Raw genomic sequence first — 144179 nt, 5'->3', positions numbered from 1 at the left:
ACCATGGCCTTTCGTTTACCTTTACCTCCCTTATCTCACCTCATTTGCTCACATTGTATATAGACTTATTTTTGTACTGTATGTATGTTTTACTCCATGTGTAATTCTGTGTTGTTGTACGTGTCGAACTGCTTTGCTTTATCTTGGCCAGGTCGCAATTGCAAATGGGAACTTGTTCTCAACTTGCCTACCTGGTTAAATAAAGGTGAAATAAAAATAAATAAAACTCCCACTCTGAGCCATTCAGTGTTGTTGTTTACAGTTGAAGTCGGAAGTTTACATACACCTTAGCCAAATACATTTAAACTCAGTTTGAAGTGAGCTCCACCGGGGCAGTCCTGTTAGTTCTCGTATATATACTGCTTACAAATTATATTTGCATGATTTATATTATTCATTAATCATAATAAATTCATCATTAACATTTGTTTCATGTAAGTTATTGATCAATACCGCACGAGGCTTCTTCTCTCCAAGCTGAGACCTTGAAACTGAGATATTGTCACGGATTCTCCCGGTACTGCTGCCCATGCACCAATGTTTGATGGGATTGAGGTCAGGGCTTTGTGATGGCCACTCCAATACCATGACTTTGTTGTCCTTAAGCCATATTTCCAAACTTTGGAAGTACGCTTGGGGTCATTGTCCATTTGAAAGAACCATTTGCGACCAAGATTTAACTTCCTGACTGATGTCTTGAGATGTTGCTTCAATATATCCACATCATTTTCCTCCCCATGATGCCATCTATTTTGTGAAGTGCACCAGTCCCTCCTGCAGCAAAGCACCACCACAACATGATGCTGCCACACCTGTGCTTCAAGGTTGGGATGGTGTTCTCCGGCATGCAAGCCTCCTCCTTTTTTCCTCCAAACATAATGATGGTCATTACGGCCAAAAAGTTATATTTTTGTTTCATCAGAGCAGAGGCCATTTCTCGAAAAAGTACGATCTTTGTCCCTATGTGCAGTTGCAAAACATAGTCTGGCTTTTTTACGGCAGTTTTGGAGCAGTGGCTTCTTCCTTGCTGAGCGGCCTTTCAGGTATGTCGATATAGGATTCGTTTTGCTGTGAATATAGATACTTTTGTATTTGTTTCGTTCAGAATCTTCACAAGGTCCTTTGCTGTTGTTCTGGGATTGATATGCACTTTTCGCACCAAAGTACATTCATCTCTAGGACAGAGGACAGAACACGTCTCCTTCCTGACTGGCATGACGGCAGCGTGGTCCTGCTGCGATGCCTGCATTTCGTCAACAATGCTACTGCCATACTAAATGGCCCATTATACAAAATAAGAAATGTTCCTACCAGCCTGACGTCAGCATTCGGTCATGCCATACAAGGACCTATGCATTGATGAGTCCCCAAAAGGCACAGGTTTGGGGTCATGTTCTTTATCACGTGCGACGTGAAGACAGGATTTGTCCAGGACATTATAGTTTACACAGGATCCACCACTGACATCCAACATTATGAGGGGCTTGGGGTGTCCAGTCCGTGGTGATGACCATGCTGGCTCCTCATCTCGGCAAGGGACACACTTTGCATGTGGACAATTGGTACAGCAGTCCCACACTCTTCCAGCATCTGCTCTCAAACATCACAGGGGCCTGTGGCAGAGTCAGGTCAAACAGGAAGGGGATACCGGCTTTCGGATGCAGGAAGATGCAGAGGGGAGGTGGAGTTCAAGGAGAACGGTCAACAGCTGGCAGTAAAGTGGCATGACAAATAATACGTACATGTCCTCTCCACTGTCCATACAGCAACCATGTTGCCCACAGCGAAGGTGGACCAGCTGACGGGAGAAAGAAACATCAAACCAGACTGGGTGCTTGACTATAACCTCAAAACGGGGGCAGTGGATAATTTGGACATGATAAACAGCTTTGTGGAATGCACTTGGAAAACGACCTCATGAGCGAGCTGCTGGAGGAGGACCACGCCCCTCAGGCGCCCATCCTGCTGCGGAGAGGGGGGGGGGGCAGTTATTGTTCAGTCACAGCATGCATATGGAATATGGGTTATGCATATGTAACAGTATAACTTTAGTCCGTCCCCTCGCCGGGCTCAAACCAGGGACCCTCTGCACACATCAACAACTGACACCCACAAAGCATCGTTACCCACCGCTCCACAAAAGCCGCAGTCCTTGCAGAGCAAGGGGAACCACTACTTCAAGGTCACCGATTGAAACGCTATTAGCGCGCACCACCGCTAACTAGCTAGCCATTTCACATCGGTTACACATATTCCGTTTTTTTCCTCTAGTCAAACAAGTTTTTGTTGTTGTTCAACCAACCACCGCCAATACTACAATAAAATAGACGACTATTACATATTGGCATACGGTATGTGTTTTCTTTCTGTGTTTTCATCCAGGTAAACTGTTCAGGAGTGTACACTAGCATACAAAAGCTGGCCTCAATCTTCAGTTTGAAAGATGTCCAGCTGCAGCTCCAGTTATGATATTGGCAAATACTGTCTGTGGTTTCTGAAAGTACAGAATAAAGAGGAATTATTCACTAGAATACAATATAAGGATATAGCAATAAAACAATATTACAAGAAAGTAGCATAATGAACACTGCTATAAAAATTGTATATTGCATTGACAAAATCCCTAATTTGAGGTACAACAGTAAGAAAGAGCAACTTTTGAGCTACACAAGGGGGCAAGGCAGGGCATGGAAGGGCAGCGCTGTGCTAACTAGGCCAAATGAAAACAAACCATGGTCATTTATTTAACTAGGCAAGTCACTTAAGATCAAGTTATTATTTACAATTACGCTAGGCCAATTGTGCACCGCCCTATGGGACTCCCAGTCGCAGCCAGTTGTGATAAAGCCTGGATTTGAACCAGGGTGTCTGTAGTGACGCCTCTAGCAATGCCATGCAGTGCCGTAGACCGCTGGGCCACTTGGGAGTCGCAAGGCCAGGGTAACTTCAAAATACAACACAAGCTAATACTTCTCTGACGCAATTAGCATTGTTTTACAGAGCTAATAGAAGAATGTAGCTAGCTAACGTTTCATAAGCACGATTGAATATAACACCATAAAGGTTATGAAATGAGTAACGTTGCCTTGCGTGTATAAGGAATATATATATACACAAATATATTATGCTCCATACATACAGTGAGCTACAGTAGAAACAACATACAGAAACTATTATAACGTAATAAGACACTTACTTTGATAGTAATGCACACATTTCCAAAGTTATTAGTAATGAAAACAACAATGACCGCGATGCGGGCAACAGACGGCAAATGTGAACACGTGTGTGCAGATCCTGCTCTAACGCGAGATACGCAAACGTCTACAGACTTAAAATGCACAAACAATTGGGAAGTGCTTGGGGAATTTTGCTGGTCAGAAATGTCAAAAAAATGAATCGTCCACAAACGTAGAAAGGAATATTGTTATGTGAATGAATGAAGAGGCAGAACACACCTCAATTCAAACTGTTCTTAGAAAATAAAAACGTATTAGAAAATAATTTGGAATTGACAAGTTGAAACAACCGATAAATAAAAACAGGCTGCGTGCATTGGTTTGTGGTGGCAGCGCAGGTTAAAGGGGTGGCAGGTAGCCTAGTGAGCGTTGGGCCAGCAACCGAAAGGTTGCCAGATCGAGCCCTGGGCAGACAAGGTAAACATCTGATGTTATGCCTCTCAACAGGGCAGTTAAGCCTTAGGCTGTCATTGTAAAGAAGAATTTGTTCTTAATAGCCTAGATAAATAAATACAAATGTACTGTTGTGTAACAATCACATTCTGGAATGGAGAGGACATTCTAACATCACGTGCATGAAAAACTCATGCTGGGGCAACCATTAGAGATATTTGGAAGGTTAAAAAGGCACACCTGTTAATTTAAATGCATTTCAGGTGACTACCTCATGAAGCTGGTTGAGAGAATGAGGCAAAGGGTGGCTGGGTGGCAAAGGGTGGCTGTTTGAAGAATCTCAAATATACTTAGATTTGTTGAACACGTTTTTGATTACTACATACATACACATATACATATGTGCTATTTCACAGTTTTGATGTCTTCACTATTATTCTACAATGTAGAAAATAGTTAAAAAATATATATAAAAAAAACCTGAATTAGAAGGTGTTTTAAAACTTTTGACGGGTAGTGTACATATAAAGTGGTCAGAACAGTATCTAACATTATTAAAGTGACCCGTGTTCAATGACTCTATGTGCATAGGTCTTCAATCTCTAAGATGCAGAGTAGTGGTAGCTGGCTAGTTCATTCTAAATTGTTTTCAAGGTACTTACAGCAAGAGTAATTACTTGTCGGCTGACTCTTCTTATCTTCCTTCCTCAAATTGATGAGCAATTTACATAAGCTAAGCAGGAAAGAAAATAGAAGGAATTCAGCAAATGAGCTGAAATTGATGAGCGAACGTATACTCGCAAGAAAAATAGACAAGCAGCAGGAATTGAGCAACCAATGCAGTAGACTGTTTCTGGGAATCTGAAGGAAACGGTGACAGGGTTTTTCTCAGAGGTGTCAAGCCAGTAATTAACAGGACAGTCATTCTGGGGGTAATTCTTCAGGAATTCACCAAAAGCGCAAAAGCAGTATATCATCCCTTAAAGACAAGGTAAGAGTGATTACTTATCGGCTGACTCTTCTTATCTTCCTCAGCTCAAATTGATATGCAATTTATATAAGCTAAACAGAAAGAAAATAGCAGGAATTGAGCAACCGAGCTGAAATTGGTGAGAGAACGTCGACACACAAGAAAAACAAGCAGCCGGAATTGAGCAGACTGTTTCTGGACATCTAAAGGAAATATTGGCAGGATTGGCAGGTGTCAAGACCTTGCTTAACAGGACAGTCATTCTGGAGCTAATTCTTCAGGAATTCACCAAAGGCGCAAAAGATGTTCCACTTCTTATGGAACTTCATGTATGGAACTCCACGTCTCTTATTGAACTCCAGAAGCACATCAAGTTCATTTCAATTCCCTGTAGGACACATAAATTATCCAACCATTAACACCTTGGATTCAACTGATAAAGATAATTATCCAAATAACGCCCTATTCATTCACTTACTGTATTAAATGACAGACTTGATATGATAAGTGGAAAGGTGTGAAATTATCTTGTTAAACTGTCATTTACAGTTATCTTGAAACTGATCTGTTCAAGCTCTTTAGTAATACTCTTTTGTAACGCTGCTATGATACATAACAACATGTTTTTTTTAAACAAGTTTTATAACACCAGCCTATGAATCAGTTCTTTCCATTCTAAATATCGTTGATGATATTAAAATCACCAAAAGTTGTTCATCATTGGCCAACTTTAAAACGTTTACAATTGTATAGTTCAGTAATAATTAGCCTTCTCCATGCTTTATGGCCGCACTCATCCTGACAATGTGTCACAACTTATATGTCCACACGAGTCCACATTTCTTACAGAAAGCCTTTGTTGAACTGAACTGAACTGAACTGAAAGGGGAACTTAATGCAGGTAAATAAAGTATATGTTATTTTCAAAGTCACGTAAAAATGTATCTGATTGATTGTGTCCCTACTCATAAATATCAAGGCATCTGGATTGATGACAGCTTGACTTCAAAAAGCATGTTGATGAGTTAGTTAAGGGGGTCATAGGGGTCCCAAGGGAACGTTTTTTTTAAATACCTTTAAATAAAATGTTCAGATGTTAAATGAATTACTCAACTTAATTTGTAAGCCTACGTTATATCAGAATTATTTATAAAAAGATCTTTCAGCTGTATTTTACGAAGGGGGCACACTGACTGGACCAGGCAAATAGTGCCCCTCCTTATTCTCCCTAGTAAGTGGTTCCTTCCTAGGTGCACCACATAGCAAAGATATGTTTGTCAGGATGCTAGAAACTTTAGTGTACATGCAGATCGTATCGTCAATGGAGGAGGAGAGAGAGTGTCAAGTGACGCACACAGCATTTGATTTGATTTTAACTGCCAGTGATGGGCAGGAGTCGCAGGAAGTATGTTTGTTCATGAATTTGATCAAGCTATGTGGCATATTGATTCCATCTTGACAGATAAATACAACTGACATGTTTTGTTGTTTCTCTGTAACCTAGCAATATTATGAAGTTGGCATTAGCTAGCCAGCTAGATATGTTCCCAATTTCCATTCAGGTGTTTAAAAATGCAAAATTCTCTATATTCCAGCCACCCCTACACATCCTTATGTACTTTGTGCCCCCTTTAAAATAATGGGTGCATGACGGCCCCTGACTCTCAAACACATTTCTTCCTTAATTGTTTTTTAACTATTTCGTGTTTTTATTCTTTTATTTTCAATTGAATGTACATTTGAAATGTATGTAGAATTAAAATGTATGTTTATTATGACATGAACAATTATGGTTCAAGTAGGATTAGGGTAAGAGTTAAGGTTAGGGAGAGGGAGAGGGTCAGTGGATAGTTAGTTGAAATGTTGTTGACAGTTAGTTGAACATCTACAAACCATCTATTTGGGACTATCCAAATAAAGTGCTAGCATTTAATCTATACAGTCTCTATGGTATAACCATATTGTAGTTCAAGGTCTAATTAGACAAGGCAAGCCACTCTCTTCAATCACACTGGTAACATGACATGATGCCTTCAGCTATTGAGGAAGACAGACATGATGCAAGAAAAACATTCTATGAATAAGGCCACCCAGGAACATTCAATGTCGTCTTGGTAAGCAATTCCAGTGTATATTTGGCCTTGTGTTTTAGGTTATTGTCTTGCTGAAAGGTGAATTTGTCTCCTAGTGTCTGTTGGAAAGCAGACTGAACCAGGATTTTTGTCTGTGCTTAGCTCTATTCCGTTTCTAATTATCAACAAAAAAAACTCCCTAGTCCTTGCCGATGACAAGCATAGCCACCACCATGCTTGAAAATATGAAGAGTGGCACTCAGTGATGTGCTGTGTTGGATTTGCCCTAAACATAACGCTTGGTATTCAGGACATGAAGTTAATTTCTTAGCAAATTTTTTTCTTTTTTTTCTTTTTTACCTTTAGTGCCTTATTGCAAATAGGATGCTTTTTCTGTTTCTTTTTTTTTTCCTGTACAGTCTTCCTTCTTTTCACTCTGTCATTTTGGTTAGTATTGTGGAGTAACTACAATATTGTTGATCCAACCTCAGTTTTCTCCTATCACAGCCAACTCTGTAACTGTTTTAAAGTCACCTTTGGCCTCGTGGTGAAATCCCTGAGTGGTTTCCTTTCTGTCCGGCAACTGAGTTAGGAAGGACGCCTGTATCTTTGTAGAAACTGGGTGTATTGACACATCATCCAAAGTGTAATTAATAACGTCACCATGCTCAAAGAGATATTAAATGTCTGCAATAGGTGCTCCGGGTCTTTGTGGTCGAATCTGTGTTGGAAACCCACTGCTCGACTGAGGAACCTTACAGATAATTGTATGTGTGTGGTACAGAGATGAGGTAGTCATTAAAAAATCATGTTAAACACTGTAATTACACACAGAGCGAGTCCATGGAACGTATTATGTGACTTAAGCTAATTTTTACTCCTGAACTTATTTAGGCTTGCCATAACAAAGGGATGGAATACTTATTGACAGTTCAGCTTTTCATTTTTGTATTAATATGCAATAATACAAAGTTTATTCCACTTTGACATTATGGGGTATTGTTCGTAGGCCAGTGACACAAAATCGCGAAAAATCTATTCTAAATTCAGGTTGTAACACAACAAGATGTGGAAAAAGTCAAAGGGTGTGAATACTTTCTGAAGGCACTGTACGTATCATCTCCATCTTTTCATTCAGATTTCATGTCTCATAATAATAATAATCATTATCGTCATCGTCACATTGAAGCTTACTCAAACCCTGAATCATTTGAAACAAATTCAAAACCTTCTGTAGTCTAGCCTGTCAAGTTCCTTTTGCCGTTGTTCACCTGTTTGAAAGAACTCATGTAGGCCTACACTAAAATGAAAAGGAGACGTCCTTCATAGCATGAAAGGACAAATACTTTTGACTGTGTGCTCATTCGCTCTCCTCAGCTGTCTTCAGGCTCATTATTTACGAATGGGACACTAGCTTAGGTGTGCCAAGTTTAAAGGTGATCGGTCAGTGATCGGGGCCCACACTTGACCCGTCAGTGCACTTACAGTACCATCACTAATACTGTACACAACCAAAGCACATGAGACAGACACGGAACACGAGACACACGATAAAAACCATTTTTCATCTATTGTAAAAGAGTATCACTCTATTTCCAAGAATACTGTACTGTATGTAATACAGGAAATCCAAAGGCTCCTGGTTAGCCTTAAGCCTCGTGCCCTAACCCCTATCCTCTCTGTCTGCACTTCTAGGAGTCACCATATGCTGCCTGTCACTCACAGAGCTACGAAGTCAGCAGCCCTATATACATAAATACCAACCATATTTCAGGTTGGCCTCCCCATTGCGCTGGTATCTGGGACCTCAAGATGTGGGTTTGATGAACTCAAACCCAGAAGTATAATGATGGACTTAAGGCCCAACCAAAGTCAAGGCTTCAGGAATGATGTGTTTTCAGTTTGATGTTCCATATTTTTCCATAGTAGGACTGACATACAGAGGCGGACTTAGTTCTATGTTTTTCCAGTTTCTAATGTAATGGGCCCCGACTGATTCTGAATGCAAATCTGATGATTAAACAGTTTTATAGGGCGTATACACTGTGTAATTGCCTAAAATGAAACACTTATATATAATATGTATTTTTTAATTGTGGGATAATAATAATCATAGCAGTTCATTTACAAGGGGAAAAGGCCCTTATGAGGGTCCTCATCTGTTGAAATGTGTTAAATGGATCTGTGAGATCCATGTAAAGGTTGGGCCCCCCAGATAGAATATGAAGACTTCAAGAAATTAGCTTTAAAACAGCAACATTTTCTCTCAGCCTCATGGCAAAATGTGTAGAATAGCATGAGATTAGCTTTAAAACTGCAAATTCTTCTCTTTGCCCAATGGCAAAAATAAATACCCCCCCACCCCCCACCACCACAAAAAAAAGTACTTGTCATTCTGTGTAGCTCTGCTGAAACATCAATCTCTTCCATTCCTGCTAAAAGAATCACAGTCCTGCAGGCATTATTTTGGACCGTGTCAAATGACAAGTTAGTCACACTAAAGGTGCAGCTCTCATTCAACTATCTAGTCCACATGTCTTTGGGTCCCCCCTCGGGCAGAAGCAGCTGGCATCTTGACAGTGCTGTTATCCATAAAAGCTCCAGCAGCAGCAGACAATTGCACCAACCATTGACTCCACCAGCAGAACTTGCCTCCCAAACCCTTTCTCTCTCACTCGCAGGATGGCTGCTTCTCTCTCTGCAGGCAAGCATGAGACTCTCCCAGGGCCGGTGCAGGACACCCAACAAAGTGTGAAGGAGCGCGGCCAGTGGGATAGCAAAATGGAGTTTATTCTAACTGTGGCTGGCGCTATTATTGGACTTGGAAATATATGGAGATTTCCCTATCTTTGTTACAAGAACGGTGGGGGTGAGTCAACAAAGTCTTATTGGTTAACATACAAATCATTCAAACCCAGACAGAAAACATTTACACAAGAAGCAATCTAATATCACACAGTCACACAGTCAACAGTGGCTTGTTGGTTAAACATGTGCATACATTTCTACGTACTTTTAGTGGGGTCGGTGGGGGGTAAGGAGGTCAGTCCCTTGAAAAATGTTCTTTAGAACTTCCAAAATCTTCTTTAGAACTTCCAAAAGACTTACCATATTTATGGGTCAGTTTAGTGAAAATAAGAAATAGGTGTGTGAGGTATGTTGCAGCTGATCTAGTCTTTCATAACAGCTATTCTTACATTGGACCAGTCTGCTAGCTCAAGAGTTGGTTATAGCTCATGAAAATACTGTAAATATAGTCATCAGTTCTGTCCTTGTTTTTTTATTTAACAGTTACAGTTGTATACTTTGTGACTCACAGGCAAGTCCTAAATGTATCGTCGTGTTGTACCTAAATATCTTTCAGTGTCACATCAGAGAACATGAAAATTAACCCAAAATATTTTTGATCTTATTTTATATTTCTCCCTGTGGGGGTGTGGTATATGGTCAATATACCACAGCTAAGGGCTGTTCTTAGGCACAACCCAAACCACAAACCACCAAAGTGCCTTATCGCTATTAGAAACTGGTTACCAATGTAATTAGAACAGTAAAAATAAATGTTTTTTTCAAACCCGTGGTATACGGTCTGATATACCACGGCTGTTAGCCAATCAGCATTCAGGGCTCAAAACACCCAGTTTATAATACAGTTTATAATACAGTGTATTCTACAGGCTTAACTTGTGTGTCATTATACAATAGATACTAGAAAATATAATGTTGTATAACACATATACCATTCCTAATAACATTACATCCAAGTTTTTTATAAAAAGTTTGGTTGTGAGAGCATAATTATAATAATATGATGATGCAATTATCATATCCTATTCCACATTCTCTCATTCTTGTTTACAAATGTGTTGTTGATTTGTTCCCTGGTCAGATTTTATATCAGGCAAAAAGAGGAAAGAGGAGGATTGTTTTTTGTTTAGCTGATATAAAGCTCATTGAAATGACACAAAAAAACATATCTGCATCCAAATACTTTAGTGAAACCCCCTGAGAACTGTGTGAACCCAGATGACCCCATGGTCATAGTGCTGGTTTCTCATTCCCATCACTATGTGATAACTAAGTACACATTCCTTCACCTTGCATGGTCACAATTTAAAATAATATTGATGATTGTTGAATGATACAGATGATTTATTTATCCATCATTTTCCACACTGCACTTTCAGTAGTTTTCTTGGTTTGCTTGGTGTCTCTCAGATGGAGGGAGTTAGTTGACACTAGACTTAGATATCAGTGGCGTGACCTGTATCGATATTGACGGAGGTTGAACCCGTCTGAGAGGACATCTGTCGCAGGCAACGGGAATGTGATTACTAAAACCGCGTATATTCCGAGAGCCACATTGAGGGTGTGATCCACGAGAGCCAGATCAAAATGGGATTGTTCAGATGTGTAATGGTGAAAGATACAGAGAACTATGTATGCTGTCAGTGTCAACTAATCTCAGCACGCATAACCAAGTCAGCTATATTAAGGCTGTCACACAAAAAAAAGATTTGTGTCAACTAAAGTTTAACATTTGAAAGTAGATTAACATTAGGCATTGTATGGAGGCCTAATATATATGACTCCTTCCTGTACTATAGGGGCGTTCTTCATCCCGTACATTCTGTACCTGGTGACCTGTGGCATCCCCCTGTTCATCCTGGAAACGGCTCTGGGCCAGTACACTAGCCAGGGTGGCATCACCTGCTGGAGAAAGATCTGCCCGGTGTTTGAAGGTGAGTTTCTCTGTCCAGTCCTGTACACTTAAGTTAAAAGTTACTTTTTCAATTGCCTTTGCCGCAGCACAGGTAAGTTACATTGTTATCATTGTGACAAACACTGGTAGGATGAGCCTTTATTATCTGCTTCACAGATAACGTCATAATGTAGATGTGCGTAGCATGGTCTTGTTACATCACAGTGAAGTTAAAAGATGATGCTACATCTATGTATAATTGAAATGTTATTTAAGTTAAATAAGGCACACAGCAATGAAGAGTAGAGTGAGACTTACAGTAGAGTGAGTAGGCTCTATGATAGGGTGTGCGTTCGTTATTTGCGGTGAGACACAAAGCAAAAAATTGGTTTGTGATCTTCATTCATTAAGATGTCTGTGCAGTTATATAGGGCCTCTCCCATTCTGAGAATATGTTTAAAACACTAACTCATATATCTAACTCATATTACAACAGTGTCCCTTTCTGAAGACCCAGTCTGCATTACATTTTCATAAAAAATGTTGAATTAAAAATAATATATGCCATTTAGCAGACACTTGGAATTGAACCCATGACCCTGGCGTTGCTAGAGTCACACTATTACCAACTGAGTCTGAGTCACAGCTGAAGCAAGCACACTAACTTTCAAGGAATAAAAAAAGTTATTTCCAAAAATGCAAATCAAACAGCATTCAGAAACGGTACTTGTAACACAAATTGATTTGGATTTTAGACATTTTTTCAGAATGAATGGGGCCCTGTGGTAAATCTGACTCATGGGGAATCAAATAGAAGCATTACGATTTTTATCAGCATGTTGATATGTTTCTCTTGTCTTCATCAGGAATGGGCTATGCCGCCCAAGTGATTACCATATATGGATGTATGACCTACATTGTGATTCTGGCGTGGGCTTTCCTCTACCTGTTCTCATCCTTCAGTGTTGACCTGCCATGGGCCAACTGCAACAATGCCTGGAACACAGGTATTTACAGTACTGGTGACTCTACTGAAACTTGATGCAGAGGCGGACTGCTATGTTTCATAGGTTTCGATTGAAACGGGCCCCAGCTGCCCACTGATAAAATCCTTTAAAAAACATTATATTGTCTACGTAATAAAAAATATATTGAAATTAAAAAATATTTTCAGTTGTGAGATAATAATAATTGTTGCAGGTAAGCAAGTGTCCCTTTTGGGGGAAATCAAACAGTGCATTCGATAATCATTGCAGAAGCAACTACCTTCGTAGCTTAGTTGTAAAACACAGAGTGCCGCAAACAAGTAACATCCATCACAAAAGTTCAACCAGTCCTAACCACCCACAATTCTAAATTGCTTGCAGGCACAATAGTTCAGTGGAGATCATGAACAGTCAGTGTGTTCAGGTGAACACCTTCTGACAGTTTAAGAGAAGACAGTGAAGACAGACAAAACAGTGAGAATAGTGGGGGAGGGGTGCTTTCTGCTGTAGGCTGTCTTCTACCTCTCACTACCACTCCCCCCTCCCACATCAACGTTTGTACCTTGTCATCAGACCTCTTTGCTCAGATTGAATTAAGTACATTCAAATGTACTCTGGGCATTCCACCAATTCGGTGCTTTTTGAGAAGTGTAACTTGGTCAAAAAAACGTTTGATTTCCCAAAATTTTGGCATTCTGTCATAAAGAGCACATGTTCAACTTCATAAACCTCGCATCTCAAGAGGTTACATACAAAAACAAATGTTTATAGTACGTTCATATTAAGTGCCAAATAAATTAACAGGGTAAATGATTTAATCTTAAATCAGTCATAAATCCCATTGTGACAGGGAGAATGGAAGCTTGTGTGCAACAGGGAGTGGCATTTTATTGATGTTTTGTTTTTTTACATTTCTAGCCTGTCTATCTATGGGTAACCTAACATAGCAGCTGTAAAAGAAATGCCTGAAACTAAATCCCATACATACTGGTCTTGACAAGAAGAAAAACAACTGTTGGGGGAGGTTCACTTCTGCACTGTTCAACTAAACCAGCAAATTTGATGGAGGAGTTAAGATGGAGTGTTGCCTTGTTATTCTCCAAAAGCTCTTGTTAATGTACACAGGCACTCTTTTCATTTCCCCTGAAAACCGGAACATCCAGTTGTTGTGGACTCAGCAGAGGCTAATCTATGGGCAACAGGGTTGACACGTTGTGCTCAGTTTTCCACCACTAAACACTAGAAAATTGTCAAAAAGAGTAGAACCAGCTCACCTGCTTTTACGCTATGATCTGACTATTAGATGTTGAATGTTACTTTTCAAAAAAATCTTTTGAAAGGAGTAGTTTCACGATATTAAATTGAGAAATCAGTTCACGTAATGGGGTTGACCTTAAAATGAGGGACAGATGCAAATTAATCACTAATCACATTAAATAAATAATAATCTTCATAAATTACTTTGTAAACACAACAAAGTAACTAGAGCATTGCAATGATGGTGAAAACTTGGAGAAATGTTGGGATTAAAACTTCTTATGGCTGCAGGGGCAATATTGAGTAGCGTGGATGAAAGGTGCCCAGATGTGCCCAGAGTAAACGGCCTGCTCCTCAGTCTCAGTTGCTAATAAATGCATATTATTAGTAGTATTGGATAGAAAACACTCTGACGTTTCTAAAACTGTTTGAATTATGTATGTGAGTATAACAGAACTCATATGGCAGGCAAAAACCTGAGAAGAAATCCAAACAGGAAGTGAGAAATCTGAGATTGGTATATTTTCAACCCATGCCCAATTGAAATCAGAATTGGGATATGAATAAAGTTGCACTTCCTAGGGCTTCCACTAGATGTCAACCGTCTTTATAAACTTGAATGATGCTTCTGCTGTGTTGTGGGACTGGATAAGAGCTGAATGAGTCAGCTTACTGGCAGAGAGCCATTTCCTGGTCACACGCATTCCACATGATATCGACGTGCTTCTGTAGACACAAACGAATTCTCCGGTTGGAACTTTATTGAAGATTTAAGATAAAAACATCCTAATGATTGATTTTATACTTAGTTTGAAATGTTTCTTCGACCTGTAATATAACTTTTTGAAGTTTTTGTCCGAAGTTTTTGTCCAAACGCACAAGCGTTTGGATATGTGTACCTAACGCTAACAAAAGAAGCTACTTGGACATAAATAACGGACATTATCGAACAAATCAAGCATTTATTGTGGAACTGCGATTCCTGGGAGTGCATTCTGATGAAGATCATCAAAGGTAATGGAATATTTATCATGTAATTTCTGGTTTCTGTTGATTCCAACATGGCGGCTAATTTGATTGATTTTCTGAGCGCCGTCTCAGATTATTGCATGGTTTGCTTTTTCCGTAAAGTTCTTTTGAAATCTGACACAGTGGTTGCATTAAGGAGAAGTATATCTATAATTACATGTGTATATTATTATCATATTATATTATCATAGTATTATCATCTACATTTATCATGAGTATTTCTGTTGAATCGATGTGGCTATGCAAAATCATTGGATGTTTTTGGAACTAGTGAATGTAACGCTCCAATGTAAAGTCAGATTTTTGGATATAAATATGAACTTTATCAAACAGAACATACATGTATTGTGTAACATGAAGTCCCATGAGTGTCATCTGATTAAGATCATCAAAGGTTAATGATTAATTTTATCTCTATTTGTGCTTTTTGTGACTCCTGTGGCTTGGTGGTGACCTAACATAATCGTTTGTGGTGCTTTCGCCGTAAAGCCTATTTGAAATCGGACACTGTGGTGGGATTAACTTCTTATGGCTGGGGGGCAGTATTGAGTAGCTTGGATGAATAACTTGCCCAAACTAAAAGGCTTGCTCCTCAGTCTCAGTTGCGAATATATGCATAGTATTATTAGTATTGGATAGAAAACACTCTAAAGTTTCCAAAACTGTCAAAATATTGTCTGTGAGTATAACAGTAACTGATATTGCATGCGAAACCCTGAGGAAAATCAAACCAGGAAGTGGCTTCTATTTTGAAAACTCCATATTCCATAGCCTGCCTTTGCTCCATTTAAAGGGATATCAACCAGATGCCATTTCCTATCGCTTCCTCAAGGTGTCAACAGTCTTTAGACATAGTTTCAGACTATTATTTTGAAAAATTAGCGAGAAAGATAGCAACGTGTCATTGTATGGCCGGGTGCTAGCAGCGTTTTGTATGCGTAACAGAGTTTGGGCAGCCATTGCCTTTCCCTCTCCGACTGAAAAAGACAGTTGCGGTTGATATATTATCGATTATATATTTTAAAAACAACCTGAGGATTGATTATAAAAAACGTTTGACATGTTTCTGTGGACATTATGGATACTATTTGGAATTTGTCTGCGTTGTCATGACCGCTCTTTCCTGTGGATTTCTGAACATTACGCACCAAACAAACAGAGGTATTTTGGATATAAATATAATCTTTATGGAACAAAAGGAACATTTATTGTGTAACTGGGAGTCTCGTGAGTGAAAACATCCGAAGATCATCAAAGGTAAACAATTAATTTTTTTGCTTTTCTGATTTTCGTGACCAAGCTACTTGATGCTAGGTGTACATAATGTGATAAACTTACACAAACGCTTGGAAAAGCATATTTTCAAAATCTGACACGACAGGTGGATTAACAAAAGGCTAAACTGTGTTTTGCTATATTGCACTTGTGATTTCATGAATATAAATATTTTTAGTAATATTATTTGAATGTGGTGCTATGCAATTCAGCGGTTGTTGATGACAATTATCCCAATAATGGGATGGCAGCCATAAGAAGTTAACAAAAAGATGACCTTTAAAACGGTATAATATACATGTATGTTTGAGGAATTTTAATTATGAGATTTCTGTTGTTTTGAATTTGGCGCCCTGCACTTTCACTGGCTGTTGTCATATCATCCCGTTAACGGGATTGCAGCCCTAAGAAGTGGGTTAAAATCTTCCTAGAAGTCACAGAGGGTGAAATGTGACACTTTTAATTCTCCATGTGGTCTATATTAAAATGCAATATTGGTGCACTCTTCTCGTGGAAATACCCACTCTCTTTTTAAAAAAGTAAACAGACTCTAAAACTGTCCTATTCAAACCAGGTTTGATACTTCTGCCCCATAGCGTTTAGCATACACAAGTCGCTTTTGAGTCAATCACGTTAAGAGGATCTGGATATTAGCTAGCATATCCACTTAAAGCTGTCAAGTTTATAACATGTTACAACTAGACTTCAATGTATTTCAGATGCTTGTGTGACATTTGGCACCAAGAATGCCAGCAGCAATTGGACTGGTTCTCTCCTGAATTCGTCATCTTCCGTTGTGGAGTTTTGGCAGTAAGTCTATAATTAATGCTGTGTTTTTTCACCACTGCATCTTTCATGATTAGATGCTTGACTACTTACATGAGAAATTAATAAGGTACCATAGTTTTAAAAAATATTAAAGAGAGTTGTATCATAATGTTTAAATTATTGTTATAAGAATACAATAAACTACAATAGGCTGCAACACATTTACATACAATACATTTTCTTTTGGGGATCAAATGTATTGCAGTGTCAACCATTTCTCCTTACAGGCGGCGAGTGCTGCGGATATCAGATGGGATTGAGTCCTTGGGAGGTATTAGATGGGAGCTGGCTCTGTGTCTTCTACTGTCATGGATTGTCTGTTACTTCTGTATCTGGAAAGGAGTGAAGTCTACTGGGAAGGTGAGGGTTATAAGATATTGTAGTCAGATAGTAGTTTCATAATTATGCATCATTCCAATCTCAATCAAATTTAAAATCAGAGGTAAAAAATAACAACAAAAAAACAGAAAAAAAACAGTTATTTTCTGTAGCTGTAAAGTTACTTGGTGAGACAATGGGTCCGTCGTTAGTGTGGTAATACCGGTATGTGTGGCTATGTTGTGTTTTCTGTATTGTACTAACCCTGTACTACTAATTCATAGGCAGCGTACGTCACGGCTACCTTCCCCTATGTCATGCTAGTGGTGTTATTTGTCAGAGGAGTGACCCTTCCAGGAGCTAAAGATGGCATCTTCTACTACTTGTATCCCAATACAACACGGCTAGCTGATCCACAGGTATTATCTGTAGGATATACTGTAGTATAAATCTATGGGCCAGTTTCCCAGACAGATTAAGCCTAGTCTTGGACTAAAAAGATCATAGGAACAGGAGCCTACTGTATCTCCTGTCACATGAGGCAGCTTGATGTACGAGTAGACCCCCTAAACAGGATGTTAGTCTATCACAGGGCCTTAGCCCCAATCTATCTCCTCAAAGCTGAGTAGCAAGCAGAAAAACATCAAGTCCCATTTTTACACAGGCAGGGATTGAACTCCCAACCTTCCAATCTTAGCGAGGACTGTCTAACCACAAGGCCATTGAGTCTTAGTCCAGGAGTATGCTTGATCAGTGTCCAAGAAACCAGCCCTCTAAGTCTGTCTCTATTCTCACCACATCTTACTGGTATACATTTCCGTTGTGACATGTTCAGTTCATAACTTTAGTTTAAGTCTTCTTTGTCTGTTTGTTCATCAATAAGGTTTGGATGGATGCAGGAACGCAGATATTCTATTCTTACGCCATAGGCCTGGGCTACCTGACTTCTCTTGGAAGCTACAACAAATACAACAACAACTGTTACAAGTGAGTTTTCAACTAGGCTGTGGGTTTAATAAAACATGTGACAAGATCTCGCATAGTTGGCTTATTTAGCAGTGCCATGAGGATCTATAGCCACAAGATTTCTCCAGCCAGTCTGGAGACGGTAAAAAGGCACATCTGGGTAGGTGAGGTTCTGGCTGGAGGAGTAGAACACTTAGATAAGAAAAGCTACACAATCTCATGGCTCTGATGCATTCATTCTAGTCACTGAATAATGTTTCGACAGCAAGCTGCGTACATTAGGGTTTCATCTGGTAAACACTGTAGGTCAAGATCTCTTCAGAGCATATAATAAAAGTTGTCTCCATCAAATACAGTACGCCAGGAGGATTCATGGCACAACATGTCATGTCACAACACTACCTCAATTTCCATTAATGTTAATCACCTGTATTTACATCTTATTAGACCCTTGCCAATGACAACACTGCATGTTAAAGAGGGTGACTATATCATGTGTTGAAAACGGTTTCGTGCCTTGCAGAGACTCCTTCTACCTGTGCTTGTTGAACAGTGGGACCAGCTTCGTGTCTGGTTTTGCCATCTTCTCCATACTGGGTCATATGGCTCGAGAACAGGGTGTGGACATCTCTGTGGTTGCTGAGTCAGGTGAGGCTCTAAAGGATATTAATCTACAAGGGTGTGACTCCTTATTGTTCTCCTGATCAACCTAATATTACTGTCTGACAACATAACTGCACACTTTCCTCATCTGAACTTAATTTTTGTCTACCTCTTCTGGTAAAAGCACTGGCTGTGTCCGAAGTACTGTACATCTTGCCTACTACTTACTAAAACAACATACTGTGTACTAATCGTACTGCATACTATTTAGAACATACTGTTTAGTAAAAACGAATGCAGTAAGCAACAAATATCAACATACTAGGCTCATCCTACTGAGAATGTTGCATTTAATGCTCAATTACGTTGATTCCTGACATTCCTTTCATTTTGGTACAGCGTGTCCACTCAGCTGATTGTCAGCTCTTGTCAAACACACGTAGGTCTCGAAAGACGATTCTCTTCCTCAATAGTGTGCAGCAAATTCTACAACATGAAAAGCCCAAATGTGTATGACATCCTGGCATTTAAAGCATACTTTTTTGAAAAACGTCACATATATGAAAAGTTCTATTTTCTATTTCATTCAATTAATTCAATCAAATTATGTTTGGGTACATATATTCTACAACGTTTTCCTTGTTGCCCTGCTGCAGGTCCTGGCCTGGTGTTCATAGTGTACCCCCAGGCAGTGTCCCTGCTCCCCTGCCCTCAGTTCTGGGCTGTCTGTTTCTTCTCCATGATCATCCTATTGGGAGTGGACAGCCAGGTTAGAGCTCACCACGCCCTCCACCAACACCTCCACCTGGATCTCTTGTCCCTGCTGTTCTTTCCTCTACTTTCCTTTCCCATGTACAGTACATTGCCCTCTCTCATGTTCCCCAGTTTGTCGGCCTTGAGAGCCTAATGACCTCGGTAACGGACGTCTACCCAAACCTCATCAGAAAAGGCTACCGGAGGGAGATGCTGCTGCTGCTCATCTGCTGCTGCTGCTACCTGGTCGGACTCATCATGGTCACAGAGGTGAGAGGTCACAGACGCAGGTCTCCAATGCACACCAGCTCGAAGACTGTTGTTGTTGTTGTTGTGTGACTACAGAGGTGGTTCTCTGATATCTGAACATATAATATCAGGAACATAAATTGAAGCACCTTAGTGAGGTAAGTTAAATAACTTCAAAATAATGGCAATAAAAGGGTGGATCTGGGTAGCACTTTTTGATCCAAGTCCTTTATGGTTGTGTATTACAATAACTATAGTGGACAAAAATATAAATGCAAAATGCAACCATTTCAAGGATTTTACTGAGTTGCAGTTTATATAAAGAAATCAATCAATTGAAATAAATTCATTAGTCCCTAAAGTATGGATTTCACAAGACTGGGCCGTGGTGCAGCCATGGGTTGGTCAGGGAGGGCATGGGCCCACCCAATGGGGAGCCAGGCCCAGCCAATCACAATGAGTTTCTCCCCACAAAAGGTCTTTATTACAAACATAAATACTCCTCAGTTTCATCAGCTGTCCAGGTGGCTGGTCTCAGACGATACCGCAGGTGAAGAAGTCATATGTGGACGTTACACGTGGTCTGCGGTTGTGACGCTGGTTGGACGTACTGCCAAATTCTCTAAAACGACATTGGATGCGGCTTATGGTAGAGAAATGAACATTCAATTCTCGGGCAACAGCTCTGGTGGACATTGCTGCTCTCAACTTTGCTCCGTTCATCATTGCCTTGATCCTGACTAGTTTCCCAGTCCCTGCCGCTGAAAAACATCCCCACAGCATGATGCTGCCACCACCATTCTTCACCTTAGGGATGGTGCCAGATTTCCTCCAGACGTGACACTTGGCATTCAGGCCAAAGAGTTCAGTCTTGGTTTCATCAGACCACAGAATCTTGTTTCTCATGGTCTGAGAGTCATTTAGGTGCCTTTTGGCAAACTCCAAGCGGGCTGTCATGTGCCTTTTACTGAGGAGTTCATTCCGTCTGGCCACTCTACCATAAAGGCCTGATTGGTGGAGTGCTGCAGAGATGGTTGTCCTTTTGGAAGGTTCTCCCATCTCCATAGAGGAACTAAGGGAGCTCTGTCAGAATGACTATCGGGTTCTTGGTCACCTCCTTGACCAAGGCCCTTCTCTCCCGATTGCTCAGCCAGCTCCAGGAAGAGTCTTGGTGGTTCCAAACCTCTTCCATTTAAGAATGATGGAGGTCACTGTGTTCTTGGGGACCTTCAATGCTGCAGAAATGTTTTGGTACCCTTCCCCAGATGTGTGCCTCAATGTGTGCCTCTACGGACAATTCCTTCAACCTTATGGCTGTCAACTGTGGGACCTTATATAGACAGGTGTGTGAATTTACCACAAGTGGACTCCAATCAAGTTGTAGAAACATCTCAAGGATGATCAAATTAAACAGGATGCACCTGAGCTCAATTTAGATTAATTTCATATATTTTAGAATAAGGCTGTAACATTAAAAAAATGTCAATGGGTCTGAATACTTTCTGAACGCACTGTGATCTGTAAACATTGATTGTACTCTATATTGAAGCTTCATTTTTTTCACAGGGTGGCCTCTACATCATCCAGCTGTTTGACCATTATGTGTGCAGTGGTGCCACTCTGCTGCTCCTCTCCATATGCCAGTCACTCAGCATTGGATGGATATATGGTAAGAATAGAGAAATGACACTATGTAATCATGGGCAAACACATACATATGCAAATCTAGCTTCCTCGCCAGATTTTCTCTCACTATAAAAAATCATAATAATTGAAAGTCCTGAAAGGGTCATGAGTACGCACTGGGCACACACTGATTGAATCAACGTTGTTTCAACGTCATTTGTTAACATATTGTGACATGGAATCAACTTGGAAAATACATTGGATTTTTTAAAAGTCATCAACCAGTACTGTTTTCATCTCATTTCAACCAGTGTTGTAAACATTTAAAGTATGGTAGAATGTCAACTTAAATACATAGAAATAACCTAACTAACAGGTTCTTACATCAATCTAATTTCAACATAATCAACAGAACTATCTATATGTTGAAATTGCATAGAAAATTCCACAAAGACACCAAAGTATTTTTCATCCTACATTCAATATACTGTATGTGCAATGTTCCCTCTAATTGAATATTGTGAGAATTCTGTGCAACTTCCGGCTTGTGTTTCCATGGAAAACTGAGGCTGTACCCACTTTAAGTTACAGTTTTAGACTGTAGCCAATTGGCTATTGTAGCTATTTGAGCATAATGTAGGTCTATCAGAGTGGCAAATCCTATAGCATTTTCACATGAAATAGCTTTTGATTTCTATGATATAGCCTACAGCAGCCTATGTGGTGCTCAAAACAGCCTACATTCCATCATGAGACCTTTAAAAACTGTTTTAGATTATGCAGGGCTTGACATCAATTAATGTTTTTTTTACTTGGTCTGTAACACCATGGGCCAAATAGGTGACTGTAAATAGGTGACTGTAAATAGGTGACTGTAATTATGTGACTGTAATTGTATTTGTTGCTTGATGCAAGAAACCACTTAAAATTAAGAATTAATTATTATTACCATACAGAGACCAAGACAATGTAGGCTACCCTCTGCCTATTGGCTTATTTGCATAATCAAGCCTATCTCAAAATACAACATTCTCCCTTTAATACAAATAAACAAGCTTTTTTCTCCTGACTCGCTTTTCAAAGACAGTTTGAAATGTACATGTGTTGTGATCTTGTAAGAAGAAGTCATTCCTGGGCTAATAACTCGCTAACTAGCAAAGAACATCAACAAATGTGCACACACGTGGCTCTGTGCCCTGATCTGAAAAGGGGCATCCACTTGGCATGTGATTGAAAGGTTGCTCGTGGGCTAGGGTCAATAGATGCACTCTGGCTCTGACTACAACAAAATCACAGGCTCAATCTGGCAAAGTTCAATTTGGTTTGGTTTGTTGCATTGAAAAGAAGCTGATATTATGTCGATTAGATCACATCAGAGAAAACTGTGAAGTTCAATCTCCTGCGTCTTTGCAAGGGCTGGCATTTCTTCTGCGCGGCAGTCCCGGAGGAGGTGTGTGGCCGCTTAGAGGGAACATTGACTGCGTGGCTGAAATACCACTGTTGTTGGTTACCCAAAGAATGTGGACACCTGCATGCTGAACATCTCATTCCAAAATCATGGGCATTCATATGGAGTTGATCCACCCTTTGCTGCTATAACAGCCCCCACTCTTCTGGGAAGGCTTTCCACTAGATGTTGGAAAATTGCTGCAGGGACTTGCTTCCATTCAGCCACAAGAGTATTAGTGAGGTTTGGCACTGATGTTGGGCGATTAGGCCTGGCTCGAGGTCGGTGTTCCAATTCATCGCAAAGGTGTTCGATGGGGTTGAGGTCAGGGCTCTGTGAAGGCCAGTCAAGTTCTTCCACACCAAACTCGCCAAACCATTTCTCTATGGATCTTGCTTTGTACATGGGGGCATTGTCATGCTGAAACAGGAAAGGGCCTTCCCCAAACTGTTGCCACAAAGTTGGAAGCAAATCATTGTCTAGAATGTCACTGTGTGCTGTAGTGTTAAGATTTCTCTTCACTGGAACTAAGGTTGCCTATGCCGAACCATGAAAAACAGCCCCAGATCATTATTTCTCCACCAAACTTTACAGTTGTCACTATGCATTTGGGCAGGTAGCGTTCTCCTGGCATTGCCAAAACCAGATTTGTCATTTTCGACTGCCAGATGGTGAAGTGTGATTCATCACTCCAGAGAAATGGAAACCCATTTCATGAAGCTCCCGGCCAACAGTTCTCGTACTGACGTTGCTTCCAGAGGCAGTTTGGAACTCAGTAGTGAATGTTGCAACCGAGGACAGACTGTTTTTTACGTGCTACACACTTCAGCACTCAGCGGTCCCATTCTGTGAGCTTGTGTGGCCTACCACTTCGCGGCTGAGCCACTGTTGCTCCAAAACGTTTCCACTTCACAATAACATCACTTACAGTTGACCGTGGCAGCTCTAGCAGGGCAGGCATTTTATGAACTGACTTGTTGACCACCATTTTCGGCATGCAGCACGACACGTCTCCTTTGCATAGAGTTGATCAGGCTGTTGATTGTGGCTTGTGGAATGTTGTCCCACTCCTCTTCAATGGCTGTGCGAATTTGCTGGATATTGGAGAGAATTGGAACCCACTGTCGTATAAGTCGATCCACAGCATCCCAAACATGCTCAATGGGTGACGTGTCTGGTGAGTCTGCAGGCCATGGAAGAACTGGGAAATGTTCAGCTTCCAGGAATTGTGTACCAATCCTTGCAAGATGGGGCCATGCATTGTCATGCTGAAAAATGAGATGAAGGCGACGGATAAATGGAACAATAATGGGCCTCAGGATCTCATCACGGTATCTCTGGGCATTCAAATAGCTTTTTATAAAATTAAATTGTCTTTGTTGTCTGTAGCATATGCCTGCCCATACCATAACCCCACTGCTACCATGGGGCACGTCAGTACGAGAACTCGTTGACATCAGCAAATTGCTCGCCCACACAATGCAATACACACTGTCTACCATCTGCCTGGTACAGTTGAAACCGGGATTCATACGTGAAGAGCACACTTCTCCAGTGTGCCAGGGGCCATCGAATGTGAGTATTTGCCCACTGTAGTCGGTCACAACGCCAAACTGCAGTCAGGTCAAGGCCCTGGTGAGGACGACGAGCATGCAGACGAGCTTCCCTGAGACGGTTTCCAACAGTTTGTGCAGAAATTCTTTGGTTGTGCAAACCCACAATTTCATCAGCTGTCTGTGTGGCTGGTAACAGCTCTGGTGGAAATCTGGCAACAGCTCTGGTGGAAATTCCTGCACTCAGCATGCCAAATGCACACTCCCACAAAACTTGAGACAGCTGTGGCATTGTGTTGTTTAACAAAACTGCACATTTTAGAGTGGCCTTTTATTGTCCCCAGCACCTGTGTAATGATCATGCTGTTTCTTGATATGCTACACATGTCAGGTGGATGGATTATCTTGGCAAAGGAGAAATTCTCACAAACAGGGATGTAAAAAAAAAAGAATTCAGCTCATGAAACATGGGACCAACACTTTACGTGTTGCGTATTTTTTTTTCCGTGTATGTTGAATTTGAGATTTAACTAGACGTATTTTATTTGACCTCATTTCAATGTTGATAGTAAAATGGTTTGTTTGAACCAACGTCATTGTTTCAACGCCATGCAACACCGGGCTACCCAGGAGTGTGTGCTTAGCCCCTCCTGTACTCCCCGTTCACCCACGACTGTGTGGCCATGCACAACTCCAACTCCATCATCAAGTTTTTCTTTTTCTTTTCTTTTTCTTTAATTAACTAGGCAAGTCAGTTAAAAACAAATTCAAGTTTGCTACGACGGTGGGAGACCTGATCACCAATGACGATGAGACAGCCTACAGGTAGGAGGTCAGAGACCTGGCAGTGTGGTGCCAGGACAACAACCTCTCCCTCAACGTCAGCAAGAACAAGGAGCTGTTGTGTATTACAGGAAACAGGGGCATGTGCACACCCCCATCCATATCAACGGGGCCGCAGTGGAGAGGGTTAAGAGCTTCAAGTTCCTCAGTGTACACATCAATGTCCTCTAACTCCAGCACAGTTGTGAAGAAGGCACGGAGGTCCCTCTTCTCCCTCAGGAGGCTGAAACGATTTGGCATGGCCCCTCAGATCCTTAGGAACTTTATAGCTGCACCAGTTGTGTCACCGTCTGGTATGGCAACTGCACATTAAAACTGAAAGTGGATCTACCTAAACCAGTACAAACTATTGGAACTTTGAGAGTTAACATCCCTGTGAACAGGTTTGGTGTCTCATATTATTTATTTTTTACAGAAACTGCAATGTGTACGCTAAGAATTGGGAAGCAACTACAGGGAGTGCACATTTAATAATAAATTGAACATAGTACAAAATAAGAAACATGAAAAGTGTACAGACATGAAACAGAAACAGAGTCAATAACACCTGGGGAAAGAACCAAAGGGAGTGACAGATATAGGGGAGGTAATCAGGAAGGTGATGGAGTCCAGGTGAATCTCATGAAGCGCAGGTGTGCGTAACGATGGTGGCAGGTGTGCGTAATGATGAGTAAACTGGCGACAACGAGCGCCAGAGAGGAGGAGCTGGAGTAGACGTGACAGTACCCCTTCCCTGACGCTTGGCTTCAGCCTCGGGACGCAGACCAGAGGGACGGCCTCAAGGACCAGGAGTGGGCCGATTGCTTCTGCTGAGGGGCAGGAACCTGTAGAGCTGGGCTGAGGCTATAAGAGATAAAATAAGAATAAGAGATAAAAGCAACAAGTAATTAAAGAGGAGCAGTAAAAATAACAATATATACATGGGGGTGCCGGTACAGGGTCAATGTGTGGGGGCACCGGTTAGTTGTAGGTTACATGTAGGTTAATGAATTAAAGTGACTATGCATTGATGACAACAGAGTGGCAGTGGTGTGGAGAGGGAGGGGCAATGTGAATAGTCTGGGTAGCCATTTGACTAGATGTTCAGGAGTCTTATGGCTTGGGGGTAGAAGCTGTTTAGAAGCCTCATGGACCTAGACTTGGCGCTCGGTACCGCTTGCCGTGTGGTAGCAGAGACAACAGTCTATGACTAGGGTGGCTGGAGTCTTTGACAATTTTCAGGACCTTCCTCTGACAATGCCTGGTATAGAGGTCCTGGATGGCAGGAAGCTTGGCCCCAGTGATGTACTGTGCCATTCGCACTACTCTCTGTAGTGCCTTGCGGTTGGAGGTTGAGCAGTTGCCATACCAGGCAGCGATGGTGCAGCTGTAGAACCTTTTGAGGATCTAAGGACCAAATCTTTTCAGTCTCCTGAGGCAGAATAGGCTTTGTCGTGCCCGCTTCACGGCTGTCGTGGTGTGCTCGGACCATGTTAGTTTGTTGGTGATGTGGACACCAAGGAACTTGAAGCTCTCAACCTGCTCCACTGCAGCTCCGTCGATGAGAATGGGGGCGTGCTCGGTCCTCTTTTTCATAGTCCACAATCATCTCCTTTGTCTTGATCACGTTGAGGGAGAGGTTGTTGTCCTGGCACCACCCGGCCAGGTCTCTGACCTCCTCCCTATAGGCTGTCTCGTTGTTGCCAGTGATCAGGCCTACCACTGTTGTGTCATCGGCAAATGTAATGATGGTGTTGGAGTCGTGCCTGGCCGTGCAGGAGGGGAGGGGGCTGAGCACGCACCCCTGAGGGGCCCCTGTGTTGAGGATCAGTGTGGCGGATGTGTTGTTATCAACCCTTACCACTTGGGGGGCAGCCCGTCAGGAAGTCCAGGATCTAGTTGCAGAGGGAGGTGTTTAGTCCCAGGGTCCTTAGCTTATTGATGAGCTTTGAGGGCACTATGGTATTGAACGCTGAGCTGTAGTCAATGAATAGCATTCTCACATAGGTGTTCCTTTTGTCCAGGTGGGAAAGGGCAGTGTGGAGTGCAATAGAGACTGCATCACCTGTGGATCTGTTGGGGCGGTATGCAAATTGGAGTGGGTCTAGGGTTTCTGGGATGATGGTGTTGATGTGAGCCCAGACCAGCCTTTCAAAGCACTTCATGGCTACAGACGCGAGTGCTACGGGTTGGTAGTCATTTAGGCAGGTTACCTTAGTGTTCTTGGGCACAGGCACTATGGTGGTCTGCTTAAAAGATGTTGTTATTACAGACTCGGACAAGGAGAGGTTGAAAATGTCAGTGAAGACACTTGCTAGTTGGTCAGCACATGCTCGCAGTACACGTCCTGGTAATCCATCTGGCCCAGCGGCCATGTGAATGTTGACCTGTCTAAAGATCTTACTCACATCGGCTGTGGAGAGAGTGATCTCAGCGCACAGTCTTCCGGTACAGCGGGTGCTCTACACATATTTCAGTGTTATTTGCCTCGAAGTGAGCATAGAAGTAGTTTAGCTCGTTCGATAGGCTTGTGTCACTGGGCAGCTCTCGGCTGTGCTTCCCTTTGTAGTCTGTGATGCTTTGCAGGCCCCGCCACATCAGACGAGCGTCATAGCCAGTTTAGTACGACTCGATCTTAGTCCTGTATTGATGCTTTGCCTGTTTGATGGTTCGTCGAAGGGCATAGCAGGATTTCTTTTAAGCTTCCGGGTTAGAGTCCAGGTCCTTGAAAGAGGCAGCGCTAACCTTTAACTCAGTTCGGATGCTGCCTGTAATCCATGTTTTCTGGTTGGGGTATGTACGTACGGTCACTGTGGGGACGACATCATCGATGCACTTATTGATGAAGGCAATGACAGATGTGGTGTACTCCTCAATGCCATTGGCGGAATCCCGGAACATATTCCAGTCTGTGCTAGCAAAACAGTCCTGTAGCTTAGCATCTGCTTCATCTGACCACTTTTGATCTAGTGACTGGTGCTTCCTGCTTAAATTTTTGCTTGTAAGCAGGAATCAGGAGAAAATAATTATGGTGCGGGAGCCTGTAGAGCCTGCTGAGGTGCGGAAACTTGTAGAGACGGGTGAGGCGCGGGAACCTGTCGAGCCGGCTGAGGCACGGGAGCCTGATGAACCGGCTCAGGCATAGGATCCCGTCGAACCGGCTGAGGCATGGAAGCCTGACGAGCCAAACGAGACTTGAGAAACTGTCGAGCCAGCTGAGGCATCCCCGGTAGCGTCGGCAATGACAGCCTGACGAGTCAACCGAGGCTTGAAAACCTGTTGAGCCAGCTGAGGCATGAAAGCCTGATGAGCTAGCTGAGGCATCCCTGGTTGCTTCGGCAATGGAAGCCTGACAAGCCAACCAAGGCTTGTGAACCTGTCAAGCCAGCTGAGGCATGGAAGCCTGACGAGCCAGCTGGGGCATCCCCGGTTGCTTTGGCAGCTGCCCTTGGACCTGACGTCACCAGTAAAAAAAGCAAAAGAAAATCACTGTTATTCTGTAAGGCGTTATATTGTAACGTGCACGCTAAGAATCGGGAAGCAAGTACAGGGAGTGTATTTAATAAATAACGGTATATGGAACAAACAAAGAACCACGACTAGCATACAGACATGAAACATATAAACAGAAACAATAACGCCTGAAAAACCAAAGGGAGTGACAGATATAGGGAAGGTAATCAGGAAGGTGATGGAGTCTAATGAGGCGCAGGTGCACGTAACGATGGTGACAGGTGGGCGTAATAATTAGTAAACTGGCGACAACGAATGCCAGAGAGGAGGAGCTGGAGTAGACGTGACACAGGATACCCACTGAGCAGACACTGGTTGAATCAACGTTGTTTCAAAGTAATTGGTCAATGTATTGTGATGTGGAATCAACATGGAAAATACATCAGATTTTAGTCATCAACCAGTACTGTTTTCATCTCATTTCAACAAGCATTGTAAACATTTAAATAAGGGTAAAACTTAAACTTTTTTATTTTTTTATTTCACCTTTATTTAACCAGGTAGGCTAGTTGAGAACAAGTTCTCATTTGCAACTGCGACCTGGCCAAGATAAAGCATAGTCTGTGTGAACAGACATGGAGTAAACAATTAACAAGTCAATAACACAGTAGAAAAAAAAGAGAGTCTATATACATTGTGTGCAAAAGGCATGAGGAGGTAGGCGAATAATTACAATTTTGCAGATTAACACTGGAGTGATAGATGATCAGATGGTCATGTACAGGTAGAGATATTGGTGTGCAAAAGAGCAGAAAAGTAAATAAATATAAACAGTATGGGGATGAGGTAGGTAAAATTGGGTGGGCTATTTACCGATAGACTATGTACAGCTGCAGCAATCGGTTAGCTGCTCAGATAGCAGATGTTTGAAGTTGGTGAGGGAGATAAAAGTCTCCAACTTCAGCGATTTTTGCAATTCATTCCAGTCACAGGCAGCAGAGAACTGGAACGAAAGGCGGCCTAATGAGGTGTTGGCTTTAGGGATGATCAGTGAGATACACCTGCTGGAGCGCGTGCTACGGGTGGGTGTTGCCATCGTGACCAGTGAACTGAGATAAGGCGGAGCTTTACCTAGCATGGACTTGTAGATGACCTGGAGCCAGTGGGTCTGGCGACGAATATGTAGCGAGGGCCAGCCGACTAGAGCATACAGGTCGCAGTGGTGGGTGGTATAAGGTGCTTTAGTAACAAAACGGATGGCACTGTGATAAACTGCATCCAGTTTGCTGAGTAGAGTGTTGGAAGCAATTTTGTAGATGACATCGCCGAAGTCGAGGATCGGTAGGATAGTCAGTTTTACTAGGGTAAGTTTGGCGGCGTGAGTGAAGGAGGCTTTGTTGCGGAATAGAAAGCAGACTAGATGTGATTTTAGATTGGAGATGTTTGATATGAGTTGAATACATTGACTTAACCTGACTAACAGGTTGTTACATCAATTTAATTACAACATAATCATCAGAACTATATATACGCTAAAAGTGTGTGGAAGATTCCACGTAGGAATGTAATCAAATCTTTTCCATCCCATATTCAATTGTACACGGAGCGTACTAACCCTTTCTCCTAACCCTAACCTTAACCCTTTAACTTCTTGCGTCGAGCCATCCCGGATCCGGGATCGTGAATACAGCCTCAAGCTCATTACCATAACGCAACGTTAACTATTCATGAAAATCGCAAATGAAATGAAATTAATATGCTAGCTCTCAAGCTTAGCCTTTTGTTAACAACACTGTCATCTCAGATTTTCAAAATATGCTTCTCAACCATAGCAAAACAAGCATTTGTGTAACAGCTAGCGCAGCTAGCATAGCATTTAGAGTAGCATTTAGCGTTTGCATCAGCAGGCAACATTTTCACAAAAACCAGAAAATCATTCAAATAAAATCATTTACCTTTGAAGAACTTCAGATGTTTTCAATGAGGAGACTCTCAGTTAGATAGCAAATGCTCAGTTTTTCCTGAAAGATGATTTGTTTTGGAGAAATCGCTCCGTTTGGTGCGTCACGTTTAGCTACGAAAAAAACCTGTATCCAGGAGTGTAATTATCCCCGCAGCTCATTACCATAACGCAACGTTAACTATTCATGAAAATCGCAAATGAAATGAAATTAATATGCTAGCTCTCAAGCTTAGCCTTTTGTTAACAACACTGTCATCTCAGATTTTCAAAATATGCTTCTCAACCATAGCAAAACAAGCATTTGTGTAACAGCTAGTGCAGCTAGCATAGCATTTAGAGCAGCATTTAGCGTTAGCATCAGCAGGCAACATTTTCACAAAAAACAGAAAATCATTCAAATAAAATCATTTACCTTTGAAGAACTTCAGATGTTTTCAATGAGGAGACTCTCAGTTAGATAGCAAATGCTCAGTTTTTCCTGAAAGATGATTTGTTTTGGAGAAATCGCTCCGTTTGGTGCGTCACGTTTAGCTACGAAAAAAACCTGTATCCAGGAGTGTAATTATCCCCGCAGCTCATTAGCATAACACAACGTTAACTATTCATGAAAATCGCAAATGAAATGAAATTAATATGCTAGCTCTCAAGCTTAGCCTTTTGTTAACAACACTGTCATCTTAGATTTTCAAAATATGCTTCTCAACCATAGCAAAACAAGCATTTGTGTAACAGCTAGCGCAGCTAGCGTAGCATTTAGCGTAGCATTTAGCGTTAGCATCAGCAGGCAACATTTTCACAAAAACCAGAATCATTCAAATAAAATCATTACCTTTGAAGAACTTCAGATGCTTTCAATGAGGAGACTCTCAGTTAGATAGCAAATGCTCAGTTTTTCCTGAAAGATTATTTGTTTAGGAGAAATTGCTCTGTTTGGTGCGTCACGTTTGGCTACCAAAAAAAAAACGAAAATTCAGTCTTCAAAACGCCAAACTTTTTTCCAAATTAACTCCATAATATCGACTGAAACATGGTAAACGTTGTTTAGAATCAATCCTCAAGGTGTTTTTCACATATCTCTTCATGATATATCGTTCGTTGAAAGCCTCCTCTCTCCTCTCAATCACTGGATGACTGCGTGCAGCTTGTAGATTACGCACCAATTTAGACAAAGGACACCGGGCGGACCCCTGGTAAATGTAGTCTCTTATGGCCAATCTTGCTGCAGACACCTTTGAGAAACGATAGAAAGGGCAGGCTCATTCCCGGCGCATTCACAGCCATATAAGGAGACAATGGGAAACAGAGCTTCAAAAATTCTGCCCATTTCCTGGTTGAAGTTTCATCTTGGTTTCGCCTGTAGCATGAGTTCTGTGGCACTCACAGATAATATCTTTGCAGTTTTGGAAACCTTAGTGTTTTCTTTCCAAAGCTGCCAATTATATGCATTAGTTGAGCATCTTTTCATGACAAAATATTGCACTTAAAACGGGCACGTTTTTTTATCCATAAATTAAAAGAGCGCCCCCTATATCCAAGAAGTTAACCTAACTCCTATACTAGCTAAAGTTAGCCACATAGCTAGAATTCATAACATACCATACGTTTTGCAAATACGTAACATGTTGTACGTTTAGAAAATTCGTAACATATAACACAAATTGTAATTCGTAGCATGTTTTTTTCATTGCACTGTTCCCGAACAGCAAAATAAAGTTCTGAAATGGTTCGAACCAAAAAAAGGTACTGCTTTTAATCGTTCTTTTCTGTTCCTTTTGAAACCTCTGACATTGATTTTTTTAAACATTTAGCTCAACATTAAATTACTTCACCAATCAGTGCGGATCGAGCAGCTTGCTATGGAGTGGGTAAGCGATTTAATCTTCATAGGGAAGTCGTTAAGAGCAAATAGTCTTTTGCCGTAACAGCATGGTTTAATTTAATCATAATGACAAACAAACACACACACTGCACTGTGCTGTCAGTCACTATGGACAGACAAGTGTAGGGTGCGAGATGCGACTGAAATTTTGCGGGTGGGGAGAGAGGGTGGAGGAGGAGGCTTGGCTTGAAGTGCTGGGCATCTTGTTATGACATGATTTACTGGAATTAGGCTTCTATGAAGGAATTTTGAATGTCTTTGAACTTGAGAGATTTGGCTTGACGTTGGATCAGAGCTAACAATCTTGTGTGTGCAGAGCAGCACTAGAATAAAAACACAACTTACCTTACCTTTCTTACCAACTTACAACTTACCTTTCTGTAAATCTGTAAATCCAATGTGGAACATGATAATTATAGAATCCTTAACTAGCATTGAAAATGTTAATCCATTCTTCTCTATTTAAACATCTCTCTTCCTAATTTTTGAATCACACTTGTAATGTCGTCAGTTGGCTATAGTAAGTGATGCTTCAGAGAGGGAGGGCCAGGTAGTTTACACACACACACACTGGCAAAGATTTCCAGCTGGCAGGCAGACACTAGAAGACGTTTGAGTGACAGAGTGAGGGCTTGCATAGGCGTTTGTTGCAATTTTTGTGGGACTGGAAAAAAAGGCTTGTAACGTAAAAGAACGTTGTTAACCAGTTCCCATGCTTTTAAAATAACGGTTCTGTTCCATAAATATATAGATCACTTTCGTTCCCGGTTCTAACTCTGTTCCTCAAATATTATTTTCTGTTTTTTAATTCTGTTCCCTGAACTGGTTCCAACACCTGATTACAAGGGATTGGAGCAAGTAGGTTGGCTTCTAGGCATTTGTATATTACAGCATAATAATACTAGGTGTTTTATATAACTTGCGCTTCTAGAGGCCTAAACAAAGGCTTCCAAACTGTCCGTGATTACAGGGTAAAACAGATCAAATGGACGTGATTGAATATTCAACCATTATTGGTTTAATAAATCCTCTTAAGGATCGGACCCTTTTTTAAAATTTTCACCTTAAATGACATACCCAAATCTAACTGCCTGTAGCTCAGGACCTGAAGCAAGGATATGCATATTTTTGATACCATTTGAAAGGAAACACTTAGCAGTTTGTGGAAATGTTAAATTAACGTAGAAGAATATAACACATTAGATCTGGTAAATAATAATACAAAAAAAATCATGTATTTTTTGTATTTTTTTTGTACCATCATCTTTGAAATGCAAGAGAAAGACCAAAATGTATTATTCCAGCCAAGGCACAATTTTGATTTTTGGCCACTAGATGGCAGCAGTGTATGTGCAAAGTTTTAGACTGATCACATTATCCTACGTTAGCTCAACCGTCCCGTGGGGGACCCACCGATCCTGTAGAGGTTTTAAGACCCACTGCCAGTCTGATCTGGCCCCTATATACATTCTTAATTGTTAGGGAACTACTAACACATATCACTTAAATTGATATAGGACTCTCACTAACCGGGTGGAACAAATATAGCCACTTTCAAGGCACGCCTTAAAATATGTTAATGAGCCAGCGATTCTTTCCCCTCCCACAATACTTTTCTACAATGCACCATCATTTATAGTATGCAGCATTAAATATACAGCAAAACAATAATACAGTACGTTCTTGTTGAATTAAATTGAAAAAATATTAAGGAGTTGCTAATAGTGAGTATGTAACTATATATTACAGCATACCAACTGATATTTGGTGTTTTATATCACTTGCAGGCCTTAACAAAGGCTTCTAAACTGACAGTGACTAGAGGGACAAACAGATCAAAAGGACAAGGCCAGCCACTCAACCATTACAGATTTGCGACTTGCTGCCACTCTGATCTGTCCCCTATATCAGGTATTCCCAAACTGGGGTACGCACAATGCCACCGGGGTACGCCAAATAAAAATATGAATCGCATTTTCAAACAGTACATTTATATTTTCCAGTGGGGCTATACATTTGGGTGAGGTTTTTTTCTTGCCTGAGTAGCCTCATTTCACTGACAGAAATAAAATTAAACCATCTAGTGTTCAGCGAAATAACAACACAATGTCAAATACAGGTAGCCTAGTCAAATAATTAACATCCAATCACATTAACCTTTACTCTCTCACGGGAAACCTTCACTCTTGCACAGACATTTAGAAACGAAACATGAGAATGTAAAAAACAAGCCACAGGAGTTTTTTGAGCGAGAATAAAGATGACATTCGAGTAGTAAGACATGTATAAAAGCAACAGATACCATTAATAAGAAGGGGCTAGAAGTGTCTTATATGGTGAGCTACCCCATACTATTGTGGAGGACTTAATTCTTCCTGCTGCTGTGGATATGGTTGGGACAATGCCGGGGGAAAAGGCCCAAAAAACTATACAGACAATTTCTTCATCAAACAACATTGTTTCAAGACGCATCAGTGATATGGCAGGAGATGTTTTGAAACAATTACTGCTTCGCATACAAGCCAGTGAATTATATGCATTACAGCTGAGTCAACAGACCATGGTGGGCCTGGCACAGCTTTTGGTATATGTCCTTTACGTTTATGGGGGATCAATTAAGGATGACATCCTCTTCTGCAAACCATTGGAAACCAGGAAAACGTGAGAGGATATTTTTAAAGTATTGGACAGCTTTGTGACATCAAATGGACTTTGGTGGTCAAGATGTGTTGGTATCTGTACTGATGGCCCAAAAGCCATGTCAGGGAGACACAGTGGAATGGTAATGCGCGTGCAAGCAGTTGCTCCCGACGCCACTTGGGTACACTGCAGCATCCACCGAGAGGCTCTTGCTGCCAAGGGAATGCCTGACAGCTTGAAAGACATTTTGGGCACTACAGTGAAAATGGTTAACTTTGTTAAAACAAGGCCCCTGAACTCCCTTGCATTTTCTGCATTATGCAATGATCAAATCAAAGTTGATTTGTCACGTGCGCCGAGTACAAGTGTAGACCTTACAGTGAAGTGCTTACTTACAGGCTCTAACCAATAGTGCAAAAAAGATATTAGATGAACAATAGGTAAGTAAAGAAATAAAAATAACAGTAAAAAGATGGTGAAAAATAACAGTAGCGAGGCTATATACAGTAGCAAGGCTATAAAAGTAGCGAGGCTACAAACAGATACCGGTTAGTCGGGTTTATTGAGGTAGTATGTACATGTAGATATTGTTAAAGGGACTATGCATATATGATGAACAAAGAGTAGCAGTAGCATAAAAGAGGGGTTGGGGGGGGGGTACACAATGCAAATAGTCCGTGTAGCCATCTGATTACCTGTTCAGGAGTCTTATGGCTTGGGGGTAGAAGCTGTTAAGAAGCCTTTTGGACCTAGACTTGGCGCTCCCCGTGCGGTAGCAGAGAGAACAGTCTATGACTAGGGTGGCTGGGGTCTTTGACAATTCTTCGGACACCAAGGAACTTGAAGTTCTCAACCTGCCTAGTCAAGCTATTAGAATCCCTGACCAGCTCACAGCTAACTTTTTAAACTTCTCACTTTATTCTGAATGTTAACCAGTCTGGTTTAGATTTGGACATAGCACTCTTTCAAGTCTATGCTTGTTCTACATGTTGTGTTAAATTGCCTAGATCATAAAATCATTGTGCTGCCTTATTTACAGACCTTTCCAAAGCCTTCAACACTGTTGGCCATTCCCTACTCATTAAAATACTGTCTGAAATGGGACTGGATCAGGAGTCTAGCAAATACTTTAAGACTTATAATACAGACAGGACACAATGTGTGCTTAACTGATGGTGTCAAGTCTAGTTTCCTCAATATTATCAAATGTGTACCACAAGGATTGGTTTTGGGACTATCTATTAAATCCTGTAATATTGTATGCAGACGATATGGTTATGTATGCCATTGCACCAACTGTTGATCAAGCTATGTTAGAGCTGCAATCTTATTTTGTTACATTACAGAAAGGCCTGTGTACTTAATGCAGGCAAAATGAAATATACACTACCAGTCAAAAGTTTTAAATCACCTACTCATTCAAGGGTTTTTCTTTATTTGTACTATTTTATGCATTGTAGAATAATAGTGAAGACATCAAAACTATGAAATAACACATGGAATCATGTAGTAAACTAAAAAGTGTTAAACAAATCAAAATATATTTTTTATTTGAGATTCTTCAAATAGCCACTCTTTGCCTCGATGACAGCTTTGCACACTCTTGACATTCTCTCAACCTGCTTCACCTGGAATGCTTTTCCAACAGTCTTGAAGGAGTTCCCACGTATGCTGAGCACTTGTTGGCTGCTTTTCCTTCACTCTGCTGTCCGAATCATCCCAAAACATTTCAATTTGGTTGAGGTCGGGGGATTGTGGAGGCCGGGTCAACTAATGCAGCACTCCATCACTCTCCTTCTTGGTAAAATAGCCCTTACACAGTCTGGAGGTTTGTTTGGTCATTGTCAAGTTGAAAAACAAATGATAGTCCCACTAAGCCCAAAACAGATGGGATGGCATATTGCTGCAGAATGTTGTGGTAGCCATGATTGTTAAGTGTGCCTTGAATTCTAAATAAATCACAGACAACATTACCAGCAAAGCACTTCCACACCTCCTCCATGCTTTACGGTGGCAAATACACAAATAAAATAAAAATCTATGTAATCCGTTCACCTACACCGCGTCTCACAAAGATACAGCGGTTGGAACCAAAAATCTCCAATTTGGACTCATTAGACCAAAGTACAAATTTCCACTGGTCTAATGTCCATCATTCAAATGTATTTATAAAGCCCTTCTTACATCAGCTGATGTCACAAAGTGCTGTACAGAAACTCAGCCTAAAACCCCAAACAGCAAGCAATGCAGGTGTAGAAGCATGTGTTTCTTAGCCCAAGCAAGTCTCTTATTATTGGTGTCCTTTAGTAGTGTCTTCTTTGCAGCAATTCACACAGTCTCCTCTGAACAGTTGATGTTGAGATGTGTCTGTTACCTGAACTCTGTGAAGCATTTATTTTGGCTGCAATTTCTGAGATTGGTAACTCTAATAAACGTATCCTTTGCAGCAGAGTTAACTCTGGGTCTTCCATTCCTGTGGCGGTCCTCATGAGAGCCAGTTTCATCATCATAGCGCTTGATGGTTTCAAAGTTCTTAAAATGTTCCGTATTGACTGACCTTCATGTCTTAACCTTTTGTGACTAGGGGGCAGTATTTTCATTTTTGGAAAAATAACGTTCCGTAGTAAACAGGATATTTTGTCAGGACAAGATGCTAGAATATGAATATAATTGACAGCTTAGGATAGAAAACACTCTAAAGTTTCCAAAACTGTAAAAAATATTGTCTGTGAGTATAACAGAACTGATATTGCAGGCGAAAGCCTGAGAAAAATCCAATCCGGAAGTGCCTCATGTTTTGAAAGCGCTGCGTTCCAATGCGTCCCTATTGAGCAGTGAATGGGCTATCAACCAGATTACTTTTTCTCCGTATTCCCCAAGGTGTCTACAGCATTGTGACGTAGTTTTACGCATTTATATTGAAGAATACCTGTAAGCGGCTACATTGCGCAAGTGGTCACCTGATGCTCTCAGAGTGATTCTCGCGTAAAATACAGAGGTAGCCATTATTCCAATCGGACCTACTGTAAAACCAATTGTCCCGGTGGATATATTATCGAATAGATATTTGAAAAACACCTTGAGGATTGATTATAAACAACGTTTGCCATGTTTCTGTCGATATTATGGAGCTAATTTTGAATATTTTTCGGCGTTTTCGTGACTGCAATTTCCGGGCGATTTCTCAGCCAAACGTGAAGAACAAACGGAGCTATTTCGCCTACAAAAATAATATTTTTGGAAAAAAGGAACATTGGCTATCTAACTGGGAGTCTCGTGAGTGAAAACATCCGAAGCTCATCAAAGGTAAACGATTTAATTTGATTGCTTTTCTGATTTCCGTGACCAAGTTACCTGCTGCTAGCTGGACAAAATGCTATGCTAGGCTATCGATAAACTTACACAAATGCTTGTCTAGCTTTGGCTGTAAAGCATATTTTGAAAATCTGAGATGACAGGGTGATTAACAAAGGGCTAAGCTGTGTCTCAATATATTTCACTTGTGATTTTCATGAATAGGAATATTTTCTAGGAATATTTATGTCCGTTGCGTTATGCTAATTAGTGTCAGTCGATGATTACACTCCCTCATGCGGGATGATGGACTGTTGTTTCTCTTTTCTTATTTGAGCTGTTCTTGCATTAACATGGACTTGTTCTTTTACCAAATAGGGCTATCTTCTGTTTACCCCCCTACCTTGTCACAACACAACTGATTGGCTCAAACGCATTAAGAAGGAAAGACATTCCACAAATTAACAAGGCTCACCTGTTAATTGAAATGCATTCCAGGTGGCTACCTCATGAAGCTGGTTGAGAGAATGCCAAGAGTGTGCAAAGCTGTCATCAAGGCAAAGGGTAGCAATTTGAAGAATCTCAGATATAAAATATATTTTGATTTGCTTGTTCTATAATTCACGGATGCACTACACATTTACTAATTTGAATCGTTCTCTCATCGAGTGGGTTCCCGCCTATAAATATCTGGGCATTTGGATTGATAAAGATCTAACGTTTAAAAAACATACGGAAGAGCTAGTTAAAAAGATACAATTTAAAATGGGCTTCTGTCACGTCTACTCCCGCTCCTCCTCTCTGGTGCTCGTTGTCGCCAGTTTACTCATCATTACTCACACCTGCCACCATTGTTACGCGCACCTGCGCTTCATGAGACTCACCTGGACTCCATCACCTTCCTGATTACCTCCCCTATATCAGTCACTCCCTTTGGTTCATTACCCAGGCATTGCTGACTCGGTTTCATGTCTGTACACTTTTCGTGGTTCTTGTTTTGTACTAGTTTCCATTTATTATCAAATTTGCACTCCCTGTAGTTGCTTCCCGATTCTTAGCATACACGTTGCAGAATAATGCCTCACCAAAGGAAAGCCTCAGCCGGCTCTGCGGGTTCTCGCTCCTCACCCGGCTCTGCGGGTTCACGTACCTCGTGCCGGCTATGCGGGTTCTCGTGCCTCAGCCGGCTCTGCGGGTTCACACGCCTCAGCCGGCTCTGCGGGTACACGCGCCTCATGCCGGCTCGTCGGGTTCCTCAGGGAGGCGGTACTGTCACGTCTACTCCCGCTCCTCTCTGGCGGTCATTGTCACCAGTTTACTCATAATTACACACACCTGTCACCATCTTTACGAGCACCTGTGCCTCATGAGACTCGTCTGGACTCCATCACCTTCCTGATTACCTCGTCTATATATGTCACACCCTTTGGTTCTTTCCTCAGGTGTTAGTGTTTCTGTTTATATGTTTCATGTCTGTACGCTACTCGTGTTTCTTGTTTTGTTCCATGTAACCTTTATTAAATACACTCCCTGTACTTGCTTCCCAATTCTTAGCGTACACGTTACATCCTGTAACATGTCTGTCTCTTTCGAAGGTGCTGAACGCTTCTGTGACAACATTGAGGATATGATTGGCTATAGGCCCTCCTCCCTGGTCAAGTATTGTTGGCTCTACATTACCCCTACTATCTGCACAGTGAGTTTAAACCCAGTCCATTTTTATCATTATTTCATTCTTTTTTTAAATGGATACAACTGAAATGATGCTTACAAAACTTTCTGCTGTCTATCAATGGCAAGGCAAGACATAATCAAAACAACAATGAAACAACATATTTCTGCCATCTTCTTTTCTCTCTTCAAGGGAACCTTTGTATTTTCCCTGCTGAAGTACAGCCCTTTGAAGTTCAACAACACATATTTGTACCCATGGTGGGCCTACTGGCTAGGCTGGTTCCTGGCTATGTCCTCCCTATCTCTCATCCCCATCACCATGGTCTACAAATTGTACTGGGGCAAAGGGAATTTCTGGCAGGTCAGTATGATGGGAAGTTTTCCCTGGAACATTTAAAAGTGTGAATGATTGCATCAAATTCATATTCTTGTTGTTGCACTTTGTCATATTTACAAAGTTAATAATCTAGAAAATTTAAATTAGAAAAGATAAATAAAATTAATCTGATCGGAAAGGCTGGGACCTTTCATCTGGTTCTTTCATCTCTAGCATAGAGTTTATGCACTATTCTGAGATTTGTAAGAATACTTTTGTAGCACATTGATTATACTTACTTTGAGACCACTTTGCTCCCAAGCGCCTCCAGACAATCTGTCGGCCAGCAGATGACCTTCCTATGATGATGAAGGAGGAGATGGTAGGTCTCTATGCTCTGGACCATGTTACTGACGATGAGAAGACATACAGCAATAATCTATAGACTGACTGTTCTACTACTACTTTTGGGGCTGGTTTCCCAGACACAGATTAAGCCTAGTGGGACTGAGACCATGATTTTTCATCCAGGACCAGGCTTAATATGTGTCCGGGAAACCAGCCTTTTTTTGTTGTCTATTTTTGTAACTTAAAAAAAATATATATATATATATAGATACACACACACACAGTGTCAAGAAAACGATCCCTTTGGAAATACCTGGATTTCTGCATAAATTGGTCATCAAATTTGATCTGATCTTCATCTAAGTTACAATAATAGACAAACATAGTGTGCTTAAACTAATAACATTCAAATTATTGTATTTTTTTGTCTATATTGAATGCATCATTTAAACATTCACAGTGTAGGTTGGAAAAAGTATGTGAACCCCTAGGCTAATGACTTCTCCAAAAGCTAATTGGAGTCAGGAGTCAGCTAACCTGGTGGCAGTGTAGCCTAGTGGTTTGAGTGTTTTATTAGTAACCGAAAGGTTGCAAGTTCGAATCCCTGAGCTGACAAGGTACAAATCTCTCGTTCTGCACCTGAACAAAGCAGTTAACCCACTGTTCCTAGGCCGTCATTGAAAATAAGAATTTGTTCTTAACTGTCTTGCCTAGTTAAATAAAGGTAAAATGAAAAAAACCTGGAGTCCAATTAAATAGAGGAGATGAGATGTTGGTTAGAGCTGCTTGCCCTATAAAAAAACACACGTAATTTGAGTTTGCTATTCACAAGAATCATTGCCTGATGTGAACCATGCCTCGAACAAAAGAGATCTCAGTAGACCTAAGAATTGTTGACTTGCATAAAGCCTTGATGTGCAATACAAATTGTATATAAATGGAGAAAGTTCGGCACTGTTGCTACTCTCCCTAGGAGTGGCTGTCCTGCAAAAATGACTGCAAGAGCACAGTGTAGAATGCTCAATGAGGTTAAGAAGAATCCTAGAGTGTCAGCTAAAGACTTACAGAAATCTTTGGAACATGCTAACATCTCTGTTGATGAGTCTTTGATACGTAAAACACTAAACAAGAATGGTGTTCAGGGGAGGACACCACGGAAGAAGCCACTGCTTCTGTGGACAGATGAAACTACAGTTGCGTTGTTTGGAAGGAACACACTGAGGCCCTGAGGCTTTGCTATCATCGCCGGAAAAATAAATTCCCAAGTTTATCAAGACATTTTGCAGGAGAAAGTTAGGTTACCTGTCCGCCAATTTAAGCTCAACAGAAGTTGAGTGATGCAACAGGACAACGACCCAAAACACAGAAGTAAATCAACAACAGAATGGTTTCAACAGAAGAAAATATGCATTCTGGAGTGGCCCAGTCTCAATTGGGTTGAGGTCAGGACTCAACCCGATTGAGATATTGTGGCATGACCTCGAGAGCAGTTCACACCAGACATCCCAAGAATATTGCTGAATTGAAACAGTTTTGTAAAGAGGAATGGTCCAAAATTCCTCCTGACCGTTGTACAGGTCTGATCAGCAGCTACAGAAAACGTTTGGTTGAGGTTATTGCTGCCAAAGGAGGATCAACCAGTTATTAAATCCAAGGGTTCACATACTTTTTCCACCCTGCACTGTGAATGTTTACACGGTGTGTTCAATAAAGACATGAAAACGTATAATTGTCTGTGTTATTAGTTTAAGCAGACTGGGTTTGTCTATTGTTGTTACCTGGATGAAGATCAGATGACATTTTATGACCAATTTATGCAGAAATCCAGGTATTTCCAAATGGTTCACAGACTTTGTCTCGCCACTGTATATATATTAAGAGTTTTTGGGGGCTTTGTGTTTTATATAGTTCATGTAACTGCTCAGAGTTGTGCTTGAGTAATGTGGGGTATTAGGTTTCAACTGCAGTATGATGTATAGTGAGTGTAATATCATAGTTTTATTTTGCTTAATCAACTTAATATCTATAGCATAATGTGTGAAATCATAGAAACATATTTTTCTTAAGATTGAAATGATTAGTGGGTTGAAGACCAATCATAAAATAGCTACACCTAGATCACCTTAACATTTTGGGCCGGTTTCCCACACACAGAGAATCTCCATTGAACATGTGTTTTAGTCCAGGATTGGGCTTAATCTGTGCATACACTCAGTATACAGTAGTTCATCAATCCAAGGCGTTGACGTGTACCTTTTATTTGCCGGGTAAATTGACATGCAATCACCCCATTTGTAATTAACTATTCTTATTTGAACAAACAAAATGAACAACCTCAGGATCTAATTCTAAAGAATAATGTTATAAACCCCTGTGTGTAATTTGGTCACAAAAAGATAATGCATTGTAGTCTACTATTTAACTTCAAATCCATTTCTGATGTCTGTATCATGTTGTATCTTGCTGAAGTGTTGGTCGTGCAATACAAATCTACCACAGCAGGGTTTTTGATGTATTTTTTGAAAGTCAACAAGTAAACCTGGAACATTGTATATACAGGTAACTGCCAAAAGAAAGGAAACACTTGAGGGATAAATGGGGGATACAAGGTCAATTGAAAGCAGTTGCTTTCACACAGGTGTGGTTCCTGAATTAATTAAGCAATTAAAACATCCCGTCATTCTACCATGGCTAGAAGGAGAGATCTCTGACTTGAGGGGTCTCAAAGGAGCAAAGAGGGGTTTAAAGTGTGTTTGTGTGTCTCAGTCACCAGATCTCAACCCAATCGAATACTTATGGGAGATTCTGGACTGGTACCTGAGACAGCGTTTTCCACAACCATCAACAAAATACCAAATTATATAATTTCTTGTGGAAGAATGGTGTTGCATCCCTCTAATAGATTTCCAGACACTTGTAGAATCTATGCTGATGCGAATTGATGTTGTGATGGTGGCTCATGGTGGCCCAACGCCCTATTAAGACACTTTATGTTGGTGTTTCCTTTATTTTAGCAGTTACCTATATCTCATTATATTAACTTATGTAGAAATGTTCTATTTTATCTAATACTGTTTTACAATATGTTTTTGTTAACGTTTCTGTAATAAAATACTTTTAAACAGAACACTGATCCTTCTTACTCCTTATTTGTATTTATTATACCTTTGTTTAACTAGGCAAGTCAGTTAAGAACACATTCTTATAAACAATGATGGCCTACGAAAAGGCCTCCTGCGGGGACAGGGGCTAGGATTAAAAATACAAATACATTTCATTAAAATATAGGACAAAACACACATCACGACAAGAGAGACAACACAACACTACATAAAAAGAGACCTAAGACAACAACATAGTATCCAGGACAAGGCTTATTCTGTGTCCATGAAACCAGACCTTTTTTTGTCTATTCTAGTTTATTTTTGTAACTTAAAGAGAGACCTAAGATAACAACATAGCATGGCACAACACATGACAACACAGCATGGTACCAACACATGACAATACAGCATGGTACCAACACAATGGGACAACAACATGGTAGCGGCACAACATGGCAGCAGCACAAAACAGGGTACAAACATTATTGGGCACAGACAACAGCACAAAGGGCAAGAAGGTAGAGGCAACATATCACGCAAAGCAGCCCCAACTGTCAGTAAGAGTGTCTGGTGGGATGTAGGCCTATGTATCATATAGCCTACAATATGTGATACAGACCAGGGTTGGGGTCAATTCAAATTGAAGTCTTTCAATTGAGGAAGGGATTTGAATTGAAAATGCCAAAATTGAAAAGAGTTTGACATAAATACACTACATGACCAGAAGTATGTGGACACCTGCTCGTCAAACATCTCATTCCAAAATCATGGGCATTAAATTGGAGTTGGTCCCCCCTTTGCTGCTATAACAGCCTCCTCCACTATTCTGGGAAGGCTTTCAACTAGATGTTGGAACATTGCTGTGGGGACTTGCTTCCATTCAGCCACAAGAGTATTAGTGAGGACGGTCACTGATGTTGGGCGATTAGGCCTGGCTCACAGTCGGCATTCCAATTCAAACCCATTAACCCCAACTCTCATCCAGACCTCTGCTTGAAGAGGACAAAGGGGAACGTTTCATAACACATCTGTTTGGTCTGGTGGACTTAACAAAAATGTGCTCGCTCAACTGATTAGAAGAAGATAGCACTTTTCTGAGCTGAGTGAGTTTGGTGTAACAGTGATGCACCGCTTTATCTCCCAGAGAACAGCTAAGGTCAGCGAAAAAAGTGAGGGGCGGCCACAAATCAATTTAGTTAAAATATGGATTTTTTTTTTTCTGGAGACATTTGTGTTCATGGAGGATTTGTGTTTAATGTTGTAGGTGTGTACTTCCCTATGAAACATTTCAGTCTTGCTTCATCTCCTGGCATGATTAAGTCATGTAAAGTCGACGGCAGGCTGTGAAAACCAACTTCTCCTCTCTACTTTGTCAAAAAACCTGTTAACAATTAATTCAGTTATATAAGATTTGCTTGCTCATGGAGAAACTCTACTTCAGATTCATTATGATGAGTTACAGATATGGCAGTGGTCTCCAACTAATGTTGGAATCTTGTCTTCGGTATTACTTCCTTATACCTACTTCCTTATACCTTCCTGTAACCGATCCAAATTTGCTTACACATTGAATGCTAAAAATGATAATTGAAAATGTCATGATTAAAGAAATGTTATCTCTTAGGACACGTTCTGTCTTTGACCCAGTTGTGTACTCGAGACTCAGAACTGTGTTATAATATAGCCTACGGACAAAATCAGGATCCATAAAATCCTCCTAAATTGGCAGATTTCCAAGGTTGTATAAGGGACCTTTTAGATGTTACAAAACGTTTCAGTGAATTTGGTCCTTTGTCAAATTGGCACGCAAGTTTGGCATCTTATGCAATGAACCGTGGGAGCCGGTAAATGAGTAGTCGAAACCCTGCTAAGGGCAGGTGCCAGGTGAACTTGGATAACCCTTAAACCAGGGATCATCAACTAGATTTAGCCGCAGGACAATTTTTTCTTGAGCGGATGGTCGGGGGGTGGAACATAATTACAAATAATTTGTAGACTGCAAATTGACCGCAAGAACCCCAAACAGATATAATATATAATGATATAATATTTGCTCAGAAAACTTGTGGGGCTAAATTTAAAAAAAATGTCACTTGGGGAAACTTGCCTTAAGCTATAGGGAGATTACCAAGCATTATAACCAAAACATCCTATCTGTGTCCACAAGAGTTGGCTATCTCTTATGTCACATAACCGTCTAATGAAATAAAAGGCCTACAGTATGCTTTGTTGTTTGTCTCCCTCCAGAGGTAGTCTGTTCAAGTTATAGGTTGAGAGTTATCTGCAAGCATCAGATAAGAAACAGCAGGCATATTTAGGGGTTCTCAGCTAAGCTGACATGGTCAAATAACTCAAGCCTAGATAACAACCTAGATTGATAACTTTGTTTTCTAGATTTGCACACAGAAACTAGAGGCCATGAGAAAATTGTTCTAAAAGAATGCCACCGATTGGCCTATAGTTGGCACTGAAGCAGTCTCACATCCTCATATCCGCCGCCCCGTTCGACCTAGACTTAAAACTTTGTATGTAGGTGTCTTTCCTCATGTTAAACAAATTTGCCTCAATTTGATTGGTTAAGACATGGCTGAGAAACTGATAAATCAGGAAATCCGATTTGACGTGTCCATTTAAATCCGTTGTAAATGAACTTCACAGTGACCTATCAACTTGAAGACATTACCATGATTACCATGTTAAGTTTGACATTGAGATCTTTAAAAAATTGTTAAATGAACTATTCCCCTTTTTAGAAACTGTAATGGTAATGCTTAAAACAATAATTAAAAAAAAATAGACTAAAAGTCAGATTCACTCCAAATTTGGTCTTTGGACTCATCACAATCGTCCCTAAAGAGTTTGAGAAAATAACTTTGATGCATTCAAAGATGGCCACATAGATGCATATTAGGACATACGCAAAATATATAGAATTCTTCCTCATGAACTATAGGACCAAATGACACCAAATTTGGAATATAGGCTCATTAGTTTGAGAAAATATGGCTTAGTAACAGTGCCTTGCAAAAGTATTCATCCCCCTTGGCGTTTTTCCTATTTCTTTGCATTACAACCTGTAATTAAAATATTTTTTTATTTGCAATGAAGGACGGTGGTGGCAGCATCGTGCTGAGGTGATGTTTTTCCATCGGCAGGGACTGGGAAACTGGTTATTCAGTTTTTTATATCTAAAAAAATAAGGAAACGATTCATGCTAAATAATCTGCAATAACCTTCTCCTCGTGAACCAAACTTCAGATTCACTACATTTTGTTTTTAGACTCATGATCGCACATAAACGAAGATAGTTCCTACATGATAGAGTTCTTACTTTGTTATCCAACTGATCTTGTGTCCTTTCAGTCATACTGTGAACCCCATTCATTGCTGCTCACAGACTTATTTCAAGTTTGTCACTCCGACCATGTCACCCACAGTGGCGTGTATTCAAAATTGACCAATAAAACAATTCAAAAAAATAAAATAATGTATCTTTCGTCTCTGTGCTTCATAATTTTCTTTCAGTTTGCAAGAGACTGAATGTACTATATCACCAGAGAAAGCATCCGAGGGAGCGAAACAGTACCCCTCTATATCTGTATGTGTAGGCCATCTATCTGATGCTGTCTGGTCAAAAGGAATATGACATTGTTGCCGCCAGTAGCATTGTACGCAGGGGAAGCCAGCGAGCATTTGGCCTCCCTTGATAAAAAAGTATAAAATAATAGCCAATCAACCGTTGAGCTAAACTGAGGGAACTCAGCTATGAATGGTCCAGGCGCATCACAAAAAGTGTCAAGGGAAGCTAGTTTGGATTTGGATTCACTAAAGTCACATCGAGAGCAAAACGCATGACAGAAAATAAAACTTGAATTGTAGCCTTGTGTTGTTGTCCTCTGGTTGCTAGTTCACTAAATTAGACATGGATGGAAATAGGGATTTGGACTTGTGGTTTTACTTAATTCTCCCTACTGGCCAATAACGTCAAATCTGATCCAACCATTAATTCATACATTGTGCCCCTGGCTTGAGAGGATGGAAGTTCGATATGTAGCCAGATGTAGTAGGCTAATGTTAACTAGCTGGCCTGGCTCATTGTTGCCAATGAAAAAGTTAGGCTAGCGAGAAAGCATTTTAGCCAGGTAGCCTACGAAAACAAAAAATAAAAGCGTGTACTGTACGAGTCAGACTGCTTCGTCAACATGAGAGGAAGGTGGCATTGGCATTTCTCTACAAATAGGGTGTCAGCATGTTTTTTCTACTTGCACAAACACGTGCACGTACATACGCACAGAGAAGTCAGAATTATGGACAGCTACATCATATTTAGCTTACTTTGATTGCCCTAAATTGTTTTTGGAATCATTTAGTTGTAGACTAAGCATAGGTGATTTGATGATGTTGAAGTGGTTGCTGGAATAGTGGAGGCAGCTCCTGTTTTCTTTGCGGTAACTCTGGTTCTAAATCAAGTTGTTTAGTAGTCCGAAAATGTTGGAAGCATTCACTTGCTTGACCATGCTGTAAGTCATGTAACAGAGGTTGCTCTCCGGATTTATGATGAAACATAGGTGTGGTTGAATTTATTCTGTCAATGCATCTTATTGTCTCGGCCTTAGGCCAATACGTTTGCAAGGCATATGAACCAACGGCTTATAGAGCAAACAAACGCAATTATCACAACATATAGGTTGTAATACGGTAATAATTTTTTTTTTAAAGATGGGGGTGGGCCTTGCCCAGTGATTTTACCCACACACCCTACCCCCACAACAATTTAAGCGATTATGACAATGGTTATATTATTGATTTGAGAATACCAAAATTAATTCAAAGGCATTTATTACAAAAAAAATCATGACAAAATGAATGTACAAATAAATGTAGCCCTTGGTTGTATGAATGCATCTCAGTTGGGTACAGTCGTCCTGAGGATTTTTATGTCATCGGCAGGTCGGTCTTGTGTGTTTGTTTCCACCATGCCGACGCGGTTGACCACTGCCATACCTTGGCATACCCTCCCAAAGATACTGTGCTTCCCATCCAACCACTGAGTAGGCCCCAGGGTCAGGAAGAACTGGCTTCCATTTGTATCTGGTCCTGCATTGGCCATCGCTAGGATCCCTGCACCTAGGGAGAGAGCATCATAAGAGAGCAGTAGAAAGCACCATAAAAATACTACATTTTGGTACTATGATATGTTTTTTTCAATTCATTACTGTGAGACTATTGTTACCTGTGAATTTCAGGTCGGGGTGAAGTTCATCTTCAAACTCTTTGCCAAATATGGAGGCACCGCCACGACCTATAAGCAACACACATTACAGGGAGTAAGAATCTGATGTTGACATCAACAGATTTAGTCATCATTTGAGTTAGTGGCTCTTCTTTTCTGTCTCCCTGGAACATTCTGAATGCATCAAAAAAGAAAGTGAACAGCTGATTCATGCTCAGGAAGACAAAAGTCTGGCAGTGGAACAAGTGGCATTCTGAAGAATTTCTCCAGGCCTCATCTATGTTAGTGTGTATATATCTGTGTGTGTGTGTCTGTCTCACCTGTTCCTGTGGGGTCTCCTCCCTGCACCATGAAGTCCTTGATGATACGATGAAACTTTGTGTTGTTATAGTAACCTCTCCTGGCCAACTCAGAAAAGTTTTTGCAGGTTTTGGGAGCATGTCTCCAGTATAGTTCCACTGCAATTGTACCCATTCTGGAACACAAGACAGGGCATGACATGTTGCTAAGATGGAGCATTCATTTTCCATCGGATATTAAATTAACCAATGGACAGCATTTGGTATTCGAAAAACATGATTTGCGTAACTCCGAACGAGTTAGCTAACTAGCTAACGTTAGCTATTCATTCACTCAAAACATTTAGCTAAGGTTAGTTAGGCTAGCAAGCTATGAGAACTTACGTTGTCTCCAGGCTCACTGTGGGTGGCTGCCAGGTATCTGGTGGTATTCCCGACATGGTGACTAAACAAATCTAGAGTAATTGTATAAATAAATATACTAAAACTGCAAAGTAGCGAATATTGTGCGCTGTATCAATGAAAACTGTCTAACGGCAACTGTGGTAGAAACCGGAAGTAATACCCCCGTATGTGCACTGTGCCGGAAATGCATTTTCTTTATTTCCTGAGTTCAGAATGGAACTTTACCGCCACCTAGTGCACAAAAAGTATAGTACAACGACTGAAGATATAAGCTTTTTTTTAGCGGTAGATATATATTTTAAAAATTGAGACTCCCATCTATGCTTCATGTGTGGCAGCATCAGTCTGTTCTAGGTGGTGTAATCATGCTTAATCAGCAATTATAAACTGGGTGGTTAGAGCCCTGAATGATGATTGGCTGACAGCCGTGGTATATCAGACCTTATACCACAAGGGTATAACAAAACATTTATTTTTACTGCTCCAATTACGTTAGTATCCAGTTTATAATAGCAACAAGGCACCTCAGTGGTTTGTGATATATGGCCAATATACCACGGCTAAGGGCTGTGTCCAGGCACTCTGCGTTGTGTTGTGCATAAGAACAGCCCTTAGCTGTGGTATATTGGCCATATACCACACCCCTTCTGGCATTATTACTTAATAATATGTGTGTGTGTGAGTTGCTCAGTGTGTGCGTGTGTGTATGTGTTTGTGGGTGGGTGGGTGGGTGGGTGGGTGTGAATTCGTGGGGGCTCGCTCATGCTGTTTATAATGATTCATATGATAATGAAAAGCACAAAAGAACGTTGATGACCTTTATTAACATAATCAACTAAATACTGTCAGCAAATATCTGTTCAAGACATTTTACATACAAATACATAATTCCACCAAAAAATGGACCTGCAATTAAACATTCTAAGCCAGTAATTGGAGAAATCATTGAGGGGTGAAAAAACATCACATGACCCGATACCAGTTCATTTGTACAGGATTGTCCAAGAGACTGACAGAGAAAGAGCGATGAGACACCTTGTAATGGACGGCATTACCAGACAGTATTAGACAGAGTAGCTAGATCTAAACTTGTCTGGTAAGACGACAATTACAAGGTTAAGGTAGGAGCATCAGAGGAAAGTAGCCAGGGTCTTTGTAGCTACAGCAGCTTGATGACAGACAAGCTGTGAAGACAGAAGACAGAAATGTTGGAGAATTGGAATAGTTTATAGAAATACATCAAGGTACCAGTGGTGAAAAATGTAAAAATCTATCAGAGTTAATAGTTTATCAGTGGAGCAAAACATGTCAAAAGGCAAGATGACACAATCTTTCAATAATTTGAACTTTAAAAGGACATGCAAATGAATGATGTAATTGGCCTACAATTTCAGAGAACAGAATGAGTACGCAAAGAGGTGATTCGATATCTGTGTGTTAAACCAGAACTCAGAAGTACAGCCCTTGACAAACATCACCTTTGAAACACCTCAATCACCTTCTGCTTTTATCTCTGTTGTCCATTGACTTGTACAGTCAACCTATTGTTTGAGAACACACAGTCTGATAAAATGATTCAAATTATAATATAATAAAATATGCCATTGAGCAGACTCTTTTATCCAAAGCGAATTACAGTCATCTGTGCATACATTTTCAAATCAAAGTTTATTGACTGCATACACAGATTTGCAGAAATTATTGTAGATGGAGCAGAATGCAAAATAATAAAACAATATACACATTATCCAGAAAAATATAAATATCGGAAGTTTCTATGTCAAAGACTGGAATATAAATATATACAGTACCAGTCAAAAGTTTGGACACACCTACTCATTCAAAGGTTTTTCTTTATTTTTATATATCTTCTACATTGTAGAATAATAGTGAAGACATCAAAACTAGGAAATAACAGACATGGAATAATGTAGTAACCAAAAAAGTATTTTAGATTTTAGATTATTCAAAGTAGCCACCCTTTGCCTTGATGACAGCTTTGCACACTCTTGGCATTCTCTCAGCCAGCTTCATGAGGAATGCTTCTCCAACAGCCATGCTGGTTAAGTGTGCCTTGAGTTCTAAATTCATCGCTGACAGTGTCACCAGCAAAGACCCCCACACCTCCTGCTCCATGCTTCACGGTGGGAACCACACATGCAGAGATCATCTGTTCACCTACTCTGCGTCTCACAAAGACACTGTGGTTGGAAACAAAAATCTCATATTTGCACTCATCAGACCAAAGGACAGATTTACACCAGTCTAATGTCCATTGCTCATGTTCCTTTGCCCAAGCAAGTCTCTTCTTATTATTGGTGTCCATTAGTAGTGGTTTCTTTGCAGCAATTCCACCATGAAGACCTGATTCATGCTTTCTCCTCTGAACAGTTGATGTTGAGATGTGTCTGTTACTTGAACTCTGTGAAGTATTTATTTGGGCTGCAATCTGAGGTTGGTAACTCTAATGAACTTATCCTCTGCATCAGAGGAAACTCTGGGTCTTCCTTTCCTGTGGCGGTCCTCATGAGAGCCAGTATCATCATAGCACTTGATGGTGTTTGCGACTGTGCCTGAAGAAACTTTCAAAGTTCTTGAAATGTTCTGCATGGACAGACCTTCATGTCTTAAAGTAACGATGGACTGTCGTTTTACTTTGCTTATTTGAGCTGTTCTTGCCATAATATGGACTTGGTCTTTCACCAAATAGGGCTAGCTTCTGTATACCACCCCTACCTTGTCACAACACAACATTGTCTCAAACGCATTAAGAAGTAAAGAAATTCCACAAATTAACTTTTAACAAGGAACACCTGTTAACTGAAATGCATTCCAGGTGACTACGTCATGAAGCTGGTTGAGAGTATGCCAAGAGTGTGCAAACCTGTGAGTGGCTACATTGAAGAATCTCAAATCTCAAATAACACTTTAACATTTTTTGGGTTACTAAATGATTCTGTATGTGTTATTTCATAGTTTGCATGTCTTAATTATTATTTTACAATGTAGAAAATAGTAAATATAAAGAAAAACCCTTGAATGAGTAGGTGTGTCTAAACTTTTGACTGGTACTGTATACAGTATGCATATAATGTAGTGTGTTAGACAGCATATTAATAGAAAAGATGCGTACAACAGTAGTTATATAGGATGATCCATGACTAAAATACAGTATATACATATAGAGTGGGTAAAACAGTATGTAAACATTAATGTTACCAGTTTTCAATGACTCTATGTACAGCTGTCTCTAAGGGTAGAGTACCAGGTGGGAGCAGCCTAGTTCCTCGTCTCCCTTCACTTTTCCTTGAAAAATAGTGTGTTGAATAGAAAAACAGGCCAATTGGTTGAGAGTTATAAATAGGTTGAGAGTTATAAAAGAGAATAGAGAGAGAGAGAGAGAGAGAGAGAGAGTATGAGAGTAGGAGAGCAATAGAGATCGTTCTGTTTATTTTTCTCACACAGATCTCAGGTGTCAGCTACACAATATGCCACGCAGGTACAGTAGCGCTGGACCAATCACAAGCCAACTAAAGCACAGGCTCAGCTCCGACTGGGGGAGGGGTAGAGGAAGTGGCTCCTACTGCAACAGTAATTTCACTGGTATTCTTTAACTACTGGGTGGGGTGGAAAATCTACACAAAAGGCAGGAGGTAGGAAGGAACTACCTATCACAAAAGGGGGGTTAGGCAGAAGGTGTTCACCACAGACAGCGTCAATCTCTTTTCCTATGGGACTATCTCTGTCAGCCTTCACTGTCTAGTGTGTGTCACCTGTTCTGGTTGTTGTTCCATCATCTTATTATTTACCTATGTAGTCCTTTAAAAATAACTACCCTACTACAGCATCCATATTTTCATGTGCTGTACTGTAAACTGGAGATCACCTGATTTGGAGTCTACAACTGAACTATGACAATGCCATACAAGGGCCTCACTATTGCACATATAGCATTGACCAGAAAATGTACCAAAAACTATTTACAAACAGCAAATGCTTCCTGCTTCAGGTATGCTACAGTGCCGTTGCACCCCTATTGGTTGTTGGGATTATTGATGTGGTTGTTTGAAGGTCTTTCAGGGAACATCATTACCAGACAGTGTTAGAACATCTGTGTACAGCCGAGCACTGTCAGGTAAGATGTGTCCTGGAAGCCAGAGAAAGTGAATATCAAAAGCACATAACTATATCTATCTATATCCAACTCAGAGCATATCTAAGTCTACACAACCCTTAGAATACTACTCAAAGCTACCAGCAACTCATAAGATATTACTACTGGCTCAAGGACTAAGAAAATGCAGTGCTAAACGGGATTGTGTTTGTGTGTTATGTGTTGACTCTATGACGCTTGCAGGGGGTCATCATCATCATTACCAGGCAGTATTAGAGAGAGTTATGACATCCAAAACTGCCTTGTAAGATGGAGATGGCCATCCAAATATCAACATTTCATTTACAAGAGCAACACAGATGCGGACAGTGTCAATAGGGGAGGCTACTGGTCCAGAAAAGCACTTACTGACTGCTGTGTTTACCAACCCTGACGGATTTTTTTGATGGTTTCATTCAATAATTGTGCAACAACATCAGTAGACTAAGTCACTGTTAATAATTATCCAAACGCTACAAAACCGTTCCTTTTTATGATCCAAGAACCTAAACTATCATTTAAGAGGCTGCGGTTTTACAAAAGTTCCTTGACGTTATGCGATCTGCGCTGTTAGTTTTAAAAAGTATGGCACTGGGCCATCGCAAAGTCAAGCTTCAGCTGCATCAAACCGCTAAAGTATGATGTCAATCATTTAGTATTCTAGAGTACCACAGTGACAGGAATATCAGAAAAACTGGACTGACTTCAGAAATCAGACTACTGTCATGTCTAGATTTATCAGAGTATGTCATAGTTAGGGTTGCAAAGCCACCGGTAATTTACTGAAGTTACTGGAATCTTAAGGAATTTTGGTAATGAACAGAAAATCTATGGCAATCTATTGTAACTTTGGTAATTTATACTTGAATAACTTTTTAAAAAATGTATTCATATATAGTATTCATTTTTTTATATATCTGTGGCCACGCTGTCCATGAGTTTCTAGTAAATAGGCCATATGGTTCAAGAGAAAATCGCCCAATTAATAATAAGCATCTGATCAACAATGGCATTATTTTCAATGTTATTATTTTTAATGGAATTCTTCTAACTATTGACTGTCTTCCATATACTAACAACTGCCACCAATTAGAAGATCAAACATTGACAACAAATACATAATGACATAGTCAAATAAATAAAAGTGTGTAAAAAAAAATCTTAAGGATATTTCATGCTGAAACCCTCATATTAAACACCAATGGTGTTCACTAAGTTGATGGTTTATATTTAGGATAGTGTTTTACAGCTTTGTCATTTAATTGTTTATTTTTTAAATCTCTTATTTCATTATTTCATATATTTTACATGTGATAAAGCCACACAGAGGGTCAGAGATTATTACAGACATCTGAAGTACCCAAATGGGCCACTACATGTCTTGCAATAGATTACATAACATCCTTGAAAGAACCCAAAATTCCGGCAGTTTACTGGTAAATGTGAAAGTTTCCAGAAATATACCCTCCCTTTGCAATCCTAGTCATACTAGATTATGACTGTTGAACCATAATAGAGTTAACTATATTATTTCTTTATCATTGCCACATTGGCAAACTGCCAGCAACATTGTAGAATGCCCTCATTGACATTTCATGGCAAACATTATACATTACACAACAGCTACAGTGCCTTCAGAAAGTATTCAAACCCCTTTGCTTTTTACACATTTTGTTGTGTTGTTGTAGCCTGAATTTGATTAAATTGAGGTTTGGTGTCACTGATCTAAACACAATATTGTATAATGTCAAAGTGGAATTAAAAGCTGAAATGTCTTGAGTCAATGACTATTCAACCACTTTGTTATGGCAAGCCTAAATACCTATATGTACAAACTGTATGCACTGTGCACAAATCACACTGTTCCTGCACTGGTAAATACATTATCATAGCATTTAAAAATTGTTATTGTGTTATTTTACCATATACATATTGTCCAATTACATTAGCCCTTTCATGTGAAGTAACATTACTTTCAGTAGTAGATGTTTGACAGTCTACAAGTAAAATATTGTTTGATCTCTTTCTTTTGGGGCGGCAGGTAGCCTAGTGGATAGAGCGTTGAGCCAGTAACCAAAAAGTTGCTGGATCAAATCCCCTGAGCAGACAAGGTAAAAATCTGCCCCTGAACAAGGCAGTTAACCCACTGTTCCCCGGCAGGCCGTCATTGTAAATAATAATTTGTTCTTGACTGACTTGCCTAGTTAAATAAAGGTGAAAAATATATATATTTAAAAATTAATTAATGTTCAAAATACATAGCCTCCATTGCTGTCAGAACAAGCATAAAGAAAAGGTTTTGCTCTGAAACAAGCAAAGCAAACATTACTTGATGCAAATGTTGTGAGAGCAGGAAAGGTTGTATGGCAGTGGGAGCAGGTGAAAATGTTGGACAATACTCTGGGAGAGGGGGACTGAGAAGGAAATCAAACAGAAACACTTGTAATCTTACCGTTGTGAATAGAGCAGTATTATTTTTTTTAAGTCAGGAGTTGTAAAAGGAGAAAGTAGAGGGGGACATATCTCAAATTTCCCCTTGGAGCCCAAGAGAGAGCCACATCCAGTCTCTCTCGGGTCATTCAAGGCCCCATGAAAGGCAAACCCCACAGACATGCCCTGATCCCTCCCAGTCATCAGCCAGGCACCATTTCAGTAGACAGACCAGCACTAGAGGCCCTCAGTGGGAGAAAAGGAGAGAGGGAAAGAAAATAGAGAACAAATATTTTAGGAGGCTGAAAGTACAATTAAACAAGGAAGCAATTTGAAACACAAACAATTTACATATTTGGACTCTATCAAATAATAATCTGATCCTTATCCCTAGTCTTGTCCCTAATCTATCCCCGGGTCTAAGGAGGATGTGATATTATATTCTCCTTGGATTAAATTGTTTTCAATACTCCTGAGTAAAACCTTACTATAGGGTTAACATGACGTTTTAACAATAATAGCTTTGCTCTTGAATAATTTAATAAACCTCTAAATTGTTTGAACAGTATTTTGATACATTTCAACTGATACAAATATAGATATGACTTTACGCAATATGCAAAAATCTATTTTGCTTCAAAGCCATACTGGTAAATCAGCATCTGCATGGTCACCACCTACCCTGAGTGTTTTGCATGCGCGAACAAACAGAAATGAAACAAAGGACCCAACCGGGTGCTTAGTCATTCTGACAAAATGGCTGCACGGTCTTAAAACCACACAAAACCAAGCTATGCACTACTTGACCTCTCACCTGTGAACAACATTATATCCTTATACATTTTTACCACACGTAGTGTATATGAGGCTATGCACATCGCCACATGATGTATCTTATTCTCGCAGGAGGAAATCATAAAAAGCCATATACAATGATATCTTGAGAAAATGACATTATCATTACCTGTAGATGACAGGTGTTGGTTGTGTATACAGTAGCATCAACTACTGCCTAAAACAGACTGTTTTAATGCATTTTCCTATCGCATCTTCCAGTTGAATGAGAAGGGGGAAAGCTCCTATTTAGTCTCTTCTCTAATCATACCAGTAAAAAACAAGTAAGAACAAGCCTGACCAGAGCCTTTTGAAGTTATTCTGTGAGAAGAGCAAGCATGCCAGTTACATCTACTGTACTGAAAATAACTCTCTGCCTTTTCCCCTGTAAATCTGGAGCTGAACAATTGTCTGAGTAGAATTTGTTTTTAAATCACTGAATAGAGAAACTGTCTTTTTACAGCATATCAACCACAGCATCAAGTAAATTCATCCATGAGAGGCCATCATGATTTGCTTATCCTGTACATAGTGGTATTGAGAAACTGTTGACACAACTCATTCTGTTGAGAGGTTTTAGACATATGTGCCGTAACTGGTTTGTCTAGTCAAAGAATAGAGGTTTTCCATTCTCCTCTGTTTAGAGCATAAACTAGGGAGAGAGGCTTCCTCCGTGAAATGACAGGTGTCTCTAATCTGATGCCATCACAGTCAAACACCCTTCAAACTTGACTTGTTTTCCCATAAGAAAAATCTTACTGCAGATAAGTAAAACAGGAAAATATACAAATACAATATACAAATACGGTCCTTAAAATAATATTATTCTGTGGTAGTGATATGATTATTTTCAAAAAGTCCCTTGCATAAAAGTTAAAGTAAAAAATCTGACAACAATTAAGAAAAAAGTATAAAGATATGACTGTTTAAAAACTTTGGTTTTATAATTACGAGGTACTCTATCCTTCCTTGGAGCAGCCAGAGAGCCAGAAGACATAACAAGAGATACCATTGTGTTGCCGGGTCTTGTTGTGTTTTTTCTTCCTCTTCCCTCTTTCCTCTTCTTGCTGAACGATGAATGATTTCTTCCATTAGTGGGTCAGATTCAAAAGGCAGAGGCCTCCGAGATTCAGGAGATCAGTTGATCAGTTGATGTAGAAGGAAGACATCAGAGGTAGAGGTTTCGGGTGATGTCCATCGACAAGGGGCCCCGAAGTGGTTATGATGTTACCTGGTTAAGCTCCTAATGCAAAGAGTCTCAGTTTGTAAAGGGCTTGGTTTACATGTACACCTACCAGCCCTACCTCAGTGTCTCTCCACGATGTAACCAATCACCTTGCACCAAGCACCAAGCAGGTGTGTCTCCTTCACTGTGATTGGTCGGGTCAACCTACTGAGAGTCCACTGGGGTATGTGTGTTCGTGCATGTATGACATCAGCTTTACAGTTGAGAACCACGCCTTATCCGGCATGGCTTCTCTTCCTCGTCTCAAACACGCCTTTTCCCTATGACCTGAGCTCACGTTGAAGATTCAAATGAATTAACAAAGTGCATGGCTATACAGAACAACATCATAATTGAACTACTATTGGAGTGTAACACAGTAAAAGGTACAAGGTATAAGTAATAGTAAAACCTTGAGGTAAAAGTACATTCTTGGTCAGAATACATACATACATCTATCTAATCATATTCTCTAAAGCAGTATCTAAACATATTCTCTAAGGCAGTACTAACATACAGTACCTCACTCAACTGATCAAGGGCTTGATGATTAGTTGATTTGTTAAACTCAGGTGTGCTGGACTAGTACTAAACTGAAATAAAATAAACCGGCGCACTGTTTGGGTCCCTGCAGGTAAAACTGGTGAAAGGCCATGGAGTCATAGACATGGTGGTACTGAAATGAACTGAGAGAAAAGACCACCAGACCAGCTTTACAAACCTGTAACACTGACTGGAGGTCTATACAGCTGAGCTATATAGGGCTGTGTCAATTTAGCTGATAGCCTAGCAACAGTTTTCTTTTTTTGACTGGTTTAACTATACACTCCCCTACTTATTTATTTGGTTTAACTATACACTCCCCTACTTATTTATTTGGTTTAACTATACACTCCCCTACTTATTTATTTGGTTTAACTATTACACTCCCCTTCTTATTTATTTGGTTTAACTATACACTCCCCTACTTATTTATTTGGTTTAACTATACATTCCCCTACTTATTTATTTGGTTTAACTATACACTCCCCTACTTATTTATTTGGTTTAACTATTACACTCCCCTTCTTATTTATTTGGTTTAACTATACACTCCCCTACTTATTTATTTGGTTTAACGATACACTCCCCTACTTATTTATTTGGTTTAACTATACACTTCCCTACTTATTTATTTGGTTTAACTATACACTCCCCTACTTATTTATTTGGTTTAACTATACATTCCCCTACTTATTTATTTGGTTTAACTATACACTCCCCTACTTATTTATTTGGTTTAACTATACACTCCCCTACTTATTTATTTGGTTTAACTATACACTCCCCTACTTATTTATTTGGTTTAACTATACACTCCCCTACTTATTTATTTGGTTTAACTATACACTTCCCTACTTATTTATTTGGTTTAACTATACACTCCCCTACTTATTTATTTGGTTTAACTATACACTCCCCTACTTATTTATTTGGTTTAACTATACACTCCCCTACTTATTTATTTGGACAGTGAAGCTAAAACTTTTCATTTGCTCTATGCTCCGGAATTTTGGATGTGAGATCAAATGTTTCATATAAATTGACAATACAGAACATAACCTTTCATTTGTTTCACCATTTAGAAATGAAAGCACTTTATGCGCTTGTCCCCCCCTCCCCCATTGGAAGGTGTCATAAGTATTTGGACAAATTCACTTATGTGTATTAAAGTAGTCAAAAGTGTCGAATTTGGTCCCATATCCATAGCACACAATGATTACAGCTTGTGGCTATACAAACTTGCTGGGTACATTTGCTGTTTGTTTTGGTTGTGTTTCAGAGCATGTTGTGCCCAATAGAAATGAATGGTACATCATGTATTGTGTAATTTTGGAGTCACTTGTTGATAATAAGAATAGAATATGTTTATAAACACTTCTAGAACCCATTTAATCCCATCGGTGAAAAATGGAGAGATAAAACTTTTTTTTTTTACTTTACAGGCTCTAGAGATTAAAGTTGTACTTATCAACAGTCATGTATTATGCATTACTAAGTTGTGAAGTATGATTCAGAGAAGTTTCATAGGATTTCTCTAAATTGTCACAAGAACAAGCATACTGTAATGATATGCGCTGAGAGTCGGGAAGCAAATTCAGGGAGTGAGTGTTTTAATAAAATAAACATAATCCAAAACGAGAACCACTAACAGCCCACAGACATGAAACAAACTGAAACAATGACACCTGGGGAAGGAACCAAAGGGAGTGGCATATATAGGGAAGGTAATCAGGGAAGTGATGGAGTCCAGGTGAGTCTGACGACGCGCAGGTGCGCATAACAATGTTGGCGGGTGTGCGCCATAACGAGCAGCCTGGTGACCTAGAGGCCGGAGAGGGAGCACACATGACACATACATTTCCAAGGCCTACTTCTAAGGACAAATTTGGCACCAGAAGTCTGTATTCAACAGCTTGAAAAAAAAATACTTCGATATTTTTTTTTGTAACATATATTTTTGTAAATATAATGTTTAAAGGCACTAGCTACTGTAGATAACATATGTGCCTTCATTTTCAATACATTGAATCCATGATGCTCGTGGTATATGAAAATATCTCAGCAGTTACATTTATGACCAATGGGAAAATACAGTGTCTCTAACTTATTATATATATTTAATCATATAAGATTATTTATTTTTTCAGTAGATTGAAGGTGAGTTGGTTATAGATATACTTGATCAAGATGATCTTACAGATTATTTTACCATTATCCATTAGCCTTTACATACAATATATATATACAAAAGTATGTGGACACCCCTTCAAATTTCAGCCACACCCGTTGCTGACAGGTGTATAAAATCGAGCACACAGCCATGCAATCTCCATAGACAAACCTTGGCATGAGAATGGCCTTACTGAAGAGCTCAGTGACTTTCAACGTGGTACCGTCATAGGAAGTGAACTTTCCAACAAGTCCATTTGTAAAATGTCTGCCCTGCTAGAGCTGCCCCGGTCAACTGTAAGTGCTGTTGTTGTGAAGTGGAAATGTCTAGGAGCAACAACGGCTCATCCAAGAAGCGATAGATCACACAAGCTCACAGAACGGGACCGCCAAATGCTGAAACGCGTAGCAACACTCACTACTGCGTTCCACACGGCCTCTAGAAGCAACATACCTTTTTTACTTGTAAAAATATAAATAAATATGGATGACATTTTAGTGTCACTAATGGCATACAAATTTGGGAATAAGTGGGTTAATGTGGATGCTACCATGATAACAGATCATCATATGTGGATTGTGAATAATGATGAGAAAGTTACAGAGGCACAAAGATCATACCCCCAAGATATGCTAACCTCTCATCATGACCAATAACAGGGGAGGGCAGCATTTTTGGGGGGTTATGATCTTTGTGAATTTGTGCAAATACTTATGAAAAAAATAACACATTTCAAATGGGGAGACTAGATACATAAAGTGCTTTCATTTCTAAACAGTAAAACAGATACGTATGTTAGAATATACCCTAATATAAAAGATGTCATTCTGTGCTATCGCCTCATATGAAACATCTTATCTCAAATCCAAAATGCTGGAGGATAGGGCGCAAAAAAATGTTTGCTTCACTTCCAAATAAATACAGAGGGGAGTATATCTCCTCAACAATTCCTTTTTCATTTGTGTTTTTAGATTTCATACATTTTTATGGTTTATTTTTGTTTATGTGTCATTGATCAGGTTGCATGACACACAACTAATCTTACCTCACATAAAACCACGAATAAGCAATACAGAACCAGCCACTAACAACTAGTATCTAATATTTTTGATAAATTATTCAAACAATAAACTCTACATTTAAATATTTCATTAGCTCTAATATTTAACTCTAGTCCACTGTATAATAGCAGACAAAGGCTTTGAGATCTTCCATTTGGTGTGACTGTGAGTTCATCTTTGGGCATGGGGTAATCATCAGAGAACACATGCACCCAAGCAACAAGGCTGTGCTCTGACTTGCACTCCCAGGTAATTGGGCCCAGCAGGATGTTTGTGCACCAGGTGGGGCAGTGCAGGGGATTCAAATGACTACCCCCAGAGCCCCATGGGACCAGGTGAATCTGGGAAGCAAAGCAGTAACCAAACAAGCCAATTAACTGGCTGATTCCACTTCCAACTTAAGACATCTGCCTTCCATTGATTATACAGTGGTTAAACCACAAACAAATTGTCAAACATTGTCAATCCCATGACTTCACTCAGACACTCCAGTACCTCCCTGCCTTTATACATAATACATAAAGAAGATCACCCAGAGACAGATGTCATGTCCCAGCTACAGGTGGATGGGGGTTGTGGGAATGATGTAGCCACTGGTACACAGACAGACAGAGACAGACCCTATGGAGATGGTGAGTTCAGCTCAGGGAGTCCTGTTACGACAGTGTAACCATGGGTACCAAGCCACACAAACACACCGCCCTGAAGGTACTGTACCTTTATCCCTGATGTTGTTTCATCATTCTCATAAAGACGAAGAAAGAATATGTCAGTGCATTTGACCAACAACACATTTTATCTTTGTTATTCTATATGATTTAACCAAATATTGTATACAAGTGGAAGTAGTAGAAAGCCATGTTGACTGCCAAGACCATATAAGACTTCCTGTGCTGTATAGCTCATAAAAGACACCGATTACATACAGTATAGTGTACACAGTGTGCTGTGCCTGCCAGCTGAGAGAAATTGGGGCACAGCCAGGGAGACTGCGTGAAAAAGCAAAAATGTATTCCCAAGTATAGTATACTGTACCAGTCCATAGAGCAAGTTACAGTAGGCCTACATATCACCAAGGGTTACACATAGAGATCCTAGTATTCTAATTCCTAATTCTATGGGGTTACATTGGGGAGGAAAAGCAAAGTGATCTCATTAGGCTTCTGGAGTCGGGTGGGGAATAATATTTCTTTGCGGCATTTTCATTCAGTATTGTATCTATTGTTTTCAACATAGTTTGCCTATAATTATCATATTACTGTATAGGAATGTCTTGAGAATGGAGAGAAGAAGATAGAGGGTATGTGAGTAAAGGCACAAAGGCTGACATAGTGACAACAACAAAAAAGAAAAGGGGAGAGGTGGGTTTCAGGAAGATGGACTGAGTAAGACTTTCAGGGGTTGGGGGAAGATAGAGATGAAGAGATGTAGCCCTAGTTGTCCAGGTGGCCATCTTTGACTTTGACTTTGTGCTCAACGTCATGTAGGAAAAAGCTCAAAGTAAACTGGGGTATAGGCTAAATAACAATCTATCCTGAAGACGACCATTATGTCAGTCCAGATACAGTATTCATTTACTAGTCTATGATTTATGATTTACTCTCAGTGCATCAAAGGCCCACTCAAAGGTACACTCATCCATGACATGCCATTTCCATTGCTATTCACACAGCCGTAACTGGAAACGAGGAACACCTATGTGAGAATGCGGTTCATTGACTACAGTTCAGCATTCAACACTATTGTTCCCTCCAAGCTCGACACCAAGCTCAGAGCCCTGGGTCTGAAAACCACCCTCTGCAACTGGATTCTGGACTTTCTGATAGGCAGTCCACAGGTTGTGAGAATTGGCAACAACACCTCCTCCACACTGACTCTTAAAAGGCTCTGCATAGTCAATCTGGGGTCTGAAGTGGCTGTACAGCATTTACTGCGATGCAGCCTCCGCAGACGTCAGGGCTTTCATACTTCTTGCGCTTAGCGGAGCAGAACAGAGCTGTTGTGAAGGAAGTTGTCAAGGAAGTGAGTTTGTATTTATACAGGACCTACCGCCCCCACCTACCATCAACCAATCATGTCAACGCGGAGCTATACGGAGCGCTCCGCATTGTCACAAAAATTGAGAGGTGCACGGTGATGCGGTACGGAGTTTGATTTGGCTTCTGCATGCCTTCCATCGGGTGGTGAAGATGGCCCAGTACATCACTGGGACCGTGCTCCCACCCATCCAAGACATCTACTCAAAAAAGTGCCTGAGGAAGGCACGCAGCATCATCAAGGAACCCACACCCCAGCCACAAGTTGTTCGCTCCCTTACAGTCAGGCAGATGGTATCGGAGCATGAGATCTGATACCAACAGACTCAGAGACAGTTTCTATCCACAAGCCATTAGACTGCTGAACACTTGAACTGGATTGACCACCTGCTCTGATTCTCTGCACCATAGCACACAAGCACTCACTCATGCACACACACACCCACCCACCCACACAGACATACACACACACACACATACATTCATGCTACACATACATCACAACTGCTGCTACCAGACTCTTATTATACTGCTCAATTTATACACTTGACCCCCATCCCCCCTTCCCCAATACACATGTAACACAGGAGGTTGGTGGCACCTTAATCAGGGGTGTCCGGACCCCTCAACAGCCTCCACTGACTTGTAAATATCGGACTATAAATATAAACATAAATATAAACATAGTTAAAAATCTGTTGTTCTGCCCCTGAACAAAGCAGTTAACCCACTGTTCCTAGGCTGTCATTGAAAATAAGAATTTGTTCTAATTAACTGACATGCCTAGTTAAATAAAGGTCAAATAAAAATCATGTTTAAAAATGGATCCTTCCTGTATTATATGTATGCTAAAATGTTTACTCTATTCTAAGCCATTTACTTTATGTTCCATTCTCGAGAAGGAACCTTCAAGTAAGCATTTCGTTGGACGATGTATGCCATGCTTATCCCATACACACGACTTCAATAAAACTTTACATTTGAAACTGTAGGCCCTACTCCTAAGCCATAGTGGCGGTGTGGAGCTTTGTTGTTGATGATTCCAGAGAAGAAGAGCAAAACACGGAAAGGTTTACAGCCACAAAGTGACTATATCACTCAAATGTGCTATTTGGTCTACATTTAAAGTTATGGTTAGTCATAAGGTTAGCAGTGCAGTTAAGGTTAGGGTTAAGGTTATCTTTAAAATCACATTTTACGAAGCGAAGTTGTAGAAATGGGCGGGGTTTATGACTTTGTGGCTGTGGTAACTAGTGACGTTCCCAGAGAAAAGGAACAAGCGGAAATCTCTTTGCGACGCCTCTCAGAACTTCGCACTGAACTCGCCGGCATCTCGAGAAAGACTGCTCTTCCTGTCACCTTGACCTCTATTTTAATTACAAAGGTAAGTGACTACCCACATTCATCTGTTTGGTGAGAAAACTTAGTGTATTCACAATATTCAAACCGTTTTGAAGGCAGAGCTCTGAGTTGTTCCTATTGTTGGTATAAAATAAGGTTATTCGTTTCCGCTAGCCAGCCCATCCACTATCATGTTGATTCATACTCCGTTTTTTTCAAACAGTGCAATCCGCTCTTTCGCACTATTACTTTTGAGTAACTTTAGTTAGATTCCTAGCTCATTTGGCTACGCAATATTTAGTCCAGTGACTGTGTTAAAAATGATGTAGCCATCTGTAGTGCATTTTCCTGTAATGTGATGATACAATTCATCTTCATCGCTGTGATGTGGCCAGAGATGTATGTATCCTTTTCATTCATAACGTGCATTCTCAACCCACGTACGAGACTTTTTACACACCAACTCCACGTTCAAGGGACGTTCCATTTGGAGGATTTATAGGGGATCTCATGTCAATCGGATCATTTGAGATCCTTGTAGGTATCATCCTAAGAAAAAACGTACACAATGTCATCCACAACGCCGAGAATAGATTGATAAATTATTGGTTTGACTTTCAAGACGTGGTCTATTGACATCCAGTAGTCCTTCTAGCCTTGACCTAAAGTTACCTTACCAATGCTGCAGTCCAGTGTCATGTGATTTATCAGATGGACAGTAGCTAATCGAATTAGGTGGCCAACCTACTGCTAGCACGACTAAGCTTTAAAACCGCCAGGAAGGACACTTTTGTTTGTTTTTTTTGGGGGGGGCTCTTGAGTGAAAGATTTTACGTTTTTAACCACCACTGACAAGTTGTACTGGACTTGATAAGTTATTTGTATTCAGCAGTCAAAAAATGACCTCTGCTATGGAATGGCCATTTGGGGCAGTGTTCACATTCATTGCCTTGGCCTAAGGTCAGGTGGTTTCTGACAAACTTCAGTACCAAAAAATGACTGATAAACTGAAAGAAACATGCTGATTCACATTTTCATGCTCAGTAGATAGTTTGCACAATGGACATAGAGGTATCATGTTTTATAGGACTAAGAACTCGTATCATGGTGAGACTATCTGGTAGTCTTAAAAAAAGTTTTATTACTTTTCTCCTCCAAAGGTCGAGCACCATGTCCATCCTGAAGATTCATGCCCGGGAGATCTTTGATTCCCGTGGCAACCCCACTGTGGAGGTGGACCTCTACACTGACAAAGGTAAACGTTGCTATCGGCCTAACATATTGTTAAGTGGTCCTCTGTGCTCAGTTGGTAGAGCATGGCTCTTGCAATGCCAGTATAAAACATTCAGTGCGTGCATACATTTTAAGTCGCTTTGGATAAGTGTCTGCTAAATGGCATATAAAATCTGAAAATAGCCTAAGCCTAGCTTACCTAGGTAAACACTGGCTTACAAAGAACTCTCAAGTAAAAGCATTTACTTCATGATATTAAATACAGGTTAGGGACTTTTGTTACCTTTTATTGGACAGGACAAACCCGTTTTCACGACTTCTGGTATATCATCAAAATAACTTCATCACAGCATGTTTTTGGACTCATTCAGCAGTACTATTCAGAATACTTTTGGAAATGAATGTTGAAAGTAAAATGTTTGTTCCTTAAACATAAGTTGAAAATGATTCTGTCACTGTTTCCTATTGACAAGAACTTTTCATAAATTACGTGATGTCAAAACATAGTTTCTGAAGTGTCCAAATCAATATGCAAGAACAGTTTGATACACTATATATACAAAAGTATGTGGACACCCCTTCAAATGAGTGGATTCAGCAAATTCAGCCACACCCGTTGCTGACAGGTGTATAAAATTGAGCACACAGCCATGCAATCTCCATAGACAAACATTGGCAGTAAATGGCCTTACTGAAGAGATCAGTGGCCTTCAACATGGCACCATCATAGGATGCCATCTTTTTAACAAGTGAGTTCGTCAAATGTATTACTTTTCTCCTCTTAACCGCCATCGATAAGAAACATTACTGTGCAGCCGTATTCATTGATCTGGCCAAGGCTTTCGACTCTGTCAATCACCACATCCTCATCGGCAGACTCGACAGCCTTGGTTTCTCAAATGATTGCCTCGCCTGGTTCACCAACTACTTCTCTATCAGAGTTCAGTGTGTCAAATCGGAGGGTCTGCTGTCCGGACCTCTGGCAGTCTCTATGGGGGTGCCACAGGGTTCAATTCTTGGACCGACTCTCTTCTCTGTATACATCAATGAGGTCGCTCTTGCTGCTGGTGAGTCTCTGATCCACCTCTACGCAGATGACACCATTCTGTATACTTCTTTGGACACTGTTTTAACAACCCTCCAGGCAAGCTTCAATGCCATACAACTCTCCTTCTGTGGCCTCCAATTGCTCTTAAATACAAGTAAAACTAAATGCATGCTCTTCAACCGATCGCTACCTGCACCTACCCGCCTGTCCAACATCACTACTCTGGACGGCTCTGACTTAGAATACGTGGACAACTACAAATACTTAGGTGTCTGGTTAGACTGTAAATTCTCCTTCCAGACCCATATCAAACATCTCCAATCCAAAGTTAAATCTAGAATTGGCTTCCTATTTCGCAACAAAGCATCCTTCACTCATGCTGCCAAACATACCCTTGTAAAACTGACCATCCTACCAATCCTCGATTTTGGCGATGTCATTTACAAAATAGCCTCCAATACCCTACTCAACAAATTGGATGCAGTCTATCACAGTGCAATCCGTTTTGTCACCAAAGCCCCATATACTACCCACCATTGTGACCTGTACGCTCTCGTTGGCTGGCCCTCGCTTCATACTCGTCGCCAAACCCACTGGCTCCATGTCATCTACAAGACCCTGCTAGGTAAAATCCCCCCTTATCTCAGCTCGCTGGTCACCATAGCATCTCCCACCTGTAGCACACGCTCCAGCAGGTATATCTCTCTAGTCACCCCCAAAACCAAACCGTGGCCGCCTCTCCTTCCAGTTCTCTGCTGCCAATGACTGGAACGAACTACAAAAATCTCAAACTGGAAACACTTATCTCCCTCACTAGCTTTAAGCACCAACTGTCAGAGCAGCTCACAGATTACTGCACCTGTACATAGCCCACCTATAATTTAGCCCAAACTACCTCTTTCCCAACTGTATTTAATTTTAATTAATTTATTTATTTTGCTCCTTTGCACCCCATTATTTTTATTTCTACTTTGCACATTCTTCCACTGCAAATCTACCATTCCAGTGTTTTACTTGCTATATTGTATTTACTTTGCCACCATGGCCTTTTTTGCCTTTACCTCCCTTCTCACCTCATTTGCTCACATTGTATATAGACATGTTTATACTGTATTATTGACTGTATGTTTGTTTTACTCCATGTGTAACTCTGTGTCGTTGTATCTGTCAAACTGCTTTGCTTTATCTTGGCCAGGTCGCAATTGTAAATGAGAACTTGTTCTCAACTTGCCTACCTGGTTAAATAAAGGTAAAATAAAATGTAAAAAAAAAAATTCTGCCCTGCTACAAACTGTAAGTGGAAACGTCTAGGAGCAACAGCTGCTCAGCCACTAAGTGGTAGGCCACACAAGCTCACAGAACGGGACCACTGAGTGCTGAAGCAACACTCACTACCAAGTTCCAAACTGCCTCTAGAAGCAACGTCAGCAAAACAATTGTTCGTCGGGAGCTCCATGAAATGGGTTTCCATGGCTGAGCAGCCGCACAAAAGCCTAAGCTCACCATGCGCAATGCCAAGCGTTGACTGGAGTGGTGTAAAGCTCGCTGTCATTGGACTCTGGAGCAGTGGAAACATGTTCTCTGGAGTGATGAATCACGCTGAACCATCTACTTAAAACGACAGACATCTGATTTTGGAGATGCCAGGAAAACGCTACCTGCCCGACTGCGTAGTGCCAGCTAAGGTTTGGTGGAGGAATAATCTTCTGGGGCTGTTTTTCATGATTTGGGCTAGGCCTCATAGTTCCAGTGAAGGGAAATCTTAACGCTACACCATGCAATGACATTCTAGACGATCCGTGCTTTCAACTTTGACAACAGTGCAGAATGTGAGGTCCATACAGAAATGGTTTGTCAATCGGTGTGGAAGAACTTGACTGGCCTGCACAGAGCCCTGACCTCAACCCCATCGAACACCTTTAGGATGAATTGGAACGCCGACTGCGAGCCAGGCCTAATTGCCCAACATCAGTGCCCGACCTCACTAATGCTCTTGTGGCTGAATGGAAGTCCCCACAGCAATGTTCCAACCTCTAGTAGAAAGTCTTCCCAGAAGTGTGGAGACTGTTATAGCAGCAAATCCATATTAATGCCCATGATTTTGGAATGAGATGTTTGATGAGCAGGTGTCCACATACTGTTGGTCATGTAGATATATTAAAAACATAAAATGTACTACATATGTGCCACAATAGTAATCATATTACTAGTATTTAAAAAAATTAATAATAATGAGCACCTTAAAGTGCATATGCACCCAACCCTTTTTTGACAAATGGTAAATAAATCACTCGTATCGATTAGGTGGGACAACAGGTTTTATGCGCTGGTGAAACTAACCCTATTGAAAAACTTCAGGAATCTGGGAATAATATGTATATCACTGGTTAGAGGACAACTTGGAGAAGACAACCAGCTACGTTTGGATTGTCTTTTTTATTTTTATTTTTTTATTTTTTTTACGTGGGTCGCCAACGCAGAAAGGTAAACGCAATACTATTTTGTTAATCACTCGTTGATATCACATTAATCGTCGGGAAATGTTTTGGTTGTGTACACTGTTTAAACTAACATTATTCAAAGGCCACACTAATTCTGAGTATTTTTATATCTCTGGTTACAAGAGAATTTGCTTAAGACGGTGGTCACTTTTGGAATGTCGGGTGGAGATTCTGGGAGGCTGCCGAACCGGGGATGAAATGAATCAGTTGCTTTGTTATCTAACGCAAACGGATCACGACCCGACATAGGATATCAACACTGACAAGGGTTGGCTGTTTAAGTGATAGTTTGACTTTCAAATCTGAGTTGAGGCCAGTGACCATTTTTTTTAGAAAGAGACCGTCCTGTAATCTCTAAATCCTGTGCCCCCCTCATCCCAGTGCGTATGACAAAATCAATAGACTTTCTTTTATACAAACATCACCAATCTGAGGTAAAAATGATGTGTAATTCCCCCTCCAATTTGATGTGGTCAACATGAATTTATGTAATTTTAGTAAGGCATAATGTTCACATCAAGGAAAGTTGTGTAATATTTAGGATGATAGTAAATGAAGCGAATGCAAAGATTGTAAAAAAAAATCAAATCTTCACATACAATTTTTGCCCTCAACATCCTCAATTCGTCAGGGCATGGACTGTCAAGTGTTCCGCAGGGATATTGGCCAATGTTTACTCCAATGCTTCCCACTTGTGTCAAGTTGGCTGGATGTCCTTTGGGGTGGTGGACACTTTGATACACACTGGAAACTGTTGAGTGTGAAACCCAGCAGCGTTGCAGTTCTGAACCCGCTCAAACCAGTGCGCCTGGCACCTACTACCATACCCCATTCAAAGAAACTTAAATATTTTGTCTTGCCCATTCACCCTCTGAATGGCACACGTTCACATGTCTCATAGGTTAAAGAAGGGTTTTTGCTGTCTCCTCCCCTTTGTCTCCACTGATTTGAAATAGATTTAATAGTTGACATCAATAAGGGATCATAGCTGTCACCTGGATTCACCTTGTCAGTCTGTCATGGAACGAGCATGACACTCACAATATTTTGTACAGTCAGTATGTTTCTCACTAGATTATACATTTAGAGTTTTAAATATGCACTTGTGCACAATTTAACCAGGCGCTCTAGAAATAGCTCCCATAGTGACTGCAGCAGCCTGTTCATTCACCCTCCTTACCTTTTTTATACAAATTTGACAGTGAGTTCAATATTTCCTCCTATAGGCGATTGCCCTACTTTTCATGGGTCAGTATTTTATCTCTGTCACTGTTCTCCATCTCCCAGGTCTGTTCAGAGCAGCTGTACCCAGTGGTGCCTCCACTGGTATTTATGAAGCCCTGGAGCTCAGAGACAACGACAAGTCACGCTACCTTGGGAAAGGTGTGTATCTGGGGTTAATATAGTGTAACTTCATTATACTGTATAATTGTGATGGCAGTCTCCCAGGGAGGTCTCTAACTTGCCAGCTGCCAACTTCAGTCTTCCTTCCTTTTTTATACTCTTCCTCTCTGTCAGGTCTAAAATGGCCTGTTAAATTGGTGAGTTTGCTCCAAATATGTGTGTAAACCCTGGATTATCGATGCTATGTATTGGCCAATGAGTCTTTAAAGCCACAGGCTGCCATATTGGTTCTCCTCAGGAGAATGAGTGGAATTCTACAGTATTTCAATAATGTTTTAATTACAAAATCACATGTATTTGTTGTAGTTGAGACTTTAGGATTTGTAAGAAAAAATGAATAAAATCACTTTCGTTCACATAATATAATTTAAGTATATGTTAATTAAGCCTGCAGTGGTATTCAACATTTTTCAGCCGGGACCCCTTTTCAATTTTTTTTAAATGTATTATTCCATCAGAATTTCTGATGACCCAATCCCAAATATGTCACAATCTTAAAATTGATACTTTTAGATTTTTTTTTCAAAAAACAAGTTGCCTTAAATTAATGACATTTTAATCTCTATCACAAAGAAAAGAAGCCTATACATGTAATTTAAAATGATCTTTCTCATAAACATTTGTATATGGTCCCATAATTGTACAATCTGTACTCTTCATTTTTTGGGCCCCTTTTTTTTTTTTTTTTTTTTTTTTTAGGGCAGTCTAGAAAACGACTTTGAATATCACTGCCTTAAGGTGTCTATCATAAAATATCCTTGGCAAAAACAAATGTCGACATTTTTATTGCTTTTTTACAATTCGAGAGACTACCAAAACAGCACCCTCTGTCAGTCATACAGGGTTTATACACATTGAACATTTGCTAGACAAATCAGCATTCATATGTATCGACATACTGGATAACTACGGAGTAGTACTGCTCACTTTTGCATGATTTTTTTACAAATGAGCTTCATTGTTTATCCAAGGCATCTTTCCTGTCTTGCTGTGTGATGTATGTTCTTGATGACTTTGGAAATGAAAGCAGACTGATTTGTTGTCTCTCTTAATAACTACTGTACTCATCCTTGTGCATGAAGCCAACACTTTGTCACAGTAATGGTTGTATGATTCACCAAGCTTGATAACAAGGAAGCTAAAAAACGTATTGGATTATTAGTGCTCTGACTGTTTTGAGGACCATTTTGTTTGTGTCTGAAAAAGCATACTGAATTGTTGATGTTGCTTGAATTGTTTGTTTCCAAATCCCCCATCTGTCTCCATGTTTCTTAGTCAGTAATGTTTCCTTGGTCTTTCAGGTGTTTCACAAGCAGTGGACCACATTAACTCTACACTTGCACCTGCACTCGTTGGGCAGGTAGGAACATAATACTTTTAAAAAGTTGCTGTTATTCCGGCAATGACATGGAATATTGTCTTGATATTTCCCACCCTGGTAAAGATAAGCAGGTCTAGTGTTCACTCCACTTCCACATACTCCTAGTTAATGCAGGCCTAGTTCCTTAGTGTGGAATGTGCCAAACACTCTTTTTATTTCTTCATCTCAGGAGGTGTCTGTGGTTGAGCAGGAGAAAATCGATCAGATCATGCTTGACATGGATGGCACCGAGAACAAGTGTAAGTTGTTTCAGATTAGAATACATCAGAGGACTATTGTTTATATTGTCTTATGTTTGACCTAGTTTAGTTGAATGCACTGACTGTAAGCCACTCTGAATGAGGGCGTCTGCTGAATTACTAAATATTTGCCCCATATGAAAGTACAGTGCCTTGCGAAAGTATTCGGCCCCCTTGAACTTTGCGACCTTTTGCCACATTTCAGGCTTCAAACATAAAGATATAAAACTGTATTTTTTTGTGAAGAATCAACAACAAGTGGAACGACATTTATTGGATATTTCAAACTTTTTAACAAATCAAAAACTGAAAAATTGGGCGTGCAAAATTATTCAGCCCCTTTACTTTCAGTGCAGCAAACTCTCTCCAGAAGTTCAGTGAGGATCTCTGAATGATCCAATGTTGACCTAAATGACTAATGATAAATACAATCCACCTGTGTGTAATCAAGTCTCTGTATGAATGCACCTGCACTGTGATAGTCTCAGAGGTCTGTTAAAAGTGCAGAGAGCATCATGAAGAACAAGGAACACACCAGGCAGGTCCGAGATACTGTTATGAAGAAGTTTAAAGCCGGATTTGGATACAAAAAGATTTCCCAAGCTTTAAACATCCCAAGGAGCACTGTGCAAGCGATAATATTGAAATGGAAGGAGTATCAGACCACTGCAAATCTACCAAGACCTGGCCGTCCCTCTAAACTTTCAGCTCATACAAGGAGAAGACTGATCAGAGATGCAGCCAAGAGGCCCATGATCACTCTGGATGAACTGCAGAGATCTACAGCTGAGGTGGGAGACTCTGTCCATAGGACAACAATCAGTCGTATATTGCACAAATCTGGCCTTTATGGAAGAGTGGCAAGAAAGCCATTTCTTAAAGATATCCATAAAAAGTGTTTTAAAGTTTGCCACAAGCCACCTGGGAGACACACCAAATGTGGAAGAAGGTGCTCTGGTCAGATGAAACCAAAATTGAACTTTTTGGCAACAATGCAAAACGTTATGTTTGGCGTAAAAGCAACACAGCTCATCACCCTGACCGCACCATCCCCACTGTCAAACATGGTGGTGGCAGCATCATGGTTTGGGCCTGCTTTTCTTCAGCAGGGACAGGGAAGATGGTTAAAATTGATGGGAAGATGGATGGAGCCAAATACAGGACCATTCTGGAAAACCTGATGGAGTCTGCAAAAGACCTGAGACTGGGACGGAGATTTGTCTTCCAACAAGACAATGATCCAAAACATAAAGCAAAATCTACAATGGAATGGTTCAAAAATAAACATATCCAGGTGTTAGAATGGCCAAGTCAAAGTCCAGACCTGAATCCAATCGAGAATCTGTGGAAAGAACTGAAAACTGCTGTTCACAAATGCTCTCCATCCAACCTCACTGAGCTCGAGCTGTTTTGCAAGGAGGAATGGGAAAAAATGTCAGTCTCTCGATGTGCAAAACTGATAGACATACCCCAAGCGACTTACAGCTGTAATCGCAGCAAAAGGTGGCGCTACAAAGTATTAACTTAAGGGGGCTGAATAATTTTGCATGCCCAATTTTTCAGTTTTTGATTTGTTAAGTTTGAAATATCCAATAAATGTCGTTCCACTTCATGATTGTATCCCACTTGTTGTTGATTCTTCACAAAAAAATACAGTTTTATATCTTTATGTTTGAAACCTGAAATGTGGCAAAAGTTCAAGGGGGCCGAATACTTTCGCAAGGCACTGTATATCTTATCTATTTCACTTATAAATTTTTCATGTTTTTGACACATCAGCAAAGTTTGGTGCCAATGCCATCCTGGGTATTTCCCTTGCGGTGTGTAAGGCTGGTGCAGCTGAGAAAGGCGTCCCCCTGTACCGTCACATCGCTGACCTCGCTGGGAACCCAGAGGTCATACTGCCCGTACCGGTGAGCACAGGGCATATTTTACTCTTATTTAATATCAAAGTGCGCTCACACATGCCACCTTGTCTTCAGTGGTGTAACGTACTTAAGTAAAAATACTTTAAAGTACTACTTAGGTAGTTTTTGGGGGAATCCGTGGGGCGGCAGGTAGCCTGGTGGTTAGTGTTGGGCCAGTAACTGAAAGGTTGCTGGATCAAATCCCGAGCTGACAAGGTAAAAAAAATAAACATGTTGCTCTGCCCCTGAACAAGGCAGTTAACCCACTGTTCCCCGGTAGGCTGTCATTGTAAATAAGAATTTGGTCGGAATTCACTTGCCTAGTTAAATAAAGGTTAAAATATGTACTTTATGTTTTTGACAACTTTTACTCCCATTCCCAAAGAAAATGTACTTTTTACTCACATTTTCCCTGACACCCAAAAGTACTCGTTACATTTTGAATGCTTAGCAGGACAGGAAAATCGTCTAATTCATGCACTTATCAAGAGAACGTCCCTGGTCATCCCTACTGCCTCTGATCTAGCAGACTCACTAAACACATGCTTCGTTTGTAAATTATGTGTGAGTGTTGAACTGTGCCCCTGGCTAGTCGGTTAAAATAATAATAATTGAAATCAAGTCGTCTGGTTTGCTTAACATAAGAAATGTTTAATGATTTATAATTCTACTTTTGTTACTTTTCAAACCAAATACTTTTAGACTATTACTCAAGTAGTATTTACTGGGTGACTTACCTTAAAAGAAAATGACTCAAGTATGAAAATTGTGTACTTTTTCCACCACTGCTTGTCTTACAGCTTGTTGTGTAGTTACATTTCTCCACCTACATCTCTTTGTTAAAAGATCTTAAGGGACTGATAATACAATTATTTTATTTAATGAAATGTCATTTTAATAAATTGTGGATTTCTGATTTCCCAGGCCTTCAACGTGATCAACGGTGGATCTCACGCGGGCAACAAGCTGGCCATGCAGGAATTCATGATCCTGCCGGTGGGTGCCAGCACCTTCAAGGAGGCCATGCGTATCGGGGCCGAGGTCTACCACAACCTGAAGAATGTCATCAAGAAGAAGTACGGCCAGGACGCCACCAATGTGGGAGACGAGGGGGGCTTCGCTCCCAACATCCTGGAGAACAAGGAAGGTACAAGAGCGACGGGATCAGTGGGTTTTATTTTCAGCCCAAAACTATATTGTGATACTTGATTGGATTCAGCTCTTTACATTAAGGGAAAAACTCACCTCATCCACCCCTGTGTAGTACCCACATGATCACAAGGTGCTGCCAATATCTAATTAACCATATTTTAACAAATGTTTATCTCTGCTTAATTTTCCATAGCTCTGGAGCTGATCAAAGAGGCTATCAGCAAAGCAGGATACACAGAAGAGGTGGTGATCGGTATGGATGTGGCAGCCTCGGAGTTCTACAGGGATGGGAAATACGACTTAGACTTCAAGTCCCCTGATGACCCAGAGCGTTACATCACTCCTGATGAGCTGGCTGACCTCTACAAGAGCTTCTGCAAGGATTACCCAGGTGTGTGTTCTGTCCTCTCTTGTTGACCTATTAGTCATTCCTTGATAATTGTTTAAAACCTATGTAATGTTGTCTCTGGATGGATCAGCTTTATATGTATTTTAATTCTCACAATTCAATCATTGTACACTATAATGGAGATGGGCACTGTGTTAAATAGTATGGTTCAAATACCTATTGTAGGACTGCTCTGAGTTGGCAATTGAAATTAAAGTTACGCACATAAAATTATCAATTGTCCTTTGCTCTGGTTGTCTACTCTGTAAGGTACAGGACCATGACTTCTCTGTATGTGGTCACTTATGATCAATGTCCCCTCTTTGACAGTGGTATCCATTGAGGATCCCTTTGACCAGGATGACTGGGAGGCGTGGTCCAACTTCACCGGCAGCACAGAGATCCAAGTGGTGGGTGATGACCTCACAGTGACCAACCCCAAACGCATCACCAAGGCCGTGGAGGACAAAGCCTGCAACTGCCTGCTGCTGAAGGTCAATCAGATCGGCTCTGTGACCGAGTCTCTGGCCGCGTAAGTTTAAACCTCCCTTTACTCCATAATGACTTCTACAAGAGGAACTCCAGCCTCTTTTATTTTCTGCCTTTTTCTGAGATTTGAGTTGATGTAATTACACTATAAATATGCATTACAATCATGATCTATTCATGAAACTGTCAACAAACTGAGATGTGTCTCATATGATTCAAGGCAAGTCAAATAGCCTGACAGTTGCAAGTCTAACGTGAGCCTTACATTCATAGATGTTTTCACACAGTTGGAAAATTATATCTAAGACTCCTCTCTTCCCACTGTCCAGGTGCAAGATGGCTCAGTCAAGTGGCTGGGGAGTGATGGTCAGCCATCGCTCTGGGGAGACAGAGGACACCTTCATTGCTGATCTGGTAGTGGGCCTATGCACTGGACAGGTAAGGGGCTTCCCAAAGGAAATACAGTTGAATACCAACAGTATGACAGTTGAAAAACCAATTTGTATTATATAGTCATATTACTGCGTTTTAGTTACGGTCTTCATTATTGCTGTTTAAATAATGTTGCCTCTGTCTGTTCCTCTCCAGATTAAGACCGGGGCTCCTTGCCGCTCTGAGCGTCTGGCCAAGTACAACCAGATTCTCAGGTGAGGGTTCATGTCCTTTACAGCCTAATCAATGTTGTGACGCTTGTAATTTTTGTTCTGCTACAAAGGCTTTCTTGTTGAGCATGGTTTTCAGATATGGCATCATAACAATTGTATTATTGCTTTGTGGTGCTAAACTTTATCCCCCTGTTAATTCTCAGAATTGAAGAGGAATTGGGAGACAAGGCTGTCTTTGCTGGGAAGAACTTCAGGAACCCCCTGGCTTAACTGAGTGCAATGGGAACATACTCATGGGCATATACACACAACGGTTTAGCAAGCATTCTAATGATTACTTACAAATGCTAAAGAAGCTTACTGATAACCAAAATCTGAAAGGGTTACATACACATAACGAGGTAGCTAGAAAGACTCGTTCAAAGTTCGTCCAATACCATAGGTTATTACATACATTCCCTAGTCTACCTACATTCCGCTGCCCTAGATTAACAATTTACCTGTGAGCTGCAATGAATGTCTTCCACTGAATCTATTTCAATATTGAGTAATCAATATAATGGATTGTGAAATTGCAAAAGCTGCAGCCTACCTGTGGCTGCAGATGCTGTGAATAAACCCCTTTTTTGAAACTGAGCCATTTGCAATTCTTTGGTCATTTATTCTCTGCAGATGTGTAAATGTTTGATTGTCAAGTATATTATAATAACAGTGTGATGGGTGAATGGAAATCTTGAATTTAGTTATAGCTAATTGTTTTTGGTAAGGACAGTCATTTAACCTAATCAGTTTTCTCGCTTTCTACAATCTTCCTGGAATTCTGAATTATATTTTATACGTTTGATCTTCTGTATTTTTTTTGCGTCGTTGCTCTAAAAGGGGCACGGCTCTGTGGGCATCAAGTGGATGATCGTATTAGGGACCGCGGCACATGCTCAGTTATGTCTACAGAGAAAGGAACTTTGAAGGCTGCGTGTGGGGGCTGAGGTCATTGCACAGCTTAGTGGTAGGAATAAAATCGACTCCTCGTAGCCTCCATTTTGAGTAGTAGCTATGAAATAGAGGAATTGCATAGTTTGTATCGACCACTACGCTGGCAGTGTCAACATAAAAACGACACAAGCCTCCGACATGGACGACTTGTTCAGTCCGAGAAGGTATTCGAGTTGCCTCGTTAAATGTATATGTTTTTGGACGCGAACATCTTGTATTGTAATGTTTACATTGCCATTTTTATGACATACTTGGGAATTGCAATTGTCGCGATGGAGTTGTTAGCCTAATCTATGTAAAGCTAACAAGCTAGCTACCGTACGGACAAAATATATTATTACGTTAGTGAATTTTGGACTTTAGTGTCATACCGGTATGTGTCAAATCAACTGTGACAGAGTTGCTGTGGTTTCTGTCGATTTTCTGCTCCCTGTAAAGATGGGTGGCTAGCTACACATTGGAAAAGAGTATGTAGCTAGGTTATATCAATACTCCATTTTGCGAGACTTGTCGTGCCACGTAAAAAGACGCGTTGACGACATGAGGTTGATTTATTTCAAATCTAAAATATGCGTTATACGCTCGAAAGCAATAAATGCTTGTTGACAATTTGTAGAAAGATGTCAATGTGTGATTGATATGTTTGCAAGGGCCTCGAGACGAGTCTCGTTTATGTAATGCTTGGAGGCGGGAACGTAATACCCGCACTCAGATTGGCTCTTACGGATGGATGGGCGGGATTAAAGGAAAGCACTGCCCAATTGAAATGCAATTTTAAAACGGTAATATTCTGATATTTAGAATAGGGATTAAAGTATTGCCACTACTCATATAGCATATTTGCCCTGTGATTTGTGTTAAATATGCATAATCACTGTTGCATATAAACAACACATGCATTACTATGTCATAAAAAGGGAGGTATCTAGCAGTAGACCTAGTTCTCTTTCTGTTTTAGAACAGAACATGAATTGAATAGCAATAAACATTAAAATCCAATACAACCTTATTATCCATATGTTACACCAGACAACCGAAATTTGATTGCACACAGTTGAGAAGAGCACAGGATCAAGCTGCAGTGTAGCACCCCTGGATGAAGAGCATGTTGTGGGGTTAAGGGCCCAACCATAGGGGATTGTTGTTAAACTGAACCCAGCAGCTCTCCAGTTGCCAGATCAAATCCGCCCTTAATTTCCAGTGCCCGGCCCGGGCTTCAAACCAGCAACCAGCTAATGCTCCAACTCCTTAGCTGCTGGGCTACCTACTGGCCTTACAGTGTTTACTTGATTAATAATACAGTTGATGAAATTGTGTCAAGTTGACTTGATGCAACAACAAATAAAAAGACTTGTGTTTCTTGCATTGCATTGTCCAAAAAATATTTATCTTGGTTCCTTTCTGTTCATATTATCAGTTGCAAATATTATACAATGAAAGGCTAGTTAATGTAATGAAATCTACAATAACGTAATAATATAAAAATGTAATGCTATATGTAACTTATGTTATAACTGAATTATCCCTATTTCCAGGAGCTTGAACAGCACACAGGGGGAGATCAGAGTGGGATCAAGTCATCAGGTAATAGTCCAACAAACCCCTGTAGGCAGGATGTCACTGTCTAGTCTGTATTGCCCATACGAGACCTTAGCAGTACCGCTATGTCTTTGACCATCTCTGTTGCAAAATCTGTGAGCTACTTGATTCATACAGTGTGTCATCATAAACTATCTCACGGTCATAACCTGTCGTATATTTTCCCGTATTTGTGAATTACATGGTGCAAAAGTCATATCATTGTAATAAACTGTCTGTGACGGTGAGAATAACATGGTACCTGTCTGTATTATTTGTGTGTATGCAGGCCAAGCTCCCTGAGCTGCAACCACGCCCTGTGCTTGGTGTGCAGACCCAGACAGAGAATGAAGAGTTGGTGTGGATGCCAGGGGTCAATGATTGTGACCTCCTCATGTACCTCAGAGCTGCCAGGTTAGTGTCAACTCAGCAGCACTCAATTTAGCCTGGTCCCAGATCTGTTTTTGCTGTATATCCAACTCTTGTTGTTGTTGGCTATACAGCAAAATAGGTCTGGGACCAGGCTACACTCATACTGTATCTCTTGTGTGATGAATGGTGCATACGATTCCTGCCAGATGTAAAGACTGGTGGGATGCATTCAAAACCTTGGTATCTGTCAGCGTTGCATAACACTGGTGGTGAGAGGGATGTGCATTACTATGGTCATGAAGTTGTGTGCAGAAAGAACAATTGTTTCAGATTGGTGAGCATATCAAGAAAGTGTGACTGCTACTGGTTTTTAGTTGTCATTTAGTCCAAAGACTTGTCCTATCAGAGTTCTTCGAGCTAGCCTGTCAGGTCATTATTGTTAAAGATAATGTCATTTAAAAACACTTCTGTAGGGGTCTGTAGTGTACAATGCTTTTCATTCTTGTCATCCTGACTGACTGCACAGCCCTCCTAATTTATTTATATTTCCTGCCTCTTCCTGATTGAAGGAGCATGGCAGCGTTTGCAGGAATGTGTGATGGAGGATCCACAGAGGATGGTTGTTTGGCGGCCTCTCGTGACGATACCACACTCAACGCTTTAAACATGGTCAGCAGGATAACTTTGCTGCATCTAAATGGGAATATGAAATGGAACAATAAGATCACTTAATTTTCACCTGTCTTCATTTTTTCTCCTTTTTCTTTTTAAATGTAATTTGTGGTTTTTCTGAAAAATATGGTAGAGAAAAAAAAATGGAAAAAAAATATCCTGTGTACAATTGTGTGAACAATATATTGCTACGAATAAGATCTGTAACCCTTCTCAGGAGCTCTGTGTTCCTTTGTCTCCCTTTACAGTTACACGCCAGCCGCTATGACGCGGCTAAAGCTCTGCAGCGCCTAGTGAAGAAACCCGTGCCCAAACTTATTGAGAAATGTTGGTCAGAAGATGACGTGGTAAGGCAGCTTGCACCATGCTTACTTCAGGTGCAAAGACAATGTTTAACTTTAGACACTATGGACCCGATTTAGAGTTGAGATGAGCGTTGCAGCTCAGACTTTTGCATAAATCAGTCCTTGATGTCAGCGCAGATATTTGAGTTAAGCGCTCAAATTTCAAGACAGTATATGGCCCTATGTGCTGTTAGGGCTGTTCTGTGGTTGCATCGGGTTACTCCAAGCAACAATGCTATGCATGTTCAATATGAATTATGGCCATTGTATAACATAGACAACAGTGCAACATTACGAAACACGTTTACACTGCATGGTATATTGCACAAGACAAATGTTTGGGAACTATGTTGACTTTGTTTTGCTTCCACAACAATCTTTTTACAATCAACAGAAGCGGTTTATCAAAGGTTTGAGACAGTACGGTAAACATTTCTTCAGGATTCGCAAAGAGCTGCTGCCCAACAAGAAGACGGTAAATGAAAACATCGGGTGTAATATATTTTACTATCATACTGCCTCTCATGTCTGTCTAGACATAACTATACACACAATCAACAGACCTAACTGTTTGAGATGCAAGTCAGTATCTTCATTGGAATCTGCAATCTGTGCCCCTCCTCAAAATCATGTGTGTTGTGTTGTTGGCAGGGTGAGTTGATCACATTCTACTACCACTGGAAAAAAACGCCCGAGGCTGCAGGCACCCGGCCCTACCGTCAGCACCGTAGACAGCCATCCTCACGCAAGGCCAAGACTCGCGCCGCCCTTGCCACTGTGAATACCCCCTCCCGGGCCCAATCATGTGAGTGCCGGGGAGGATCAATTCCCCTAAGATTTAGCTGATTTTATGGCAGGCCGTTAGTCTATCTTCTAGTCCAGTAACTGTAGACAACACAATAAGATCCAAATGAATAGGAGTGGGTATAGTCTTTAATCTGATCTCTTCTCTCTCCTGCAGTGGACGTGAGTTCGGCCAGTGAGGACGATCTGGACAGTGAAGACAGCGAGCAGGGCACCTGTGGACACTGTGCTACTACCAGTGAGTACAACTGAACTCTCTCCATTTCTCTTCAGAGAACACAACAATGTTATTCCCCCATTGATTCTATTAGCTTGCATTGATGTCACGTATCGTACTTGCTCCACCAGCGCTCAGGTCAATGGGTTCTTATGCATTGTGTGTCTGTGTACTATGTAGCTGCCAAATCCAATTTCTCCTTTCGGGATCAATACCGTTGATCAAATTAAATTACATTTTTTAAAGGTCCAATGCAGCTGTTTTGATCTCAGTATGAAATCTTATCATCAGGCAGGCTAAAACTCCATCCCACCAAAACAGGCTAAAATGTGTACGAAAAGGCATTATCATAATTTCCACAATTTCACAGTATTATTCCAACCTCATAGTGTGGAAATATATATACACTGCTCCAAAAAATAAAGGGAACACTAAAATAACACATCCTAGATCTGAATGAATTAAATATTCTTATTAAATACTTTTTTCTTTACATAGTTGAATGTGCTGACAACAAAATCACACAAAAATTATCAATGGAAATCAAATTTATCAACCCATGGAGGTCTGGATTTGGAGTCACACTCAAAATTAAAGTGGAAAACCACACTACAGGCTGATCCAACTTTGATGTAATTTCCTTAAAACAAGTCAAAATGAGGCTCAGTAGTGTGTGTGGCCTCCACGTGCCTGTATGGCCTCCCTACAACGCCTGGGCATGCTCCTGATGAGGTGACGGATGGTCTCCTGAGGGATCTCCTCCCAGACCTGGACTAAAGCATCCGCCAACTCCTGGACAGTCTGTGGTGGATGGAGCGAGACATGATGTCCCAGATGTGCTCAATTGGATTCAGGTCTGGGGAACGGGCGGGCCAGTCCATAGCATCAATGCCTTCCTCTTGCAGGAACTGCTGACACACTCCAGCCACATGAGGTCTAGCATTGTTTTGCATTAGGAGGAACCCAGGGCCAACCGCACCAGCATATGGTCTCACAAGGGGTCTGAGGATCTCATCTCGGTACCTAATGGCAGTCAGGCTACCTATGGCGAGCACATGGAGGGCTGTGCGGCCCCCCAAAGAAATGCCACCCCACACCATGACTGACTCACCGCCAAACCGGTCATGCTGGAGGATGTTGCGTTCTCCACGGCGTCTCCAGACTCTGTCACGTCTGTCACATGTGCTCAGTGTGAACCTGCTTTTATCTGTGAAAAGCACAGGGCGCCAGTGGCGAATTTGCCAATCTTGGTGTTCTCTGGCAAATGCCAAACGTCCTGCACGGTGTTGGGCTGTAAGCACAACCCCCACCTGTGGATGTTGGGCCCTCATACCACCCTCGTGGAGTCTGTTTCTGACCGTTTGAGCAGACACATGCACATTTGTGGCCTGCTGGAGGTCATTTTGCAGGGTTCTGGCAGTGCTCCTCCTTGCACAAAGGCGGAGGTAGCGGTCCTGCTGCTGGGTTGTTGCCCTCCTACGGCCTCCTCCACGTCTCCTGATGTTCTGGCCTGTCTCCTGGTAGCGCATCCATGCTCTGGACACTACGCTGACAGACACAGCAAACCTTCTTGCCACAGCTCGCATTGATGTCCCATCCTGGATGAGCTGCACTACCTGAGCCACTTGTGTGGGTTGTAGACTCCGTCTCATGCTACCACTAGAGTGAAAGCACCGCCAGCATTCAAAAGTGACCAAAACATCAGCCAGGAAGCATAGGAACTGAGAAGTGGTCTGTGGTCACGACCTGCAGAACCACTCCTTTATTGGAGGTGTCTTGCTAATTGCCTATAATTTCCACCTGTTGTCTATTCCATTTGCACAACAGCATGTGAAATGTATTGTCAATCAGTGTTGCTTCCTAAGTGGACAGTCTGATTTCACAGAAGTGTGATTGACTTGGAGTTACATTGTGTTGTTTAAGTGTTCCCTTTATTTTTTTTGAGCAGTGTATATACATACATACAGACACACACACACACACAGGAAATTCCCTTTTTTTGACTGCACTGGGACTTAATTTCAGCCTCTAAGGACTGGCAGCACGGCGGCAGAGATAACATCCTCTTGTGTACCACCTGTCGGACCTTCTACAACAAACATGGCCGCCTGCCGCCCGGCCCCAAGCCTGCTGACCCTCCATTCATGTTCAAACCTGTCAAAGAGGAAGAGGAGGGCAACGGGAAGCACGGCATGAGGACGCGACGCAGCAGAGCACCGGTAAGGCGGAGAGCCTCCCATCTTAGCCCCGTCTAGTGGATATCTCCCCTGCCACCCTCACTAATTTGTCTCAGTCAGTACCGTCCAGATCTTTGTCTGTTGTTGTTACAATCATTCTCTCTTTCAGTACTTACTCCGTTGTATCTCTCTCTAGTTGTCTTCACTAAGAAGTGGCCACAAGAGGCGGACAGGCTCTCCTACCAGTGAAGACCAGCAGTCCAGTAGCCATCCGTCTCCTGCACCCAGTGGAGCTAGCTCCACCTCCAACACATCCAGAAGCTCCGGCTCAGACAAGACTGACTCCACAAAGAAGCCTGGCAAGGTACATGTTTCTTTTTTTAATCTTTTCTTTTTTAAGTCAGGGATATATGTATTCACTGTAATGGCACATTTGTGAATTGAAAGTACACTTCATATCTTAACAAATGTCTAGTTGTATATCTGCTATTCAGACCAGAGCTTCCTCTTCGTCCGAAGACTTTTGACTTTTGACTGTGTTGTACGTACACCGTAGAACTGAATTGAATAAAAGAATTCTATTCCTTCCATCCAACAGAAGATCAAGGAAGAGGTGCCCCTACCAAAGAGTACTAAACGTTCCAGGGAGAGTGCAGCCCAGGACCCAGAGGAGCCTGAGAGAACAGCAACTAAAAGGACGAAAACACAGCAGGTGAGACGGAGACTAAGACGGTAGCGAGGCGATGACCGCGAACAGGTTCAAGATCAGTGAGAAGCAAAAATGTACAAAACCAGCTCTCAGAAATGCTTTTGTTTCCTCATTATTCTTCGGTTAATGTCTTATCTTCCTGCGCTGAGCTACATTGTTGGGTGTGCCTGGAACTATCCACTGCCTCTTTTCATTTAACATTAACTCCCCTCATCGAAAATTCTAACCGTGTGTCATTCCTCTCAGGGTGAACAGGTGGAGTGCCGGTCAGAGGGCGATGGAGAGGCTGAGCCAGAGGGGGTGGAGGAGGAGAGCTGCTCAGACAGCCGCAGTGCCCAAGACGACGGCAGCAGCGACACCAAAGACATCGACCAGGACAACCGCTCCTCCTCCCCCAGCATCCCCAGCCCTCACCAGGGCAACGAGGGCAATGAGAGCGACTCCGACTCCTCTGTCCAGCAGCCCCAGGGTGCCCACCAGGCGGCAGCAGAGACCATCAGTGCCCCTGCTGCTGCTGCCCTGGCTGTAACACAGACCGCACCAACTGTTCCTCCAGTGCAGGCTGCAGTCTCGACCACATTCCTGCCCCCCCGGGGCACCTCTCCCTCTGCAGAGCCTGGCCAGGTACAGGCCCAGGTACCCCACTCCCCAGAGCCCCCCCAGCCTGCTCAGGCTGGTCAGTCAGCTGGCTATGAGTCAGGCCCAACACACAGCCAACCCCCACCCCCCTCCTCACACCCCATCTCTGGCCCATCACCCCTCCCTCCACCACTGGGACAGGCCCTTCATCCTCCATCTCCTGTGTTCCAGGGTCCTCTTCCTCCCACCCTGCCCCTCCATGGTGCTCCCACCCAGGGCCCCCGCCCCCAGCGACCCCCCTCCTCACATACCCAGGGAACCTCCTTTCTCCCAGGCGATCCCCCTTACTTCTGGGCCCCAAATCAAACCACCCCCAACCACACCCATTCCACCATCGCACAAGCAGCAGCCACCGCACCTCTCCTCTGCTCCCCCTTTCCCCCAGATGCCGTCCAACCTGCCCCCACCGCCAGCACTGAAGCCCCTCAACTCCCTGCCCAACCAGCACCCTCCCGGTGCCCCTCCACCCCCCCTCCAGCTCATGCCACAGTCCCTACCCATGCAGCAGGGACTCCCACCCCAACCTCCCGTGCTCACTCAGCTGCAGAACCTCCATGGCAGAGGCAGTCACTCCCACTCCACCCTGCCCTCCTCTGGCCCCTCAGCCTTGCACCCTGTCCCCTCTGCTCCCTCTACCATGGGTCCAGTCCCTGGTCTCCAGCCCTCCTTCTCCTCCATGCCCCTGCGACCCTCACCCGGAAACCCCATTGGCATGGGAGGGTCACATGTCCAGATTAAAGAAGAGCCATTGGATGAGTGTGAGCCTGAGAGCCCGCCCCCTCCACCTAGAAGTCCCTCGCCAGAACCTTCGGTTGTCGACATCGCCAGCCACGCCAGCCAATCAGCACGGTACTTACTGCATGACATCGCTCATGATGGTCTTATAGAATAGGTCTCCTTTACAGATTTAATTGTGGCCATATTGTTGACCATCTTATGGTGTTGTGTTTCTCGATGTATAACAGATGTTGTTCATCTGAGTTTACTACATTCTCAAACGTAATGTTGTGTGATTTCTAAATATGCTGTTTTGATACACGTCCATTGTTTTTCTTTTCAGGTTTATCAAACACCTGGACCGTGGCTACAACTCGTGTTCCAGAACAGACCTGTTCTTCACCCCTCTGGCCTCATCCAAGCTGGCCAAGAAGAGAGAGGAGGCTGTGTTGAGATCCAAGAGAGAGGCTGAACACAACGCCCGAGAGAGGGAGAGGGAGAAGGACAGGGAGAGAGAGCGGGAGAGGGAACGAGAGAGGCAGGAAGAGAAAAATTCTGTGAGTAATATGCTGTGGTCTTCCCTCTATTCCTTGTTTGTTTTCTTTCACATGAATAAATTGTGGCCCGTTCAGAAGGGAAACCCGAGTGTGGTGGCATCAGTGGATATTGCACCAGTTGGATTCGCACTCTTATTTACATGTGGTCTATTTAAGTCGACCAATTCTACGCATGCTTCCTCGATGTCAGGCGCACGCATGCGCTGGTGTCTCTTGCTGCCGCGCTGCTGTTACTCGCTATGCTTGCTGTTTTCTGATCCTCCCCCCAGCCTCTGCCTGTCTGATTTCTGTGTTTCTTCTTCCAAGGGATTTGATAGAGCATATTGTGCTCACTGCTCTGGCACTGAGCTACATGAAGGAGCAGAGCCTATCATTTCCTTTTTGAAACTGACATGCCTTACCATCTATCTCAGCAATGATATCATTACATAGTAAAACAATGTAATCAGTTAATGATGTAGGGCTCTATACATTGTTTTCTCGCAAATTTTAACCACCTTAATGTTCCCTCTTCCAGAGAGCGTCCAGCTCGTCCCACGACAGCCGTATGAGTGATGTCCAGATGATCGGCCAGGTCCACATGCGTTCCTCCTTCGAGCAGCCCCCCACCAGCGTGGCGGCAGTCCCCCCTTACATCGGCCCCGACACCCCGGCCCTGCGCACCCTTAGTGAGTACGCCCGACCCCACGTCATGTCCCCCACCAACCGCAACCACCCCTTCTTCGTGTCCCTGTCCCCCGGGGACCCACTGCTGGCCTACCACATGCCCGGCCTGTACGCCGCCGACCCCAGCATGCGAGAGAGGGAGCTCCGTAACCTCCGAGAGAGGGAGCTCCGCGAGAGGATGAAGCCCGGCTTTGAGGTCAAACCCCCGGAAATGGAGACCATGCATCCATCAGCCAACCCCATGGAGCACTTTGCCCGACATGGAGCCCTGGCCCTGCCCCACATCGCTGGGCCGCCCCACCACCCCTTTGGCCACTTCCACCCGGCCATGCAGAACCACCTGGAGAGGGAGAGACAGGCGCTGGCCCTGGCCGGGCCCCAGATGCGTCCGGAGCTGAGCTACGCTGAGCGGCTGACTGCCGAGAGGCTCCACGCAGAGAGGATGGCGTCTGTGGCGAATGACCCGGCCGCCAGGCTGCAAATGCTGAACGTGACGCCGCATCACCACCAGCACTCCCACATCCACTCACACCTGCACCTGCACCAGCAGGACCCGCTCAACCAAGGTGAGGGTAAGGGCACTTGTATGTTTTTTTTGTTTTTGTTTCATCTTCAGGATATGTGTGTACATATGTGTGCTGCATATTCACAAATTGATTATTGTTTTAGTTCTGTCTTCTAAAACAATAAAATCCGATTTAAATGTTTTTATTAAAAAAATAATTAAGTGGTAATAGTTGTTCCACATCTATGGTGAGTGAAGCTTAAGGACCAATCTCTGCTACAAGGTAGCTATCTTCATTAAAATAAAATAAACATTCTTATTTAATGTTGTTTGGTAGTCTTATTTATTGTTGAGAGAGGATGCTTCTCCTCACTATTACTGTATCTGTCTACCAGTGTAGTTATCAGTTGGTATGCGTGTATTGTTCACCCCCCCCTGCCCTATGTTAACTGATGTATGTGATATGTGTTAATTTATATACTGTTTGTTCTCCTGCTTCATTAGATGATGTGTGTTACTGTCACCCAGGTAATGGCCCCCACCCTCTGGATCCCCTGGCTCCAGGGCCCCGCCTGGCCCGCTTCCCCTTCCCCGGAGGCCCCATCCCCAACCCTCTGCTCAACGACCTGCCCCACGACCATGACATGCTGCGACACCCACTGTTTGGTGAGGAACCTCAACCTTCACTGTTTTATATGGGAACGCACACATTCAGTTCACTGTATTTAGTCTATATTTCTGTGTTATTGTGAATTGGCTGAGACTCACTCTGAGGTTTTGTGTCCCTTGATCAACATCCAAACAGCCTATGCCGCTGTTGCAGGAGCAGGGTACCCCCGTGAGCTTCAGGGCCCCATCCCACAGATGTCTGCAGCCCACCAGCTCCAGGCCATGCACGCCCAGTCAGCAGAGCTGCAGAGGCTGGCCATGGAGCAGCAGTGGCTGCATGGACACCACCACCTACAACATGGGGGGCCTCTGCCCGGGCAGGAGGATTACTACAGGTGAGGTGATTACCACCTCAAAAAACAACCAACAACAACAGTTTAGCTGAACCACAGCGCTTTCATTTATGCATTTATTGAGAAGTCTTCAATCCCTCGACGAAATTAGGATCTTGGTTTATTGATGAGCTATTGCACTGACATTAATATTGTGTTGTTGTTGTTTTCCTCCGCAGCCGCCTGAAGAAAGAAGGTGACAAGCCATCGTGAGACACCTGACGGTGTGAGTCACCATGGAAATACATAGAGATAGCAATGCTGTGTACTTTTGACATTATGCGACAACTAATCTTAGTGTATCCTTTTCTATAAGTCTAAATGTAATTGAGAATGAACTATCTTTGGATCTGTATGCTTGTTTCTTGCTCAGCACTTAAAGGGATAGTTTACCCCCAAATCATCCAAGTTTTTATGAGACTTTTTCATATTTCAATAATGGTCTGGTTATAGAAATTGAAGATTAGTGTAGTCTCTATTCCATACCATTTGTTGTTTCTAGAGTTCTCCTAATGCAATATATATAGCGAGTGCGGAATATGGCTCACCTTTTTTGGAGTTATGAAAACATCTGACAAACTTTGATTTGGGGGGGGTGAACTATCATTTTAATTTCTAAACAATCTGAATGATCTCCTTGTACAGAATGACATTTAATATTAGATGTTTGGATGATTGACTGTAATAACCTTGCATGACTGTTTCCCTTTCGATTTTCATCAGAACTTAGAGTAGCGTTGTTCATTTGTGTTTAGACAACTAAAAAGCATAGTAGATTAATTTTATTCTATATCTGCTAAATATTTGTCTAAACCCTAAAGTTTTATATATTTCAAGATAAGTTTTCACAATTTAACCTAAGCTCTGACACACACAGTACATTTTTGAGATTGTAAATAATATATGTTCAATATTCTATATTAATAACTATGATTATTATTAATATGAGGTGTGAATTCTTGACTTGCAAGCTGGCACAATAAAGTTAAATTATTTAGATATACACACAGTATATATAGCGTTATAAAGTAAAGTGGGTTAGCACAGAAAATTATAAATTGGAGTATCACTATTGTCACCCCTGACAGAAAACAGTGTTTAGAACAGTGGATCAGGAAAGTAATATTGTGTTGGTTAGACGAAACAGAAAAAGCATTATAACCTTGGCATCCCTACCATGGACAAATCCTGTTTTAATATTTATGTGAAATAATAATAATATGGAAAAACAAAAATGTATGCATTGCATATTTATTTGAATAAATAATTCTGCAATAACATGATAACATTTGTTCAAAGTATATCTTCTGTATGTATTGGTTGCTTAGGATAGACCTTTTGGGGGGGAATTGTTCTGGTAACAGCATTTGGCCAATAGGGGGCAATCCTCACCCTTCCTCATTGAAGCGGTGCTGTTTCAGTAGGATCACTGTACACTGTGGCCATTTCAAGTCCCAACACACTGAGTGTATGGTAATGTAGACCCTACATCCAGACTTGTGCATTTATATGGAAATGAAGTAGAGACTGAGAGGAAGAGATGCATAGTGGTACATTTAATTGCTAAACAATGACAAATAGCTTCTTGAAGTTATTCCATCAACTTACACACACACAGTACCATATTATCATAGAGGTTCATTAAACTTTTCTAAGGTGAAAAGTGCTAGTGTTTGATATTCATTTCAAATATTGCAGATGCCATTTGGCCTTTCTACTGCCGAGAAAACAAATCGGAGCCTTGCATAGACCATGTTTAATATTGGCATTTTATAAACATGCAGAATCATGCTGAAGTACATTCAGTTACTTTAATTGATGCACAATGTGATATAATATGTTGTGTACTCAACAGAGCCCTTGGTGGAAATGTAATTGATATCTGAGATGGTAATTTGCAACAACTGAATGATTTGTTTGGACTGACCATCATTGAGATCATTTATTACACAGCAACCAACCACGCGTTATCAAATTGTATCAATTCTTTCATTTAGACATACTTAAAACTCCAATTATTTTTCTTCCCTCAACGTAATGCTTTGGAAGGACATTCTGTCATGACATGTATAATACACTATACGTACGTTGACCATGTACAATAAACTATATGTACGTTGACCCTGTACAATAAACTATACGTACGTTGACCATGTACGATAAACTATACGTACGTTGACCATGTACAATAAACTATATGTACGTTGACCCTGTACAATAAACTATACGTACGTTGACCATGTACAATAAACTATATGTACGTTGACCATGTACGATAAACTATACGTACGTTGACCATGTACAATAAACTATATGTACGTTGACCATGTACATTCACATGAAATGTTGCCCATCTCCCTTTTTGCAAGCACAGAATATTTAGCACGTTTCTCCCGTTTGCATGCATGACAAAGCAAAGACATACTGTAGGCTGTAGCCTCTCTCCGAGCATTAACACAAACCTACCAGGCTGACTGACATCTTTGACTTACATGTAACTCTTGACAAATCCATTTTCTCCACATAGACTTTCTACATACAAATTGCATTTTGCTTTGCACATATGTCAAAAATAGGCACTAATGGTTAGCTTTCAAATTCTCTTGATAAAATGTAGGAACTGACCATGCTGACTGACTTAATCACAACAAATGCTTTTTACAAGACCCGAATACTCTGTTTTATTACATGAAGGCACCACATAGTCATGCTTACCATGTTACTGTAAAGTTACATTGACATACTGCACAGTCTCTATTAGTCTCTATGGTCCACATCAACCTCCGTTCACCCAGAACATTTTTATCCCTGCTATTTAGGTGTGTTTAATCCTGTCTGATAAATATTTGCATACTGAACATCGCAATTTAGGTAATGTCTCACTGACAAAATCGAATATAATTCACCAACTCAAGCTTCCTGTTGAGTAAAACATTAGTGGCCTATGTCCCAGACACAGATTAAACCCAGTACCAGACTAAAAAGCACTTTCGATGGAGATTCTCCATTTAGCCTGCTTTTTTTGTTGTCCCGGACTAGATTTAATCTGTATCCGGAAAACTGCCTCTATCTGGATTAGAATGCTTATTAACTTTACTTCTAATGTCCTGCCAGTAAAGATTATGTAATGCTATGGCAATTACTACTGTGATTGAGATATACAGTTGAAGTCCGAAGTTAACATACACTTGGGTTGGGGTCATTAAAACTCATTTTTCAACCACTCTACACATTTCTTGTTAACAAACTATAGTTTTGGCAAGTCGGTTAGGATATCTACTTTGTGCATGACGCAAGTTATTTTTCCAACAATTGTTTACACACAGATTATTTCACTTATAATTCACTGTATCACAATTCCAGTAGGTCAGAAGTTTACATACAGTAAGTCGACTGTGCCTTCAAACAGCTTGGAAAATTCCAGAAAATGACGTCATGGCTTTAGAAGATTCTGATAGGCTAATTGACATCATTTGAGTCAATTGGAGGTGTACCTGTGGATGTATTTAAATGCCTACCTTCAAACTCGGTGCCTCTTTGCTTGACATCATGGGAAAATCAAAAGAAATCAGCCAAGACCTCAGAAAACAAATTGTAGACCTCCACAAGTCTGGTTCATCCTTGGGAGCAATTTCCAAACGCCTAAAGGTACCACGTTCATCTGTACAATAGTACGCAAGTATAAACACCATGGGACCACGCAGCTGTCATAAGGCTCAGGAAGGAGATGCGTTCTGTCTCCCAGAGTTGAACGTACTGTGGTGCAAATCAATCCCAGAACAACAGCAAAGGACCTTGTGAAGATACTGGAGGAAACAGGACAAAGTATATATATCCACAGTAAAACTAGTCTTATATCGAAAGGCCGCTCAGCAAGGAAGAAGCCACTACTCCAAACCGCCATAAAAAAGCCAGACTACGGTTTGCCATTGCACATGGGGACAAAGATTGTACTTTTTGGAGAAATGTCCTCTGGTCTGATGAAACAAAAATAGAACTGTTTGGCCATAATGACCATCGTTATGTTTGGAGGAAAAAGGGGGAGGCTTGCAAGCCGAAGAATACCATCCCAACCATGAAGCACGGGGGTGGCAGCATCATGTTGTGGTGTGCTTTGCTGCAGGAGGGACTGGTGCACTTCACAAAATAGATGGCATCATGAGGGAGGAATATTATATGGATATATTGAAGCAACATCTCAAGACATCAGTCAGGAAGTTAAAGCTTGGTCGCAAATGGTTCTTTCAAATGGACAATGACCCCAAGCATACTTCCAAAGTTGTGGCAAAATGGCTTAAGGACAACCAAGTCAAGATATTGGAGTGGCCATCACAAAGCCCTGACCTCAATCTTATAGAAAATGTGTTGGCAGAACTGAAAAAGCGTGTGTGAGCAAGGAGGCCCACATACTTGACTCAGTTACACCAGCTCTGTAAGGAGGAATGGGCCAAAATTCACCCAACTTATTGTGGGAAGCTTGTGGAAGGCTACCTGAAAAGTTTGACCCAAGTTAAGCAATTTAAAGGCAATGCTATCAAATACTAATTGAGTGTATGTAAACTTCTGACCAACTGGGAATGTGATGAAAGAAATAAAAGCTGAATTAAATCATTCTCTACTATTATTCTGACATTTCACACTCTTATAATAAAGTGGTGATCCTAACTAACCTAAAACAGGGATTTTTTACTAGGATTAAATGTCAGAAATTGTGAAAAACTGAGTTTAAACGTATTTGGCTAAGGTGTATGTAAACTTCCGACTTCAACTGCAAATGGTTGTTCGTGTTTCTACGTTGTATGAAACTCTTATGACACTCCTATGGACCCAAGTTAAAATGTCTGGAAAGGGTTCTCTAGAAGCAATAGCTATATATCATGCCTTATCTTCAGTTGAATCATTCAGATCTCCAGCTTCCCTTCTCTTCACCACGTAGCGCCGAAGGTACTGGATGGCAGATATGGCACTCACATTTGCCAGCAGAGCTGAACAATTGTTCAGAGAGATTTGTTTACATAATTTGAAACCTGTCTCGCAATTATACCAGTCCGGTCCAAGCTCTGTTTGTGCTACCTTGGTAACTCATTGTCCGGCCAATGTTTGGCATGGCAATTCCACAAGGAGTTGGCAAGTGCAGAAACAGACTGGCATCCTGGCTACAATTAGACATGAGTAATTGACTTATTTATATTCTGTTTTAATACCCAACAAATGTATAGAATAAATACAATAAAACATTGATATAAAAACCAATGATAATTGATGACAGTGCTTTTTAGCAATAGTAAGCGGTTCTATGGATTTACCTGCTTTCCATGTATCTGCAGCCATTGGATCTGCTGACCTCAGTACCCAGGAGGCAAAGGCAATACAGACCAGACACATGTCAGACTGCTTCAGTGAGAAGAGGATGCCATCTTTCTCTACAGGAGGGAAAACACATGTAACTGAGATGGGTCAATGAAAATACATTACCTTAATACATAAAATGTATTAAGGTAATGTACATAAAATGTACATAAAATGTATTAATGTACATAAAATGTATTAAGGTAATGTACATAAAATGTACATAAAATGTATTAATGTACATAAAATGTATTAAGTATTATGTATAATGTACATGTAACTGCCATAATAAAAGAAACATCAACATAGTGTCTTAATAGGACGTCGGGCCACCACGAACCAGAACAGCATAGATGGCATAGATCCTACAAGTGTCTGGGACTCTATTGGAGGGATGTGACACCATTTTTCCACAGGAAATGTGTTGTGTGGTTGATGGTGGTAGAAAACGAGGTCTCGGGCACCGCTCCAGAATCTCCCATAAGTGTTCAATTTGGTTGAAATCAGGTGACTGAGAAGGCCATGGCATGTGGTTTACATCGTTTCATGCTCATCAAACCATTCAGTGACCACTCGTGCCTAATAAATGGGGGCATTGTTATCCTATGGGGGCATAGCCATGGTAGGCAAAATAATGGCCTATCCAGGATTTTTATACATGACCCTAAGCATGATGGGATGTTACTTGCTTAATTAACTCATAACCGCACCTGTGTGGAAGCCCCTGCTTTCAATATATTTTGAATCTCTCAATTACTCAAGTGTTTCCATTATTTTGGCAGTTACCTGTATGTGTATAAGAATAAGAGTATGTATGTACACAATGTGTGATTGTATAGGTAAAGGATCAACCATCTCACATCACTAGATAATACTTACTTGACACTGAGACGGTTGTCTGTAGGCTTTTGAATCGTCTCTGCTTCTCTGAAAGCTGTCTGAAGATCTGGTGTCCGAGTTGAATGACCTCAGGTGGAGGAGGGGAGATCCTGGTTGCCTCATTGACTATTGTATCAGCTTGGCTGCGTGGTGTAATGGGAGGGGGCAAAGCCCTCTGAGCCTGACCCACAGCTGGAGACATCCAGGCACCAGACCTCCAGCACCAGCTACTGCTAGTGCTGCCCATTCCTGGGAAGCGGATCCTCCTCAGGGAGAGCAGGCTCTTCCAGTTCCCTGTCCAGCCTCTCTGGCTGTAGAAGTGGGTGTTTTGTGGGTAACCATCTGGGGCTGCAGAAGCGGACGAGGAGAAGGACACAGCCTCTTTGGCCTGGATGTCGGAGCGAGTCACCACTCGGATAGGGGAGCGGTCGTCCTCCTCGGATTCGAGATATGTGTCTTGTTGTGGGAAGAGAAAATCTTCCAGTTCGGGGGACCTGAGGTCTCGTGCAGGCGAGCGAGAGCAGGAGAAGATGGGGACTGGTTCTCCTTCACCATGCAGGGACTGCTGGACCAGGGGAGGGAATAACACTCCAGCTCCGTACTTAGAGAGAGAGTAGTCATAACAGCACTCAGCCACTGACGTAGACATAAGGGACTCGTAGACAGAGAGGACATCCTCTGTGAACAGGTACTCGTATAGTTCTGGAAAGGTGATTCTGTAGCGCTCGTCCAGTATGTCTGTATTGGGTAGAATTGGGGAGGGCATTCGGCTGATTCTATCAATCACTGCAAGAACAGTATTCTCCGCAAAGTCTAAGTCCTGACAGCTGTTGAGAAACTTTTCGGCTTCCTCGAGCATGTCCTTTAGCTCCATCTCGACCTCCAGAGCTTGGGCATTGCGCATGTCTTTTGGCCTCATCTCTATATCCAGACCTTGTACAATGGGCATGTCCTTTAGCTGCATCTCGGCCTCCAGAGCTTGTACATTGTGCACGTCTTTCAGCTGCATGTGGACCTCCAGAGCTGCTTGTGCATTGCACATGTCGTTCAGTTGCTTCTCGACATCCAGAGCTTGGGCATTGCGCATGTCTTTCAGCTGCGTCTCTACTTGGGCTACCTCCAGATCTTGCACAATGTTGAGCATGCTTCTGCTCTTCCTAATCCCTTTCAGGCATGTAGCTTCTGGGAGGAGGCTGGTGCTGGAGATACTGTCTTCGTTGGGGATGCTGTCTTCAGAGGAGGAGGATAGTGCTGCAAGCTCCTCACAGTCAACAGGAGTGGCCAGGCCAGTACTGGAGTCTGTTTCTTCCTGTGAGATGGCCCCTGAGCAGGGAGACTCTGATCTTCTCCATTCGAAGTTCCCAAGCTCAGGGCTGGGGATTGAGCTAGTGCCGAAAAATGGCATGTACTCTTCGTCAAAATCGGAGAAGGTAGAGAACTCGCAACTCGAGCGGTCTGGCTTGGGGGAGTCATCGTTGTGTGTGAAATAGTCAGAGTCTGCGGTATCGGAAGTGTCCATTAGTGAGCTGTCTTGTGAATAGTATTCCTCAATATCAGTCAGGGAACTGTTCAGCATGTCTGCGTCTGTGACTGTGACATCAACACGTGCACTGTCAGATTCCTGAGGATGGAGGGTCTCCTTCGGGGGAGATGGGCTTCTGCATACCCTGAGGTGCAAAATGTCTTTAATCGTCAATTTTTCCATTTCATCCCAAAAAGCAGAGATGGCATACACTGGGCGAGTAGGGTCTGATGCATTATACGATGTTTCAGGGTTTTCTGTTGGTGTCACTGTTACTTCGGGAAGAGGAAGAGGAGGTTGATCTTCTGAAGTGTTCGTCTGTGGTAAATGTTCCCAGACTGTAAGTGGCTCACCAGCTCTGTGTGCTGGTGTCTCATTAGTCAGGTGGGAGTCAGGGCTGTGCTTTGAATCAGCCGGCACTGAGCTTCCCTCTGACATTATAGGGTTACTGTTACTGTGACCAGTGGAGGGACATGTTCTGACAGACTCGATGTAAGCCTGGTCAGTTGTGTTTTCATAACCTTCACGTTGTGACAACAAGGGGCAATTTAGACAGTCTTCCTGAATTAGTGGCTGTGAATTAGCAGTAGGGGTTTGTAGAGGAAGAGAGGCGGAGAGAGTGGAATCTATCTCACTGGAAGGTGGGTTAGTATCCTCCATTTCTGTGGCTGAGACATACTCCTCTTCAGAATCATAGCTGGTGCTGGTGGTGTAAAATAATTCCCCTTCCTCATTCGAGTACACAGACTCAGAGCGGTGAAGTGCAAGTAATAGGTGTTGTAGTTTGGATAATGGATGGTCTACTGACCTTTTTAAGCCAACGGCTGAGCTGTAATTTTCCTGTTTGTTTTCTTCTATAGACGACTCTGGGTCGAGCGCCTCGGTGGAGTCATCCCTCTGAAGGGGCGACTCTGTAGAAATATTCACGTCTTCACTGAATGATGATGAAGAGCTTAACTCTGAAAAGAGAGCGGGTAACTCCGAATAGCTTACATTTATTTTGGGAAACTCTATATAGACTTCTCTATGATAATTATTTGGCAATGTGTGTGTGTCTGGCAGTGGTTTTAACTTATTGCATGACTGGGTACTAAACTCATTCATGGTCTCCTGTCTGTTAGATTCCTCCATTCCGTCTATATCTATCTCTGACTCACTCTCAGGGGGAGGGTCTGGCCCCTCTGAGGTGTGGTGGCCCCGTGGGACTGAATTCCTACAAGTTTTTTTTTTTCTTCTTTTTTTTCTCACCGCGGTGGCAGCATGCACTCTGTGAGGCGCTTGACTTTCGTTCACGGTCACAAACCAGCGCTCTTTTTCTTCCCTTGGCGCCACAATGGCATGTCTCTCGCATAATATAGCTGTTTCTGTGTGGCACAACAGCTGCTCCTGGCTGATATTTTGGCCTGGATACAGGTCTTGGTGTGGCAGTGGAACAGGCTGTAGGGAGAGGGGTGTTAAGATGTCATGTAATGTACCAGTGCCACCTTCGCTTGGCAGCTCTCCGTCGAATCCTTTGATATCTGAGACATCACAGGCTCCAGAGGGGTCACTGTTAGCTATGCACTTGTTGCTAGAAGATTCTGGAACTGAACCCAGATTTTTTGTTATGTCCTGGTTCCTAGAGGTCTCTTCTGTGTTCTGCTCAGCAGTCTCTCCTGGGGTGTCTTTTACCAACTCTGTGGTGAGGCTGTTTTCTTCAAAGTACCCAGATTCTCTGTTTTCTCCATAGTAGCCAGAATCTGATTCTTTCTGTGCATGGGGGGAGTTGTCAAAGACCCTGTCCAAGAGAGCACCACCCTCTTCCTCAGTTAAGCTCAATGGATCATTTAGTTGTGTTTCTTTAGAGCCACTCTCACAAATCTTTACAGGCAGGTCTGTACAGATTAAATCCTCTCTGAGGGTAGCCTCAGATGGGATGGCAGTGTTTGGAGCTGCATTCTGCTGCCGGGGGTCATCTTGGACATTGCCAAAGGCTGGAAACACTGGGCACACAGAATCCTCTGGTTCCTCATCACTGAGGCCCAAGTCGTCTGAGCCTGCAAGCTCGGGCTGTGGCAGGGAGCATTCCTCACTCTCCTTATAGAAGCTGTCCCAGTCCCACTCCGCTATGTGCACACTGTGGTCTAAGTCATCCATGGCAACCTTCACAGGTTCCTGCATCTGTAAACAACACAACATTTAAGGGCGTCAGTTAAAATGTCAAAGTTGAAAGGTTATAGAATCCTTTACATACAGTGCATTTCGAAAGTATTCAGACCCCTTGTCCTTTTCCACACTTTGTTGCGTTACAGTCTACACACAGTACCCCATAATGACAAAGTGGAAACAGGTTTTTAGAAATGTTTGCAAACTTATTGTCACGCCCTGACCTTAGAGAGACGTTTTATTTCTCTATTTGGTTAGGTCAGGGTGTGATTTGGGTGGGCATTCTATGTTTTCTATTTCTTTGTTTTTGGCCGAGTGTGGTTCCCAATCAGAGGCAGCTGTCTATCGTTGTCTCTGATTGGGAATCATACTTAGGCAGCCTTTTTCCCACTTAATGTTGTGGGTAATTATTTATTTTCTGTGTGTGTTTGTGTGCGCCACGGTTGTGTCACGTTCGGTTTCTGTTTACCTGTTTTTCTTTGTGAAAGTTTCACTTTATTAAAAGATGTGGAATTACATACACGCTGTGCCTTGGCTCATGACAGGGAGTTTGAAGACAGTGAGCGTCACACTTATTAAAAATTAAAAACAAATACCTTATTTACATAAGTATTCAGACCCTTTGCTATGAGACTCGAAATTGAGCTCACGTGCATCCTGTTTCCATTGATCATCCTTGAGATGTTTCTACAACTTCATTGGAGTCCAACTGTGGTAAAGTTAATTGATTGAACATGATTTGGAAAGGCACACACCTGTGTATATAAGGTCCCACAGTTTACAGTGCATGTGATGTCAGAGCAAAAACCAAGCCATGGAATTGTCCGTAGAGTTCTGAGACAGGAGTGTATCGAGGCACAGATCTAGGGAAGGGTACCAAAAAATGTCTGCAGCATTGAAGGTCCCCAATAACACAGTGGCCTCCATCATTCTTAAATGGAAGAAGTTTGGAACCACTAAGACTCTTCCTAGAGCTGGCCGCCTGGTCAACTGATAAATTGGGAGAGAAGGGTCACTCTGACAGAGCTCCAGTTCCTCTGTGGAGATAGGAGAACCTTCCAGAAGGATAAGCATCTCTGCAGCACTCCACTAATCAGATGGAAGCCACTCCTCAGTAAAAGGCACATGACAGCCTGCTTGGAATTTGCCAATAGGCACCTAAAGGAAACTCAGACCATGATGAACAAGATTCTCTGATCTGATGAAACAAATGTTGAACACTTTGACCTGAATACCAAGCGTCTTGTCTGGAAGAAACCTGGCACCATCCCTACAGTGAAGTATGGTGATGGCAGCAACATGCTGCGGGGATGTTTTTCAGTGGCAGGGACTGGGAGAGTAGTCAGGATCGAGGGAAAGATGAACGGAGCAAAGTACGGAGAGATACTTGATGAAACCTGCTCCAGAGCGCTCAGGACCTCAGACTGGGGTGAAGGTTCACCTTCCAACAGGACAACGACCCTAAGCATACAGCTAAGACAAAGCAGGAGTGGCTTCGGGACAAGTCTCTGAATGTCTTTGAGTGGCCCAGCCAGAGTCCGGACATGAACCCGATCAAACATCTCTGGAGAGACCTGAAAATGTCTGTGCAGCGACGCTCCCCATCCAACCTGACAGAGCTTGAGTGGATCTGCTGAGAAGAATGGGATAAACTCCCCAAGTACATGTGTGCCAAGCTTGTAGTGTCATACCCAAGAAGACTCGAGGCTGTAATTGCTGCCAAAGGTGCTTCAACAAAGTACTGAGTAAAGGGTCTGAATACTTACAGTGAGGGAAAAAAGTATTTGATCCCCTGCTGATTTTGTTCGTTTGCCCACTGACAAAGAAATTATCTGTCTATAATTTTAATGGTAGGTTTATTTGAACAGTGAGAGACAGAATAACAACAACAAAAATCCAGAAAAACGCATGTCAAAAATGTTATAAATTGATTTGCATTTTAATGAGGGAAATAAGTATTGGACGCCTCTGCAAAACATGACTTAGTACTTGGTGGCAAAACCCTTGTTGGCAATCACAGAGGTCAGATGTTTCTCGTAGTTTGCCACCAGGTTTGCACACATCTCAGGAGGGATTTTGTCCCACTCCTCTTTGCAGATCTTCTTCTTTTTTCCCTCACTGTATGTAAGCTGCTTTTGCTTTGTGATTATGGGGTATTGTGTGTAAATTGATGGGGGAAACAATTTAATCAATTTTAGAATAAGGCTGTAACGTAACAAAATGTGGAAAAAGTGAAGGGGTCTGAATAGTTTCTGAATGCACTGTATTCTCACTTGGGGGGGAGAAGTGTGCAAAACAAATTGAAAGTAACCTAAGGCACATGCTGTTACAGTATGACACATATTGTTTATGCATCTTTTACTAATTATATTTACAGATATTTATCTGAAGATGTAATGAATACTTTTAAGGAAACGATAAAATATTACTTTTTTAAATTGTTTTTTTTTTGCAGTGTCTGCAAGAAGTGTTATTTTCTACATGTTTTATGTTGCTCCGTAAATCAAGCACAATGCCGTACAGAATATTTTGAAAATTATGATTGTAAACGGTGCCCTCGTGCCATTTCAGACATAGAACTAATGTTTTGATTTGTCTTGGGGTGTTGTTGTGATGAACTCACTGCCCTCCCCTCTTGCTATATGAAAGCGGACTCTAGTTCAAGCAGTACCTTGTCGAAATCTACACCCGGTAGATCAGTTCATGTAAAAATGTTATGGGCTAGTATGCGTCACAGAAACATGGCAGTTGCAGTTCCATAACAGACCCCCCAAAATACATCATGGCCCTACTCCTGGAAAAATGGTCATGTGATCAGAGTTGGGCAACGACAACTGTAACCTTCCACCTACAATATCACAACATACTATGCATACTGGAAACATCTCAAGGTTAAAATTCTATTAGCGTGTGCAATCTATGTCAGACATATTGTAACTCGCCTCTTCACTCTGCATAAACTTTGGCATACAGTCCATACCCATATAAATCCTAATGTGGTCCAAAATAAATACATTCGAGTTAGCGTATCTTTTGTTTTCACATACATAAAGATATGATTCATATGCATTAAAATCCACTTCATGGAAAGAGCTTTAGCCCGTCCAACTCTTCAAAGTCAACAAGTTCAGATACCATTCAATGTATGCTGTTGAGGCTTTGTTCTGGTTTGATAGACAGCTTTTTATAATGAAACTAAGTCAGAAATGTGCAAAAAATGTGCAAAGGACACTCTGAGGCCTTGTAGGCTAGTGGTAACTTTTGTCATAAGCACAACACGGGTCCATAAGTAGCATTCTAGCATTCAGTAAGAAGGATGGGAACTGTATTGTAGGCTACAGTATGTGTGGTGTAGGTATTCCATGCTGATATGTTTAGTGTCTGTTCAGCAAGAATGGCCTCCTACCTGTGGGATGAGTATAAAGTCTCCAGGTTCAGCTTTTCCTGCAGCAGTGACATGCTGTGTGTTTGTCCTCCTGCGTCCGCCTGTCCTTGCCTGTGGTGTAGCAGAGTCAGAGTGGGGCCTAGCCATTCACCACATTATAAATAGACCTGTAACGGTGTGTCTGTCTCCTGGTCACATGTAGGGCTCTGCTCGGGTCCGGACGCCCTTCTCATCCCCCCCACACCCTCTCCCATTCTTTCTCTCCCTCCCAGAGGTGTAACATTTCAGTGCCTTAAATAGAAGCCCTCTGAAGTGGAAGAGGTAGGATAGGATCAATATAATTACCTATTACCTTACACAATAACAACAGTGAGCATATTATATCTAAACAGAGGCAGTGATAAAGAGGGGACCAGTGTGTGTGCAGACAAGTTGATATGGTACACCTGTATTGAGAGTTATGTCTTCATGAACAAACCATTATTACATAGATATCTGGTAGCATGAGGTGATACACTGAACAAACAGACCATTTGATAACATAGTGCTCTTAAGAAAGTTGCTTAAATAGATGAACATGTGTGTACAGACAGACACGACAAGTTGATTGCACAGACAAGAGAGCAGAAATAGAGGTGTACTGGTCTTTATATAAGGAGGTACAGTATAATGAAATAGCTGTGTGTCAGCTGATTGAAAGTAATAAAATGTGTAAGTGTGAATGTGAGACAAGAGTAATACGTGCATGCGGATTAGGTGTGCTCATGTGATGATCACCACTCAAGACCATGAAAATACCAAGATGCCACTGTCTTTTCCAAAGAACCCACAAACCAAACACTAGGGGCTCTATTCATAACGCATCACGGAAGTTCAGCGTTACAGCGTGATTGAAATTTAAAGGCAATGTTCCCGCTTTAGCAGAGACTGCATTCATGGAAAACACTGCATATGTCGTATCAATTGGAAATTACCTTTACATTTATATTGCGGAATCTGTAACTTTTTCATTTTTTTATATAACAATTTATTTAGCGTTACAGATTTAATAGAGCCCTAGGTATCTCTGCATCTGCAGAGAAGAACGAGAGAAACTCCCCAAATACAGGTGTGCCAAGCTTGTAGCGTCATACCCAAGAAGACTCGATGCTGTAATCACTGCCAAAGGTGCTTCAACAAGGTACTGATTAAAGGGTCTGAATACTCATGTAAATGTTATATTTCAGTTTTAAAATGTTTATAAATAAAAACCTTTTTTTGCTTTGTCATTTGTTTTTATGTAATTGAACCTTTATTTAACTAGGCAAGTCAGATAAGAGCAAATTTTTATTTACAATGACGGCCTACACAGCCAAACCCGGACGCCGCTGGGCCAGTTGTGTGCTGCCCTATGGGACTCCCGATCACGGCCGGTTGTGATACAGCCTGGATGTCATTACGGGGTATTGTTTCTAGATTGATGAGCAAAAAAAACATTTCATACATTTTTAGAATATAGCTGTAACGTAACAAAATGTCAAGGGGTCTGAATGCTTTCCGAAGTCCCTGTATGTACAAAAAGTGCTGTGATTTCTAAACGGTTCACCCGATATGGATGAAAATATGCTCAAATTAAAACTGACAGACTGTACTTTAACCTCAGTCATTGTGTAATTTCAAATCCAAAGTGCTGGAGTACAGAGCCAAAACAACAAAACATGTGTCACTGTCCCAATACTTTTGGAGCTCAATGTAGCCCATTTAGTAATTGAATAGGATCTCTATGGCTCATTTGAAGTCCTTTCACCAGGAGAGCTAGCTTGTCTTTCAGTCTCATCCTTCACAGTCCTGCTGTGCCAGTCAGAGTCACCTGCGATAATAAGGTGCCCCCAGGCCCTTTGCTGCACATTGGGTCTCCCCTCCTTATCTCACCGTAGCAGCTGAGTGATGGTGGAAGCTGTAGAGGGAGTAGGGGTCTGCCCCACAGTGGCTGGAGCCTTGCTTTTCAAACAACGAACCGATCCTGTACTAAAGACACACTGCAGCGGCCACATGATGACACACACCAGCATGACCAGCAGCACCACGAACAACACCAGCCGCTTCCAGTCTGAGAAGAAGCTACAGAGGTATCGTCTGCCCCAGACGCGTCTCCCTTGTTCAGCCTCAGTCTGTCTGGACACAGCATCCTCCTGGATCCTCCCAATGTCGATACAGATACAGGTGGAGGAGCCGACAGGGTGGAGGGGGTCAGGGCTGCCGAGGCTGGAGTAACACAGCTTCTTCCCCTCCATCCACACCCTCTCCTCCTGCTGCAGGTGGGTGGGGAGCCTGCCCAGAACCTCCAGGCTTGTGAGGAGGGCAGGGGGACCGCTGGCGGGGATGGAGGTGGGGTGCCTGCAGAGGGGGCAGGGGATCTGGCCCCCGTCCTGTTCCACAGACACGGCCATGACCCGGGTGACACACTCCAGGCAGAAGGTGTGGGTGCAGTCCAGCAGCTTGGGCGTCTTGAAGACATTGTCATAGGTGTTGAAACAGATGGAGCACTCTGGCTTGTCCCCACCGGAGGAAGAGTCCGACTCCTGCTCATCTTCCTCGGGCACTGGGTCCAGGGCCTGGATGTGCCAGACCTTGGTGACCTCCATGGTTTACTCTCCCTCTGGTTTTCTGATACGCACCTACAGAAATAGATGCCCAAGATGACAGTGACTGTTTGAAAACGTTTAAGTTGGTGTCATGTTTTGTTTGCACACCATGAAGATTAAGAAGGGATAATCTTAGGTCTGATTAGCCTGTGTCAATTTGACTAAAGGTTTTGGCACATTGATTCCTTGAAGGCAGTACAATACCAAAGAAAATGTCTCTCTTCAAATATTAGACAGTGCTTTGAAATACACATCATAGATTAGACTGTTTGTTCACTTTCTTCATGTCTTGCTTCTCTTATCTTTTACTGAACATGTTTTCAATTGAGGCTTTTCATTGATGCAACTATGCCAACCAACCCTTAAACATTATTGTCTCTTTGGTTGTATTTTAAACATTTACATTATACTTCATTACACATTTACATTGTCTTGTGTCCTATAGTCTGTCTTAACCTTTTTGGAAAGACATTATGTGTTACGTTGACAATGTAAAGGAAACATCAGGGGAAATGGAAAAAAAATGGAAAGTGTTACAGAAATCCCAAATCCCCATTTCCTTATTGATCTGGTTAGGTCCTTGAGTGTAGCCAACAGGTGAGTGAGGTCTTTGTTAACAGCCCAGAGGGGAGGTGACAGGCGTCATTTTATGTCCAGCAGATTAATCATTAACTTTACATTCTACTTCCTGACTCTCCCTTCCTTCTATATATGGAGTAGCATGGGAAGCTCAAACATCCTTATAACATTTTAAAGATTATTTCCATCAGTTTTACCAGTGACTGTCAGGTATCAATTTACAGTATAGAGATGTTTTTAGCTTGGTAGCAGCTTTAGTTTAAAATGTTAACATGCATTAACATATCATATTAGGAGAAAGCTTTCTTTGTGACTTGCTGCCAATGACATCTCACAACAACATACAGAGAGATAAGGAGGATCGAAATGTGTTATCATTACCATTCCTTTCAAAATAGTAGTATAGTCCTTACCTGTAGGGAGTGGTATTAGTAGTAGTTTTGATTCAATGTCTGTTGTATTTCCAGAGGAGGTGCTTTTTTTGTCCAGGGGGCAGTATTTGGCCAACTGATGGAGCGTCAACAGATATGACTTTTCTCTTGTCTTTGTGATCCTTCAGGTAATAACTCAGTCACTCCCTCTCCCTGCTGTCTACGAACTAACAGTGGAGTCTCACCTACACCTGCAGTGCTCACAGGCTTGTCTGGAGAACAGGAAGGAGGTGGGAGGGAATGGAAAACACTTACTCACTCCTCTCTCTCACACACACACACACACACACACACACACACACACACACACACACACACACACACACACACACACACACACACACACACACACACACACACACACAAACATCTTGCCATGTAACAGTGACAAAAGATTTGATAAAGTTTGTTTGATAAACCTTTAGTAGGGAGTGAGTCTTACTGTAAAAATACAGACCTCTTCCTGGTATGACATACTATAGTATGGGTGTGAATGGAAACATAGGGCCTAGCTCATATAGTATTACCCATTCATGATAAAAAAAAACATACATCGGCTTGAATTTGACCATTGGGCTGTATGTTTGAGGGACATACAATACCAGTCAAATGTTTGGACATACCTACTCATTGCAGGGTTTTTCTTAATTTTTTACTATTTTCTACATTGTAGAATAATCGTGAAGACATCAAAACTATCCAATAACACATATGGAATCATGTAGTAACCAAACAAGTGTTAAACATATCAAAACAGATTTTATATTTGAGATTCTTCAAAGTAGCTACCCTTTGCCTTGATGACTCAGCAGGGGTGGCAGGGTAGCCTAGTGGTTAGAGCGTTGGACTAGTAACCGAAAGGTTGCAAGTTCATATCCCTGAGCTGACAAGGAACAAATCTGTCGTTCTGCCCCTGAACAGGCAGATATCCCACTGTTCCTAGGCTGTCATTGAAAATAAGAATTTGTTCTTAACTGACTTGCCTAGTTAAATAAAGAAGAAAAGAATGACAGCTTGGCATTCTCTGGAATGCTTTTCCAACAATCTTAAAGGAGATTCCACATATGCTGAGCACTTGTTGGCTCTTTTTCCTTCACTCTGCAGTCCAACTCATCCCAAACCATCTCAATTGGGTCGAGGTAGGGTGATTGTGGAGGCCAGGTCATCTGATGCAGTACTCTATCACTCTCCTTCTTGGTAAAATAGCCCTTACACAGCCTGTGTTGGGTCATTGTCCTGTTGAAAAACAAATGATAGTCCCACTAAACCAGATGGGATGGCATATCGCTGCAGAAGGCTGTGGTAGCCATGCTGATGAAGTGTGCCTTGAATTCTAAATAAATCACTGACAGTGTCACCAGCAAAGCAACCCACACCATCACACCTCCTTCTCCATGCTTCACAGTGGGAACCACACATGCAGAGATTATCCATTCACCTACTCTGTCTCACAAAGACACGGCGATTGTAACAAAAATCTAAAATTTGGACTCATCAGACCAAAGATTTCCACCGGTCTAATGTCCATTGCTTGTGTTTCTTGGCCCAAGCAAGTCTCTTATTCTTATTGGTGTCCTTTAGTAGTGGTTTCTTTGCAGCAATTTAACCATTAAGGCCTGATTCACAATCTGAACAGTTTATGTTGAGATGTCTGTTACTTGAACTCTGTGAAGCAGTTATTTGGGCTGCAATTTCGGGGGCTGGTAAATCTAACGAACTTATCCTCTGCAGCAGAGGTAACTCTGGGCATTCCTTTCCTGTGGCGGTCCTAATGAGAGAAGGTTTCATCAGTTCGCTTGATGTTTTTTGTGACTGCACAAGTTCTTGAAATTATCCGCATTGACTGTCCTTCATGCATTAAAGCAATGATGGACTGTCATTTCTCTTTGCTTATTTGAGCTGTGCTTGCCATAATATGGACTTAATCTTTTACTAAATCGGGCTATCTTCTGTATACCACCCCTACCTTGTCACAACACAACTGATTGGCTCAAACTCATTAAAGAAAGAAATTCCACAAATTAACAAGGCACACCAGTTAATTGAAATGTATTCCAGGTGACTACCTCATAAAGCTGGTTGAGAGAATGCCAAGAGTGTGCAAAGCTGTCAAGGCAAAGAGTGGCTACTTTGAATCTAAAATAGAAAATGTATTTTGATTTGTTCAACACTTTTTGGTTACTACATGATTCCATGTGTTATTTCTTCACTATTATGTGAATGAGTAGATGTGTCCAAACTTTTGACTGATACTGTATTTTAATACATCAGTATACCCAGGGATGTGAACCAAAACATACAATGTCTTACTACTTCACCAGTCAGAAGATCAAAACACTTTATACAACCATGTGTTTAAACTGTTTATTGCTCTTTATATCCAATGCCTATCCATAAACACTTTGAGATAGGGCAATAAAATCTATATAAAATCACTGCATCATAAAAGGTGTTGTGACTTGGATAGTGACACAGTTCAATACAACCAAGGCAGAGCTACATTCAGAAACAGACTTTTTGCCACAATAAAGCTGATCTGAACTTCCATGGTGATTATTTTCCAAACATCCAGAGAACTATATTCAAATACAATTTCCACATCCTGAAAGTAGTACACTTTACACAGCTGCATCTCATTATTTATGTCCCAAAAAGATTAGTCTAACTTCACTCTGAATTAATTATTCAGGATATACAGATAAGATATTGTTGAGTGATAATTAGAATTCATCCTCAGGGAAGGTGCTCCAATGATCATGTTAACATAGTTATACTGTAGTAATCCAGAACTCATAAACTGGTCACTACCAATCAATGTGACAGTGGATTTGGGGAGGTCATGCAGCACCCCCTACTGCAGCTTGCATTTGGATACTAGCAGCAGTCCTGCTTCCCTATTAAAAAAAACACTGCAGCTGCAAATATAATACTCTTCTCTTTCCAAGGTACTCAGCCTTCACAGAGGTTATAGGGAAAAGAGTATGCTATGACAATCTGTTTATTCCAATTTTACAACACATCCTATTGTAAAATCCTACTATTCACCAACAGTAATGTAAATATTAAATTATAATAAATTAACTAATCACAAAGGATTACGAGAAAGGTGCTTTATTTTTGTAAATCATACATACTCTTCAGAATCAGAAAATACTTCATAAAATGTAAAACTAGAATCAATAAGTACAAAATACCACATTACAAAAACAATACATCATTTGTATAAAAACAATGTACATGTGTACAATTTTACAAATGGCTGTACAACAGCTAATGTAAGAAGGATAAATCTATTTGGGATTAAAATGATTTTACAATCAGTTGTTCCTGTTGTTGGAAATACCATCACTTCAGACTCATGCCCACTGAACACACAAACTGGAATTACCAGTCACACTAGTTCTCAAAATGTCTTCATACAACAGTTCTTCCAGCATAAATAACTAAAAATGTCACTTAAAACTTGTCCCTAAATTCACCATATCATCACTCAATCACCCTTGAAGTTTAGCAAGTAAAACCCGTTGTACCGTTCCTCCAGCAAGACAAAAAAATAAAAATAAATACTTAACCTTGATTTAATACAAGGTGTTGCTAAAAAGCCACAGGAGGTCACTCAAATACCCAATAATAAACCAGAAGAGAACATATGCACCTGTCTTTAAAATGATCACCACCCGTTTCCTGGAGAAATCTTTGAGCACACGTCACATCAATGGCACACTAACGACTTCAGTTTAGTGCACATTCTTTTGGTAAGACAAGCATCACAACATATTTGGCAACAGTGACAACAGTTGCTACTCTTAGCCAACAAATGTCACAATTTATGCTTGAAATAAAGGAATTCAAGTAATAGCTTATGTGCAATTGTTCTGAAAAGATTAGGCAAAATGTCAGCATGAATTTCCCACATTATGGCCAGATAAAGCATGTCATATTAGCTAGCACCTTTTTCAGGTCCTATTACCTGTGTTGGGGTGAATATTATAAAGATTTTTTACTGAGAAGCATTTTTCACCTAACTCTTAGATGACCATTTTCCTACTTGATAGAGAAATAACATTTGAGGATCCATCTTTTTGGGATGAATTAAATGAGACATATTAAGATATTTCACAGCCAGTGGATCACATGTTAGCGTTATTGGTGTGTGTTGCTCTGGAAGATCCACACCTTTCATGGAATGTGAGGAGAGCTCTTAAAGAGCTTTAAGCGTTTTTACATTATGTTCTCATTTTGTAGTGTTTGTATTTGTGCATGTATTAAATAAATTAAAATACATTCAGTTTGGTTCAGTGCATAAACCACAGAGAAAAATAATAATAATAAGTATGCAATTTAAAACACCTATGAGAAGATTCACTAAATGAGAACAATAAGAATATTGAAATCAGCTTGGAAATAAAATTCAAATTAAGGGCTATCACTGAAGCTATCACTGTCCACCTCACCCCATTCTCTACAGAGATCAAGTAAAACAAACAATTGGCCCAATTCTAGACAGCAGTAGAATAAAATCTAAATAGAAAAAACATGGATTCAAAATAAATAATCTAAGGTCTATCTATTTACATTACAAAACAGAATTCCGGTAACAAGGCTATACTGCAGGTGTTGCGGAGTCAAAAAGCTGACACCACCTGCTTTTGAATGAAGTAAACTGTCTTCTTAGGCAACACTACAGAGGAGGGACAGGCCTACACATACTCACCAATTTACTGTAAGTGCTCTGGCCTGAGCCTGTCCCTGTCATTTGGCACCTGCTAGCCAGCTGGTTCAGGCCTCCTCCATTGGGCCTCCTCCTTCCCTACACATTGTAGACTGTGGTAGTGGTGGGGATGGTGGCAGCGCTGGACGCAGAGTTTGCTGAGGGCCGCTCCCTCCTCACATATCTGGGTTTCCTAACTACAGATTACACAACACAATGGAGAGAGAGGAGGATGATAAACCCAATAGGATACGGTATGACCCCAATGTTGACTTTTCCCCACACACAGCAGGTAGTTCAAACTCTGACTAAGATTGTGCCAGGATAAAGGAGTGAGATCATGTAAAACGTTTGAAAACAATGATATTACGCAATTGCTAGACATGGACACATTTTTTCTCAGTGAAACAACGACCAAAAACCCTATCGAAGGTTGTAAAGTGTTTTAGTGAAATGTTCTTACCTGAAGAGGTCGCCGATGGTATCATGACAGCCTTGAAGAGAGATGAAAATTCACAAGTCATATTTCTTGATATTCATTTTCGGTACTGCATATAAAATCATTCTAATGTATTGTTTATTCGATGTGGTGATACATTTACATTTGTAACAATGGAGTAAATGTTTCACAATAAATCAGTTGAAATGTTTGAAAATGACTTACCGTCTCATTTGGTTGGAATATGTAGGCTGTGAAAGTACACCAGACGTATTAGTTACCTTTTCCATATTTTGAGCACACCATAGATTTATTGTCCCGTTTACAGTTATTCAAATTCAACCCATTATCGTAACGACTTACCCTTATTCCGCCGGTAGAAGATACCTGGGAGACGGTTGGAGCGTTTAAGGTAGAAAAAGGAGGCAACAGAGAGAATCAGGAACAGGCTGATCAACAGAGTTCCGAACAGAAGAGAGGCTGCCACACCAGGACCACCTGTTCACACAGACAGACAATTGTTAAATAAACTTTATCACTCCTAGTGTTCTCACTAAACATACAACTCATCTAGTCTAGACCCATGCTGTATTAGGGATCAACTTGCCCATCAGTCAAGTCAGGAGTATTTTTTGGTTGCCTGACGATCACTTGCCTGAAATATTTAATTAGCTATTTACATGCAGAGGTACCATCTTTTGCCTGCCTTTCACATACACATAAGGGGAAGGGTCAGAATGACCAGTTCTGGAATTATTTGTATTCTGGTTGTTAACAATAAAAAAAAAATTCAGAAGAGGCTCAACTTGACCGACTGCCATTAGTTGCCCGTCTTTCACTTAAACAATAGGGAGGAACAAGAAAGATCAATTTTAGGCTACAGGAATTCTTTGCAATTAGGCTGTCTTCCTTAAAATTAAAAAAAATAAATAAATCACCTGCCCAAAGGGGCGAACTCAGAGCAGCCTCAACGGCTCAGGTCACTTGCCCCAGGCATCAGGACAACCCTTAATGTCAATGCCTGCTATATGTGCTATACCCAAATTGTATGGCATGACAACAATAGAAGAGTTGGATACAGCCCATACAGTTTGACAGTTCAACACACAGGTAACTGCCAAAATAAAGAAAAACCTTGAGTAAATGAGGGATACAACGTATATAGAAAGCAGGTGCTTCCGCACAGGTGTTGTTCCTGAGTTAATTAAGCAATTAACATCCCATCATACTTAGGGTCATGTATTAAAATGCCCTGTTTCCCATTATTTTGGCATGACTAGAAGAAGAGACCTCAGTGACTTTGAAAGAGGGGTCTCAAAGGAGCATAGGGGGTTTAAAGGGTGTGTGTCTCAGTCACCAGATATCAACCCAATTGAACACTTATGGGAGATTCTGGAGCGGGGCTTGAGACAGTGTTTTCTACCACCATCGACAAAACACTAAATGATGGAATTTCTTGTGGAAGAATGATGTCGCATCCCTCCAATAGACACACTTGTAGAATGCCCTATTAAGACACTGTGTTGGTGTTTCCTTTATTTTGGTAGTTACCTGTGAATTAACCAAAATGTGTGTAAAGAATAACTGGCACCATTTCTTACCAATTGTGGGAAGGACTGTAGTTATAGTTGTATGATTGGTCCTTTCTGTGATGTATGCTGTTAAAGGCAAAGAGATAAAGGGGGAAAATGAACAGGTTCAGGACACCTGTGGAACCCCCCCCCCCCACAGCATTCATGTCCAGTACTTGTCCACTTACTGTAGTTGCAAGCGGTGAAGTTCTCAAGATCTGCAATAGTCGAGTCACAGTGCATACACACAGCTGTGTTGTTCTCAAGGACACGCAGGTAGCATCCTGAGTAAATAGATTTGATGATTGCTCAAATTTTGGAAGAACAAAGGCCCATGTCTATTTTCTAATCCTAGTACATGTGTCTAATCCAAAAGTGGCTACTACTAATGTATGAGGAAATCACTGTTGCAATTCTAAAGTTAATGAATAACATTTAACAGAACTGCACTATAGGATGACATGGTGGTCAGTACCTGGCTCGCATTGAGTGCTATTTGAGCATGAGCTGTTCAGCCTCTGTCGCTCTCCACAGCAGTCAAAGTGATTCTGATGTAGGGCCTACAAAAAAACAAGCACACTGTAAACCTTAACTACCCTAAGCACACAGCCAAGACAATCCAGGAGTGGCTTCGGGACAAGTCTCTGAATGTACTTATTTATTTGTATTTATTTCACCTTTATTTAACCAGGTAGGCAAGTTGAGAACAAGTTCTTATTTACAATTGCGACCTGACCAAGATAAAGCAAAGCAGTTCGACACATACAACGACACAGAGTTACACATGGAGTAAAACAAACATACAGTCAATAATACAGTATAAACAAGTCTATATACGATGTGAGCAAATGAGTTGAGATAAGGGAGGTAAAGGCAAAAAAAGGCCATGGTGGCAAAGTAAATACAATATAGCAAGTAAAACACTGGAATGGTAGATTTGCAGTGGAAGAATGTGCAAAGTAGAAATAAAAATAATGGGGTGCAAAGGAGCAAAAATAAATAAAGAAATACAGTAGGGAAAGAGGTAGTTGTTTGGGCTAAATTATAGGTGGGCTATGTACAGGTGCAGTAATCTGTGAGCTGCTCTGACAGTTGATGCTTAAAGCTAGTGAGGGAGATAAGTGTTTACTTGAGTGGCCCAGCCAGAGCCCCGACTTGAATCCCATCGAATATCTCTGGAGACCTGAAAATAGCTGTCCCCATCCAACCTGACAGAGCTTGAGAGGATCTGCAGAGAAGAATGGGAGAAACTCTCCCAAGCTCGCTGTTTATTATCTATGCAATCACTTTACAAATGACCTCAACTAACCTGTACCCCCCTGCACATTGACTTGGTACCGGTACCCCCTGTATATAGCCTTGTTATTGTTATGTAATTCTCTCGTGTTACTTTTTGATTTGATTTTTTACATATATTTACTAAATATTTTCTTAACTCTATTTCTATAACTGCATTGTTGGTTAAGGGCTTGTAAATAAGCATTTCACAGTAAGGTGTATTTGGCGCATGTGACAAATAAAATACTATTTGATTTGTAGCATCATACCCAAGAAGACTTGAGGCTGTAATCTCTGCCAAAGGTGCTTCAACGAAGTACTGAATAAAGGGTCTGAATACTTATGAAAATGTGATATTTCAGTTTTGTAATTTTTATACATTTGCAAAAGTGTATAGAGGCCTGTTCTTGCTATGTCATTATGGGGTATTGTGTAAATTGATGAGGGAATTTTTTGATTTTTTTAAATATCCGTTTTTAGAAAAGGCTGTAACTTAACAAAATGTGGAAAAAGTGAAGGGGGTCTGAACACTTTAGGAATTACCTGTAACGTTACTGTATGTTACTCTACCTTAGTTACTGGAGTTTCACGACTGATCAGGATCAAAGCTGCTGAAAGGACCATGAGGTATGACACAGCCATATTCAGAACAGTCCTAGAAAAAACAGAGAAAGGTAGACTGACTCCCAGACTATAATAACAAAATATAAAATCTGTAGCTATAACGTTTGCAGCGTATCCTGAGAGATCTGAAAAATGACAGCTCAGATCATGACTGAGGTGGCTAACGACATTAGCTAGTAATCTGGCAACAACTGCAACGATTGATTGCTCTGGACGTAAACAGCATCTTACAAATGTTTGTTTTTCTATACCGTATCTTACTACAGTAACTACAGCAGGTAGAGTCGGACTGGAACATCCAGTCTGGTGAGATATACTGACTGTGCAGGTGCTAACGTTTGCCTTTTGGTAGGCCGTTATTGTAAATTAGAATGGTTTCTTAACTGACTTGCTTAGTTAAATAAAAGGTTAAATAAAGAAATGTTTCAAAAAAAATAACGTTAGCAATGTCATGCCCTACAGTCATTGGTCATGACACATGCTGTATAACTAGCTAACGTTAGCTAGCTAGCTAGCCAGCCATGCTAAGATTAACGAATCAGAGCCAATAAAGCCGTTTTGGAGCAGTTTTTCAAATCTAGCTAGCGAACATTAACATCATAGCAAACTAGGCTGACTGTCAGCAATCATGTCGTTATGCGCACTTCTAGCTCGACGACAGAAGTCAGCTAGTTTTTACTCGATTTCCATTCAAATAAGAACAACACTAACGTAGCTAGCTTATCTATAATCAGCATGTTAGCTTTCACATAGAAAAACAGTTATTTGTTATATTGAACGTCATCAATAAAGCAAAACCAACCTACCGTTGCAAATCACAACACAAGTTTTCGCTCGACAGATGACAGCTGTTGTACAAAGAGCAGCATTTAGCTACAAATAATATTAACTTCTGGCTTTTCCTTTCAAAATAAAAGTAGCTGATCATTGGCCACAAACTAACAAACGTAGCTATTTGTGCTATAGATGCAAAAATACATTATACATGACTTGTACGTCATAAATACATTACAAATTAGACTTGCAAAAAAAGAATTGCAAAATAGACTTTTAGGTAAATGAGTCTTGAAGAATGAACATTTTGACAGCTAATAAAATGAGAAAGTACGTTTCATTGCTTCACATTAGGAATTTCATATACATTCTTGAACAGAGAGTACCTAAATTATTCATAATAAAAAGCATACAAGGTATGATTATTAAATCAACACACTTTTGACTTATTAACCGATTATGTCTCACTTGGCCTCGAAGAGCTATCTATCGAGGACTTTTATTTCAGTGTTTGAATTTCCTGTTTTGTGGTTTTGTAGAGGGATAACTGTTGCTAAGAGAACTGAACCAAAGATTTTTTTAACTGAACTGATTTTCAACTACAAACATCAGCTGGTCCAATCAGTTGCTAGGATACAATATGGATGGCCATGTCTTCGTTGTGTCTTCAACAAATATTTTTTGTATGCATAATCAATAACCCCTAAGATATCCAAATGCAGTCTTTTAGAAATCTTCACAAATAAAAACATGACGATTATAATCGTTCACTTATATTGAAATACCACAACACTTTATTTGAACCTTCTTCAATGGCTACATAACACTGATATAGATATGAAAGTGCTTGTTATTAACCCTTATGACAGATTGTTCAAGTGTACCTGAATCAGTAAACATTATCACAAAAGAAAAACTGTCAGGCTGTCTAATGAGTCATGACTTTATTATGAGGGCAGTCACTGATACACCCAAATAATTTAACCCAAATGTTTGAGCCACGTTCTCTTGCAAGTGGGGCCTCTTCAAACAGTCAGACAGTAAGGGGTGAAAAAAGGGGACTGGTTTCAACTTCCAGCAGTAAATGTTCTCATAATACAAAAACTGTCCAGTTGTGCTGATGATTATACAATGTTTGTATAAAACATTGGCTTGATGTTGCAAGAACGTTCCCAGGACATTGCTCTCACATTTTGTTGTGGCAGTATATTCTATAAACTTTACTGGTACATTGTGTTAGTTATTACCTTACCTGGAAACCTAATGAGAATGTTTTGGGAATTTTCTGTGGTGGTTGTTACAAATGTTGTGCAAAACTTGTAGTGGATGTTAGGAAAACAATCCAAGGATATTTCATTTTCTGAAAAAATATAAAAAATTGTTGCACTGAATACATTTAATAAAATCCCAGAAAACACATCCACTGGGTTGCCTACCAATTTGATCAGGGCATTTCCACGGTAACAGAGTGATGCTGAGACTAATATGTTTTATTTTAAAATGGAAATGGTTAAAAGTAGTCCTTGTGCATGGAGTTGTATGATTTTTTAAACTTTGCAATCATTGAATTTAGCTTGACATACATTTTAAAGTAACAAATCTGAGTCAGAATTGTCTTTTTCATTTTCTTCTATTGGATTTTTTTGTTAATTTATCCAAAGAACAACTTTGAAATACTGTGTACCTTCAATTTCAATTTGATCGGCACAACATTAGAATGTAGTCTATGGAGAACTATTTCACAATGGAGATAAATGAAAGATAGCAAACAAAACATGTACATATTTATCTCAGTTTCAGAACCTATGCGTATTTCATTTCGTAGGGCAGGTAGCCTAGCAGTTATAGTGTTGGGCCAGTAACCAAAAGGAAGCTGGTTCAAATACCTGACCAACAAGGTGAAAAATCTGTTGACGTGCCATTAAGGAAGGCACTTAACCCTCATTTTCACCAGGGCTGCTGTATGACTATGTCTGACCCTGTAAAACAACACATTTTACTGCATGTGACAATACAAAATGTTTTTTATTTATTTTTTAAACACGGATATTTCACAATATGTACAGTGCTTTCTGAAAGTTTTTTCTTCTTCTCATCAATCTACACACAATACCCCATAATGACAAAGCAAAAACAGTTTTTTAGAAATGTTTGCAAATTTATTTAAAAAAATACAAAACTGAAGTATTCAGACAGTTTACTCAATACTTTGTTGAAGCACCTTTGGCAGCGATTACAACCTTGAGTCTTCTTGGGTATGACGCTACGAGCTTGGCACAACTGAATTTGGGGAGTTTCTCCCATTCTTCTCTGCAGATCCTCTCAAGCTCTGTCAGGTTGGATGGGGAGCGTCACTGCACAGCTATTTTCAGGTCTCTCCAGAGGTGTTCAATCTGAGCTCTGGCTGGGTCACTCAAGGACATTCAGAGACTTGTCCCAAAGCCACTCCTGCATTGTCTTGGCTGTGTGCTTATGGTTGTTGTCCTGTTGGAAGGTGAACCTTCGACCTAGTCTGAGCTCCAGAGTGCTCTGGGGTAGGTTTTCATCAAGTATCTCTCTGTACTTTGCGCCGTTCATCTTTCCCTCGGTTCTAACTAGTCTCCCAGTCCCTTCCGCTGAACCACATCCCCACATCATGATGCTGCCACCACCATTCTTCGCCTTAGGGATGGTGCCAGGTTTCCTCCAGACGTGACGCTTGGCATTCAGGCCAAAGAGTTCAATCTTGGTTTCATCAGACCAGAGAATCTTGTTTCTCATGGTCTGAATCATTTAGGTGCCTTTTGGCAAACTCCAAGCGGGCTGTCAATTGCCTTTTACAGAAGAGTGGCTTCCGTCTGGCCATTCTACCATAAAGCCCTGATTGGTGGAGTGCTGCAGAGATTGTTGTCCTTCTGGAAGGTTCTCCCATCTCCACAGAGGAACTCTGGAGCTCTGTCAGAGTGACCAGTGGGTTCTTGGTCAGCTCCATGACCAAGGTCCTTCTCCCTCAATTGCTCAGTTTGGCCTTGTGGCCAGCTCTAGGAAGAGTCTTGGTGGTTCCAAACTTCTTCCATTTAAGAATGATGGAGGCCACTGTATTCTTGGGTACCTTCAATGCTGCAGAATTGTTTTGGTACCCTTCCACAGATCTGTGCCTCGACACAATCCTCTCTTGGAGCTCTGCGGACAATTCCTTTCAAAAACATGTCCAATCAATTGAATTTACCACAGGTGGACTCCAATCAAGTTGTAGAAACATCTCAAGGACGATCAATCAATAGAAACAGGAAGCACCTGAGCTCATTTTCGAGTCTCATAGCAAATGTATTTATTTAACCTTTATTTAACTAGGCAAGTCAGTTAATGGTTTGAATACTTAAATAAATAAGGTATTCCTGTTTTACATTTTTTTTAAATTTGAAAACAATTCTAAAAACTGTTTTTGTTTTGTCATTATGGGGTATTGTGTGTAGATTGATGATCCGTTTTCTTTTTTTAAATCAATTTTAGAATAAGGCTGTAATGTAACAAAATGTGGAAAAAGTCAAGGGGTCTGAATACTTTCCGAATACACTGTATGTTTAGGGACTTTTTCATTAACCATTTCGTGGAAAAATAGGGTTTGGAGAGCCTTTAATATGCACACACACACACACACAAAAAAAACGGTGGTTTGATTAATTCAGAAAATTGCCACATTCAGTTCTTCAACCCATGATAATGTTGGAAGATAAGTGTACATAGAATTATAATAGGGAGAATAGTATACCCTGGCCTATTGCCCGCACTGACCATGAAACTGTGTGATGACACACCCAAGTATTGCGCCATGCCTCAGGTTCAAACTGTTACGGCTTGGTCTGTGCTACCTAATGATTTAATTATTCTACATATTCATTTAAAAAAATTATAATTCAATCAACAAAATCACACAGACATGACAGCGTTTACAGAGGAAGCACATTAAACAAAACAATGATAAATTGGCAGTTAAATATGTGTTATTATTACTGACAGTCGATATTGATAATGGCTAATATTTAACATGACCGAAATAGTCATATATAATATATATATATATATATATGTATTTTTTTTAACAAATAAAAAAAAGAAACAGAGAAAGTCAGGGCATAATGTAAACATTTGAGAGTGAACAATGGTAAAATTTTGTGAGAGTGTCATGGCGCAATGCTTTGCATCATCATCACATGCTCCAGGCTGCAGTAGCCTATCCATTTGTCTTGAGTCTCATCACTGCAAGTTAAAAGGCCACACAATTCAAATTCATAAGGTCACAGCTTTTCATAAAGAGGTGGAAATGCCTGTCCTGTAGATAAAAAAAGTTGTATTATTATTATTATTTTGATATTTTGGGGGGGTTAAACTCCAATGCTTTTTAAAAATACTTGTTTAATTGAACAATAACACAACATGTAAAAACAGAAATATACAGACAAGAGTGCATAAACTTAATGTAGACAGGTGTCACGTTCTGACCTTAGTTCTTTTGTTATGTCTTTGTTTTAGTATGGTCAGGGCGTGAGTTGAGTGTGTTGTCTATGTTCCTTTTTCTATGATTTGGGATTTCTGTGTTTGGCCTGGTATGGTTCTCAACCAGAGGCAGCTGTCAATCGTTGTTCCTGATTGAGAACCATACTTAGGTAGCCTGGTTTCACTTTTGAGTTGTGGGTGATTATTTTCCGTGTCAGTGTTTGTTTCCACACGGGACTGTTTTGTTTGTTTTGGTTAATCACGTTGTTATTTTGTAGTTTAGTGTTCATGTAAATAAAGTATCGTTATGGACACTTACCACGCTGCACATTGGTCTGATCTCTCCTACTCCTCCTCCTCAGAGGAAGAAGAAACCCGTTACAACAGGGGGTTTTCAGTTTTTAGGTACATTTAAATTTGTATGGTACATACTCCTTTTTTTGTTTCTACATTTACCGATAATTGAAAAATAATGTTTCAGTTCTATCTTAAATCATTTAAAGAGGGGTTTGTTCTCTCCCAGTTATATTACCTTTTATTTAACTAGGCAAGTCAAAGATAAATCGTATTTAAAATGGGAAACGAGTTGCAGTTGCAGTTCTTGACACGAACCGGTGCGCCTGGCACCTACTACCACGCCCTGTTCAATGGCACTTCAATCTTTTGTCTTGCCTATTCACCCTCTGAATGGTACACATACACAATCCATGTCTCAATTGTTTCAAGGCTTAAAAATCCTTCTTTAACCTGTCTCCTTCCCTTCATCTACCTTTACTGAAGTGGATTTAACAAGTGACATCAATAACGGATCATAGCTTTCACCTGGATTCACCTGGTCAGTCTATGACATGGAAATAGCAGGTGTTCTTAATGTTTTGTATACAGAGTGTATACAAGAAATCTCTGTCAAGGTGTTAAATCAAATCAAATCAAATCCAATTTATTTATATAGCCCTTCGTACATCAGCTGATATCTATAAAAAAAATAGAACTGTTTGGCCATAATGACCATCGTTATGTTTGAGGAAAAAGGGGGAGGCTTGCTATCCGAAGAACACCATCCCAACTGTGAAGCATGGTGGTAGCAGCATCATGTTCAAATCAAATCAAATCAAATTTATTTATATAGCCCTTCGTACATCAGCTGATATCTCAAAGTGCTGTACAGAAACCCAGCCTAAAACCCCAAACAGCAAACAATGCAGGTGTAGAAGCACGGTGGCTAGGAAAAACTCCCTAGAAAGGCCAAAACCTAGGAAGAAACCTAGAGAGGAACCAGGCTATGTGGGGTGGCCAGTCCTCTTCTGGCTGTGCCGGGTGGAGATTATAACAGAACATGGCCAAGATGTTCAAATGTTCATAAATGACCAGCATGGTCGAATAATAATAAGGCAGAACAGTTGAAACTGGAGCAGCAGCACGGCCAGGTGGACTGGGGACAGCAAGGAGTCATCATGTCAGGTAGTCCTGGGGCATGGTCCTAGAGCTCAGGTCCTCCGAGAGAGAGAAAGAAAGAGAGAAGGAGAGAATTAGAAAACACACACTTATATTCACACAGGACACCGAATAGGACAGGAGAAGTACTCCAGATATAACAAACTGACCCTAGCCCCCCGACACATAAACTACTGCAGCATAAATACTGGAGGCTGAGACAGGAGGGGTCAGGAGACACTGTTGCCTCATCCGAGGACACCTCCAGACAGGGCCAAACAGGAAGGATATAACCCCACCCACTTTGCCAAAGCACAGCCCCCACACCACTAGAGGGATATCTTCAACCACCAACTTACCATCCTCAGACAAGGCTGAGTATAGCCCACAAAGATCTCCGCCATGGCACAACCCAAGGGGGGGGGGGCGCCAACCCAGACAGGATGACCACATCAGTGAATCAACCCACTCAGGTGACGCACCCCTTCCAGGGACGGCATGAGAGAGCCCCAGTAAGCCAGTGACTCAGCCCCTGTAATAGGGTTAGAGGCAGAGAATCCCAGTGGAAAGAGGGGAACCGGCCAGGCAGAGACAGCAAGGGCGGTTCGTTGCTCGAGAGCCTTTCCGTTCACCTTCCCACTCCTGGGCCAGACTACACTCAATCATATGACCCACTGAAGAGATGAGTCTTCAGTAAAGACTTAAAGGTTGAGACTGAGTTTGCGTCTCTGACATGGGTAGGCAGACCGTTCCATAAAAATGGAGCTCTATAGGAGAAAGCCCTGCCTCCAGCTGTTTGCTTAGAAATTCTAGGGACAATTAGGAGGCCTGCGTCTTGTGACCGTAGCGTACGTAGGTATGTACGGCAGGACCAAATCAGAGAAATAGGTCGGAGCAAGCCCATGTAATTCTTTGTAGGTTAGCAGTAAAACCTTGAAATCAGCCCTTGCTTTGACAGGAAGCCAGTGTAGGGAGGCTAGCACTGGAGTAATATGATCAAATATTTTGGTTCTAGTCAGGATTCTAGCAGCCGTATTTAGCACTAACTGAAGTTTATTTAGTGCTTTATCCGGGTAGCCGGAAAGTAGAGCATTGCAGTAGTCTAACCTAGAAGTGACAAAAGCATGGATGAATTTTTCTGCATCATTTTTGGACAGAAAGTTTCTGATTTTTGCAATATTACGTAGATGGAAAAAAGCTGTCCTTGAAATGGTCTTGATATGTTCTTCAAAAGAGAGATCAGGGTCCAGAGTAACGCCGAGGTCCTTCACAGTTTTATTTGAGACGACTGTACAACCATTAAGATTAATTGTCAGATTCAACAGAAGATCTCTTTGTTTCTTGGGACCTAGAACAAGCATCTCTGTTTTGTCCGAGTTTAAAAGTAGAAAGTTTGCAGCCATCCACTTCCTTATGTTTGAAACACATGCTTCTAGCAAGGGCAATTTTGGGGCTTCACCATGTTTCATTGAAATGTACAGCTGTGTGTCATCCGCATAGCAGTGAAAGTTAACATTATGTTTTCGAATAACATCCCCAAGAGGTAAAATATATAGTGAAAACAATAGTGGTCCTAAAACGGAACCTTGAGGAACACCGAAATGTACAGTTAATTTGTCAGAGGACAAACCATTCACAGAGACAAACTGATATCTTTCCAACAGATAAGATCTAAACCAGGCCAGAACTTGTCCGTGTAGACCAATTTGGGTTTCCAATCTCTCCAAAAGAATGTGGTGATCGATGGTATCAAAAGCAGCACTAAGGTCTAGGAGCACGAGGACAGATGCAGAGCCTCAGTCCGATGCCATTAAAATGTCATTTACCACCTTCACAAGTGCCGTCTCAGTGCTATGATGGGGTCTAAAACCAGACTGAAGCATTTCGTATACATTGTTTGTCTTCAGGAAGGCAGTGAGTTGCTGCGCAACAGCCTTTTCTAAAGTTTTTGAGAGGAATGGAAGATTCGAGCTGACAAGGTAAAAATCTGTCGTTCTGCCCCTGAACAAGGCAGTTAACCCTCTGTTCCTATGCCGTCATTGAAGATAAGAATTTGTTCTTAACTGACTTGCCTAGTTAAATAAAGGCTAAATAAAAAATGTATAAATAAAAGTATCAAGATGGTCCACCACCCAAAGGACATCCAGCCAACTTGACACAACTGTGGGAAGCATTGGAGTCAACATGAGCTGGCATCCTTGTGTCCAACACCAGTCACGACAAATTGAGGCTGTTCTGAGGGCAAAAGGGGGTGCAACTCAATATTAGGAAGGTGTTCCTAATGTTTTGTACACTCAGTGTATATACGTAATTAAAAGTCTCATTAAAGTTTGGCTACATTTTCTGACACCTCCCTTCCATCAGGATTGGTCTGGACATGATGACAGATTGTAACCAATACGCATAGGCTATCACCTACCCTTTGATATGTACTGTAGGCTAATTATTTATGTACATTTACATACACGTATGTTTTTCTTAACAGAATAGCTGTTTGGTTTTTCAAATCAATTTAATTGGCTATTTTGATTAATAGCCTTGGTGCCCTGATAGATTGGTGTCACACCCTGACCATAGTTTGCTTTGTATGTTTCTATGTTTTGGTTGGTCAGGGTGTGATCTGAGTGGGCATTCTATGTTGGATGTCTTGTTTGTCTATTTCTATGTCTGGCCTGATATGGTTCTCAATCAGAGGCAGGTGTTAGTCATTGTCTCTGATTGGGAACCATATTTAGGTAGCCTGGGTTTCACTGTGTGTTTGTGGGTGATTGTTCCTGTCTCTGTGTTTTGCACCAGATAGGGCTGTTTTGAGTTTTCACATTTCATTGTTTTTGTAGTTTATTCATGTATAGTTTTCCTTTATTATACAAACATGAATCATCATCACGCCGCATTTTGGTCTGCCTCTCCTTCAACTAAAGAGAACCGTTACAATTGGGCACCTCTTTTGAAGGCCAAATGGCCTTTCCCCTAAAATCAAGAAATTCCAGTTCTGGATAATGATATAGTTGTCTATCATTATTCAATAATTGTTTAACCCAGATAATGTGTTGTCAAACCAGTTCTGGAAAAACAAAGACTTAACCAGGAGTTAAATCTCATTCCAATTTTCTCTACAACAAGAGAAAAATTTTAATTGGCCTTTTCTTTCTGATCTTTGCTAATTGTAATACCAAGATCTGTGATCACTGGGGTATTGCATTGAGTTCATAGATGAAGTGTCACGACTTCTGCTCGGCGGTCGACGTCACCGGTCTTCTAGCCATCATCGATCCATTTGTCATTTTCCATTGGTTTTGTCTTGTCTTCCCACACACCTGTTTTCAATCCCATCCATTACCTGTTGTGTATTTAACCCTCTGTTTCCCCTCATGTCTTTGTCAGAGATTGTTTATTGTCAGTGTAGTGTTATTTGTATAGGTGCGCAACGGGTCTTCGTACCATATTTTTTTCTTATTAGTGTTGTGGAGCATGTTACTTGGACATTTATTAAAAGCTTCAATTTTACACTCCGTTTGACTCTCCTGCGCATGACTTCCCTGACGCGTTCCTCCACCTCCATGAGCATAGTGTCCTCTCCTGCTGACTTCATATATTTTGGTCAGAGATTCTGTCAGAGACGTGTCTGTATAGGTGGCAGGGAAGTAAATACACAACAGGTAATGGATGGGATTGAAAACAGGTGTGTGGGAAGACAAGACAAAACCAATGGAAAATGAAAAATGGATCGATGATGACTAGAAGACCGGTGACGTCGACCGCCGAGCACCGCCCGATCAAGGAGAGGCAATGACTTCTGACATGAAGACTTACATTAATACAGGAGTAATAAAGGCCTAGTTCATATTTTTTTAATGTAATATATATATTTTTAAAGTTGTATTTCGATTTATCAGGGTGTGCTGCAGCTCCAACAACACCTGTACTAAAAGGATTCACTCCATGGTGCTGAAAAGAAAGCTCTGCTGTTGGGACAGCTTGGCCCCTAATAACAGTTTGTACCGTTTGCGTTACAGTGCAATGAATGTAAGTGTTGTGTTGTGGGTTTTGGCATGCATCTAAAACAGGGCCCACCGTTTGTCACTGCCTCTGCCACCTCCAATACTGTGGCTATAAGGCTAATACATTTTTTAAGTTAAAAGACACATCTTTACTATTAGGCCCATAGAGATCCTATTAAATTTAAAGGGCACAATAATAGGAAACATAAATCTTTACTAAGGTGTTTTTACCCCTGGGACCTAGTTTTTAAATTTAAAAACTGCAACTTAATAGGAAGGTGGTATACTTTGTGGGGTGTATATGTAATGTTTAGTGTTGTGTTGTGGGGTCTGCATCTAAAAACATTTTTGTTTGTTGCACCTGCCCCTTCAAAGGTCTGTGAAAATACATTACCCACGAACCGGTCACGTCCAAAGACATTAAAACCAGGTCACGTTCCCTGACATCACTGAACAGTCGACCTTACAGTTGAGGAGAGATCTTTGCTGAACCTTTATGAGGAACGACTGAGAGGGAACATTTGGGAAGGCGGGAGGTAATCGCCACGAGCATCTCCTTTTAACCCACCTGCACGTGATGAAACGTTTGTCCACTGTGGCCAAGCTCTGCAACAACACGGTTATTCATATCAAACAACTAGCTGTGTTCGTGTGTTGTTTATTACCGAAAAGGAGCTAGCTAGCTAACCAGAACACGTTTCCCATTAGCCATATTTTTGGGGGGGAACTAGCATATAATTGAGTTGTTAGCCAACTACATAGTTGGCTACTACATGACTACAGTGGTGAGTAGCTAACGTTGTTGGAAAAAGCAGAACAAGCTAGGTAACATTAGTTAGCAGCCAGGTCATAACGTCCATAAAGAGTAACGTGAGAAGGCTAACATGCCTAATATATGTTAGCTAGCTAACATTACCAGCCAACTAGCTGGCTAGCTAATACATTTGCCAGCTGTTTTGTGTTTAAAAAAAAATCATTTGTAATTGGTTTATAACGTTAAAATAATTATTTTATCTGTACTCAAAACAGAAATGAATCCCAACGTGTGGAATATCAAAGAGATTTTAAGCATCCCAACTGGATCCATGTAAGCATAACTAATTTTAGCCAAGAATATAATCCCCCTATAGCCAAGAAGATAATCCACCCCATAGCCAAGACGATAATCTACCCCACACAATGAAATACATAACTGTTACCTAAAGTGCACTGCAGCAGACAATTAATGCAGCTTTCAAAAATATATTATTGATATTTAGCGAGTTAGCCTAAATGTTTGTGTAGCCCTTAAAATGAATTAAGTGTGTGTGTGTTTATAACTTGTAGTGTGCCCAAGATCACCAGCAGGAATGGGGCTACCAGTGACTACTCCAGTTTGACAGACTCACAGTTCCTGTTTGGATCCCAGTTTTGGCCTGAAAACTCTCAGGGCATGTCACAGGACATGGGCTTTTCAAACAGAATATCCGGTAGCTCACAGTCACAGGAGGTAGGTCTATATTTTCTTTTACTTTGTAAACCATCTCATTGTCTCATCATGTCCACCTTTGTGCCACAGTCCTGAGCTCAGTGAATGCAATTACTTTTTTTTGCTCACAATATGTAGTATCCCATTAATTTATAATACAACATTTAGCAATTCACTTTATCAGATGAACCCCAGAACAAACTCAAAACTGTCAGTGCTTTTCTTTGTTTTATGATGAACCAGTCATTGTGTTTCAGGCAAGTGAGCCAAAGATTTTAAGCAATTACCATTCCAAACCATTCCTGTTCGGAGACGGAAAGGACAAAGTGAAGGTGCCAAGCTTTACAAGTGGCAAAGCAATTGGCATACTGGACAGGTTTGAAGAGGACAAGAAAAAAGCTAAAGAAAAGTGTGAGAGGTAGCTATGTCTCATGAGTGTTACCTGTTTCTGCAGGGATTTTATTATGAAAGATACAAACAACATGGTATTTTGTGGTTTAATTAGTGTCCTGTCTGTTTCATCAGCGACATTCTCACCTCTGGATTTCTACAATTTCGTGAAAAACTTGAAAATGTAAGTGAACAATCCAGAATAATACATTTTTGCAAAATTGTACTGCTGGTCTGGTGCTCATTTTCATAATAATGATAAACCCTTATGCTATGTGTGTTTCAGATTAAGCTCTCTGTAAATCACATTGATGAGAGCACTACAACAGGCAACAAAGATTTTGCAGATTTTGCAAAGACATGTGGGTTGCTTTGTACAATTTCTCTGAACTTTTATTAGAATCTATTGTGCATTGCTCATTATTAACATGTTTATAAAGGAAATAATCTCTGAGACCAGTAGATGGTGCTTTAGTTCAGTAGTGAAATTATGATCACATGCATATATTTCATTATAGAAATATTTGATCTAATACCTCGATTTTGAAATTATGATGAATATGCCGGTCTCTTTGGCTATAATGGGCAGTGTGTAGATTGTGGCTATCTTTTTACATTGGTCTTGATTGCTATGGAATGGATTGTGTATTCATTGGGGTTACCTTTTAACATCTTTTACAGTGCAGCAAAACATAGCCAGTCTGCAGGATGGCTTTGCACAGCAGTTTGAGGCCTTGCTGAATAAAGTGAGCTCACAGAATCAGATGCTAAAAGAGATGGAGAACAGAGTAGCCAAGGTGAGGACAGGTGGCATTTATAACTCTGTATTGTCAAGCCTTCGTCCTGATGTTGAATTTATACTTAATGAGGGTGTGTGGGGTGAGAGTGTGATACCAACATATGACTAGTCTCTCGTGACAAACAAAACATTAGTTGGCTGACACACAAAATATTTGATTCTGGGTGCTGAGAATACTATTTGACATACTTAGTGTTGATAATTTAATGTGACATATCTATATTTGATTTTCATGTCTTTGCTATTAGTCATATATTGTTGTCTTCTATTCTGTCCTAGACGGGTGTGGCGACTACAGAACTCAGCTCCCACATGCAGGGCCTGCAGCAGAATCTGGAGGTCCTGAGACATGAGCAGAGCCGAGATCAAAGCATGTTAGTAGAAGCCCTGTCCCTTCTAAGCACCTTGATTTCCCAGCACGGGTCCGAACCCCTCCCCACTCCTGTTAGGGTGACAGAAAGCACGGTCCAGACATCCCCAGGACTGGTAGAGAGGTTCTGCCTGGTGAGTGAGGAGAAGAGGTACTTTGAAGGTGTACGTCTCTGCAGTGCGACAGCGGTCACAGCGCCTTCTAAAGCAGTGGCATCATGTGGTGTAGGGGAGACGGGAGGAGAGGTGGCAGGGTGGCTGCACCCTGCAGATAGAGGAACCAGAGGAGGACCCTCAGAGACATGTGACCAGGGCCAGGCCGCAGACCCCAGAGCTCTGTACCTTCCTGCGATGGTGGAGGAGGATCAGCTGGAGCGGTGTAGCCAGATGATGCTGGATGAGCCGGCTAAGACTTCCTGGCAGGGGGTGTACCCATACACCACACGCTCTACCGCTGTGACTCATGGACCAGGAAGAGGTGCCGAAGCCCTACACTATCCTATGCAGGGCCTACAAGACCCCAGCACATCGGGGGGCGCTCCAGCTCTACAGTACCCCATGCAGGGTTTTCAGGACCCCAGCAGGGCCTACGCGCTTCTGCAAGATGTGACCATTAGGAGCACCCGCACCATCATGAACCCCCACTGCGACCCGGAGCAGAGCAGCCAGCCTGACCACAGTGAGCCTGCAGCGGTCCCCTCAGAGAGCCCCAGGGGCAGGAGCACCATGGCTGGACGTAGGTTCACCCAGAGAGGCCAGGGACAGAGGAAACAGCCATTCAGAAGCAGGAGGAGGGCACTAATGCCACCACAGACCAGGAGTAACGGTCGATTAGTGGGCAGGGGTGGGGATGAGAACCGACAGCCCCTCAAAAACCAAAGGAAGCAGGGAGCTGGATCGACTAGCAAGGAGCAGCATGATCCCAACAGGATGGAGATGGACACAGTCATACCAGAAGCTCAGAAACGACAGCAGGACAAAGAGAAGAAGTCTAACAAAGCCACCGGAGGCTATCGCAACCCTTTCAGCTTGTGGTCCCAGGAAAGTAACAGCTCTGTGTGCGGTTCAACAGGGAACAACCCCAGGCCCGCCTGGGAAAAGACCCCATCGCCACCTGAGCCCCAGGCTGTCTCAGAGAGAAACAGAGGCTTATGGCAGCTGTTTGACATGAACTGTGATTCTGACTGATGTCTGAAGGGGAATCAGGATGTCAGTGTAGGGAGGTATTGAGGAGGGAGTTGTTTGACAAGCTGTTGTTGTGTTTGGTTGATCTCAATGTAATTGGTTTTGACAACAAAATTCACCATCAAAAATGTACTTTTTCATCGATTCCCTATGTTTGTGTTTTAGTGTTTTCAAAACCCTTTACACTGTTAATGTTACATCAGACTTTCCCATTAAGATTAAACTACAAATGAATGAGCTACTGTTTCTGAGTAAATTTTGGGGCAAATTGTGGGATAACATGTACAGAAATCATGCCCACAAAAGAATACGGGATGAAAAGAGGAAAGTAATTGTCAAACCATATTTATAAGTAAAAGTCTGATGGTGTTAAAGTCAACCACGAGGGTGCCAGGCATTATTACACTTTCTGCTATATTACCAATACAACTTTCTACACAACGGTATAACTGGGGGTTTTGGAGGTTTTTATAGCGTTTAATTAAGGGCCATCTCTTCTGTTGGCATACAGGAGAAGGGCAACACATAACTAAGCCAACACGTGCCAGTGCCACGTGTAGAATCCTCTCTCATCACCTCTTTCTGCAATTCTAGTACACTAGCTCCACAAACACATGTTTACGCCTGAGCAAAGACTCAATTTAATGTAAGTCTTATTTGCATGACAAAAATATAATCTTGAACAAATGTAAAGAGCAAAATGGAAAATTGATACAAAATAACTTGATTGTGAAGGACCTGTCTGTCTGGTTTTCTTTCCAGTATTCCAAAGATGAGGCAGAGGCATTTTACAGCAACATAAAAAATAAAATCGCAAAACAATTGTATTTACAAGCTATATTTCAGTGTCACAAAACCCACTAAGGTATGATATTCAGATACAATGTTTACTTCTAAATGTGCAACTCGGTAGGTCATATACAGTTCAAGACAAGGGTAGAGTGTTATTTTGTGCAGTGCCCCACTCAGGTCAGGGCTTTTAAACACCAACTGCGCAATGTCTGTCAACAAGCACCACCAGGATCAGCCAGCACTACTGCTTTTTGACTCCTGGCCCACAGCAGCAGAAAGAAAGGTCTTGTTGCTCAATATGATCATCTTTCAGAATACATAATTATAGCCCAAGGTACTCTTAGCTAAGAAGATTAGACCTTAGGGCAGGTGAACGTCACTGAGTTACTAGGTCTGCCGGGGGAGACATGAGCTCCCGTGGATTGAGGCTTGCCACCAAGCAGACGTCGTAGGCATCATGCATCAGAACGCGGCAGGCCACAACGGTCCAGCGGTTCTCCCACGGGTCTAGTTCCAGGATGTCCTTGATTATGTCTTCATGACGATCTGAGGGAGACAGGGATTAGGATAGGCCAGGAATATAGGAATGTTGTCACTATTGGAATCACTTTACTGACAATATATATATTTTTCAGAATAACTTGTGACAAGTTTGCTACCACATGGCGTAGAATGGTGGCATTTTAAAGAGTGGTGTGGCAGTCAAATGAAACAGCATTCATCTACACAGTCAATTTGTTAACTCCTTAAAGAGACAGGTCATCTTTTACTCAAACCTGTGCCACGTGATGTCACAGTTTTGTGAACAGTGGAAAGGAAAGTAGGTTTAGTCAGAGAGGAAGAGGCAAGCGAGAGGCATAGCTGGGCCCAAAATCTGTCTTCTCCAGCAGGTGCCGTTTTTTAATCCTTATTTTTTTCGCTCACCAAGCAAGTTTTTATTTGGAGGTCAGTGAGTGTCCAATTTCGATTGCAAAAAAATGTATGGCTTATTTGCTACATGTGGCTTATTTGATCGAATAGAAGTTTCATAATGCTTAGGGTGTTACGAGTGTACTGACATAAGTAAGACGTGACATCCCAGTAGCTTTGATTAAAAAAAACGTTTTATCTCGGGAGTTGTTCCTGTTGTTCACAAGCGTCTGCCCTCTCATTGGCTAGAATGGTCCCACCTGATCTTGCCTCCTCCCAACTGCCTTCCATTTTTGAAAACATCTATTTTCATCATTTGAGCGGCCACTTGAGTATCTGGTCAATATAATGGATCATCTGTGGTTTAGTTACCCGCCCCCTTGTAGTATCCACAGACATAAAGCTTGCCCCCCACCACCGCGGCGTTGGAGGCATTGCTGCGTAGGGATAGCTGTGGTGAAGGCATAGTAGGCCCATCCCTCCAGAAGTTTCCATCAGGGTTGTAGATTTCCACAGCATCAAGGCAACGACGGGACTGCCCATGATCGACCCCCTCACAGCCGATACCTCCTGTTAGAACACAACTGGGTTGGTACTGGAACATTCATTACTTTGTGTTGTAAAGTGCTACTTTTAAAAAATGGGTTTTGTCCAAACATACTGTTTATGTTGAAGGTTGGGGGTTTCGCTAGGACAGTGTTACTTAATCCTGGTCCCGGGGACCCAAAAGTATGCACATTTTGGTTTTGTCTCTAGCACTACACAGCTGCTCAACTCATTATCAAGCTTTAATTTAAAGTCGTGTGTACAGTAGTGCTAAAGCAAAAACTAAATTGTGCAACCCTTTGGGTCCTCAGGACCAGGATTAGAAACACTGCTCTAGGAAAAAACATACTAAAGATCAAATTATGAGGAATAATCACCGGTTGCTGTTACAAAGTGACCATCATCGTCATGACCATCAGGAAACCAATGAGAACAAATGGCCAATTGTGATATTTATTTATTTAATCTCACCCATCACGTAGATCTCTCCATTGAGTGCCACAGCACCACAGCGGTACTTGGAGTACTTCATGGGACCAAGCTCTGTCCACTTGTTTGTCTCAGGGTCGTACTCCAGCAGACGGTTGCTCAAGCGGTCTGGCTCGTCGTCCATCCGCCAGGACTGCCAGGGGAAGTGACAGGACAGGTGCAGAGTTTAGAGAAGGAAGAGGTATAGAGAGCGGGCTAAGAGTTGCACACTGACACAGATAGTGTGTCTCTCTGCTGTCAAAGCTTTGCAGCCTAAAGCACAGTGTGTACATGAGTGAGAGTGAGGGACTCCAAAAATACATAGGTGTTGTGAGATTGAATCAAACAAATGTGAAATCCCCCCTTGGCCTTCCTGCCCGCACATTGTGTGTGCAAACGCACGCACGCACACACACACACACACACACACACACACACACACACACACACACAGACACACACACACACCTAATATAGTCTAACATTCACAGGCTATTCATCTACAGTACCAGTCAAAAGCTTGGATGCACCTACTCATTCCAGGGTTTTTCTTTATTTCTACTATTTTCTACATTGTGGAATAATAGTGAAGACAACAAAACTATTAAATAACACATATAACAAATAACAAATATGTAGCAAGGAAAAAATTTGTATATAAAATATATTTTATATTCTAAGTAGCCCCCCCTTTGCCTTGATGACAGCTTTGCACACTTTTGGCATTATCTCATCCAGCTTCATGAGGTAGCCACCTGGAATGTATTTCAATTAACAGGTGTGCCTTGTTAAAAGCACATTTGTGGAATTTCTTTCCTTCTTAATGCGGTTGAGGCAATCAGTTGTGTTGTCACAAGGTAGGGGTGGTATACAGAATATAGCCCTATTTAGTAAAAGACAAAGTTTATATTATGGCAAGAAAGGCTCAAATAAGCAAAGAGAAACGACAGTCCATCATTACTTTAACACATGCAGGTCAGCCTATACGGTACATTTCAAGAACTTTGAAAGTTTCTTCAAGTGCAGTCACAAAAATTATCAAGTGCTATGATGAAACTGGCTCTCATGAGGACCGCCACAGGGAAGGAAGACCTAGAGTTAACTCTGCTGCAGAGGATAAGTTCATTAGAGTTTCCCAGTCTCAGAAATTGGAAAGCAACTGCACCTCAGATTGCACCTCACAGAGTTCAAGTAACAGACAAATCTCAACATCAACTGTTCAGAAGAGACTACGTGAATCAGGACTTCATGGTCGAATTGCTGCAAAGAAACCACTACTAAGAAGGACACCAATAAGAAGAAGAGACTTGCTTGGGCCAAGAAACACGAGCAATGGACTTTAGACTGGTGGAAATCTGTCCTTTGGTCTGATGAGTCCAAATTTGAAATTTCTGGTTCCAACCGCTGTGTCTTTGTGAGACGCAGAGTAGGTGAACGGACGATCTCTGCATGTGTGGTTCCCGCATGGAGGAGGAAGTTTGATGGTGTGGGGGAGCTTTGCTGGTGACACTGTAGGTGATTTATTTAGAATTCAAGGCACACTTAACCAGCATGGCTACCACAGTATTCTGCAGCGATACGCCTTCCCATCTGGTTTGCGCTTAGTGGGAATATCATTTGTTTTTCTACAGGACAATGACCCAAAACACACCTCCAGGCTGTGCAAGGGCTATTTGACCAAGAAGGAGAGTGATGGAGTGCTGCATCAGATGACCTGGCCTCCATAATCAACCGACCTCAACTCAATTGAGATGGTTTGGGATGACTTGGACCACAGAGTGAAGGAAAAGCAGACAACAAGTGCTCAGCATATGTGGGAACTCCTACAAGACTTTTGGAAAAGCATTTCAGATGACTACCTCATGAAGCTGTCATCAAGGCAAAGGGTGGCTACTTTGAAGTATCTAAAATCTCAAATATATTTTGTTTTGTTTAACACGTTTTTGGTTACTACATGATTGCATATTGCATAATGAAAAACCCTTGAATGAGAAGGTGTTTCCAAACTTTTGACTGGTACTGTATATCAAACCCCTTCTCTTTAGTCCATTACCTGTGGAGTTCGACCCCCGAGCACGTAGAGGCGGTTCTTCAGTCGGACCACGCTGTGATAGGCCAGCGGAATGGGTAGCGGGGCGGCGCTATGCCAGGGCCCACCCTGCAGGGACCAGCGCTCCACAGAGTTGGTGATGAGGTACTGGTTCTTCAGCTTCATCTGGCCTCCCAGCAGGTAAATAGTATCACCCAGCGCCCCCAGAGCGTACGAGTCTCGGTACTCTGCTGAGCTCAGGTGCTCCCAGGTTCCCTGGGCCTCCACCCTGTGCCTGAGGAGGACAAGAAAACCAAAGTCAGCGGCAGGGGTTAGGAGATACATCCTATTTTAGTGAGACTCCACTATGCTAAAATAAAGACAGGAGTGCTATTAAAGCCCATTAGGCAGGCCTCTGGTCTGGAGTTACTGACAATCCTTCTCATACTGTCACTCCACCTGGCCATGCACTCCACCTGGCCACGCACTCCACCTGGCCACACATTCCACCTGGCCACACATTCCACCTGGCCACGCACTCCACTTGACCACGCACTCCACCTGGCCACGCACTCCACCGGGCCACGCACTTCACCTGGCCACAGCACATAAACAGTATGCCATTGACTGTCACTCTCATCAGTGACCATTGTTGATGATCTCATTCACACACGGAGCTCATGATACCATTCTTCCAGATTCCTACCTGAATATCTCCACATTCCTGTTCGTCTGCCTGGCCATTTTCCTCACCCCTGCCTCCCCGGCCACCACAATCTCGTTGCCTTCGGTGACGACCCCTGCACACACGAATCCCAGAACGTCTCCGTAGCGTGGGGACGTGATGTAGTGGGTGCGGCCCGTGGAGGGAGCGTAGCAGAAGCTACGTTCCGAATAATTTCCATACCGTGATCGGATCCCTCCACCCTCGTTGCCGATGCAGAGCAGCAGATCCGTGGTCTCCATCCCATAGCGGAGCTTCAGTTTACGGGGTGAGGAGGCCGGATGCATCCCTGTGGCCTCCAGTGCCTCCTCCATCATCTCCAGACACTCTGCATCCGCCAACAGAGACATATTCCTCTTCATAGCCTCCCTCAAGTAGTCAGGGGCCACCAAGGCGAAACGCACCTTCCTCAGGAGCTCAACCAGGTGTCTACTCCGCCTGTCCTCCATCCCATCCCCCGGAGTGTCCTGCCTGACCCAGCGCAGCACCACGTCCAGGATGGTCTCCTCCCGCGACACGTTGAGGTCGTCAGAGCTCAGCAGCGCCCCCAGTTGGTGGGCCTCTAGTTCCAGAATCTCCTCGCTCATACACACCTGAACGAAGTGCGTCCGCAGGTATCTCTGGGCATGGTCGGCCAGCTCCTCGGCTCCCAGGTCGCGGGAAAAGTAGTACACCCCGAGGCAGTTGGAGGCGTCCATGTTCTCCCTCATGTGGCTCTGGCAGTGGTTGAACACCTCGTCCATCTGCAGGAGGAAGGCAGCGACCGAGACCCCCTGTACATTGGCGTTGTTGAGCGGGAGCTCAGAACAATACATGTAGTTTAACAATAGACCCAGGCTATCGGCTGGGGTGTCACGCAAAAACACTTCCCTAGTACTACACTCCCGCAGGCCGCAGGTGAACATAACCCGGAAGTAAGGGCTGAAAGCTGAGAGGACCACACGGTGGCAGGGGAAGCTGATGCCCTCAGCCACTAACACCACATCTGTCAGCTTCTCTGTCTCCCTCATCTTCCTCAGCTGGTCCAGAAGACCCAGACTGTGTTTAGCTCTTAGATCCATTTGGATTGAATGTCTATTCAGGAGTATTAACAACACAGAAAAAATGAATAAAAATAGAAATAGAATTGAAATACATAAAATATAAATAAATATCACAAAGTGGCAGTGTAAACAAGGAGGTTCTTTATCTGAAAAGGAGAGAAAGAAAGAAACACAAGTTCAATGTTGATATGATCGAGCCCAGTAGATTATTTACGTTCATGCCGAGTAGAGTTTTGTTGTAATCTCTGTAAAGATTTGAGAGTTAAAAGGCCAGTCACTATCTTCAACTTTGCAGTTCTGACATTGTTAACATACATCTGTAAGTATGAAGAGCCATTCTTACTGGAATTCCCATTACCCACATTGACACCTAGACGACAATATAACAGTACAGCAACAGAAGCATGGCCATGCCCCGCCTGCCGCAGTGAAACCAGGGATCCATGTTAAACAGGGATATGACATCAATATCATCTCCCACCATGCATTGTGTTACTAAACTCTTTCGCCCCCATTACTGTTGTGCGCTTTGATCACACAGTAGCCAAGCCTATGTCATCCTGTCCTACCATTCAGTGGGAATCCTCCAATTCCAGTAGACCGTCATGTTCCTCAGCCAGCCAGGCAGCAGGAGTTGTTGTTAATGTGGCTGAATGCATCTGGAATTAGGGTCAGAGAAAGACAGGCGGCCTAGCTATCCCCTCTGAAACACAGTACTGTTTACCCTCCCCTTCCCTCGCTGCCTGCCTGAATGCCCTGGCCCTCTGAGTTGAGCACAAACCTTAAAATAGACTGTGATGTGGCCAATGGAACGGCATGCATCTAAGGGCGAGGGGAACATTTTGGATTTACCAGGAATAATGTCAGGAGACTCACACATTGACAATGTTGTGTAATGTTGAGCAATGCTCATGTCGATTTCACAAGTATAATTGCTATTATTTTCTATTGCTATATTTTGGGGGTGTCTCGATCACGTGTAGGCTTATGTATCTGTGGAATGGCACATGGAACCAGCTTGTGGCTTGGATTCGAATTTCATGACATCACTCTCTACAGAAATTTTAAATGATAATAATCCCAATATTCATAATAATCTCAATAATAAACTATGATGCAGCTGATACTTTGTTCATACCAATCAAAAAGATTGATGTTAAAATATTAACCCGAGGTGGTGTTAACCACAGAATTAGTAATGGAATAGGATCTCTGTAGTGTAAACATCCCGAACAGAGCAATTAATGACCCTTATGACCACAACAGCTATTGCAAAACTAAAACAGTTTTAGTGAGGACATTTCTCTGTGATATCCTGTTGAGCCTTTAAATCAGAAAATGCTATATGTACTGTATGTACAGTGCCTTCAGAAAGTATTCACACTCCTTGAGTTTTTACAAATTTTGCTGTATCACAACTGGAATTTAAAATTGATCCAATTTTTGTTTTGTTTGTCACTGGCCTACTACACACAATACCCCATAACGTCAAAGCGGAATTAAGTTTTTTGTCATTTTTACAAATTAATAAAAAATGAAAAGCTGAAATGTCTTGAGTGAATAAGTATTCAACCCCTTTGTTATGGCAAGCCTAAATAAGTTCAGGAGTAAAAACGTGCTTAACAAGTCACATAATAAGTTGCATGGACTCACTCCGTGCGCAATAATAGTGTTTAACATGATTTTTTCATGACTACCTCATCTTTGTACACCACACATACAATTATCTGTAAGGTCCCTTAGTCAAGCAGTGAATTTCAAACAGATTCAACCACAAAGACCAGTGTGTTTATCCAATGCCTCGTAAATATTGGTAGATGGTTAAACATTTAAAAAAAGCAGGCATTGAATATCCCTTTGAGCAAGTTATTTATTACACTTTGGATGGTGTATCAAAACACCCAGTCACTACAAAGATCAGTAGTGGTGCGTGGGTAAAATCACTGAGGAAGCCAAGCCAGTAAAAAATCTATTTTACAACCTGTTGTGATAATTGTGTTGTTTTGTCACGGTCGTCCTCCTCTTCATCTGAAGAGGAGAGGCGAGAAGGATCGGAGGACCAAAATGCGGCGTGATATGTGTTCATGTTGAATTTTAATAAAGAAAGAACTGAACACTGAAACACTATACAAAAACAGTAAACAAAATAACAACTGTGAAGCTAATGAGAACTGTGCTGAAACACGCAATCAACATAGACAATCACCCACAAACAAACCGTGCAACCCAGGCTACCTAAGTATGGTTCTCAATCAGAGACAACTAATGACACCTGCCTCTGATTGAGAACCATACTAGGCCAAAAAAATACAAATCCCTAAATCATAGAAAAACAAACATAGACTGCCCACCCCAACTCACGCCCTGACCATACTAAATAAATACAAAACAAAGGAAATAAAGGTCAGAACGTGACATGTTTGCTCTGTAACCCATTTGTTTATATGGAATCCTGCTATACAACAAGGCCGTGACAACAATAAGACAACAGTCACATAGTGACGGAAAAAAATCCATTGCACACGGTGCATTCGGAAAGTATTCAGACCCCTTCACTTTTTCCACATTTTGTTACGTTACAGCCTTATTCTAAAATTTACTAAATGTTTTTTTTCCTCATCAATCTACACACATTACCCATAATGACAAAGCAAAACCAGAAATATTACATTTACATAAATATTCAGACCCTTTACTCTGTACTTTGTTGAAGCACCTTTGGTAGCGATTACAGCTTCGCATACTCTTGAGTATGACACTACAAGCTTGGCACACCTGTATTTGGGGAATTTCTCTAATTATTCTCTGCAGATCCTCTCAAGCTCTGTCAAGTTGGATTGGGAGCATCGCTGCGCAGCTATATTCAACTCTCTCCAGAGATGTTTGATCAGGTTCAAGCCCAGGCTCTGGCTGGGCAACTCAGAGACTTGTCCCGAAGCCACTCCTGCATTGTCTTGGCTGTGTGCTTAGGGTCGTTGTCCTGTTAAAAGGTGAATCTTCGCACCAGTCGGAGGTCCTGAGCACTCTGGAGCAGGTTTTCATCAAGGATCCCTCTGTACTTTGCTTCGTTCATCATTCTCTCGATCCTGACTAGTCTCCCAGTCCCTGCCGCTGAAATACATCCCCCACAGCATGATACTGCCACCAACATGCTTCACCGTAGAGATGGTGCCAGGTTTCCTCCAGATGTGACGCTTGGCATTCAGGCCAAAGAGTTCAATCTTTGTTTCATCAGACCAGAGAATCTGTTTCTCATGGTCTGAGAGTCCTTTAGGTGCCTTTTGGCAAACTCCAAGTGGGCTGGCATGTGCCTTTTACTGAGGAGTGGCTTCCATCTGGCCACTCTACCATAAAGGCCGGATTGGTTGAGTGCTGCAGAGATGGCTTCTCCCATCTTCACAGAGGAACTCTGGAGCTCCGTCAGAGTGACCATTGGGTTCTTGGTCCCCTCCCTGACCAAGGCCCTTTTCCCCGATTGCTCAGTTTGGCCGGGCGGACAGCTCTAGGAAGAGTCTTGGTGGTTCTAAACTTCTTCCATGTGAGAATGATGGAGGACACTGTGTTCTTGGGGACCTTCAATGCTGCAGAAATATTTTGGTACACTTCCCCAGATCTGTGCCTCGACACAATCCTATCTCTGAGCCCTATGGACAATTCCTTCGACCTCATGGCTTGGTTTTTGCTCTGACATGCATTGTCAACTATGGGAACTATATAGACAGGTGTGTGCCTTTCCAAATCATGTCCAATAAATTGAATTTACCACAGGTGGACTCCAATCAAGTTGTAGAAACATCTCAAGGATGATCAATGAAAACGGGATGCACCTGAGCTCAATTTCGAGTCTCATAGCAAAGGGTCTGAACACTTATGTATATAAGATATTCCTGATTTTTATTTTTAATAAATTTGCTAACGTTTCTAAAAACCTGTTTTCACTTTGTCATTATGGGGTATTTTGTGTAGATTGATTTTTTTCTTTTTATCCATTTTAGAATATGGCTGTAACATAACAAAATGTGGAAAAAGTCAAGGGGTCTGAATACTTTCCGAATGCACTGTAGGTTTGTTCCATCACAAAAGCGAAGAACAACATCTGTCCGGTGAAGTCCACAAAGCAAACATGGCATGTAACAAACAGTGCGAGCGTGTGTGAACAAATAAAAAAATATTTGGACTCACCCTACTTGTAGACTAGTTGAAAGCCAATGCCATCCCCCTCTCTTTCATGTTGGCAAAATGGTCTTATGGCTCTGTCATACAGTTTGCTTTTAGTTTGTATTGTCATAGGCTACCTTGCTAGCCTAACTTCCTTGCATGGGCAACAATGAACCAGCCAAATTAGCTAGCTAGTTATCTTGAGCCTAAAGGAGCTAGGCTACATATAGGCTACATATTGAACTTCAATCGTATTTGACCAGTGGCACAACATATTAATTTATGCTTAGATCAGAATCACCATCATAATTATTGGCCTGTAAAGAGAATTAAGTCAAAACCGCAAGTCCAAATCCCCATCTCCATTCATGGCATAGAAAAGGGCCGATTTAGCAAGCTAGCTACTGCAGGACATCAACACAAACAGACCAGAAACTAAAATGGCGTTTTGCTTAGGATGTGATTTGATTGGAGTGATGCCAAATCCAAACTGGCCTCCCTTGGGAGGTGTTTTGCTGCACCAGGACAGCCCACAGTTGAGCTCAGCTCAACGTTGATTGGCTAATTACATATATTTTTTTATCAAGGGAGGCCAAATGCCTACTGGTATCAATCAATCAAATGCTACGGCCGCAAGATTTCATAATCCAGAAAGCATCAGATACATGAGCTACACTTACTGAGACAGAGGGGCGCTGTTCCCCTCGCTCTGATGATTTCTCTGGTGAGATTCAACCACTTGCTAATTGACGGAAAATTCTGAAAACATAGAGAGAGACTTACCCATAAAGACTCACAGCTGTAATCGCTGCCAAAGGTGCTTCTATAAAGTATCGACTGAGGGTGTGAATAGTAATGTAAATGAGATATTTCTGTATTTCATTTTCAATATATTTGCAAAAATTTCTACAAATATGTTTTAACTTTGTCAGTATCGGATATTGTGTGTAGATGGGTGAGATTTAAAAAAATATTTAATCCATTTTGAATTCAGGACGTAACACAACAAAATGTGGAATAAGTCAAACACCAGCAAAACAAACAACGAATGCATCCAACGAGTTTGTAGAGATGTAGTCTTTGCCCGTTAGGAATATGGGACCATATACAAAACTTTGGATGACTTTATTACACATGTAAGTGAATTTGTCCCAATACTTTTGGTCCCCTAAAATGTGATGACTATGTACAAAAAGTGCTGTAATTTCTAAATGGTTCACCTGATGTGGATGAAAATACCCTCAAATTAAAGCTGACAGTCTACACTGTAACCTTATAGTTAGTGTGTCATTTCAAAAGTACTGGAGTACAGAACAACAAAACATTTGTCACTGTCCAAATACTTTTGGGGTGCCTTCAGAAAGTATTCACACGCCTTCACTTTTTCCACATTTTGTTGTGTTACAAAGTGGGATTAAATAAAATTTTAAAAAATTGTAATTGTTTTGTCAACGATCTACACAAAATACTCTGTAATGTCAAAGTGAATTAAAAATTCTAACATTCAACCTCATAATTCAACACGTTAGAATCGTCTTTGGCAGCGATTACAGCTGTGAGTCTTGCTGGGTAACTCTAAGAGCTTTGCACACCTGGAATGTAAAATATTTGCTCATTATTCTTTAAAAAATTCTTCATGCTCTGTCAAGTTGGTTGTTGATCATTGCTAGATGTCCATTTTCCAGTCTTACCATAGATTTTCAAGCCGATTTAAGTAAATACTGTAACTAGGGCACTCAGGAACATTCAATGCCATCTTGGTAAGCAACTCAGTGTATATTTGGCGTTGTGTTTTAAGTAATTGTCCTGCTGAAAGGTGAATTTGTCTCCCAGTGTCTGGTGGAAAGCAGACTGAACCAAGTTTTGCTCTAGGATTTTGTAGTTGCATAGCTCTATAACATGATGCAGCCACCACCATGCTTGAAAATATGAAGAGTGGCACTCAGTGATGTGCTGTGTTGGATTTGTCCCAAACATAACACTTGGTATTCAGGACATAAAGTACATTTCTTTGTCACATTTTTTTCATTTTTTTTTTTTTTACTTTAGTGCATTATTGCAAATAGGATGCATTTAAAAAATATATATTTTATTCTGTACAGGCTTCCTTCTTTTCACTCTGTCATTTTGGTTAGTATTGTGGAGTAACTACAATGTTGTTGATCCAATCTCAGTTATCTCCTATCACAGCCATTAAACTGTAACTGTTTTAAAATCACCATTGGCCTCATGGAGAAATCCCTGAGCAGTTTCCTTCCTCTCCGGCAACTGAGTTAGGAAGGTTGTGTCACGGATCCCCCCGGTACTGCTGCTCATTCTGTTCACCAGTTCCGAAGGTCGACGTCACCGGCCATCTAGACTGACTGAACTGTGTTATTACGCACACCTGGTTCCAATTCCTCGCTTATTGTGTTTGTATAAATGTGCCCTTTGTTTCCCAATTGGGCTGTGGATAATTGTTCCCACGTCCGTTGGTCGTGTGAGTACCTATGTGGTGTCTCAGCCTGTGCTGCATGTTTTGTGTATTATGCGTCTTGTGTCGAGGTTACCCTCGCTCTTTTGTTTGAGTACATCCCAGTGTTTTGTACACGTGTTTGTTTTTGGTGTATTAAAAACCCAGATGATGTATTCCTGCGCCTGTCTCCAAATCCTTTACACCAGCGTGACAGGTTGCCTGTATCTTTGTAGTGACTGGGTGTATTGACAAACCAACCAATGAATAACTGCAATGAATAACTGAAATGAATAATTGCAACATTTGAAATGTTTGCCCTTCTTTGTGAACCATTGGTCTTTGTGGTTGAATCTGAACTTGAAATTCACTGCTAGACTAAGGAAACTTACAGATAATTGTGTGTGTGGGGTTACAGAGATGGGGAAGTAATTTAAAAATCATATTAAACACTATTATTGCACACAATAAGTCCACACAACTTATTTGACTTGTTAAGCACATTTTTACTCCTGAGCTTATTTAGTTTTGCCATAACAAAATGATTGAATACTTCCTAACTTGGGACATTTTAGCTTTTCATTTTTAAAATTAATTTGTAAACGTTTCTAAAAAGACAATTCCCACTTGACATTATGGGGTATTGTGTGTATCTTAGTGACACAAAAGCTCAATTTAATCAATTTTAAATTCAGTCTGTAACAACAAAATGTGGAAAAAGTCAAGGGTGGTGAATTCTTTCTGAAGGCGCTGTATGTACAGTATGTTGTCTTCCACCTTCAGTCAATTATCATTTCCCTGATGTTGCTTTTTCCATATCCTGTGTTTGTCTATCTTT

General features: G+C 41.4%; 9 protein-coding genes across 13 annotated transcripts; 4 read left to right on the top strand and 5 right to left on the bottom strand.

Moving 5' to 3' along the window:
- Positions 1-9254: 9254 nt before the first annotated feature.
- On the top strand, positions 9255-40966 carry slc6a11a (solute carrier family 6 member 11a). Its single transcript, XM_024386241.2, has 14 exons — positions 9255-9543; positions 11282-11416; positions 12243-12383; positions 16643-16733; positions 16979-17111; positions 17354-17488; positions 17953-18056; positions 18559-18683; positions 19295-19407; positions 19524-19661; positions 21207-21309; positions 39913-40013; positions 40182-40352; positions 40630-40966. Exons 1-14 carry the CDS (start codon positions 9357-9359, stop codon positions 40750-40752), a joined length of 1800 nt encoding a protein of 599 aa, XP_024242009.1. The 5' UTR covers positions 9255-9356; the 3' UTR covers positions 40753-40966.
- Positions 40967-48581: 7615 nt separating this feature from the next.
- On the bottom strand, positions 48582-49866 carry ppil1 (peptidylprolyl isomerase (cyclophilin)-like 1). Its single transcript, XM_024386246.2, has 4 exons — positions 49676-49866; positions 49313-49467; positions 48993-49061; positions 48582-48886 (listed from the first exon to the last, which is right to left on the bottom strand). The coding sequence occupies exons 1-4, from the start codon at positions 49729-49731 to the stop codon at positions 48666-48668; spliced, it is 501 nt and encodes a 166-aa protein (XP_024242014.1). The 5' UTR covers positions 49732-49866; the 3' UTR covers positions 48582-48665.
- A 15528-nt stretch (positions 49867-65394) lies between these two features.
- eno1b (enolase 1b, (alpha)) lies at positions 65395-78472 on the top strand. The gene is made up of 12 exons (XM_024374323.2): positions 65395-65532; positions 66650-66744; positions 71559-71654; positions 72977-73035; positions 73226-73295; positions 75075-75208; positions 76127-76349; positions 76548-76745; positions 77073-77274; positions 77561-77669; positions 77820-77878; positions 78040-78472. Exons 2-12 carry the CDS (start codon positions 66660-66662, stop codon positions 78104-78106), a joined length of 1302 nt encoding a protein of 433 aa, XP_024230091.1. The 5' UTR covers positions 65395-65532; positions 66650-66659; the 3' UTR covers positions 78107-78472.
- A 332-nt stretch (positions 78473-78804) lies between these two features.
- Positions 78805-92078, top strand: rereb (arginine-glutamic acid dipeptide (RE) repeats b). The gene is given in 18 exon segments (XM_024374362.2): positions 78805-78993; positions 80365-80413; positions 80697-80821; positions 81349-81448; positions 81700-81798; positions 82190-82270; positions 82447-82600; positions 82757-82837; positions 84842-85035; positions 85190-85357; positions 85592-85705; positions 85949-86527; positions 86529-87190; positions 87402-87615; positions 88133-88853; positions 89315-89452; positions 89592-89790; positions 89967-92078. Coding segments are annotated over 18 exon segments (3738 nt in total). The 5' UTR covers positions 78805-78967; the 3' UTR covers positions 90001-92078.
- Positions 92079-94449: 2371 nt separating this feature from the next.
- LOC112215388 (PPARGC1 and ESRR induced regulator, muscle 1) lies at positions 94450-103268 on the bottom strand. Of its 2 annotated transcripts, XM_024374399.2 has the most exons (5): positions 103089-103268; positions 98546-99697; positions 96016-98515; positions 95094-95210; positions 94450-94772 (listed from the first exon to the last, which is right to left on the bottom strand). In XM_024374399.2, the coding sequence occupies exons 1-5, from the start codon at positions 103212-103214 to the stop codon at positions 94663-94665; spliced, it is 4005 nt and encodes a 1334-aa protein (XP_024230167.1). In that variant the 5' UTR covers positions 103215-103268; the 3' UTR covers positions 94450-94662. The 2 variants fall into 2 exon arrangements, with proteins under 2 accessions (XP_024230167.1, XP_024230158.1); XM_024374390.2 differs by having other exon boundaries at positions 94451-94772; positions 96016-99697.
- Positions 103269-104573: 1305 nt separating this feature from the next.
- Positions 104574-107084, bottom strand: LOC112215401 (RING finger protein 223). The gene is made up of 2 exons (XM_024374411.2): positions 106684-107084; positions 104574-105724 (listed from the first exon to the last, which is right to left on the bottom strand). Exon 2 carries the CDS (start codon positions 105689-105691, stop codon positions 104975-104977), a length of 717 nt encoding a protein of 238 aa, XP_024230179.1. The 5' UTR covers positions 105692-105724; positions 106684-107084; the 3' UTR covers positions 104574-104974.
- A 2712-nt stretch (positions 107085-109796) lies between these two features.
- Positions 109797-116213, bottom strand: lg02h1orf159 (linkage group 02 C1orf159 homolog). The gene is made up of 9 exons (XM_024374423.1): positions 116131-116213; positions 115271-115355; positions 113898-113982; positions 113611-113706; positions 113453-113509; positions 112215-112349; positions 112077-112102; positions 111876-111906; positions 109797-111609 (listed from the first exon to the last, which is right to left on the bottom strand). Exons 2-9 carry the CDS (start codon positions 115340-115342, stop codon positions 111512-111514), a joined length of 600 nt encoding a protein of 199 aa, XP_024230191.1. The 5' UTR covers positions 115343-115355; positions 116131-116213; the 3' UTR covers positions 109797-111511.
- A 10163-nt stretch (positions 116214-126376) lies between these two features.
- On the top strand, positions 126377-130459 carry iho1 (interactor of HORMAD1 1). Of its 3 annotated transcripts, none has more exons than XM_024374466.2 (8): positions 126377-126545; positions 127039-127096; positions 127336-127498; positions 127735-127895; positions 128003-128051; positions 128154-128229; positions 128549-128664; positions 128946-130459. In XM_024374466.2, the coding sequence occupies exons 2-8, from the start codon at positions 127041-127043 to the stop codon at positions 130221-130223; spliced, it is 1899 nt and encodes a 632-aa protein (XP_024230234.1). In that variant the 5' UTR covers positions 126377-126545; positions 127039-127040; the 3' UTR covers positions 130224-130459. The 3 variants fall into 3 exon arrangements, with proteins under 3 accessions (XP_024230234.1, XP_042154737.1, XP_024230225.1); XM_024374457.2 differs by lacking the exon at positions 126377-126545 and adding an exon at positions 126552-126794; XM_042298803.1 differs by lacking the exon at positions 127039-127096.
- Positions 130460-130837: 378 nt separating this feature from the next.
- kbtbd12 (kelch repeat and BTB (POZ) domain containing 12) lies at positions 130838-137482 on the bottom strand. 2 transcript variants are annotated; one of them, XM_024374446.2, is made up of 6 exons: positions 137301-137482; positions 135671-136877; positions 134989-135259; positions 132939-133089; positions 132294-132491; positions 130838-131558 (listed from the first exon to the last, which is right to left on the bottom strand). In XM_024374446.2, exons 2-6 carry the CDS (start codon positions 136747-136749, stop codon positions 131389-131391), a joined length of 1869 nt encoding a protein of 622 aa, XP_024230214.1. In that variant the 5' UTR covers positions 136750-136877; positions 137301-137482; the 3' UTR covers positions 130838-131388. The 2 variants fall into 2 exon arrangements, with proteins under 2 accessions (XP_024230214.1, XP_024230204.1); XM_024374436.2 differs by lacking the exon at positions 137301-137482 and adding an exon at positions 137047-137266.
- Between the last annotated feature and the right edge of the window lie 6697 nt (positions 137483-144179).

Source organism: Oncorhynchus tshawytscha, linkage group LG02 (assembly GCF_018296145.1).
Source record: "Oncorhynchus tshawytscha isolate Ot180627B linkage group LG02, Otsh_v2.0, whole genome shotgun sequence".
Taxonomy (NCBI): Eukaryota; Metazoa; Chordata; class Actinopteri; order Salmoniformes; family Salmonidae; genus Oncorhynchus; species Oncorhynchus tshawytscha.
The sequence above is the reverse complement of the archived record's forward strand: the minus strand, read 5'-3'. Positions and strand labels throughout refer to the sequence as shown.

Excerpts from the sequence above, each read along its gene's own strand:
- slc6a11a (XM_024386241.2), top strand. The coding sequence starts at position 9,357 with ATGGCTGCTTCTCTCTCTGCAGGCAAGCATGAGACTCTCCCAGGGCCG. Across the intron at positions 16,734-16,978 it reads TCCGTTGTGGAGTTTTGGCA|GCGGCGAGTGCTGCGGATAT; the intron begins GTAAGTCTATAA and ends TTCTCCTTACAG. Across the intron at positions 18,057-18,558 it reads TACAACAACAACTGTTACAA|AGACTCCTTCTACCTGTGCT; the intron begins GTGAGTTTTCAA and ends CGTGCCTTGCAG.
- ppil1 (XM_024386246.2), bottom strand. The coding sequence starts at position 49,731 with ATGTCGGGAATACCACCAGATACCTGGCAGCCACCCACAGTGAGCCTG. Across the intron at positions 49,062-49,312 it reads AGGAGACCCCACAGGAACAG|GTCGTGGCGGTGCCTCCATA; the intron begins GTGAGACAGACA and ends TGTTGCTTATAG. Across the intron at positions 48,887-48,992 it reads CCCCGACCTGAAATTCACAG|GTGCAGGGATCCTAGCGATG; the intron begins GTAACAATAGTC and ends CTCTCTCCCTAG.
- eno1b (XM_024374323.2), top strand. The coding sequence starts at position 66,660 with ATGTCCATCCTGAAGATTCATGCCCGGGAGATCTTTGATTCCCGTGGC. Across the intron at positions 66,745-71,558 it reads GGACCTCTACACTGACAAAG|GTCTGTTCAGAGCAGCTGTA; the intron begins GTAAACGTTGCT and ends TCCATCTCCCAG. Across the intron at positions 76,350-76,547 it reads CATCCTGGAGAACAAGGAAG|CTCTGGAGCTGATCAAAGAG; the intron begins GTACAAGAGCGA and ends AATTTTCCATAG.
- LOC112215388 (XM_024374390.2), bottom strand. The coding sequence starts at position 103,214 with ATGGCTAGGCCCCACTCTGACTCTGCTACACCACAGGCAAGGACAGGC. Across the intron at positions 99,698-103,088 it reads ACTTTATACTCATCCCACAG|ATGCAGGAACCTGTGAAGGT; the intron begins GTAGGAGGCCAT and ends TGTTGTTTACAG. Across the intron at positions 94,773-95,093 it reads TGCAGATACATGGAAAGCAG|CTCTGCTGGCAAATGTGAGT; the intron begins GTAAATCCATAG and ends ACAATTGTTCAG.
- LOC112215401 (XM_024374411.2), bottom strand. The coding sequence starts at position 105,691 with ATGGAGGTCACCAAGGTCTGGCACATCCAGGCCCTGGACCCAGTGCCC.
- lg02h1orf159 (XM_024374423.1), bottom strand. The coding sequence starts at position 115,342 with ATGGCTGTGTCATACCTCATGGTCCTTTCAGCAGCTTTGATCCTGATC. Across the intron at positions 112,350-113,452 it reads TACAGTCCTTCCCACAATTG|GTGGTCCTGGTGTGGCAGCC; the intron begins GTAAGAAATGGT and ends CTGTGTGAACAG. Across the intron at positions 111,907-112,076 it reads TATTCCAACCAAATGAGACG|GCTGTCATGATACCATCGGC; the intron begins GTAAGTCATTTT and ends TCTCTCTTCAAG.
- iho1 (XM_024374466.2), top strand. The coding sequence starts at position 127,041 with ATGAATCCCAACGTGTGGAATATCAAAGAGATTTTAAGCATCCCAACT. Across the intron at positions 127,896-128,002 it reads GCTAAAGAAAAGTGTGAGAG|CGACATTCTCACCTCTGGAT; the intron begins GTAGCTATGTCT and ends CTGTTTCATCAG. Across the intron at positions 128,052-128,153 it reads TTCGTGAAAAACTTGAAAAT|ATTAAGCTCTCTGTAAATCA; the intron begins GTAAGTGAACAA and ends TGTGTGTTTCAG.
- kbtbd12 (XM_024374436.2), bottom strand. The coding sequence starts at position 137,095 with ATGTGGGTAATGGGAATTCCAGTAAGAATGGCTCTTCATACTTACAGA. Across the intron at positions 135,260-135,670 it reads AGGAATGTGGAGATATTCAG|GCACAGGGTGGAGGCCCAGG; the intron begins GTAGGAATCTGG and ends TGTCCTCCTCAG. Across the intron at positions 132,492-132,938 it reads TGGAGAGATCTACGTGATGG|GAGGTATCGGCTGTGAGGGG; the intron begins GTGAGATTAAAT and ends GTGTTCTAACAG.